At 42.9% G+C, this 141,123-nt stretch overlaps 2 protein-coding genes across 4 annotated transcripts; one reads left to right on the top strand and one right to left on the bottom strand.

Moving 5' to 3' along the window:
• Positions 1–61,181: 61,181 nt before the first annotated feature.
• Positions 61,182–88,892, bottom strand: LOC142496580 (B-cell receptor CD22-like). The gene is made up of 11 exons (XM_075603244.1): positions 88,768–88,892; positions 82,660–83,028; positions 77,298–77,591; positions 76,931–77,194; positions 71,834–72,100; positions 70,658–70,921; positions 69,740–69,833; positions 67,117–67,183; positions 64,741–64,850; positions 63,438–63,519; positions 61,182–61,332 (listed from the first exon to the last, which is right to left on the bottom strand). Exons 1-11 carry the CDS (start codon positions 88,808–88,810, stop codon positions 61,204–61,206), a joined length of 1,983 nt encoding a protein of 660 aa, XP_075459359.1. The 5' UTR covers positions 88,811–88,892; the 3' UTR covers positions 61,182–61,203.
• An 11,363-nt stretch (positions 88,893–100,255) lies between these two features.
• On the top strand, positions 100,256–135,728 carry LOC142497894 (B-cell receptor CD22-like). 3 transcript variants are annotated; one of them, XM_075606302.1, is made up of 12 exons: positions 100,256–100,387; positions 102,392–102,506; positions 103,681–103,795; positions 111,273–111,626; positions 112,375–112,668; positions 119,108–119,371; positions 121,810–122,073; positions 124,209–124,305; positions 127,130–127,199; positions 128,697–128,803; positions 132,390–132,459; positions 133,914–135,728. In XM_075606302.1, exons 3-12 carry the CDS (start codon positions 103,753–103,755, stop codon positions 134,043–134,045), a joined length of 1,695 nt encoding a protein of 564 aa, XP_075462417.1. In that variant the 5' UTR covers positions 100,256–100,387; positions 102,392–102,506; positions 103,681–103,752; the 3' UTR covers positions 134,046–135,728. The 3 variants fall into 3 exon arrangements, with proteins under 3 accessions (XP_075462417.1, XP_075462416.1, XP_075462418.1); XM_075606301.1 differs by lacking the exons at positions 102,392–102,506; positions 103,681–103,795 and having other exon boundaries at positions 100,296–100,387; XM_075606303.1 differs by lacking the exons at positions 102,392–102,506; positions 103,681–103,795; positions 119,108–119,371 and having other exon boundaries at positions 100,296–100,387.
• Positions 135,729–141,123: the final 5,395 nt, after the last annotated feature.

Below are 141,123 nucleotides of genomic sequence, written 5' to 3'. Positions count from 1 at the left end.
CTAAGACGATTCTCATAGTATTCTGAGTTTCATTCATGAAACTCAGCAGCCAATCATCACGTGGGAACTTTCTCAGTAGCCAATCAGAGCCAAGCCGGTATGAAAAGCCGGGTAAGCGGGAAATCTGAAATTGCCAAGGGGCATGTGAAGTTTGCACCGCCGTCCCTGGCTATCTCATGCCATACGCTGGGTCCAGCTCCACTCGGTCTGGCAGAACAAATGGCAGCCCAGACAACTGCCATTGTCCCCCGGACATGGATACTTGAGCCCTTCCCTGCTACCCAAATGGTGTTCACACCAGCTACATCCATTGGTTACTTTGAACTCTGATGCCCAGAAGACTTACTGGCACCAACTTGGTAGCCCTGACAGTCTGTGTGGGCATCGGTTCCGAAAGTCTCACTACCTTACAGTACACAACAGTACATTACAGTATGTTACAATGTATTAATAAAATAGACTTGAATACATCCCTGGGTCTCTGTGTTTGGGGAATAGAATAGAAGGGAGTACTTTTATTTCTGTTAGCCTTTATTCCCCCACTCTATCTATGGGTCTTAGACTGGACTCTGAGAGTCCCCTCACAACCTTATCTACGGTTCGATCACCCACGAACCCAATACAGGTTCTAGGCTACCTGGGCATTACCTGGGGTACCCCCCTTAACCTAGGGATCCACAGAGTTACAGGGACACTTTCATCTCTGTGCCCCATTTACCTTTCTGGGCTATGCTGAAGCAGGGAGCCCAAGAGGAGAGTCGCACAAGCTTTTTCAAGGGGAGATATTGCCGGGACAATGTGCCTACATATATCCGAGAATCAGGCATGATTCCAGGGTACATTTTTAGGGCAAAAGACAACTCCGGACCCCAACTACCTAGGCACATTCTGACAACAATTCCTCCGCAAAATCCTCCGTGAAACGCATGACCTGGCAATCCCTGCTCGCTGACATGCCCGTAAAGATAATAACACAAAAAATACTTTTTATTACAAGTGATGCATTGAAAGATACAATGTTACTGGGTCAAAGACCAACTCTCATGAACCCTTATATACGGATCAGGGGTAACCAAAAACAGGCTTAACCTTTATTTGAGAGCTTGGTTACTCTTGGCGGCCCTGGGTGTAGGTAATGCTAGATTCCTGGTGTACCAGTATATGGCAGTTTTTGCAATCGCTTCATAAAAAACACTACATTACAAATTCCTTATTCAGACCCTAGGGGCTACCATATCCAAGTCAAAAATCTATTTGTCTCTCTTTGAAGTAGTAGTGTGAGTTGACTTTAGGAAACACTCTTGCTATAGCCTATGTATTTATTAGACCTGATATTTCAACGATTAAAAGATGGTTCAAATTTCACTGCAGGTTTCATTTGCAGGAAACACTAACTGAGATTACTTGAGTTAAAGGAATGTGAATTCTAAGTAGAACATTGAAAAAAAATAACACTTTACGTTTTATCTAACAGTCTATGTAATCTCTGTAGTGGTGTTATTTATAATCGACACACCTTGTTACATTGGGTGTAGCATTTGTAACATCTTAGAAACATACGTACCACAGAAGTACACTTAATGAATCAGGCAGGTGGTACCTGTTAGTCTTTAGAACCCTCAGGCTACTATCACAAATACTATAACATAAATCCTAGCTTCTTCTTACCAAACACTGTATCAGATCTAGACAGGTTTTGGATGACTAAGCCAAAGAAAATATGCAACAAAAAAGTAAAACTCGTACAAAGCTACTGATGTAGCAATACTTGCTGTCTTCGGTACCATTGCCACGTACAGTCAGGCGACCAAAGGATTAATGCTGCGAAGAAGCACAACCCCATCCAGATGCATGGACCCGCCACACACAGTTCTATCGCTGCAGACATTGACATTGAGTTTTGCTTGTTTGTCTGCGGCGCCAAGGACAGTAAGGCTGCGGACATGGTGCCTTCTCCGTGCGGAGGATGAGGGAAAGCGGGTGCTTTCCCTGGCCATACGAGAGGGGCCGTAGGGGGCATTCCTGGGGGCGGGCCTAGTGACGTCACGAAGCTGGTTCTCCCTCTTTGGGCGAACCGCTCACGTGACCCGTCTATCGCATTGATAAATCAGTTTAACTGATTTCTCACGCAACACGCGCCCCCTCCCGCTTCCACGCGCACACACCCATACGTCGCATGGATGCAAACACTGCCTTAAGGCAGTCTGTTTGCTCAGCATGCGGATGCATCTGCACTGTCTGCGGCACCATGTCCGAGACATAAGTCTTGCTACATCTGTATTTTCCCCTGCATAGAAGGTTCCACACAGATGTCATTCTCCTCTAGAGAACGGCGATTTTTTGGGGCGGATTTGGATCGCTGCGGATCAGCCCGTCCCTTAGTTCCGCGGATTTCCGCCGATCAATCTCAAAAATAGCGATTCGCCTTTTCTCATTATTTATTTTAATTTTTTTATCATTGACAATCGAATCTGCGGATTCTGCAATCCGCTGGTGGTTATTAAGAATTAAATCCGTGGACTGGATTCTTAAAATTCACACCAGTGGGTTGCGAAATTCGCCGAATGGACTGGTAAAATCCACCAGCGGATTGTATCCAATGGCGTTTTTTTAATTAATCTGCACGGATTGAAATGGCCACAATCTGGCGACGGATTTTACACCGCGGAACAGATATTGAATGGGAAGCTCAGGAAATTTTGCGAAACTGATGTTAACAGTTTCGCACGTCTCTCTTCTCCTCTCATGCATGACAGCATAGAAGTAAAGTAGAGAGTGTGCTACGGTTATCCTGTAACCTAAACACCCTGCTCTACAATAAGTATCTTGTGAGCCCTATGACCGCTGGCTATATTTATTTTTGCAGTTATCACCTCATTGGACATTCCGGGAGATATATGGGGTTATTTATTAAAGTCCTCAAGCTGCAAAACTGCAACAAAATCCGTGCAAAATAGTAATGTATACCAGATGCATCGATTCAAAACTCATTGCTTCCAATTAAATTATTTTTCTTTGGTGAATATGATGCTTTTTTCTGCACAGTTTTGTTCCCCAGCTTTGCAGCCTGGAGACTTTAGTACATAACCACTGTAATCCATTTACACAGTATCCTAATATATAGGGTACTGTATATACACATACAATATATGTACCCCACACGTTATCACAATATATAGAACCTTCTGAAATGCAGAACTGTATATTATTAATTCTGTTGTTGGTTGGCAGATTACCAATTTAGACAACTATAAAATCATGACACTGCTTTAGCAGAGAGATTAGAAATGAGTGAAATGTGAAGGAGGATACTTGACTCAAATTCTAAAGAATTCTATTACTGTACCTCTGTGGTAACTTGTCAGCTGAGTTTAAAGGCATTTATTTTAGTGAAAAGGGAAGCAACTCAAACACGGAACCTTACTGATAGAACACAAAATAACAATGGATACAGTACATACAGCAACTGAAACATGGAAATGACGATCTAACAAGAGTTCTTACAGACACTCCTAGCATCACTAGTAAAAGGTCAGCCAATCTGCACGATGGTTTGGTGCACAGCCATTTTTGACGCCAAACTGCATCCACGTGGTTGACACCACCACTACTAGGTACATACCAATGTAAGAACTGTAAGGCGTGTCAGTACATTGCACCTACTAAGTATTTCACCACTACTGATCAATCTAGATCATTTGACATTAGACACCATATAAGTTGCAAAACTATTAATGTAATCTACCTTATCAGTTGTGTCTGTGGCCTTAGATACGTGGGCAAGACTATAAGGGAATTTAGACGACGAGTACTTGAACATATCAACTCTGTCCACAATCAACTTGACATCCCTGTTGCTCACCACTTAAATAACATTCACAAAGGAGACATCAAATGCATTTCCTTTATTGGCATTGACCACATTAAGAAAAACTCCCTTAGTAAGAGGAGTGGGCGCATTCCTTATTTATTTTCTATATACCCACTGTGGTATTTCCTTATCATACTGCTGTGTTCGGGACTTGTTGCTGTTTTGGCGCCATCCAGCGCGACGCGACTCAGACACTAACAGATGCCATTTGATGACGTCAGACGCCACCGTGGACTTGCCCGGAAGTAGAGGAACTCATCTGAAGCTGCAGTGATACCGCCAGGGACTGAGAGGGATCTCCAACAGCGAGCTGACCTACACGACCCTGTGCCCCTGCTACCAGAGGAAAGATCTTCAAGTCCTGCATCGCGACTGTGATCTGCTGTCTACAGATGGGTAACATGTCCCAAACATGTCATGCTGTGTGATTATCTAATTGATGTACAGCAAATACTCACCCTTTAATTATAAATTGCTTTTACAAATATACTACACTATGAGGTCTTTGTTTTTGCGCTGTTCTTTTTCTTCTTTTCTTCTTTTCTTCTTTTTTTCTATCTTCTCCATCCATCGATCCATCCGTTGATCCATATGTTGCATCCGTTGATCCATATCTAGCATCCATTGATCCATATGTATCATCCGTTGATCCATTTGTAGCATCTGTTGCTCCACATTTAGCATTGTCTCCAGAAGCAGATCTATCTTTGCTAGCACAATAGAATTCCCAGGGAGATCCACAGTTATCCCATTCAGCATCCGGTCTAACGAGCTGCTTCTTGTGCATGGCAAGTGAACATCTGGGTGAATAGGCAACGGAGGATGAGATGGGGGTTCCATGGAGAGAAGCAGCAGCGACATCGAAGAAGAGTGGAGGAGGTGACCTGTGGATATTCGGTAGTGGAGAAGCGGCAGCGTCGTCGAAGAGGGGTGGAGAAAGTGACCTTTGGATTTCCGGGCGAGAAGCAGAGTCATCTAAGAGCAATGGAGAAAGTGACCCATGGATTTCAGAGGCAGCATCGTCGGATAGAACTGGAGAAGATGGCCTGTGGGTTTCCGTGAGGGCGGCGGCAGCGTCAAGGACGAGGGGTGGAGAAGACGGGCTGAAGATTTCCGGGACAGCGACGGCAGAGTCGTTGAAGCGTATGTGAGGAAGTGGTCTGCGGGTTCGATGGGTTGGCTGCCAATCGTTTTGCGTCGAGAGTACATCACCGTATATCTTCTTGACATAAGGCTGACGTCTATGAAAACCCTTAGCCTTTGGGGTCAGCAGAAGGTTTTCTTTATTGGCCTTAGCCTGTCGCTTTTGCCTTGGCGTGGAAATGGCAACCGCCTTTCGCCTTTTCTGCTTGACAGGCACGGCAGAGGCGAGTGGGTTCCTGCGTCCGTAGAATCGGGGTTGATCCACGGAAGCAGATGCACAATGCAGTATCTGGACAAGGGCAAGTTCAGATAAAGATCATCGAGTGGTGGGCTATGCAAAGTGTGTAACCTTTTATGCATGGCGACCAGGTAAAGGTGTTGAAAATGGGCGTACTCTAATGTGAGGAAAATTTAAACTAAAAGCATGTGATCAGCGCTCAAACCTATATAAATATACCTAAATATTAACTAAAATAACCAGGTGCTTAACAATAATAAAATGAATATTTAAAGTGTCCCCTATAAGGAAAAATCTAATGTGAATTCCTCACAGCCTGTTGTGGCAGGTTGGGGAATGGCTGCCTTGGGAATATAACAACCCTATCCACAAGGGCTGTATAACATACACAGAGAGATAACAAATGACACAGATGAAACACAGACAATAATTCCCTGGCGCAATATCAGATAATAAACCTGACAAATCGGAGTAGTCCCATGAATCAACCGATGGTATAAAGAAGATCCACAGTCCACAATGTCCCGTTCTTTTACACAGAATGCTGGTCTGAAAATACAAATAAAACAACCATTGCGCAGTACCCTATGGTCAGTATTCCAAGACCCCACCGTTGCTATCTACTTACTTAAAAATAGATAAGAATGGGCCTCAAAAGGTTTCTTTAAGTCCCCCCACGATTGGCTCCGACTGATTCCTGCTGCTGGTATCGCGCTTTACACTTCCAGCATCAGCATCACCATACCGATTGGGAACAGAAAGGGGCACCAATAGTATAGCACTATAACATTTATTGTTAAAAAATGACAAGCATAAAAACATGCACTCACATGCGAGAATGCCCTATGCGTGTCCTACAACGTGCCGTCCGCTTCACATGGGAGGATGTCGAGGGATTGCAGGGGGAGGCTGGAGCCGGCGTGGGTCCCCGCTTCGTGGCCGCGACTCGGAGCGCCTAGTCCCTCCTCCGATGACGTTCCCCGTCAATCAACCTCCTTTCCTTCCACAGGGTCTGCACGTTGCAGCACGTTCAACAAGCTCCACCCTACGCGCGTTTCGTGACTCTGACGTCACTTCTTCAGGGGTAATGGAGCTGTGGGGGCACTTGAGGTATTTTATACCCTTGTGCAAAGCTGACAGGGAGTTCCCATTAGTTGAATGTCTGATTGGGAACTCCTGTTGATTGTCCACTTGTTGGCTGATACCTGGCAATTCGTGTGTTTAGCAGGTTTAACCACTTCATGCCTGGACAGCCAATTGCACTAGATGATTACATTCTAGCATGCTGTAAAATACTTTACACAAAATTATTTAATAATTATTATGGTTTTTATGATACTGATGTATTAAATAATTTTGTGTAAAGTATTTTACAGCATGCTAGAATGTAATCATCTAGTGCAATTGGCTGTCCAGGCATGAAGTGGTTAAACCTGCTAAACACACGAATTGCCAGGTATCAGCCAACAAGTGGACAATCAACAGGAGTTCCCAATCAGACATTCAACTAATGGGAACTCCCTGTCAGCTTTGCACAAGGGTATAAAATACCTCAAGTGCCCCCACAGCTCCATTACCCCTGAAGAAGTGACGTCAGAGTCACGAAACGCGCGTAGGGTGGAGCTTGTTGAACGTGCTGCAACGTGCAGACCCTGTGGAAGGAAAGGAGGTTGATTGACAGGGAACGTCATCGGAGGAGGGACTAGGCGCTCCGAGTCGCGGCCACGAAGCGGGGACCCACGCCGGCTCCAGCCTCCCCCTGCAATCCCTCGACATCCTCCCATGTGAAGCGGACGGCACGTTGTAGGACACGCATAGGGCATTCTCGCATGTGAGTGCATGTTTTTATGCTTGTCATTTTTTAACAATAAATGTTATAGTGCTATACTATTGGTGCCCCTTTCTGTTCCCAATCGGTATGGTGATGCTGATGCTGGAAGTGTAAAGCGCGATACCAGCAGCAGGAATCAGTCGGAGCCAATCGTGGGGGGACTTAAAGAAACCTTTTGAGGCCCATTCTTATCTATTTTTAAGTAAGTAGATAGCAACGGTGGGGTCTTGGAATACTGACCATAGGGTACTGCGCAATGGTTGTTTTATTTGTATTTTCAGACCAGCATTCTGTGTAAAAGAACGGGACATTGTGGACTGTGGATCTTCTTTATACCATCGGTTGATTCATGGGACTACTCCGATTTGTCAGGTTTATTATCTGATATTGCGCCAGGGAATTATTGTCTGTGTTTCATCTGTGTCATTTGTACTCTAATGTGAGTCATTACCGTATAAATACACCATCCATTTTGTGGATTCACTGCACATTGAATACACATTGACTAAACATTGAATATACATTCTTGTGTTTGTATTTCTTTCTACTCGCAGCAATGCCTGTTAAAAAGATTTCCAAGGAGCTCAGCCTGCGAATTAAGGACATGTACACGAGCGGACACCGAATTGCTGCTATCCAACGCTGGTAAGCTACTTCTGGCATCGTTGTGCCAGCAATCACCATGAGCTATCATGCACACGGAAAAAACAGAGACCGCAGAAGGGCACCAAGGGTAACTAACGCGTAAGTATATTTATACAACTTTAAAATAAAATTAATTTTAATTTAAATCTAATATTTTTGTTATTTCTGTTGATTTATATTGCAACAGTATATATATTTTGTATATTTATATTACAACAGTATACATATTTTGTATATTTATATTTATATCACAACAGTATACAGGCATACCCCGCATTAACGTACGCAATGGGACCGGAGCATGTATGTAAAGCGAAAATGTACTTAAAGTGAAGCATTACCTTTTTTCCACTTATCGATGCATGTACTGTACTGCAATTGTCCTATATGTGCATAACTGATGTAAATAAGTCATGTGTAACAGGCTCTATAGTCTCCCCGCTTGCACACAGCTTCGGTGCAGGGAGGGAGACGGTATTGCTGTTCAGGATGTGCTGACAGGCGCATGCGTGAGCTGCCGTTTGCCTATTGAACAATATGTACTTACTCGCGAGTGTACTTAAAGTGAGTGTCCTTAAACCAGGGTATGCCTGTATATATTTTGTATATTTATATTACAACAGTATATATATTTTGTATATTTATATAACAATATATATATTTTTTATATTTATATTACAGTACAACAGTATATATATATAATTTTTATATTGCTGCATATTAATAAAACAATATATTTTCTTTACATTGTAGGGAGACAACTCTTCTGGTGGACAAAATAAGTGAGGAGAATGATGAGAAGAGTGCATTTAGGGTCAAAAACACTCTGCAGGAAAAGCACAATCTCACTTTATCCGAGAGCAGCATAAAGAAGATGAGACGCAGCATTGGATGGAAATATGGACATGTGAGGTTAGTACTGGACAGTACAGGAGATACAGGTGTTGTTTAGGAAACTGTACTGTACCGCTAAAATTATTTATTCCTTGTTGTTACAGAGCGTACCCCATGATACGTGACGCAAACAAAATCAAAAGAGTGGTCTAGGCCCAGGCATGGATCGACAGTGGGGAGACTTTCTAGGATTGCATCTTCACTAATGAGTCTACAGTGTCGCTGGAGAGATTTGCAAGCTTTGCATTCCACAAAAAAGGCCGCATATCTTTGAAGCCGCGGCCAAAACACCCCGTGAAGCTGCATGTGTAGGGTGCCATCTCTAGGCATGGACCAGGATGCATTGTCATCTTTGAAGGTAAAATATATCAAATATAATGTAGCTTTATGCACTGTACTTTACTAGTGTAACCTTACTGTATGCACTGTACTGTACTATTGTGCAGTTTTTTGAGCACTTTTCTTTTCTTGTTATAGGAATAATGAATAAAGCTTTCTTCCAAGACAACATTGTCCCTGAGATAGTTCAATATATCACACGCGAGTTCCCCAATGGTCACCGCTTCTACCAGGACAACGATCCAAAGCACACCGCGTCAACAGCGCATTTCCTTGAGCGTGGTATCAACTGGGTGAAGACCCCCCCCCCGCCCCTCTTTTTGTGTTGGTTACTAGAGAAGATAACGAGTTAATGGTAAGCAGGGGATGGTAGGTTCCACCCTTTGATGACACATAGAATTACGTAGCAGGGGGTTAAAGAGGCCGAGGGAATTCTGTGGAGAGGAGTTTCCAAGAGGACAGGAAGATCAGAACCTCGGGGACTAGAGGTAAGGAATATGTTCCCACAGTTAATGTAAAGATCAGGGCCCCATTTTATTGTGTTTCAGTTATGGACAGTGTCCTATAAGCTAGGATCCTATAGTATAACCATAAGAGAAGAGCATGTCCCAGGGTGGGAATGCTGACATGCCAGAGTGACCAGAGCAGGGCAGACCCCAGCATGTCAGAGGATCAGTTGTGGTGAGCGAATGGAGATGAGAGAAACAAAATAATAGATGCAGGGTAAATATTAAAACCACTAAGTATGAATCATGCAGATTTCCACATATAAGGGACAGGGTGATACACTAATAAACACAGCTGATTATCGGGTATTTAGCTAGCTCACATCCACATTGCCGACAGGACCTGACGAATCAAGAGATCACTCGCGAAACGCGTAGCCCTGTGTCGGCATAGCTGCTCTTCCTTTTTGGACCTATGAAGGCCACCGTATTTCCTGAGGGAAAAGCTCTGTCACAGGCCCTGCGACCGGACGCGGCAACAGGGGGGAACCCTATACGAGCTAACGCTAAGGAGACGGACGCTGGAAGTGTTTTTATTCACGTGTAAGTCTTGTATACTTACCTTTTGTCACAATAAATATACCTTTTCTTATATGATCATGTTTTCCCCCCTATTTGGAGCATAACCAGAGGGAGTACCCCCCTTAAACTGTCCCTGGATACCAACTCTTGAAGCAGACCTTAGATGGGAGAAAATGGTGCGAACTGAAAGAAACCCTGATGAGATTGGCTCACACTTGCCCGTGTGAGTAGAGCTGACATCAGCTGTGTTTATTAGTGTATCACCCTGTCCCTTATATGTGGAAATCTGCATGATTCATACTTAGTGGTTTTAATATTTACAAAGTAGGACTAATAGAAAGAGCCCGTGATATAGTCACGAGTGCCTTCAAAAGGGTACATTTTTGGTGCACATCACAATAACAATATTTTTGTGTTTTTATTATACAGTGAAAAATCAAGGTGAATCTAAATCTAAAGTGACAATAAAATATTAAAATGAACACGCGGTGCTGTCAGCTGTTGTCCACTAGTATGTATCCCTGGTAATGACTGTTACAACAGTGTGGGAAATATCATTTAGCACTTACTAATATTGTCCTCCTGCTATATACAATAAAGTTGCTAGTACCACACATATAAATCAGTTGTAGTCACTCATACAATGATGTAAAAAAGCCAGTGAGTATATTGCAATAATGATATGACTGACGCAATCAAGATAGTGGAGTCACACACAGAGTAGTCAGCATGCAGCATAAATTGAGATAAGAGGATACACTAGAAAGCCATGGGAGTCCCTCAGCTGTTAGGCTATCATATAAACGCTGTTTGCTAACAAACAGCACAGCTCCAACATCGCTGTCAACTTGTACTGGGGGTCCCTATAACTAATGACAAAGCGTTTGCATAATAGTCAACCAGTAGTGATCCTCGTTTCTCTTGCAAAAAGTAAATCCAATACCTTGCACTCAGCCTAGTAACCAATGCTGTTGCTGCGCATATATTGAGCTTACCCACACCAAAGAAATTGGACCGGCTGTCTCCAAATCATATAGAAGGCATATAACCACGGGGTGTGGGATCAAACAACAATTGACCAATATACAGCACAAATTGATTAGAGGAGGATGCATAGAATACCATGGGAGTCCCTCAGCTGTTAGGCTATCATATAAACGCTGTTTGCTAGCAAACAACGCAGCTCCAACATCGCTGCCAACTTGTACTGGGGGTCCCTATTCCTAGTGATATGACGATAGTATAGTAATCAACCATATAGCATCCTCCTCGCCCAAGAGAGCCGAAATCAATGTATTGTACTTAGCTTAATGATCAGGACTTCTTAGCCGCTTGCAGACATCTCTGCTCAGACCCGCAATAACTCGACCGGTTTGGACATGATCAGCTGCACCGCGTGTTAGTGACGTTACCACGTCACTGAGCCAACGCCCTACGCGTTTCTCTCCAGGCGGAGCTTCGTCAGGGGCAGGTGGATACAGGAACTGCAACACTCACTGCTTTATATAGGCAATCCTATGGTCATAACAGTGTGCAAGCAATTGTAATTAGTTACACTTGGTGATTATGATCTGTCAGTAGCTTTAACAATATCGTAATTACCGCGTGAGTGTTGTTGTTACCCGTATGAAAGATAAAACACTATATAAGTTTTAATGGTTGACATAATTAGGGTTAGTCATGTTCAGAGAATTCTAATTTGAACCCAGCACTTTTGGAAAATAACAGTGTAATACTGCGACTGTGTGTACACTGAACCATTCAGTGCTGAATGGACGTTACCAACACGCGGTGCAGCTGATCACGTCCAAACCGGTCGAGTTATTGCGGGTCTGAGCAGAGATGTCTGCAAGCGGCTAAGAAGTCCTGATCATTAAGCTAAGTACAATACATTGATTTCGGCTCTCTTGGGCGAGGAGGATGCTATATGGTTGATTACTATACTATCGTCATATCACTAGGACCCCCAGTACAAGTTGGCAGCGATGTTGGAGCTGCGTTGTTTGCTAGCAAACAGCGTTTATATGATAGCCTAACAGCTGAGGGACTCCCATGGTATTCTATGCATCCTCCTCTAATCAATTTGTGCTGTATATTGGTCAATTGTTGTTTGATCCCACACCCCGTGGTTATATGCCTTCTATATGATTTGGAGACAGCCGATCCAATTTCTTTGGTGTGGGTAAGCTCAATATATGTGCAGCAACAGCATTGGTTACTAGGCTGAGTGCACGGTATTGGATTTACTTTTTGCAAGAGAAAAGAGGATCACTACTGGTTGACTATTATGCAAACGCTTTGTCATTAATTATAGGGACCCCTAGTACAAGTTGACAGCGATGTTGGAGCTGTGCTGTTTATTAGCAAACAGCGTTTATATGATAGCCTAACAGCTGAGGGACTCCCATGGCGTTCTAGTGTATCCTCTTATCTCAATTTATGCTGCATGCTGACTACTCTGTGTGTGACTCCACTATCTTGATTGCGTCAGTCATATCATTATTGCAATATACTCACTGGCTTTTTTACATCATTGTATGAGTGACTACAACTGATTTATATGTGTGGTACTAGCAACTTTATTGTATATAGCAGGAGGACAATATTAGTAAGTGCTAAATGATATTTCCCACACTGTTGTAACAGTCATTACCAGGGATACATACTAGTGGACAACAGCTGACAGCACCGCGTGTTCATTTTAATATTTTATTGTCACTTTAGATTTAGATTCACCTTGATTTTTCACTGTATAATAAAAACACAAAAATATTGTTATTGTGATGTGCACCAAAAATGTACCCTTTTGAAGGCACTCGTGACTATATCACGGGCTCTTTCTATTAGTCCTACTGCTGCGACACACTTTATTCGAGCAAATACCCAGTATGTACCTGGCAGATACCTGGAATGTGCCGCTCCTCACCTCAGACAAGCCCCGTTGCGCTTGCCTACCCAGCCATGGTTCATGCCTGGCTGACGGGCGGCTGATCTGTTAAATGATAATGATTAGGATTTAATAGGCTGCAATGCTTCGCGTGTCTACCAGATGGCATAAATTCATGAATTGTAATGCAGTATATATATATATATACTGTGCAGTATTGCAGCCAGCGGGAATAAAATGCTTCAATCCCTGCCTGGAAAATAATGCAATGCACTCGGGCAGAAAACAGTCACAAACCTCAATACACCCGGGTATACCCGAATTCGTGGGACTAGCCGAGCTCGAATAAAGTGTGTCGCCAGTGTACTTTGTGATTTTGTACATTGGTTGCACTCATTAGTGTCAATCTTCAGACACTTGTCATAAGCATTACAAAATTATAAAAAAAAGTGAGCGGTGTGCTACGTTGTGTGTTTTATTTATTTTTTGTTTTAATATTTACCCTGCATCTGTTCTTTTGTTTCTCTCATCTCCATGCGCTCACCACAACTGTATGACTACTGATTGGTGGGGGTCAAGGAAGGATCTCTCCTTACGGTTGAGCTGCAATTTAGAGGATATCTGAAGGGCCAGTATATTTACTGAGACCTGATTCCTGTGAACAAACATCTTTACCTGTGAGAGGAGTTTTTGTGCTTCGTGTACTCCTCCAGATGCAACCTTGAGGGATTGAGAAATTCCTCACACCAACAGCATCTTCTCTTGGTGATATTAATTATTTTTTAATCATTTTTCAACTATTTATTATTTTAATATAATTTGGGTTTGCGCTTACATTTCCTGCATCACGTCTTATTAATACTGTCTAGATATATAATTGTTGTAGGGGAGCGCTGCAGTTCTTTCCATATACAGTTTCGTCCGCCTTTTAGTCTAAATCGACTAGATTTGCGATTTTCAGATTATCCCGGTTATGTGCAGTTTTGTGTCGTTTTCGCCCAGAGTGAACTGCGTTATTTTCGCGCTAGTGATATTAGCATTTTATTCTCGCTGTCTGCAATACTGCAATGCCGTGTAAAAACTCAGAGGGGCGTTTGCGAGCTGTTGTCTTGGAAGTCTAATACCTTCGCGGTTCAACCTACGTCAGTACACAGTCTGTGTGTGCGCGCGCAGTAATTGTAAATTTGCATATTTAAAGTATACATGCATTTGCAGTGCTGTTCTGCAGTACAGTAATACATGTCTCATTTGAAAATTGTTGAAACGCATAGGCGTGTACTGTACTGTAACTGTGTCACATTTCGGCATATACAGCGCTCTCCCCTCGCTCGGGATAATTAACTGCACTGCAGGGTATTTCAACTTATCTTCTGTGCAATGCAGTACACCTCTCCCACACCATTCATTTGAACGTGTGTCTGGTTTCAATCACATTCCTGCTTGACAGCAGGAATTTACTGCGCATGCGCCTGTAACTTTGCCCGCCACTGCTTGCTTGAGTGAGTGAAAAAAATTTTTTTTATTGTAATTTTTTTTTTTTTTTTCTCCACAAGCCTGCAAAAACCATCTTACTGTATTACGATATTCAATCTGTGCTGTACAGTAGCTTTTGTCTGCGACCCTGTGCGTTTGACTGCACATGGTTGATTTGTGTGCTTTTTACGTACTGTATTTGGGGGTGTATTATTATGATGAACTGCCTTTTGAAATTAAAGTATGTCTTTAGCTTTGAACTACATGCACCTGTCTTTAATTTTTGGAATCTTGCCATTGTGTTTTGAATCCGTCCATAGCCGAGCTTGAAAGCCTCACTGCACCTGCGTGTAATCCTTGTTCAGATGGGAGCTATTTAGCTGCTTAGCTGCTTACTGCGCATGAGTCACCCAACCCCCCCCTCTACACAGAGTCATTCGACAGACACCTGCACAGTGTCATTAATTTTCTGAAGTTAGTCATTGTGTTTTTAATCCGTCCCTAGCCGAGCGTCAATTGCCTCAGTGTGCCTGCGTGTACTCTAAGCCTCTTTGAGATGGGAGCTAGCTACTTACTGCGCATGAGTCACCAAACCCCCCCCCCTCACCACAGAGTCGTTAATTTTCTGAATCTTGCCATTGTGATCTTAATCCGTCCATAGCCGAGCTTCAAAGCCTGACTGCGCCTATGTGTGATCCTTTTTCAGATGGGAGCTATTTAGCTGCTTACTGCGCATGAGTTACCCAACCCCCCCCTCTCCACAGAGTCGTTAATTTTCTGAATCTTGCCATTGTGTTCTTAATCCGTCCATAGCCGAGCTACAGTACAAAGCCTAACTGCACCTGCGTGTAATTCTCTTTGAGACGGGAGCTTTGAGGCTTTGTTTACGGCAACGTTTTGGAAAATCACTTCTCGAATTTGATTTGCAAAGAGCATCACATTGATATTATAATAATAATAATAATAGCATGTTTTTGTATAGCGCTGTTAGTTACAGTATACGTAGCGCTTTGCAGAGACATTTTGCAGGCACAGGTCTCTCCCTGTTCCGTGGAGCTCACAATCTACTGTATGTTTTTGGTGCCTGAGGCAAAGGGAGATAAAGTGACTTGATTTTTATGTACTGTATTTGGGGGTTGTATTTGGGGGTTTATTGATCAAATTATTATGATGAACTGCCTTTTGAAATGACTGTACTCTACTCTACAGTATGTAATTTCTTTGAACTGCAGCACAACTAATCCTTCATCCCTCCACCACGCACACACAAACTCTTTTCGACAGACACCTCCACAGAGTCATTCATTTTCTGAAGTTAGTCATTGTGTTTTTAATCCGTCCCTAGCCGAGCGTAAATCGCCTCACTGCGCCTGCGCGTACTCTAAGCCTCTTTGAGATGGGAGCTAGCTGCTTACTGCGCATGAGTCACCCAACCCCCCCTCTCACCAGAGTCATTCAACAGACACCTCCAAAGAGTCATTCATTTTCTGAAGTTAGTCATTGTGTTTTTAATCCGTCCCTAGCCGAGCGTCAATCGCCTCACTGCGCCTGCGTGTACTCTGAGCCTCTTTGAGATGGGAGCTAGCTGATAACTGCACATGACTCACCCAACCCCCCAAACCCTTTGAGGCTTTGTTTATGGTAACGCTTTGGAAAATCCCTTCTCGAATTTGAAATGTAAATCTGATGCACAGCATTGTGAGAATTGAGAGTAAATAAACCATTAACAGATTCATGTTGTTTTGTCATTGATTCTTATGCTGTAGGGGTGGGGGCGGGGTGTGTGTGTGTGTGTGGCTGTTGTCAATGATTATGATTACCAGGAATGTGAATAAATATTTATTTTATTTCATCAGGAACAAAAAAATACAAATATAAAAATAATCATGAATAATACATAATGCAGTCTTTATTAAGTTCTTCTGGCAGATTGAAATTGGATAAACATTTAGAAAACATTTGTAAAACATGGAGAAACATGAATTATGCACATTTATAAGAATATTATTTAATAATATATACTGTAATGTATAATATATATATACTGTATATATACAGTATACATAGTAATATTATTTTTTCCGTCTTTATCTTGTTCCTCATTCCGTGCACAGTACAGTAGTTCATTGAGAGAGGAGAGGTTTTGTGTACATCAATACTGCTGTTTATATACTGTACATTTTACTGTACAAAACAGATTACACTGGACACAAAATCCTACCTCCCCCAAGGCCACCCTTTTTTTCCTGAAACAACAAGAAAACAAAAAATGAGTGCAGTTATGTGCGTACTGTATTATGGCATTGTGTGATGCGTAGAACTACTGTAGATGGCTGGTGCTGCTTTCTCTGGAAAGAAAAAAATTGAGCAGTTAGTAGGCAGTCACTGTAGTACTGTCAAACTAGTCTACTGTATACAGGAACTGCTGTATACTCTGACTACTGTTAAATACTATGTACTGTAACCTGATGGCTGGTGCTGCTCTCTCTGTAAAGAAAAAAACTGTAACTACTGTATACTCTGACTATTGGGAAAGAAAAATTCTGTGCCATACTTACCTGTATCATACTGTACTTACAATACTACAGCACAGTAGTACTTTCCTGATGCTTGCACATTACGCACGATCACAATGGGCAACACAGTGGCAATATGGTCTATATATTTATTGCAGCGTTCCATGGTGAGTACATCGTTCCAAAAACTCATTATGCCTTTCAACAACTCGTCCTTTTTGGAGGGTTTCGCCACTTTCCGGATATGGTCCTTCAGCTGATGCCAGACCATTTCGATCGGATTGAAGTCTGGCGATCTGTCATTGGAAAAAGGACAATTAGTTTATGAGATACAGTACACAGTAAAAACTGTGGGGTAAAAAATGAGACACGGTCTACTGCACTTACTCCGCTGGCGTCTTCACCTAGTTGATACCGCGCTCAAGGATATGCGCTGTTGACGCGGTGTGCTTCGGATCGTTGTCCTGGTAGAAGCGGTGACCATTGTGGAACGCGCGTGTGATGTATTGCACTATCTCAGGGACAATGTTGTCTTGGAAGAAAGCTTTATTCATTATTCCTATAGCAAGAAAAGAAAAGTCCTCAAAAAAACTGCACAATAGTACAGTACAGTGCATACAGTAAGGTTACACTAGTGCATAAGGCTACATTATATTTGATATATTTTACCTTCAAAGATGACAATGCATCCTGGTCCACGCCTAGAGATGGCACCCCACACATGCAGCTTCACGGGGTGTTTTGGCCGCGGCTTCAAAGATATGCAGCCTTTTTTGTGGAATGCAAAGCTTGCAAATATCTCCAGCGACACAGTAGACTCATAAGTGAAGATGCAATCCTGGAAAGTCTCCCCACTGTCGATCTATGACTGGGCCTGGACCACTCGTTTGATTTTGTTTGCGTCCCGTATCATGGGGTACGCTCTGTAATGAAAAGGAATAAATAATTTTAGCGGTACAGTACAGTTTCCTAAACAACACTTTTACCTCCTGTACTGTCCAGTACTAACCTCACACGTCCATATTTCCATTCAATTCTGCGTCTCATCTTCTTTATGCTGCTCTCGGATACAGTCAGATTGTGCTTTTCCTGCAGAGTGTTTTTGACCCTTAATGCACTCTTCTCATAATTTTTCTCACTTATTTTGTCCACCAGAAGAGTTGTCTCCCTACAATGTAAAGAAAATATATTGTTTTATTAATATGCAGCAATATAAAATTTATATATAAATATACAAAATATATATACTGTTGAAATATAAATATAAATATACAAAATATATACTGTATACTGTACTGATATAAATATACAAAATATATATACTGTTGTAATATAAATATACAAAATATATATACTGTTGTAATATAAATAAAATATACAAAATATATATACTGTTGTAATATAAATATACTAAATCATATACTGTTGTAATATAAATATAAATATACAAAATATATATACTGTTGTAATATAAATATTATATTACTCTCTCTAGCAGGTGATGTTGAAACTAACCCAGGTCCTCCCATTTCAGCTCTGTCCCATGCCCCTGAGAATTCCACCTTTAAATTCCAAAAAGGTCTATCTGTCACCCATATAAACATCCGGAGCCTGCTGCCCAAACTGGATGAACTAAGGGCATGGTGCCTTATGCATAAACCCAAAGCCATCGTTCTTACAGAAACATGGCTATCCTCTAAAACCCCTGATGCAAATATCGCCATTCAGGGATACTCCATTTTTAGGAGAGATAGGTCAAAGAGAGGAGGAGGGGTGTTATTTTATATTGCAGACACCTTACAATTTACACTGTTACATTGCCCACCAAGTCCACCCTCTTTTGAAACTCTAGTTGGCAAAATCTGCCTCCCTTTTCTAAGCCCATCTTGCTTGCTGGCATCTACCGCCCCCCTAAAGCCCCTCTACAATCCTTGACTGATATCACCAAATTTCTTGCCTCCATTTCCTCTCTGAATGAGAAGAGTGAGCTGCTAGTTCTAGGGGATTTCAACTTCAATTGGCTTGACCCTAAAAACCACAAAATCCAGATACAACTCAAGTCACTTAACCTATCGCAACTAATTTCCCAACCCACACGAATAAACCTGAAGTCGCATAACCATTCCTTGCTAGACTGGATTCTCTCCTCAAACCCCAGCAGAATCCAATCCTCTGGCATCCTTCCTGATATTTTCAGTGACCATGCAATAGTGTACTGTGTAAGGAAAATTAAACCGCCCCATTCAAGCCCTAAAGTTCTCCTCACTAGAACATTTAAAAACTTTAACCCACAACAGTTTCTGGCTGACCTTACCAACTGCCCATGGCACAGAATCGATTTAATTCCCGACCCTGATTCTGCGCTCGACTATTTCCAATCCGAGTTCTTAAAACTCTGCGATACCCATGCTCCACTACGCAAAATAAGGGTACGGGGGGCCCACCTTCCATGGCTTACACCTGACCTTATAGCACTCTACCAGTTCAGGGATGCCTTGTGGAAAAGCTACAAAGTAACTGGCACTACCAAGGATCTCAATCACTACAGATGCCTGCGGAACGTGTGCACAAGGCAAACAAGGTATGCAAAAGCACAATATTACTCTGACAATCTCCACCAAAATATATCAAACCCAGCTAACTTCTGGAAGGTTATCAACAATATATTCCAGCCTCCTAACCATCAACAACCAAGTAATATCACTAAGGGGGATATTACTCTGACAAACCCCACTGACATTGCAAATGCATTCAATGATTACTTTGTGGGGTGTGCCACTAACTTATTAGCGAAACGCAGCACAAACCCCAAACATGAATCTCATCCTGGGAGTATCCCTACAGTCCCACCCCCTCCCAACACTGCCCACAATTTTCAATTTAGCCCAGTATCTGAAGAGGAGATTACACAAGCGCTCCTCAAACTAAAACTAAGCAGCCAATGTAGACCCGACTTACTACAATCTAGGTTCCTACGACTTGGTGCCCCAGCCATTGCCAAACCAATTGCGTCCATAGTCAACTCTATCCTGTCTGCAGGCCATATCCCTAAGACCTGGAAAACTGCCAGAGTTGTCCCAATCTTCAAAAGTGGGGACAAAAACACTGTCTCAAACTACAGGCCAATCTCACTTTTCCCAATTCTATCCAAAGTTATGGAAAAATGTGTCCACTTCCAATTAAGCGATTTCTACACCAAGACAAATTTCCCTAGCCAATTCCAGTCTGGGTTTCGTCCCAAACACTCCACCGTAACTACCCTGCTAAAAGTTTGCAATGAAATCCAGTGTGGAATGGAACGGGGACAACTCACTGGTGCAGTATTCCTAGATTTTGCAAAGGCTTTTGACACAGTTGATCATGTTATCCTGCTTAACAAACTCCAGAGCTCTGGAATAGGGAAACATGCTTTAAACTGGTGTCAGTCCTACCTATCAGGAAGATCCCAACATGTGTCCATCTCAGGCTCTAACTCCAACCCCTTGGATATCACCTGTGGTGTCACGCAAGGCTCTGTTCTGGGGCCCCTACTCTTCTCAGTGTTCATTAATGATCTTCCCACAGCTTGTAAGGAAGCCTCAATACACATGTATGCAGATGACACAATCCTATATGCACACAGCCATAGACTCTCTCACCTTCAACACATACTTCAGTCTGACTTTTTGAGACTCGAAAACTGGATTTCCCAAAACAAACTGTTTTTAAACACTGACAAGACTGTAACAATGGTATTTGGGACCAAGACTAAATTTGTAAAGCTTCCAGTGACTGAGCTCCTGATTAGAACCAACGCTAACACCACCTTAACACCTGTCACTAGTTTTAAATACCTGGGCTTATGGTTTGACTCCCACTTAACATTCGGGATGCACATTGATACCCTGACAACCAAGACCTATGCCAAACTAGGGGTACTTTACAGGAACAAATCCTCCCTAAGTCTCCTGGTCAGAAAGCGTATTGCACAGCAGATGCTAATGCCAATTATTGACTATGGAGACATAGTATATGGCTCGGCTCCTCAAACCCACCTTAGCAAACTTGACACCCTCTACAATTCAATTTGTCGTTTTGTTCTCCAATGCAACTACAACACACATCACTGCGAAATGCTTAAAGAACTAGATTGGTCATCACTAGAGTCTAGGCGCAAAGTTCACCTTTCCTGTCTCACCCTCAAATACTTTCTGGGCAAGCTACCCAGCTACCTGAACAAGCTCCTCACCCCTACCACATGCAGTACCTATCACCTGAGATCAGACTCCAAAAGACTGTTCATGGTCCCAAGACTCAACAAAGTATCCGGACGTTCCTCCTTCTCCTTCCGTGCACCCCAAAACTGGAACAACCTACCAGAGACTCTCATATCCACCACCAGCTTAAGTTCTTTCAAATCTAAGGCTGTCTCACACTTTAATCTGGTCTGTAACTGTTTCATACGCTCATAATATATATTTTCTTTAACTGTGCATGCAATGTCTTGTATATAATGTATACCTTGTTCATTTATGTAACTGTATTTGTAACCATGTATTATGTTGTTTTACTCTGTGCCCAGGACATACTTGAAAACGAGAGGTAACTCTCAATGTATTACTTCCTGGTAAAATATTTTATAAATAAATAAATATACAAAATATATACTGTATACTGTACTGATATAAATATAAATATACAAAATATATATACTGTTGTAATATAAATATAAATATACAAAATATATATACTGTTGTAATATAAATCAACAGAAATAACAAAAATATTTGATTTAAATTAAAATTAATTTTATTTTAAAGTTGTATAAATATACAAGCTTGGAAAGAAAAAAAAAAGGACACCCAAAACCCACAAATATAAAATATATATAAATAAATAAACTCTCTCCCGGTAATATGGTCCGTGCGGCTCACATCTGGAGCTGGTTTCTGTTGCCGAATTCCTTATGTATATTTATACTTATTTAAACTTACGCGTTAGCTACCCTTGGTGCCCTTTTGCGGTCTCTGTTTTTTCCGTGTGCATGATAGCTCATGGTGGTTGCTGGCACAACGATGCCAGAAGTAGCTAACCAGCATTGGATAGCAGCAATTCGGTGTCCGCTCGTGTACATCTCCTTAATTCGCAGGCTGAGCTCCTTGGAAATCTTTTTAACAGGCATTACTGCGAGTAGAAAGAAATACAAACACAAGAATGTATATTCAATGTTTAGTCGATGTGTATTCAATGTGCAGTTAATCCACAAAATGGATGGTGTATTTATACGGTAATGACTCACATTAGTGTACGCCCACTTTCAACACCTGTACCTGGTCGCCATGCATAAAAGGTTACACACTTTGCATAGCCCACCACTCGATGATCTTTATCTGAACTTGCCCTTGTCCAGATACTGCATTGTGCCATCTGTTTCCATGGATCAACCCCGATTCTACGGACTCAGGAACCCACTCGCCTCTGCCGTGCCTGTCAAGCAGAAAAAGCGAAAGGTGGTTGCCTTTCCATGCCAAGGCAAAAGTGACAGGCTAAGGCCAATAAAGAAAACCTTCTGCTGACCCTAAAGGCTAAGGGTTTTCATAGACGTCAGCCTTATTATGTCAAGAAGATATACGGTGATGTACTCTCGACGCAAAACGATTGGCAGCCAACCCATCGAACCCGCAGACCACTTCCTCACATACGCTTCGACGACTCTGCTGCCGCTGTCCTGGAAATCTTCAGCCCGTCTTCTCCACCCCTCGTCCTTGACGCTGCCGCCGCCCCCACGGAAACCCACAGGCCATCTTCTCCAGTTCTATCCGACGACGCTGCCTCTGAAATCCACGGGTCACTTTCTCCTTTGCTCTTAGACGACTCTGCTTCTCGCCCGGAAATCCAAAGATCACTTTCTCCATCCCTCTTCGACAACGCTGCCGCTTCTCCTCTTCCGGATATCCACAGGTCACCTCCTCCACTCTTCTACGATGTCGCTGCTGCTTCTCTCCATGAAACCCCCATCTCATCCTCCGTTGCACCCATCCACCCAGATGTTCACACGCCATGCACAAGAAGCAGCTCGTTAGACCGGATGCTAAATGGGATAACGGTGGATCTCCCCGGGAATTCTATTGTGCTAGCAAAGATAGATCTGCTTCTGGAGACAATGCTAGATATGGATCAACAGATGGATCGACGGATGGAGAAGATAGAGGCTGACATAGCGGGCATACATCCTTTGCTCGGTGTTAATGCCCTGTTTCCCCGACGCTGGAGAAGGAGGGTGACATGGATGTGATGAATGGGACCTTCGACCCCCTTCCATCACCAAGCACACCCCCTCCATCAGAAGATGTAGTGTACATGTATGCCGTTGAGGAGGACATGACAACTCCGTCAAGACCATGCCAGGAGACAACACGGCGACCAAGAGTAGAGGAAAGCTTCCTCCCAGACAACCTACCATCGCCCGTCGCCTCAAGCACACCCACTCCCAAAAGACCTACAGTCGCTCGCATCGATACGGTGCCCGACATCACCCTGTGCGATCTGCCACCGGTGCTCAGGGAGAATTATAGGGTGAAGAGTGCTGTTGCATCCCACAAGTATGCCTTGTTACTTTTTAAACAGCATGTTCCCTACTCGTACTGCGACTGGGCCTTCAAAGTGAACTACGATGGAAATCGCGTAAAAAAGGCGCTTCCGGACAATTTAAGACGGAACATTCGGGATGAAATGCGGCGCTTTTATCCAATTACAGATCCTGTAATGAAAGGCGTTCGAGACTGCATTAATAGCGTTTTGCGCCATGCAAGGAATCGGCCATGGACGGACAATGCGGAGGACTTTCTGTAAGACCATACTGTTGTGTTAAACTGTATTGTACTTTACATAATTTGACCTGCTGTACTTAAATAAAGGAGATGTTGTTGTGTGTTTTTTTTACTTGTATTTATACAGAAATGTTTTAACTTGCTGTCCACACACACAGGACCTGCACAATTCCAGTCCCTGGGGGCCGCAAACAGGCACGGTTTTCAAGGTTGTCCTGAAAACCTGCCCTGTTTTTCTGCCCTCGAGGACTGTAGTGGTGCAGGTCTGACTGACAGTTCTGCACACCATCCCACTGTACTTTATATGTTTCTTTAATAAAGGAGATGTTTCGTTTGTATACTGTATTTTATGAATAAAGTTTTTTTTGTAATCACAGGTAAGGCCATACTGTTGTGCTGAACTGTATTGTACTCTACATGATTTGACCTGCTGTACTTAAATAAAGGAGATGTTGTTGTGTGTTGTTTTACTTCTATTTATAAAGAAATGTTTTAACTTGCTGTCCACACACACAGGACCTGCATAATTTCAGTCCCTGTGGGCCTCAAACAGGCACAGTTTTCAAAGGTTACCCTGAATACCCGCCCTGTTTGCTGCCCTCAAGGACTGTACTGGTGCAGACTTTTTTGCACACCATCCCACTGTACAGTATATGTTTTGGCTTGCCGTTCTTTAATAAAGGAGATGTTGTGTTTTGCTTATTTTATGAATAAAGAATTTGTTTTTAAAACATGTGACTGTAAACCATACTGACTGACACAAATGTTTTCACAAATGTAGCAGTAAACCATACACCTGTTGATGTTTTGAATTGCTGTGCACTTAAAATGTTTCTACATTGTACAGTATTTGTGAATAAATGTTTTTGTACTTGCTCCACCAATAAAAGAACATGTTGATTTGTTTTACATTTTTCCATTTGCTCCTTTGCTACTGTAACAAAATACAGTGTTTCTAGAATGTCGAGGCATACTGCACTGTATACTGTAGGCATGCTCAGTATGAGTATTAAAAAAAAATAGACACAAACTGTACTGTACTGAATGTACTGGAACTGTATACTGTAGAAGACACATAATGTATGTGATACATGTAGAATAAATGCATAGTTTTAATTTTTTCGTGTTTATTACACAGTATACTGTACTGTATATAAAAAAGAATTCTACAGTATACTGTACGGCCGGAAAACATCAGCATACTGTTTCAGGTACAGTATTCTATCCTAATCAGTAACAACGGCAACTAAACGGTAGACTCCGGTACGTGGGTTTTTAAATCCGATTCAGCAATGTGCAGGCATTGTTACACAAAGCGATATTATCCATCAAAATCCCTCCATTAGCCGTTTTCTTTTCTGAGGAAAAACAAAAAGAAAAGTTTTACTGTAACGGTCAGCCCCCTAAAGAAGTTCCCAGCCAGTCCCACCAATAATTTTCACGGGGGGCGTCTCCTGTTCACATGCGCTTGCGCCTACCGTCGATGTAATGACACGCATACTGTATGCGTTTCAAGAAGGTTCCAATGCGCATGCGCCTAGCGTTCCACCAATTGTTCAGTATCTGCAGTACAGTACTGTAGAAGCCGCTCAGCCAATGATATTGCTTACAGGAGAATCGCCTGACTTTCGAATCGCACCGATATTGATACTGCATTGTCAAAATAAAAAAAAAACACAGAAAATAATACGGCAACAATACTAACAATACTCACCATAGAGTTTCCCATTCAGCTGGCGCCGGCGCCGGTCCATTGCCAGTCCAGCATTCTTTTTTTTTTTTTTTTTTTCCAAAATTTTTTATTAGGCATTTAGATAATTCACAGTATGCATGAAACAAACGATAATACAGCCTAATACAGATTTTCTCCTTTTGTTGGTTAGAGAAACCGGAAATAAAAGAAGAAAGCTCACCGCTCCCCTGACCCTCCAGGGGCTATGTGGGGAGCGCGAGTATGGAAACAGAGAGTAAGAGTGGGAATAGGAAGGGGAGGGTGGCGGCATTTTATTCAAACTTTATCCCCAACGTTGAAATTTCCCCCTCTCGCCAGTCCAGCATTCTTGATCATCCACGTCGATAGTTTGCAGCGGGACTACTCCACCTGTAGTCAGCTGATGAGGCTGCAAATTGCTTAGGTACATGGAAGCTTGATCGAAACTGCATGCGAAATCCGGCTCAGGCTTGTCACTGACGGCGGGACCGTCATTGGAAGCCGGTGCTGGTGCATTGCTTGGCAGCGACTGTCGTTTCTTAGTTGGTTTTAACACGACCCTTTGCCTTTTGCCGTCATCATGATCATAGATACAGGAAAAAGCCGGTGATACACACCAATACCCTCCAACAAATTGTGGCTCAATACGATAAAAACATGGATCGCTACATAACCTTTTCCTTACTGCACGCTTCCACGTAGGAGGAGTTGGCGAAACTTTGTAAAAGTCATAATTTTCGACAAAATACTGATAAATTTGAACAACTGTTGCCATCTTATCCTCTGTTGCATTAATCACGGCCCATATCAAATACGCGTAACTTCTGTCGGGTTTTTGGAAAACGGGCTGCACTTGAACACTCATGGTGGGTCTCTGGAGAATATTGTAACCGAAACTGGTCTTTGTCTTTCTTTAATATGAAAAGCCTAAATTGATACATTTTTGCAACCTCTTCCTTCAGTCTCAAGGCCAAGTTACAATAGCACACTGTGGTATCTTTTTTAAACGAAACACCTGCAAGTCGACACATTACTGAAGCGCATGCGCATTACAATTCATGAATATCTGCCATCTGGCGGACACGCGAAGAATTTCAACCTATTAAATCCGAACCATTCTCAATAAACGCATTAACCGTGCATCAGCCGCGCATGACCCCTGGCTGAGAACGCAAAATGAATGCTGCATGCGCCAGGTGAAGAGCGTCGCATTCCAGGAAAAAGCCAGGAAAAAAACGGCGATTTGTTAGAATAAAAGCTGCCGCAGCAGTACATGTCAGAGGATCAGCCTTACAAGAGGATCCTCATCTACAGTTTTCATTACCCCTGAGGAAGTGGCAGTTCCAGAGCAGGGCTATATTAATAATAGCACGCACTGGACAGGCCAGAATCTTAGCAGGGGCTCACAGTGAAAGGGGCCAACAGGTGTTTGATTCTAATTCCTGACCCTGGACTCTTGAATCTGAAATTCGCATCACAACTTAAAACAGGCTCAATCTCAAGTTTGGGTATTGTTGAGTTTTTTTTTTTTTAAATTTTATGAAATTTATCGCCACTGTAATATAACCCGGCAAATCATTTAAAATGAGACACGTCAATGTATCTGTCATAAGAATTTTTTGTAATAAATCAAATGTATATTATTTTCCCTGAGTTTCCATGTTTCAGTTGCTGTATGTACTGTATCCATTGTTATCTTGTGTTCTATCTGTAAGGTTCCGTGTTTGTGTTGCTGTATGTACTGCATCCATTGTTATCTTGTGTTCTATCAGTAAGGTTCCGTGTTTGTGTTGCTGTATGTACTGTATCCATTGTTATCTTGTGTTCTATCAGTAAGGTTCCGTGTTTGTGTTGCTGTATGTACTGTATCCATTGTTATCTTGTGTTCTATCAGTAAGGTTCCGTGTTTGTGTTGCTGTATGTACTGCATCCATTGTTATCTTGTGTTCTATCAGTAAGGTTCCATGTTTGTGTTGCTGTATGCACTGCATCCATTGTTATCTTGTGTTCTATCAGTAAGGTTCCGTGTTTGAGTTGCTTCCCTTTTCACTAAAATAAATGCCTTTAAACTCAGCTGACAAGTTACCACAGAGGTACAGTAATAGAATTCTTTAGAATTTGAGTCAAGTATCCTCCTTCCCATTTCACTCATTTCTAATCTCTCTGCTAAAGCAGTGTCATGATTTTATAGTTGTCTAAATTGTTAATCTGCCAACCAACAACAGAATTAATAATATACAGTTCTGCATTTCAGAAGGTTCTATACATTGTGATAACGTGTGGGGTACATATATTGTATGTGTATATACAGTACCCTATATATTAGGATACTGTAAGTGGATTACAGGGGTTATGTACTAAAGTCTCCAGGCTGCAAAACTGGGGAACAAAACTGTGCAGAAAAAAGCACCATATTCACCAAAGAAAAATAATTTAATTGGAAGCAATCAGTTTTGAATCGATGCATCTGGTATACATTACTAATTTTGCACGGATTTTGTTGCAGTTTTGCAGCTTGAGGACTTTAATAAATAACCCCATATATCTCCAGGAATGTCCAATGAGGTGATAACTGCAAAAATAAATATAGCCAGGTCAAAGGGCTCACAAGATACTTATTGCAGAGCAGGGTGTTTAGGTTACAGGATAACCGTAGCACACTCTCTACTTTACTTCTATGCTGTCGTGCATGAGAGGAGAAGAGAGACGTGCGAAACTGTTAACATCAGTTTCGCAAAATTTCCTGAGCTTCCCATTCAATATCTGTTCCGCGGTGTAAAATCCGTCGCCGGATTGTGGCCATTTCAATCCGTGCAGATTAATTAAAAAAACGCCATTGGATACAATTCGCTGGTGGATTTTAAATGTCCATTCGGCGGATTTCGCAACCCACTGGTGTGAATTTTAAGAATCCAATGCACGGATTTAATTCTTAATAACCACCAGCGGATTGCAGAATCCGCAGATTCGATTGTCAATGATAAAAAAATAAATAATGAGAAAAGGCGAATCGCTATTTTTGAGATTGATCGGCGGAAATCCGCGGAACCAAGGGACGGGCTGATCCGCAGCGATCCAAATCGCCCAAAAAAATCACCGTTCTCTAGAGGAGAATGACATCTGTGTGGAACCTTCTATGCAGGGGAAGATACAGATGTAGCAAGACTTATGTCTCGGACATGGTGCCGCAGACAGTGCAGATGCATCCGCATGCTGAGCAAACAGACTGCCTTAAGGCAGTGTTTGCATCCATGCGACGTATGGGTGTGTGCGCGTGGAAGCGGGAGGGGGCGCGTGTTGCGTGAGAAATCAGTTAAACTGATTTATCAATGCGATAGACGGGTCACGTGAGCGGTTCGCCCAAAGAGGGAGAACCAGCTTCGTGACGTCACTAGTCCCGCCCCCAGGAATGCCCCCTACGGCCCCTCTAGTATGGCCAGGGAAAGCACCCGCTTTCCCTCAGCCTCCGCATGGAGAAGGCACCATGTCCGCAGCCTTGCTGTCCTTGGCGCCGCAGACAAACAAGCAAAACTCAATGTCAATGTCTGCAGCGATAGAACTGTGTGTGGCGGGTCCATGCATCTGGATGGGGTCGTGCTTCTTCGCAGCATTAATCCTTTGGTCACCTGACTGTGCGTGGCAACGGTACCGAAGACAGCAAGTATTGCTACATCAGTAGCTTTGAACGAGTTTTACTTTTTTGTTGCATATTTTCTTTGGCTTAGTCATTCAAAATCTGTCTAGATCTGATAAAGTGTTTGGTAAGAAGAAGCTAGGATTTATGTTATAGTATTTGTGATAGTAGCCTGAGGGTTCTTAAGACTAACAGGTACCACCGGCCTGATTCATCAAGTGTACTTCTGTGGTACGTATGTTTCTAAGATGTTACAAATGTTACACCTAATGTAACACGGTGTGTCGTTTATAAATGACACCACTACAGAGATTACATAGACTGTTAGATACAACGTAAAGTGTTATTTTTTTCAATGTTCTACTTAGAATTCACATTCCTTTAACTCAAGTAATCTCAGTTAGTGTTTCCTGCAAATGAAACCTGCAGTGAAATTTGAACCATCTTTTAATCGTTGAAATATCAGGTCTATTAAATACATAGGCTATAGCAAGAGTGTTTCCTAAAGTCAACTCACACTACTACTTCAAAGAGAGACAAATAGATTTTTGACTTGGATATGGTAGCCCCTAGGGTCTGAATAAGGAATTTGTAATGTAGTGTTTTTTATGAAGGGATTGCAAAAACTGCCATATACTGGTACTATAAACAGGAAAGGATGTCTACCGCTCTCCGGCAATTTGTAGTTATATGTGTAAAGAAAATAGGGTGCATACGGGAATGTGGTATAACTGGATACAAAAAAGGTCACAGATGTGGCCTGAAAGAGTCCTATGTGCACTCACTATTATCAAATATAATTGGCTAGGAAAGATTCAATCCTTGGTGTTTCCCCCATAGCCATGCCTAAAATACTTAAAATCTTTTATTAAACACATCTATCACATAGTAAGCAAAATAATATGACAACCACTATGTGGCTAAAACAGGGAAGGAAAGGGTGGGGGGTGGCAGCAGTGTGGACCTGATTGTTTCAAAGTGAAGTAAACCAGGAAAACGTCTCCAAAATATCAATTATGGAGTATGTGACTCCTACTCATATCAGGTTAGTACATTACCCATAGGTTATTCAATTTCTAGGTAATCGCTTCTGATGTAAATCATCACGAGTGTTCAACATTCTATATTCCTTAAATACCCTTGGTATATCTGGTATTTGTGTATCTATAAACCCCCAAAAAGGTATAGTATTTGGCTACAAATGAGCACGATATTTATACTGATCATACAGCGTTGTGCCTGCATGTAAGTATCTCACAGCTTTATGGCGTCAATAAGGCTTATAAACCCGTAGCTCATGCTCCGTAATGCCCACGATATATTATCTGGGTAATCCTGACAATAAAATACTACACGATTGGGTGGTTTAGGTTTAAGCTATACAGCACACGGGAGACATACAACCTGGTTGTCCTGAGGGCTAAGGACTGCATTCTCATACCTCACGTTACCCCCGCTTCCGCGCACACTGATGACATCAGACCATCGACGTCATCACGTTCCATGTACCGACGTACGTTTCACGCCAATGGCGCTTCGTCAGGGTAATGGGACGGTGATGACGTCGATGGTCTGATGTCATCAGTGGGCGCGGAAGCAGGGGGTAGCGTGTGATATGAGACTGCAGTCCTTAGCCAATCAGGACAACCAGGTTGTATGTCTCCCGTGAGCTGTATAGCTTAAACCTAAACCACCCAATCGTGTAGTATTTTATTGTCAGGATTACCCAGATAATATATCGTGGGCATTACGGAGCATGAGCTACGGGTTTATAAGCCTTATTGACGCCATAAAGCTGTAAGATACTTACATGCAGGCACAACGCTGTATGATCAGTATAAATATCGTGCTCATTTGTAGCCATATACTGGTACACCAGGAAACAAGCATTACCTACACCCAGGGCCGCCAACAGAAACCATGCCCCTCCCCCCCCCCCCCAACCATGTGCATCTACCACAGAATTTTTTTAAGCGTGCCACTTATACTTAACCCCCAATACATATAAAAATACACCCCCCCAATACATATAAAAAAATCACCCCCCTCCACCCCCCCTCCACTACATATAAAATACAACCCCAATACAACTAAAAATCAGACTTATCTTGTGGATGGTCTCAGGTTAGGCCCGGTGGCTGCAGGGTGTGGGGTGGGCTGTGGCTGTGGGAGTGCCAGTGGGTGCGGGGGTTGCTGCAAAATGGGCGGTTAGCCGGTGGCTTAGAGAGGGCTGGTGGCTGCTACTGGGGGGGGGCGGTGGCAGTGGATGCTACAGGGGGGAGCCGGTTTCTACTACTGGGGGCCCCAGTGGCAGTGGATGGGGGATGGGGGGTGGGCTGTGGGAGTACCAGTGGATGCGGGGGTTGCTGCGAAATGGGCTGTTGGCCGGTGGCTTAGAGAGGGCCGGTGGCTGCTACTGGGGGGGCCGGTGGCTGTGGATGCTACAGGGGGGAGCTGGTGGCTACTACTGAGGGGCAAGGAGCAGAGGATGCTACAGGGGGGAGCCGGTGGCTACTGCTGGGGGGACCCAGTGGTGGTGGATGGGGGATGGGCTGTGGCTGTGGGAGTGCCAGTGGGTGGGGGGGGTTGCTGCGAAATGCGCGGTTGGCCGGTGGCTTAGGGAGGGCCGGTGGCTGCTACTGGGGGGGCCAGTGGCAGTTGAATGCTACGGGGGGGGGGGTGCCGGTGGTTGCTACTGGGGGGGGGGGAGGGGTGGAAGTGGTTGCTATTGGGGGGCAGTTGCTGCGGGAGGGCTGGTGGCTGTGAAGGGGGTGCCGTTGATATGGGGAGGGGGGTGTTAGGCAGGTGGCTGCAGGATGGCTAGGGGGGACGGTGGCTAGGGTTGCCAGGTGGCGTGTCCAAAGATACTGGACAATTGCCATGGTAAGTGTGTCAATTGATGAGAGAAGTAGGTGAACTTGACTACCACAAGCGAGCCTTTCAATTAAGGGGGCTAACTCGTGAACGGAGGCACCCAGGAGCCTGATTTTTGGTGTGCAAGTATAAGTAAATAAAACACAAGCATACACATAAAAATTACAGTTGTGGTACACTCAGAACATGATGTTTTAATAAAGTGTGTAATACTGTGAATTTAAAATGTACAGGCAAGGAACAGTTTTTCTGTGAGCCTGGGAAAATTCCTCTGACATGTAAATATGCTAGGGGTGAAATGACAGGGATGAAAAGCCTCAGAACACCATAATGTACACATGGCCAGCGGGACACTGTCATATTGATGTCGATGTTGTTATATTATTCTGTTTCATATACAGTAAACTGTTTACATATACTTCGGTGTATGTGGTTACTGTATGTGGGTCCTGTGTTAGGGGTCATTCTACACACTAGAATCCTACACGGGTGGAGGTGCTGTATATCGTAAGTATTGTTCCAGAGGATACACCTCAGGCTCTCATTGGCGGAGGTGCAGGCCTCCTGTGAACCTAACAGGTAAAGCACCACACCTGGTAATACATATAGATTCTCCTCACATGCACCCTATCTGCGATTGGGGGGGGGGGAAGTGTGATATATATATATATATATATATATGTGTGAAAAAATGTTTGTATGTTTGTGTCCCCTTTGATTGGCCGGCGGACGGCCACAGCTCATTGGCCTGCGGGGTGTGTTGTCATGGCCACATCTACGCAGGACGTCACAGTCACACCACACTCACACTGCATGCATCTCACTGCCCATTTGTGGACTGCCACGACCGCACACTGACTCCTTTGATCCCTTTGCCAAGGACCCCATAGTCACTGGTACTACCCTCACTCATGCTCCCTTTCACCTGCTCACCCCACACCGTCGCACCCGCCCTTGCGCTCTCTCCCTTCCACCCGCGCCGTCCTCCCGCATACCCCACTGTTGCCCTTCTAGCCACCCCGTCCTCCCGCTCACCCAACTCCATCACACCGCCTGCGTCTCACTGTCAATTTGGGACACACTGACTCCTTTGATCCCTTTGAAGATTTGCCAAGGTCCTAACAGTCACTTGTAGTACCCTCACTCGCCCCTCACTCACGCTCTCCCCCTTCCACCCGCTCACCCCACCCCGTCACAACCGCCGCATACCTCACTGTCCCCCTTCCAGCTGCACCGTACACTCACTCCCCCCGCCCTGTCATAACGCTCACCCCACACCCACGCTGACCGAAAATACCCCGCTGTTCCCCTTCCAGCTGCCCCCTCCTCCCGCTCACCCCGCACCCGCGATAACCCAAAACACCGCTGCATACCCTGCTGTCCCCCTTCCAGCTGCACCGTGCTCTCCCCGTCCCATCATAACGCTCACCCAGCGCTGACCGCAAACACCGCAGCATACCACGCTGTCCCCCTTCCAGCTGCACCGTGTTCCCCCACCCCATTATAGTGCCCACCCCACGCTGACCGCAAACACCACCGCATACCCCGCTCCCCCCCTTCCAGCCGCACCGTACTCCTGCTCCTCCCACCCCATCATAATGCTCACCCTGCACTGACCGCAAACACTGCCGCATACCCCGCTGTCCCCCTTCCAGCCGCACCCGCGATAAACCCAAACACAGCTGCATACCCCGCTGTCCCCCTTTCACCCGCGCCGTCCTCCCGCATACCCAGCTGCCCCCCTTCCAGACGCCCCCTCCTCCCGCTCACCCTGCCCTATCACACTGCATGCGTCTCACTGTCTATTTGGGACACACTGACTTTTTTGATTCCTTTGCTGATTTGCCAATGACCCCACAGTCACTTGTAGTACCCTCACTCACCCCTCACTTACGCTCTCCCCTTCCACCCGCTCACCCCGCCCCTTCGCAACTCCCACATACCTCGCTGTCCCCCTTCCAGAAGCACCGTACTCCCGCTCCCCCCGCCCCGTCATAACGCTCACCTCACATCCGCGCTGACCGCAAACACCGTTGCATAGCCCGCTGCCCCCCTTACAACCGCCCCCTCCTCCTGCTCCCCCGCCCAGTCATACCGCTCACCCCGCACAGTGAAATATCCATCTTTGTGAATGGTACATCTACGATTGAATCATGACCTTTCCACCAAAATATTCCATTATGTGGTAGTGTATTTAATAAACTATTAATTTCTAAATAAATACTAACTACATTAATTGCATGTGTCTTTTCAACTTTATTATACAACGTTTCCACCAAATGCTTTACCTATCCTTACAGTCTCTCTCACTCATACTAACTATCAAAAATTTACATTCCGGACAACGCCGGGTACATTAGCTAGTTTATCTAGCTGATATCCCCGGCGTTGCCCGTGATGTAATGTTCTGGCTCCCTCATCCTCCCTCTAAACTGCCTTCCCCCCTCTTCACAGCTGTTCAGAGCTGCGCCCCCCTCCTCCCACTGTTCACAGCTGCAATTCCCCCCCCCATTCAATGCTTTGTTTCCCCCCTCCCCCCATTAACAGCTCCGTTCCCCCCCCCTGTTCACAGCTCAGTGCCCCCCGTGTATTTGGCTGCTGAGCTGATTGAGGGGGGAAGTGTCAGTCAGTCAGTGAGTGTGTGTGTGTCAGTGAGTGAGTGTGTGTGTCAGTCAGTGGGCTTTCCCCCCTTCTCTCCTGACTCCCTCCCCACCTCTTTTCCTGACTCCCTCTCCCCCCTCTCTCCTGTCTCCCTCTCCCCCTCTCCTGACTCCCTGTCTCCTGACGCCCCCCCTCTCCCTTGACTCCCTCTCCCCCGCCTCTCTCCTGACTCCCTCTCCCCCCCTCTCTCCTGACTCCCTCTCTCTCTCCCCCCCCTGCGCCAGCACCTGTCCGCTGGGCACCGCCATCTTACCGGGGGCAGCTGCAGGAGGAAGGGGGTCCTTCCGGAGGCTGCCCGCCCACGGCCTGTCCTCTGGGTGCCGCCATCTTACCGGAGGCAGCTGCAGGAGGAGGGTCCTTCCGGGGGCTGCCCAGCCCACTGCCTGTCTCACGGCGCTTAATGCGGTGGCAGTTCTCCCCCTTCGTGCGGAGCTGTGTCGGCGGCGACACTACCCGCATGCTGCTGCTGGCCGGGGCTCGGGTGAGCCTGGTGGATTCCCTGGGGGAGGTGAGCTGGGGGGAGGTGATGGGGGGGGAGCAGGCGGAGAGGTGAGCTGGGTGAAGAGTGTGTGTGTGTGTATGTGTGAATTGGGTGAGGCCAAGGGGGAAGGTGAGCTGCGGGTGAGGAGATGAAGAGAGTGGCAGTTGGGTGACGTCATAGTGCCAACAATCTGATTGGCCAGAGGCTGTGGACCAATCAGATTCACCGCATCTAGCACCAACCATACAAATTTCTATTTCTATTTTCCATGCAGGGGGCCGGGGTGGCCATGCCCCTCGGACTCACAGGGCCTGGGAAACCAATACCGCTTGTCCCCCCCTGTTGGTGGGCCTGCCTACACCTACAAAATACCACTGCCCATGGTACCTATTTCCCCACTCACTAGTAGGAATGTGACACAAGGAACGCATATCTTTAGCTAGGCTATACATACTACGTTATATATGACAATGAAGAGATCAATACAATGAAGACTTGTTTAATTGTGTTCTTAATATGTGAGACACACAAGACCGAATGCATGTCTAAGTTTCAGTAAGACACTTGTTATTCCATTAAAGTTACTAGTTCCTCATCATTGTCAGACTGGCTGGTCTCCGGGGTGTAAGATTCAAAAGTCTTGATAGGGGAATATTGAACCTCTTCTGCATTTTTCTTTAGTTTATTTGGATACATCTGTGAGGAAGTAAAAACGTACATGAACCCTGCAGAGTACTGCTGCGGCAGCTTTTATTCTTACAAATCACCGGCTTTTACCTGGCATGTTCCTGGAATGCCACGCTGTTCACCTGGAGCATGCCGGGCTCCTTTTGCCTTCCCAGCCAGGCGCATGCCCGGCTGACGCGCGGTTGATGTGTTAATTGATAATGGTTCAGGATTTACTAGGCTGCAATGCTTCGCGTGTCCGCCAGATGGCATAAATTCATGACTTGTAATGCGCCGAATCAGTAATGTGTCGGCTTGCAGGTGTTTCGTTTAAAAAAGATACTGTACCACAGTGTGCCATTGTAACTTGGCCTTTGCCTTGAGACTGAAGGAAGAGTTGCCAAAATGTATCAATTTAGGCTTTTCATAATAAAGAAAGACAAAGACCAGTTTCAGTTTGTGTTACACTATTCTGCAGAGACCCACCATGAGTGTTCAGGTGCAGCCCGCTTTCCAAAAACCTGACAGAAGTTACGCGTATTTGATATGGGCCGCGATTAATGCAACAGAGGATAAGATGGCAACAGTTGCTCAAATTTATCAGTATTTTATCAAAAAATATGACTTTTACAAATTTTCGCCAACTCCTCATATGTGGAAGCGTGCAGTAAGGAAAAGGTTATGTAGCGACCCCTGTTTTCACCGTATTGAGCCCCAATTTGTTGGAGGGTATTGGTGTGTATCACCGGCTTTTTCCCGTATCTATGATCATGGAGGCGGCAAAAGGCAAAGGGTCATGTTAAAACCAACTAAGAAGCGACAGTCGCTGCCAAGCAATGCACCAGCACCAGCACCAGCACCGGCTTCCAATGACGGTCCCCCTGTCAGTGACAACCCTGAGCCTGAGCCTGAGGCTGAGCTGGATTTGGCATGCAGTTTTGATGAAGCTTGCATGTACCTAAGCGATTTCCAGCCTCACCTGCTGACTACTGGTGGACTAGTCCCGCTGCCAACTATCGACGTGGATGATGAAGAAAGCTGGACTGGCAGTGGACCGGCGCCGGCACAAGCTGAATGGGAAATTCAATGGTGAGTACTGTCTTGTTGCCGTATTATTTTGGTGGGGCTGGCTGGGTACTTCTTTAGGGGGCTGACCATTACTGTACTGTACATTAAAACTTTTCTTTTTGTTTTTTCTCAGAAAAGAAAACGGCTAATGGGGGGATTTCGATGGATAATATTGTACTATGCTGATGTTTTCCGGCCGTACACTATACTTTGTAATAAACCCTGAATAAATAAAACTATGCATTTATTCTACATATTCAGTATCGTTTCATTATGTGTCTTCCACAGTATACTGTACAGTGGTATACAGTGCCTAACATCTATGGGCAAAAAGAATTTTATTCCTAGGTGCCCTAGAACAGAAGTTCCCACGCCAATTGCCCGTGAACTTGACCGCGGCCCTAAGTAGTTCCCACGCCAATTGCGCAAATATAATGTAACGGTGTTTCTGGCCCGGCCTGACCCACCCAATCTCACATTGGCCCCTGTGGTCTAACCGGCCCCCATTACAGTGTAGATATGCCTGATGGTGCACCTGTTGGCTACAGGACTCCTGAGTCTCCCGCATGATGGTGTGTGGGGAGAACCCGTCCAGACAGGCAGCTGAGGTAGTGTGCTGAGTCTCACCTAGTTCCAGTGCAGCGCCTCCACCTCATCAGGGTCCCTGCGTCCGCATGGGGATGATCCTGGTGAGGAACTCCTCGGTGGTGCAACCTCCTGTGTAATCATTGGACTCTCACACACAGGGGTTTCTCTGATCAGCTCCATCTTTATTGTCACGGTGGGCATAGCTGCCCTCCACAATGGGTGTATTTAGCCGATCATCTCGCCTGTGCTCCCCTTTGATAGGTATGTCACCTAGATGAGGGATTCACTATTCCCGCAGGAATCACTGCCCTGTGCCAGGTCCCTGGACACAGTCTCCCATGGAGTTACTAGAACATAACTAACACTCTGCAGAACTTGAACTCCTTCCTGAACCTTGCAAGAACTTTCCAGCAACTGTACTCGCCTTGAACGCTGACAGAACCAACTCTTGACACAGTGCTGTGCCTTATGTAACTTCTGAGGCTGACACACCTCTGACATCACTAACCATGGAGTCAGAGCATGTGACCAGTCCCATCCATACACAGGGCACCCCACCAGGGTGTGAGGGAAAACCTCCATGATTACTGCTGGCATGCCCACACTTACCAGGCCTTGCTGCCAGCAGGAGAGATGACTGTAGGCATTTTACATGACCGCTACAATAATATAAAATAACCCGTTCTGTGGGTCTGAGCGGGTTGAAATTTACCTTGTCCTCATGCGGGAGGACCCTTGCCATAGTGGCAAAATATCAGCCTTCCCAGACCCCCGAAACCGGAGATACTAAAAGACAGTTTAAGAGCACATTACCAAAGTGGCTTTTTTTCTGCCATGCAAGTCAATGGCAGAAACCTAAACTTTAACATCACCCTGACTTCGTTCTGTTGCCACGAGAGGGTCGCAATTTGCCATGCAATCCTGCCGCAACTAGGACTACATGGTCACCGAATATGAGCCCTCTAGGTCGAACAGAACCAGAGTTGTGGGTTCCAGGTTTCTGCTCATTCTGACTTAGCCGGTTCAAAGCTTTCTCCGCCATTGCGCTCAATGGTAGGACCCTCCTCGCCGGCGTGACCCTTTCTTGCCGCCATTACTGCTGGGACCCTGTTGGGGTCAAGTGAGGAGGTTCCTAACATCTAGGGGCAAAATGAATTTTATTTCTAGGTGCATTAGAACAGAAGTTCCAACGCCAATTGACCTAGTTCCCACGCCAATTGCCGTAGTTCCTACACCAATTGCGTGACCAGCCAGTTAAAAAACAGTGCAGCAAGCCTCTACAGTACATTTGTTACACTGGCAAAGGAGCAAATGGAAACAATGTGAGGCAATTCAACATGGTCTTTTATTGGTGGAGTCAGTACAACAACATTTATTTACAATATTGAAACATTTAAAGTGCACAGCAATTCTAACCATCAACACACAATAATACATTCTGCAGCCTTTATTAAATTCTTCTGCCACAACACATTTTTGGTGCATGGGGCAAAGGGAGTTAAAGTGACATTTTAAGTAACATCTCCTTTATTAAAGAAACCCAGTACTGTATACAGTACAGTACAGTGGGATGGTGCGCAACACTGTCAGTCAGACCTGCACCAGTTCAGTCCTAGAGGGCAGCAAAAAGGGCAGGTTTTCAGGGCAACATTGAAAACCGTGCCTGTTTGCGGCCCTCAGGGACTGGAGTTGTGCATGTCCTGTGAAAAAAAACACACAACAACATCTCCTTTGTTTAAGTACAGCAGGTACTGTAGGGCAAAACATGTAGAGTACAATACAGTTCAGCACAACAGTATGGTCTCACTGACAGTCCTCCACATTGTCCATCCATGGCCGATTCCTTGGATGGCGCAAAACGCCATTAATGAAGTCTCTAACGCCTTTCATTACAGGATCTGTAACTGTATAAAAGCGCCGCAATTCTTCCACAATGTTTTTCCTTAAATTGTCAGGAAGGGCCTTTTTTACGCGATTCCCATCGTAGTTCACTTTGAACACCCACTCGCAGTACAACGTGTAGGGAACATGGTGCTTAAAAATGATCAAGGCATACTTGTGGGGTGCACCAGCACTCATCACCCTATACTTCTCCCTAAGCGCCGCTGTCAGATCGTGCAGGGTGATGTCGGGCACTGTTTCGATGCGAGCGGGTGTAGGTCTTTTGGGAGCGGGTGTGCTTGTGGCGACGGGCGATGGTAGGATGTCTGGGAAGAAGCTTTCCTCCGGTCATGGTCGCCGTGTTGTCTCCTGGCGTGGTCTTGACGGGGTTGTCATGTCCTCCTCAATGGCATACATGTACACTACATCTTGTGGTGGAGGGGGGGCGCTTGGTGATGGAAGGGGGTCGAAGGTCCCATTCATCACATCCATGTCACCCTCCTGCTCCGGCGTCGGGGAAACAGGGGCATTAGCACTGAGCAAATGATGTATGCCCACAATGTCAGCCTCTATCTTCTCCATCCGTTGATCCATCCGTTGCTCCATTTGTAGCATCCGTTGCTCCACATTTAACATTGTCTCCAGAAGCAGATCTATCTTTGCCAGCACAATAGAATTCCCGGGGAGATCCACACTTATCCCATTCAGCATCTGGTCCAACGAGCTGCTTCTTGTGCATGGCGTCTGGACATCTGGGGGGATGGGTGCAACGGAGGATGAGATGGGGGTTCCATGGAGAGAAGCGGCATCGATGGAGAGTGGAGGAGGTGACCTGTGGATACCCGGTAGAGGAGAAGCGGTAGCGTCGAAGAGGGATGGAGAAGGTGACCTTTGGATTTCCGGGCAAGAAGCAGAGTCGTCTAAGAGCAAAGGAGAAAGTGACCCGTGGATTTCAGAGGCGGCAGTGTCGTCAGATGGAACCGGAGAAGATGGGGGTGGAGAAGACGGGATGAAGATTTCCGGGACAGCTAAAGCAGAGTCGTCGAAGCATATGGGAAGTGGTCTGCGGGTCCGATGGGTTGGCTGCCATTCGTTTTGCGTAGAGAGCGTATTACCGTATATCTTCTTCACATAATGAGGCTTACGTCTAAGAAAACCCTTAACCTTTGGGATCAGCAGAAGGTTTTCTTTATTGGCCTTAGCCTGTCGCTTTGCCCTTGGCGTGGAAACGGCAACCGCCTTTCGCTTTTTTAGCATGACAGGCACGGCAGAAGTGAGAGGGTTCTTGTGTCCATAGAACCGGGGATGCTCCATGGAAGCAGGTGGCACAATGCAGTACAGTATCTGGACAAGGGCAAGTTCAGATAAAGATCCTGGAGTGGTGGCCTATGCAAAGTGTGTGACCTTTTATGCATGGCGGCCAGGTACAGGTGTTGAAAGTGGGCGTGTGAGTCATTACCGTATAAATACACCATCCATTTTGTGTATTGACTGCACATAGAATACACATCGACTAAACATCGAATATACATTCTTGTGTTTGTATTTCTTTCTACTCGCAGCAATGCCTGTTAAAAAGATTTCAAAGGATCTCAGCATGCGAATTAAGGAGATGTACAGGAGCGGACACCGAATTGCTGCTATCCAACGCTGGTTAGCTACTTCTGACCTCGTTGTGCCATTAACCACCGTGAGCTATCATGCACAAGGAAAAAACAGAGACCGGAAAAAGGCACCAAGGGTAACAAACGCGTAAGTATATTTATAAAACTTAACAGAAAAAAAATATAGAAAACTGTTCTGTACATCTACAGTACAGTTCTGTATCTACTGTAATACTGTTGTTATTTCTATTGATTTATATTACAACATACTGTACAGTAGTTTGTCTATTTATATTTATAGTACAGCAGTATACATTTTTTGTATATTTCAATTAATCTTACAACGGTATATACTGAATAGGATGTACTGTATATTTATATTTATATTACAACAGTATATTTATTTTGTATATTTATATTTATAGTACAACAGTATATATATTTTGTCTATTTATATTTATAGTACAGCAGTACACATTTTTGGTATATTTCAATTAATCTTACAACGGTATATACTGAATAGGATGTACTGTATATTTATATTTATATTACAACAGTATATTTATTTTTTATATTTATAGTACAACAGTATATATATTTTGTCTATTTATATTTATAGTACAGCAGTATACATTTTTTGTATATTTCAATTAATCTTACAACGGTATATACTGAATAGGATGTTCTGTATATTTATATTTATATTACAACAATATATTTATTTTGTATATTTATATTTATAGTACAACAGTATATATATGTTGTCTATTTATATTTAATGTACTGTATATTACAACATTACATTTATATACATTTTATATTGCTGCATATTAATAAAACAATATAATTTCTTTGCATTGTAGGGAGACAACTGTTCTGGTGGACAAAATAAGTGAGGAGAATGATGAGAGGAGTGCATTAAGGGTCAAATACACTCTGCAGGAAAAGCACAATCTGACTGTATCCGAGAGCAGCATAAAGAAGATGAGACACAGCATTGGATGGAAATATGGACGTGTGAGGTTAGTACTGGACAGTACAGGAGGTAAAAGTGTTGTTTTGCAAACTGTACTGCACTGTGCCACAAATTGTTTTTATTCCTTGTCATTACAGAGTGTACCCCATGATACGGGACGCAAACAAAATCAAAACAGTGCTCCAGGCCCAGGCATGGATCGACAGCGGGGAGACTTTCCAGGATTGCATCTTCACTGATGAGTCTACTGTGTCGCTAGAGAGATTTGCACGATTTGCGTTCCATAAAAAAGGCCGCTTATCTTTGAAGCCGCGGCCAAAACACCCTGTGAAGCTGCATGTGTGGGGTGCCATCTCTAGGCATGGACCGGGATGCATTGTCATCTTTGAAGGTAAAATGTATCAAATATAATGTCGCCTAATGCACTGTACTTGACTAGTGTTGCCTTACCGTATGCACTGTACTGTACTATTGTGCAGTTTTTTGAGCACTTTTCTTTTCTTGCTATAGGAATCATGAATAAAGCTTTCTTCCAAGACAACATTGTGCCCGAGATAGTGCAATACATCACACGCGACTTCCCCAATGGTCACCGCTTCTACCAGGACAACGATCCCAAGCACACTGCATCAACGGCGCATATCCTTGAGCGCGGCATCAACTGGGTGAAGACGCCAGCGGAGTAAGTGCAGTAGACCGTGTCCCATTTTTGTTCCCCACTGTTTTTAGCTCTTAAACCAATGTCCTTTCTTTCCAATGACAGGTCGCCAGACTTCAATCCGATCGAAATGGTCTGGCATCAGCTGAAGGACCATATCTGGATAGTGGTGAAACCCTCCAAAAAGGATTTTGGAACGATATACTCACCGTGGAACGCTGCAATAAATATATAGACCATATTGCCACTGTGTTGCCCATTTTCATCGCGCATAATGGGCAAGCATCAGGAAAGTAGTACTGTGCTGTAGTATTGTAAGTATAGTATGGTACAGGTAAGTATGGCAAAGATTTTTTCTTTCCAGATAGTAAGAGTACTAGTACTGTATACAGTAGTTAGTTTTTTCTTTACAGAGAGAGCAGCACCAGCCATCAGGTTACAGTACATAGAATTTAACAGTAGTCAGAGTATACAGTAGTTCCAGTACAGTATACAGTACACTAGTTTGACAGTACTACAGTAATTGCCTACTACAGTAACTGCCCCATTTTTTTTCTTTCCAGACAAAGCTGCACCAGCCACCTACAGTAGTACTGCCATAATACAGTACAGTAACTGCACAAATTTTTGGTTTTCTTGTCGTTCCAGGAAAAAAGGTGGCCTAGGGGGATGGGGGCGTTGTGTCCAGTCAAATCTGCTTGTACAGTCAAATGTACAGTATATAAACAGCAGCAATGATGTAACAAAACCTCTCATCTCTCAATGAACTACTGTACTGTAGACAGAATGAGGAAAAGATAAAGACTAAAGAAAAATTAATTTTACTATACAGTACAGTATATACAGTACAGTATATTATACAGTACATTACAGTACTGTACTGTATATACTGTAGTATTAAATAATATTCTTATAAATGTGCATTACTCATGTTTCCCCATGTTTTACAAAGGTTTTCCAAATGTTATCCAATTTCAAGCTGCCAAAATAACTTAATAAAGACTGCATTACTGTATGTATTATTCCTGATTATTTTTATATTTGTATTTTTTGGTTCCTGATAAAATAAAATAAATATTTATTCACTTTCCTGCGAATCATAATCATTGACAGCCACCCCTACAGTGCACCAATGAATTATTTTATTTATAAAATATTTTACCAGGATTTATATATTTTTATTTTAAAGATATTAAAGAATGTACTGTATTGTATTAAAAACATGTGACTGTAAACTATAGTGACTGACAAAATATTTTCACACCCTGATGAAATACTGTATCAGTGTACTCTCAATTCTCACAGTGCTGTGCACATCAGATTTACATTTCAAATTCGAGAGGGGATTTTTCAAAGCATTACCGTTCAAACAACAAGCCTGTAAGGGTTGGGGGAGGGGGATGGTGTGATTAGACGCAGGCGTGCTGAGTGTTTGTAGCTCGGCTATGGGCGGATTAAGAACACAATGGCAATATGCAGAAGATCAACGACCCAGTGGAGAGAGGGGGATGGTAGGCTGGGGCGACTCAGCCGATTGACGCTTGGCTAGGGAGGGATTAAAAACTCTGGAGGTGTGTGGCTGAAATAGTTAACAGCAGTGTCATTTCAAAAGGCAGTTCATCTGAGGAAAAAAAAAAGAAAAGTTTTAATGTACAGTAATGGTCAGCCCCCTAAAGAAGTACCCAGCCAGCCCCACTAAAATAATACGGCAACAAGACAGTACTCACCATAGAATTAAAATTCATTTTCCCCCAGATGTTAGGAACCCCCTCACTTCACCCCAACAGGGTCCGAGCATGTACAGTACTGTACTTTAAAATAAATTAAATATGCAATTTTACTATTACTGCGCGCGCACGCACAGACTGTGTACTGTAGGTTGAACCGCGAAGGTATTAGACTTCAGAGACAACAGCTCGCAAACGCCCCCATGCGTTTTTACACGGCATTGCAGTATTGCAGACAGCGGGAATAAAATGCTTAAATCACAGCCGCGAAAATAACGCTATACACCCCGGGAGAAAACGACACAAAACCGCACATCACAGGGATCTTCTGAAATTCGCGGAGCTAGCCAAGTAAGAATAAAGTTGGTCGCCAGTGTACATCTTTGGCCACAGTGAGATAAGAGATGATCAGACATAGAAAGAATGGTAGAGTCTATCCTGGATTCCAAAATTTCAAAAGGCTCTCTTTACTATTTTGTCCATTGGAAAGGATTCGGACCAAAGGAGAGATCTTGGATTCCATGCGCCCAGACTAGTTCAGCTGTTCCATCTGAAGTTTCCAAACATACCATCATTTAGTCACCGGGATGTCGCTCCCTGAGGGGGTGTGGGTTCTGTGAAGATCTGCTTCATGGTGGTCCAAACTCATCATCTCGTACCTTTCCCTCAACCTTTGGAAACGCTCAAGATGCGCGACATGGCAACGGACCTCCTGCACACAACGCGCGATCAGACCAAATTTTCACAGACCCTGCCTCCACACTCTGTGCCCACACTGACGTCAGTGGTACGCGGTGCGCAGACAGTGCGCGACCTGTCGGGCCCCGCCTCTGCACTGCGTTCCTGTGCTGACATTGGGTATGCGTGGAGCATGATAGACATGCGACCGGGTCACCACACGCTGGCGTCAGCGATGCTCGACACGCGGCATATTACACGGTGTTCTGTCCTCACTGGTAATCAGGCTGTACAATAGGGCGCACCTGCGTGACCCAGCAACCCAGATCAGTGCATCGCTTCCTGGTTCCTTGCTGTCTTCAGAGTGGAGGGAAGTCCTTTATATACCTTATTTTTTCATTCTGCCTTTGCCGAGCATTACCTTGTTTTGTGATGTTATACCTTGCAACAATTCTGAGCCGAGCCTTGCCTGCCTAGATCTGTTGTTACAAGACCCTGCTTCGTTTCTTAGACTCCACAACTCTCCTCTCTCCAGACCTGGCTTACGTATGACCATCCTGAACCCCACCAATACTGACTACGACTATCCTCACAACGACTACTCTCCAATCCAGACCTTGGCAAAGTACCCCAACGTTCTGCTATTCTCCAATCCTGACCTGGCAAGTATAAATGTTTACGCTGATTTCTATATCATTGAATTACCCATCTTACAAGACTACTCTACACTCTAGATCAGGTAGCCACAGGATGCGGAAGTGCAGAGCACAGCAGAACAACAGGACTCCACGGGACAGCAGCGGTATAATAAAAAAGATACTTTATTCACACATCATGGTGCAGACAGGGATGGGTGCAAAAAAAACCTCCTTCTCTTACGCGTTTCACGCCTGTGCGGCGCTTCGTCAGACGCGTCTCTGACAAAGCACCGCACAGGCGTGAAACGCGTAAGAGAAGGAGGTTTTTTTGCACCCATCCCTGTCTGCACCATGATGTGTGAATAAAGTATATTTTTTATTATACCGCTGCTGTCCCGTGGAGTCCTGTTGTTCTGCTGTGCTCTGCACTTCCGCATCCAGTGGCTACCTGATCTTCTACTCAACCCCGCAGAAGCAAGCATACTGGAAGGCTAAACGGGCATGGTTCACGTGAGTCACTGTACTTATCATTGTACTTTGAGGTATACTACAGGTGTTCATAGGCGTTTTTTCAGACTGGTCCTTAATGGCAGTGATGTGGTGGGGCTTATATATCTCCATTCACTACACTCACCAGGACATTATACATATGTTTTAGCTATACGCCCACCTATATACCTTACACACTCACTCATATATCATTAACCCAGCCTATTACCCTTCTTCAATCAAGAAACTGTTTATTGATCACATGTTCATTACCCAAGGTCATTAGAGCACTATCATTGAACTATGTTTTTTACCTTTACTCTACACTCTAGGTGCTCCCTTGTGGTTGTGTGTTGGCGTTATATACAATTCCCTACCTCAGCCTCGTAGTCACGACTGGTTTGTGGTGAGCTACGCGTTACAGTTCCCTCCTTACCTGCTGCTCTGTCCACCCCCGCGATGCTTACAGAGCGCACGTGCACATCCCTGCTTTCTGTTCGTGCAACGGAGCTTGCCCCCCCTACACTCGCGTCACGCGTCCATCTCATGCGGCGCGCACACGTGACGTTCATGCACCGCTCCCCAGCTGCGTGGCAACTCGACTCATCACTCCCACCTGCCTCCTGCAACCTGTGGCCAATCCCCGCTCCCGCGGAGGCTGTGCCTCCGCTCCTCCCCTCACTCTCATTCACGCAATTCTCCTATATAACTCCCAGCCTTTCATTCACACTTTGCTGAGCAAAGTTCATGGTAGCCATGTGTTTCCACGTTCCTGCCCTGCCTTGTTCCAGTTGCGCTTTACCTGTGTTTGCTGTCTCCTGTGTGTACCGACTCGGCTTGACTTTAGGACTCCCTGGGATACCGACCCCGGCATGCCTCTGACCTTCTGCTCTTCTCCATCCCTGACTACGGCTTACGGACCACAGACTACTCTACCGGCTCCAACCCTTGACCACGGCACCACAGATTCTCCTGGCACCTACCTACAACCTTGTCAAGTATTATGGATCATCCAATCTCTCCAACCCAGACCCGGCTATCTTGACAATCCACCCTTCAGACATACCTCCGCAGCTGTGGGTGCGCAGTTCAATACTATCCAACCTCAGTAGAGGGGTCCCGCCTGGTTCGTTGTGAGCGCAAGTGTTACAGAGAGCAACCACCATCGGTCACACAAAAGTATCTTTCTGGGTCTGTACAGAAGTAAGATATACAGAAACCAGCGTGACGTTATTGGATGCCACAGTAATGCAACGCTGTGGTACAATAATGTGACATTAACTCTCTGCTAATGACAAACAATGGCTGTGATTTTTACATCTAATTTATGTCTTTTTGTTTATATGCGTTAACCTTAGAGAAAATGTCTGTTACTGATTTAAGGGACTTTATGAGCACTGATTTACTGGAACTTGGTAGATCTGCCCCTAATTGTAGTAACTACATTTGCCAGTATTATCTGGGAGAGTTAGTTCTCATTTATTATTTATTAAACAAGTAGAGAAAACCAAAAGCTATTTACAATTGGCAGCTACTTCTCCAAAATGTACAAGTTGCACTGTAAGCACATTTGCAGGATGTTAGGTAACGCTAGCTGGTGTTTGCTTTACTCAGACCGTTGGTATTCAGAAGCGGAGCCCATGAAGTCCTGTGAGTAATTATTCTGTTATGGGCATTGTGGTTGCGTTAGAATGGAAAAGTTACATTGTTTAATGGAAATATTTAAATATTTAATCCGTGGCTCACAGTATCAGTGACTTACATGGCAGTTATCACCAGATTCAGACTGATATCCCGCATTGCACTTTGATTACTCCCAGCCTATGCGAGTTATTCTTCACAGTGATTGGGGCATTATACTGTATATTGAATCCTTTTGACTTCAATGGTATTATAGGGCCCAAATCACATTAAGACCTCAACTCTGCTCGGCCCGTTTGCCTGGCCCCTTTTTTATTACAACAGAGGCAGATCCTTAGTAACTCTTAATTGGATGTGTACAGTGTGTGCATTGTATTTGTTAATATACAAGTTAAGATCAGATCTGAGCACAGTTAATTTAGTACTTATAAATTGTAGATAAATTAATTACTTTTATTTTTCATCCACCTGGCGAGTTATTGAGTGCTTTTGCATAGTTTTTTGCACAATCTCTTCGTCCAGCCCATCCTACGTTGATCTCCTGTGTTTATACTAACGCACATCTATTAATATTCACAGGAGCTTACATTCTCATCTAGTTACTGTCCATCTGACACATTGTCAAAAATGATCCTGTATTAGGAGAGATAGTCCCTAAAAAACCCACAGTAATCTTTAAAAGAGCAAAGGTCCTCAAGAATAGATTAGCCCCAAGTGCATTACCCAAAATTATAAAGGAAGGTAATAGATGGTTATCCCAAACAAAAGTTTTTTTTGGCTGCACCACATGCACGGCATGCAAGCATAGGTCAGATGACAAATTTGGATTTGTCTCAAAGATCTCAGGACAAAGATTTCAAATTAAACAACTGTCAACCTGCAAATCAGACTATGTTGTATACCTTATCCATTGCCTATGTGGGCTACAATATGTAGGCCAAACCTCTAGACCTGCTAGTACACGCATACTCGAACATATTGGGAATGTGAGAAGAGGGGTTACTACACATTTTTTATCAAACCACTTTATTCAAAAACATCAGGGAGATACATCAGGCCTTAGGTTCACTGTACTAGAACAGGTCTTACCACATTGGAGAGGTGGGGACAGAAATATTGCCTGAAAAAGAGAGAAAGTTTTGGGATTTTCACGTTGAAATCCCTTATACCTTTGGGTTTAAATGTAGACTTTGAATTAAGTGCTTTCCTTTAGACTTTTGCTACTTGTTATACGGAGTCCTCTATCTGATGGGACATATAGGGGATTGTATATAGGGTATAAATGGTCAGTGCTAAAGTCTGAATGAAAATACGGATAAGATGCATTTCCGTTTGGGATTATGTAAATGTTTGTTGTAAGTGAATTTAATTTCTCACTAATTCTGTATTTTCTCTTACTTTTGAGATTCATCAATCGTCATCTTCCTTGTAGTTCATTTACTTAGGAGATAGGGGATATACTTGGTGATTTGTGTATTAATGTTTAGTATAGATTTGTAGTATTGAATTTATGTATTACATCTATAATTTTAATATTTTTCTATTAATAATGGTCCTTTACTTATGTTGTAAAGGAGGATCAAGTATTACATTTGTATTTTAATTAAAATGTATAAATCTCTATTTTTAATGAAATGTATAAAATTTATATCATGATGATTCTATGTTGGCGAGGGTCCATGTAGCCGTTTACCCTTAATTTAGATGTCATCATACATTGACCTATAGGAGGAAAGGTCAATGGTAGTTAAGAGGGTATATATAGTATCCTTGTATGGGTTAAAGCTACTCCTGACGAAGCCGTCATTCAGAACGGCAAAACGCATAGAGAGTAACCCTCAGTATATCATCTAGAGGAAGAGAATCACTTTTGGAGTGGTGGAGGAACCGGAAGTGACGTATCGGCTCCGAGCAGAGGTGCAGGATGGAGACCAGTGGACGCAGCGGTGGTGTGACGAGATCCCGAGAACGCGACTCGGTTACCATCTTTATCCTTACACCCATGCTGTAACCAATTTGGAATCTTGTAAGCCTTCATTTTTTACCAGTGTTGGATAAATGCTTTTGGTATTTTATTTTTGGCTCTGTGTTTCTCTTCTGGATTTTATACTACCTCCTATTTTTGCGCCTCAATTTTTTCTATTTGGATATCTATGGATGGACATTTATTAATGTTAGCTAGCGTGTCTTTTATGCCAAATTGAGAGTTCAGCCATTATTGTGTTTTGTTAAACGTTAACTGCACTATGGTAGTTTTATATATTTTCTCTTAGGTATTTTTGCTCCCCTGGTTTTTCCTTTATGCTTCTATTTGGACCTTGAAACAGTCCTCCGAGGGTTTGAGTGTTTTAATTACCACTTTTTTGCACGGCACATTATTTTCAGTATTTGTCACTTTATATGTTCACATTCACTGTTTAAAAGGTTGATAGAGTGTTAGAGCGCCATCTAGTGTTATTTTTGTAATGTATTCTCTCCTTATCATGGCTTCCGAATATCTACTTGGGAGAGGCTAAAGTAGAGGAGGATTGAGAAGATTTGCGTGGAATTCGTGATCAGAGCAAGGAAGAAGTTAAAGCACAGATCCTCTCAATTGAAAGTTGCACGATTTATCTTGTAAGTAGTTCACTGTGTTCGTACTGTCCTGTATGCACCTGTCCAGAAATACTGCGCAATTTGTGTTTTTTCTTTAACCCTTTATTAGGGGGGACTAACGATTCCAACTGCAATCGTCATTTTGGTTGGGAACATCATTTGGACATTTAAAGTACTGCACTGTATGGACACTTTCTACTGTATTAAGCACCAGGTATCCCATATGGTTTTTTTTTATTATGTGGCATGTGTTTGAATTTGTCTCTTGTGTTTTAATGATGCATTGCTAATAAAGTCTATTTTTCTATTTTTCCATTACATACTTTTTGAGTGCTCCTTTGTTTTGACCCTTCTTTTTTTCTTTTTGTGTTCATATATATATATATACTAGCTGAGAGCCCCGGCGTTGCCCGGGATGTTTGTGGTGTGGGTGTGGCATTTGGGTGGGGAGTGGTCCACGCGGCCCATGTGCGGTGGTAGTGCTGCTGTGGCTGTACTGATGGTGATTGTATTGGTGTGCTGATTTGGGAGGGTTTGGTGCTGATGTGGGGGTGCGGATGTGGGTGTGCCGATGGGGGAGGTGCAAAGGTGGCGATGTGTGGGTGCTGATGGTGTTGATGGGGGCTGGGAATGGTGGGGAGCCGAGAATGCCAGTGTGCTGGGGGGGCATGGGATACCGGTGTGCTGATGTGGTGGTGCTGGGGTGTGTATGTGTATACACGTGTGTGTGTGTGTATACACGTGTGTGTGTGTATACACGTGTGTGTGTGTATACACGTGTGTGTGTGTATACACGTGTGTGTATACACGTGTGTGTGTATACACGTGTGTGTGTATACACGTGTGTGTGTGTATACACGTGTGTGTATACACGTGTGTGTATACACGTGTGTGTGTGTATACACGTGTGTGTGTATACACATGTGTGTGTGTGTGTGTATACACGTGTGTGTATACACGTGTGTGTGTATACATTGTGTGTATGTATATATTGTGTGTGTGTATACGTGTGTGTGTATACACATGTGTGTATACACGTGTATACATGTTTGTGTGTGTGTATACATGTTTGTGTGTATACATTGTATGTGTGTGTGTGTGTATAAGTGTGTGTGTGTGTGTGTGTGTGTGTACACATGTTTGTGTGTGTATACACATGTGTGTGTGTATACGTGTGTGTGTGTGTATACATGTGTGTGTGTATACATGTGTGTGTATATATATTGTGTGTGTGTATACGTGTGTGTGTATACACATGTGTGTATACACGTGTATACATGTTTGTGTGTGTGTATACATGTTTGTGTGTATACATTGTATGTGTGTGTGTGTGTATAAGTGTGTGTGTGTGTGTGTGTGTGTGTACACATGTTTGTGTGTGTATACACATGTGTGTGTGTATACGTGTGTGTGTGTGTATACATGTGTGTGTGTATACATGTGTGTGTATATACATGTGTGTGTATACACATGTGTGTGTATACACATGTGTGTGTGTACACATGTGTGTGTGTGTACACATGTGTGTGTGTGTGTACACATGTGTGTGTGTGTGTACACATGTGTGTGTGTACACATGTGTGTGTGTACACATGTGTGTGTGTGTACACATGTGTGTGTGTGTGTACACATGTGTGTGTGTACACGTGTGTGTATACACATGTGTGTGTGTGTATACACATGTGTGTGTGTATACACATGTGTGTGTGTATACGTGTGTGTGTATACACATGTGTGTATACACGTGTATACATGTTTGTGTGTGTGTATACATGTTTGTGTGTATACATTGTATGTGTGTGTGTGTGTATAAGTGTGTGTGTGTGTGTGTGTGTGTGTACACATGTTTGTGTGTGTATACACATGTGTGTGTGTATACGTGTGTGTGTGTGTATACATGTGTGTGTGTATACATGTGTGTGTATATACATGTGTGTGTATACACATGTGTGTGTATACACATGTGTGTGTGTACACATGTGTGTGTGTGTACACATGTGTGTGTGTGTGTACACATGTGTGTGTACACATGTGTGTGTGTACACATGTGTGTGTGTACACATGTGTGTGTGTGTACACATGTGTGTGTGTGTACACATGTGTGTGTGTACACGTGTGTGTATACACATGTGTGTGTGTATACACATGTGTGTGTGTATACACATGTGTGTGTGTATACACGTGTGTGTATACACGTGTGTGTATACACGTGTGTGTGTGTATACATGTGTGTGTGTGTATACATGTGTGTGTGTATACATGTGTGTGTGTGTATACATGTGTGTGTATACATGTGTGTGTGTGTATACATTATGTGTATGTATACCTGTGTGTATACGTGTGTGAGTGTATACGTGTGTGTGTGTACATGTGTGTGTGTGTATGTCTCCACGTATGTGTTTGTATGTCTCCATGTGTGTGTGTGTATGTCTCCATGTGTGTGTGTACGTGTACATGTGTGTGAGTATACGTGTACATGTGTGTGTGTGTGTGTGTACGTGTACGTGTGTGTGTGTACGTGTCTACGTGTACATGTGTGTGTGCGTGTCTACGTGTACATGTGTGTGTGTCTACGTGTACGTGCGTGTGTGTCTACGTGCGTGTGTGTGTACGTGTGTGTCTATGTGTGTGTCTACGTGTGTGTGTTTGTGTCTACGTGTGTGTGTTTGTGTATACGTGTGTGTGTGTATACGTGTGTGTGTGTGTCTACGTCTGTGTGTGTATGTGTGTGTGTCTACGTGTGTGTGTGTGTGTCTGTGTCCCTGTGTGTCCTTTGGCCCGTGACTCCGCCTCAGGGAAGGGGGGGGGGTGGGGGGGGAGGTGGTGGGGGTGGGGGGGAGGTGGTGGGAAGGGGGGGGGTGGGGGGGAGGTGGTGGGAAAGGGGGGGGGGTGCGGGGGAGGTGGTGGGAAAGGGGGGGGGGTGCGGGGGAGGTGGTGGGAAGGGGGGGGGTGCGGGGGAGGTGGTGGGAAGGGGGGGAGGTGGTGGGAAGGGGGGGAGGTGGTGGGAAGGGGGGGGGGTGGGGGGAGGTGGTGGGAAGGGGGGGGGGGGTGGGGGGAGGTGGTGGGAAGGGGGGGGGTGGGGGGAGGTGGTGGGAAGGGGGGGGAGGTGGTGGGGAGTTGGGAAGGGGGGTGGGGGAGGTGGGAAGGGGGGTGGAGGTGGTGAGAGGTTGTAAGGGGGGAGTGAAGGGAAGGTGAAGGGGGGGTGAAGGTGGGGGTGGAGGGGAGGTGAAGGGGAGGTGAAGGGGGGGGTGGAGGGGAGGTGAAGGGGGGGGTGGAGGGGAGGTGAAGGGGGGGGGTGGAGGGGAGGTGAAGGGGGGGGTGGAGGGGAGGTGAAGGGGGGGGGTGGAGGGGAGGTGAAGGGGAGGTGGGGGGGGGTGAAGGGGAGGTGAAGGGGGGTGAAGGGGAGGTGGGGGGGGGTGAAGGGGAGGTCGGGGGGGGGTGAAGGGGAGGTGGGGGGGGGGTGAAGGGGAGGTGAAGGGGAGGTGGGGGGGTGAAGGGGAGGTCGGGGGGGGGTGAAGGGGAGGTGGGGGGGGGGTGAAGGGGAGGTGGGGGGGGGGTGAAGGGGAGGTGAAGGGGGGTGGAGGGGAGGTGAAGGGGGGGTGGAGGGGAGGTGAAGGGGGGGTGGAGGGGAGGTGAAGGGGGGGTGGAGGGGAGGTGAAGGGGGGTTGGAGGGGAGGTGAAGGGGGGGTGGAGGGAGGTGGAAGGGAAGGGAAGTGGAGTGAGGGGAGGTGAGGGGTGGGTGAGGGGAGGTGAGATGAAGGGGGGTGAGGGGAGGTGAAGGGGGGTGAGGGGAGGTGAAGGGGGGTGAGGGGAGGTGAAGGGGGGTGAGGGGAGGTGAAGGGGGGTGTGGGGAGGTGAAGGCCGCTCCCTCACCCGTCCGGCCGCTCACTCACCCGTTCGGCAGCTCCCTCACCCGTCCGGCCGCTCCCACGTGGATCTGAGGCGGGAGGCAGCTTGTTGTGGCCGGTCCCCCGCTGTGTCCCGGGCGCTCGCTCGCTCCGCTGACTGTAGCGGCGCCGGGGGGGGGGGGGGGGGTGGAGGGGAGGTGATTTGAAGGGGGGTGAGGGGAGGTGAAGGCCGCTCCCTCACCCGTCCGGCCGCTCCCACGTGGATCTGAGGCGGGAGGCAGCTTGTTGTGGCCGCTCCCCCGCTGTGTCCCGGGCACTCGCCGCTGACTGTAGCGGCGCCGGGGGGGGGGGGGGGAGGTGATTTGAAGGGGGGTGAGGGGTGGGTGAGGTGAGGGGTGGGTGAAGGGGGGGGAGGTGATTTGAAGGGGGGTGAGGGGAGGTGAAGGCCGCTCACTCACCCGTCCGGCCGCTCCCACGTGAAACTGAGGCGGGAGGCAGCTTGTTGTGGCCGCTCCCCCGCTGTGTCCCGGGCACTCGCTCCTCCGCTGACTGTAGCGGCGCCGGGGGGGGGGGGGGGAGGCTGATTTAGGGGAGGAAGAGGCGGAGGCTCCGGCGGGTATGTGAGGGCGCCCCCCCCCGGGTTATACATGCTGCTAATGTACACCCCCCCACCTACTGTGTGTGTGTGTGTGTGTGTGTGTGTGTGTGTGTGTGTCCGTGTGTGTCCCCCCCCCCCCCCGGGTTATACATGCTGCTAATGTACACCCCCCCCCCTACTGTGTGTGTGTGTGTGTGTGTGTGTGTGTCCGTGTGTGTGTGTCCGTGTGTGTGTGTCCGTGTGTCCGTGTGTGTGTGTGTATATCCCTGTGTGTGTGTTTTTGTCCCTGTGTGTCCTTTGGGCCGTCACTCCGCCTCAGGCCAATGAGAGGTGTGCGGGGGCGGCCCAAGGGACCAATGAGATTTCCCCTAGGGACACCGGACATCCAGCAGGCAGGCATGCATGCAGGCAGGCAGGCAAACATACAGTGCTTTCACTAATATAGTATAAGATATATATATATATATATATTGTGGCAGGACAGCCTCACGGCGGGGTCAGTATAAGACGCTAGACATGATGTGAAACGTTAAACTATAGTGGTTTATTAGCCACAACCAAAATAAAGTACGGGTGCACTGTCCCTTTAAGAAACTACTTTCTAGAAATTAAAGCCTATTCCCGTTAGGGAAACTAACTCACTTCTTGAGCCCTTACTAACAGGGCAGCCAGCTAATCTGGTTATGCCCAAAACATATGCTACACAAAGTATAACCTATAAGTATAATAATAAAGTCTTATCTGTAATGCAGCTCCAACAGCAAACATGAACACGGTTCTGGGGAGCAGGCTGTGTCCAGCTCGCAGCAATCTTTATCTTTATCCTGGGTTGGGGTCCCAGCTGGTCCCATCAGCAAAATTACTCGCAGGACTGGGGGACAAGAGCAACAGATACGGCTACGGCTTCCTAGCCGGTAGACGTCTCTCCACCCTCTTGGGGAAAAACAAGCTCACCTTGTGTGACCAACTTCCTGCTTTTCAAAGCACTTGTTTCACTGATGAGTTCAGCCCCTGTTTAATCAGTCTTCACCTGTGCTTTCTCTATCTGATGAGATTTACACTCTGTGTACTGGCTGCAGTGTCTCTCCATTCACTATTCCAGCCTACTGAGTCAGTGACTCTGTCACAATATATATTAACCCTGGCTGTGCTCAAAGCTGTGACCATGCAGCAAGCTTAAGCCTATAGGGAACCATGTTAAAAATGGTTATTGAGGCAAAAAGTGACACTGTGTGCTCATTTGCATGTCATTTCCCAGAATCCCTTGCTGCAGTGGAAGTGCTGTATGCTGGGTGATAATGGGGAAAGGCGGGGTTGCAGACCTGCCTAAGACATGCAGATGAGCATACAGCTATATTTGCATATATATATATATATATATATATATATATATATATATATATATATATATATATATATAAAGGAAAACATTCTTATAAAATTTTAGCAGAAACATAAAAATAAAACCAGGCATAAAAATAAAAGCAGACATACCATAATAAAAAAAATAGATGGGGAATTGAGCACATTGAATACTTTCATAACTTTAACTCATGTTAGGAACTTACAGTCTGATCCTACATTTAGAAGCCATCTTGTTTGCTCTTTATTTATTAAGCCTTCATTTTAAAGTGACAATCTCTTCTAGTACAAAAATGTTCAACAGCCCACAAATTAGATATTTCCCCTCGTGGGTTTCATCAAGTGCCCTGACACTCCTGGGACTAAAATATCTGAGGGTATAATGTAACTTCTGACTCTGCATTATGTGAGCTCCACACAGACACTGTCCCCTAATAACCAGCAGCTGTTATTGCTGAGACTGGAAGAAGCCAGAACTTGCACAGGATACTGTTACATGGATACATAGCTGCCTGCTTTGGGGCAGGCTGAGTAACCAATCCTAGCATCTGCATGTCTGTAGGGGATGGACATGAAGCCCAGGCATCTGGACATCTCAGGAGCTAAAGAGAAGTGAGAGAAAATGGAGGACCGTTAGATAGAGAAGATGGAGTAGTTAATCCCTGCTTAGCGGTGAATTCTATTTACTCCAATGTGGCCATTTGGGCAATTTTTAGCCCAAAAGGCTTCAATGGGGAGGTTTGACAAAAAAAAGTCAAGAAGAAACTTAACCCGTTGTCTCTTAAAAGCTGTTCATGGACTAATTAGCTAGAAAAAGTCACAGGCTGAGCTGAATAGTAGAAGCTTTATTCTCCATCATCTCCTTCCACTTCTCATCTTTCCATCACTTCTCCTTAAGCATTCCACAACTACATTAAAGACAAGGGGGATGCTATCCACAAGGGGATTCCTGCTGTTCCTCCACCCCCCTCTCTGCTTTAACCTAAACCTGCTTCTTCCACTCTTGAGTCCCTTTCTCAAGTTAGAGAGTTAGAAGTTTCTAAACTGATCTTCTCTTCTTCTTTTACCACATAACCTCTCAATCCCACCCCCTCAAATATTCTGAGATCTCTTACTCCTGTCTTAGCCCCGACTCTCACCCACATCTTCACTTCCTCCCTGTCTGGAACTTTCTCCTCTTACGTTAAGCATACAGTGGTCACACCTATTCTCCAAAACAGCCTAGACCCTATGTTCCTTACTAATTACAGCCCTGTATCTGTCCTGTTGTTTTCTTCCAAATTGCTAGAACTTCTCGCATTTAACAATATTCTTAATTCCCATACCCTCCTGGACCCTTTACAATCTGGCTTCATACAGCTCACTCAGACTGTGCTTACTAAAGTAGCTAATGATCTACATGAAACTAAATCCCAAGGTCACTTTTTCCTACAAATCCTACTCAATCTCTTTGCTGCTTTTGTTACTTTCGATACCTCTCTTCTCCTGCATATCAAAACTCTCTTGGTATCTGCAGCAAAACTCTGTAATATTACTAAGATCAGCCCTTTCCTCTGTCAATCTGCTGCTAATGCATGCCCTTATCCTCTCCCATCTGGTTTATCATAACCTACTGCTAACTGGTCTCCGAGCCTCACAACTTTCTCACCTGCACTCAATACAAAATGTGTCTGTTAGAATAATTTCACTTTCTCCCATAACAGCATCATAACTCATCTCCTTCATCCTACTCCTGGCTTCCCATAACATTTTGGATCACTTACAAAATTCTCCTCCTTACTAACGTTCTCCACTTTTCTGTTTTTTCCTACATATCAGCTCTGATCTCTCGCTATGCCCCTGCTTGTATCCTGTGCTCTATCCTCTTAATCCCTTTCCCCTCACTGCACCTCATCTGTGGAACTCCCTCACACTCAGAATACGCCAAGCACCTTCTCTTTCCACCTTCAAGACAAACCTTAATATCCACCTGTTAAATGAAGCATCCCAATAGCTGGGACTCAGGGCTATTGTCCCGCAGTCTCTCCTTCCCAGCACTGCCATCTGCTGCACTTATTCCCTCACCTGCTGTCTCTGTAAGATTCCCAACATACCACTTGAATTGTAAGCTCTCTGGGGGAGGGATTTCCATTCCTATTGTCTGACTTTGTTTCACTTATTTTATTATAATTCTCTGTACTGTATTGCATTATCTTTATAAAGCACGGAATACACTGTAACGCTATATAAATAAAGCTATACATCCATTCTGAGCCAGTTCAGTGTTACCGGGAGTACATTAGAGAAGGGGAGCGCAAACTTTTTTCCCTGCGCCCCCCTGCCGGCCATTCCCCTCTCTCCGCCCCACCCCCTTACCTCGTCTCTAGCATCATGACATCACGTTACCATGTCAACGTGACGTCACATGACCTCATGGCATCATTTGACGCCGTGTTGCCTTGGCGATGCGTCTAAGAAGCCGCTGGATCCAAGGTAAGTGAGGTTTCAGAAGCTTTCGCTGCTTCCCCGGCACTTAATTTGAGTGCTTTTGGGAAGCGCGGGGGGGCCTCTGTAAACCCCGCGCCCCCCGCAGACAGTCTCGCATCCCCCCTGGAGGGCGCACTCCCCAGTTTGCACACTGCTGCATTAAAGAATCAGCAGCCATCGGATTCACCCCACAGCAGCTACATGGGACTAAATACACCCTGGAGATAAAGCTTTATATGGACACTGAGAGGGGGTGGCGGTTACTGCCCCCACAGGGTAATACGTAACTCTGAGTGTTACTGATTTGTTACCTGTGAATGTTGCTCTTTCTGTTTTTAATGTATCTTTCCTTTGCAAATCGGTTTAAATAAAACTTTATATAATCCAATGTAATCCTTGTACTTTGATGATATGGAAAGAACGAGAGTAATGTTTTGGAAGATGTGCAACAATTATCTCATTGGATATTGTAATAATTATTTCACTGGATAATCACTTCTTTGGATATTATTAGTGGGGATGCTAGTTGTATGTGATATTTTTTATTGATATTATTATTATGTTTTTCTCTAACTCTCTATTTTCATGTTGTACACATGGCTCCCCCTGCTTGACTACTGAAGAGAGATACAAGCATTTGAATATCTGTAATGCATTAGTTAGACTAGAGTTTAGATACAGGGGTCATGTCCTGCCTTTTCTTTAATATAACTTCTTACCACTTTTTGTAATACATTTGTCCTTGATTTTGTTTGTTATGAATATGTTTATTATGTGTTTTTTTTATTAATTCACTCTTTGTATATATGCCTTAAGTATGTTTTAGGACCGCATAGTTTGTTTGCATGACCATGAGACAGGGTTAGCAGTTGGTTGTCCATTTGCCTTCCCTTCTCACGATAGCAAGAGGCATTATTATTGTAAACAGAGGGTTCAACATTGGTTGTCCGCTCAGAGAAAGTCACTGAGTGGCTGCACGCAGACTCTAGTGTGTTACGATTGGTCCATTCGCAATTCAAGCCACCTGTGACGCAACCAATGTAGAACCGGCTTGATCTTTATTAGGATAGCAATTAGTAGAGGGTGTACAATTCCTGACGAAGCTGCTGAATGTAGCGAAACGCATTTAATTGGAGTTAACGGAGTGGCATCGTGGTGTACCGACGCTGAGCAGATCTGGTGTTTCTTGCGGCCGCATTTTGGAGCATCATCCGCCCGGCGTTTGTGTTTCACCAGGCGTGGACTCTGACACTTGGAGGTGCGGTGAGGACCTCTTCGCTCCACTAACCATTTCCTATTTGCCTGTTTTTAATGCACAAATTGAAAGTGCGCACTTGTGAGTTTCTTTTATTAAATATATGTTGTATACAGTCTACGCTATGGGGTCTCTCTGTTTCCTGTCTTAGTACACCCCTACATCCTTTCTACGTTCAGAGGGCCCTCCACGTTTGACTACTGTTCCTGCACACCTTATTTGAGTGTGACATGCTTTACTTGCTCACACATATGTGAGCATAACATTCGCAGATTTCCTGTGTTTTCCACTATTCAGTCAACTGTGTTGCACTATTGTGTTATTCTTCTTTTTTTTACATATGTGGTATCCCGCTCCCTCACTCCATTTGCCCACTAAGATACAGATGTAGCAAGACTTACTGTCCTTGGCGCCGCAGACAAACAAGCAGAACTCGATGCCAATGTCTGCAGCGATAGAACTGTGTGTGTGGGGGGTCCATGCATCTGGATGGGGTCGTGCTTCTCCGCAGCATTAATCCTTTGTTGCCACCGCCTGACTGTGCGTGGCAATGGTACCGAAGACAGCAAGTATTGCTACATCTGTAGCACTGACCGAGTTTGACTTTTTTGTTGCATATTTTCTTTGGCTTAGTCATCCAAAACCTGTCTAGATCTGATACAGTGTTTGGTAAGAAGAAGCTAGGATTTATTTTATAGTATTTGTGATAGTAGCCTGAGGGTTCTAAAGACTAACAGGTACCACCGGCCTGATTCATCAAGTGTACTTCTGTGGTACGTATGTTTCTAAGATGTTACACATGTCACACCCAATGTAACACGGTGTGTCGTTTATAAATGACACCACTACAGAGATAACATAGACTGTTAGATACAATGTAAAGTGTTATTTTTTTTCAATGTTCTACTTAGAATTCACATTCCTTTAACTCAAGTAATCTCAGTTAGTGTTTCCTGCAAATGAAACCTGCAGTGAAATTTGAACCATCTTTTAAAAGTTGAAATATCAGGTCTATTAAATACATAGGCTATAGCAAGAGTGTTTCCTAAAGTCAACTCACACTACTACTTCAAAGAGAGACAAATAGATTTTTGACTTGGATATGGTAGCCCCTAGGGTCTAAATAAGGAATATGTAATGTAGTGCTTTTTATGAAGGGATTACAAAAATGCCATATACTGGTACACCAGGAAACCAGAACTACCTACACCTACAACATACCATTGCCCATGTTTAACCAGGTACCCATTTCCCCACTCACTACTAGGAATGTGACAGATGGAACGCATATCTTTAGCTAGGCTATATATACAGTACTACATTCTATATGACAATGAAGAGATCAATACAATGAAGACTTGTTCAATTGTGTTTTTAATATGTGAGACACACAAGACACAATGCATGCCTAAGTTTCAGGAAGAAGCATGTTAGTTCATTAAAGTTATTACTTCCTCATCATTGTCAGACTGGCTGGTCTCCAGGGTATAAGATTCAAAAGTCTTGATAGGGGAATATTGAACTTCTTCTGCATTTTTCTTTAGTTTACTTGCACAAATCTGTGAGGAAGTAAAAACGTACATGAGTCCTGCAGAGTACATCTTTGGCCACAGTGAGATAAGAGATGATCAGACATAGAAAGAATGGTAGAGGTTTGGAAGGGTTGTAGTGATTTTATTCAGCGGCAAAAGGTTCATAATGAAATTGTTATTTATGATAATACTTAACAAACACACAACCCAGCAAGCTCTAACCCCAAAACCCACCACATGCTATATATATATATACAGGTCACTGTATTGCGTCTGCAGCCTTCTTGAGGGGGTGGCTCGACACCCCTGCTAGTAGAAAAACGACACAAAAACAAGGCGCACAACGCACATAGTGAAGTATAGTAAAAAAAGATCAATTTACTAAAAGGTTAAAGGTTATTCATACATCAATAATGAATAAAACAAGAAATTGGTTAGTGGGGTTACCACACGGTGAGACAGCCGGAGTGTCGGCTCTTCAGCGGAGGCAGTTCGAACAACAGATGCACAGCCATCATCGGCCAGGACAGGAACATCCGCTGAGTCTTGGGTCACACTTCGCTCATCTCGGGGTAACCAGATGGTAAGGCCGGTAAGATGTCTTGTTGCGGAGTTCAGAAACCTCCGTTAGTCCCACAGGTCAGGCTTGGAACACTAGCAATGCGCCGCTCAGTTCCTTGGTGCGCCTACCAATGACATCACAGGATTCTCCTCTGCTCCGGAGCATAGAGGAACGTCCAGGGCAGCGTCAATCACAAAAGCGGCATGCAATAATGCGGGGGGCAGAGAGGGGGAACCAAGTGTGAGGAAGATATTTGCTCCTGCACCTGACCCAAACCTTGTTTTTTTATGGCCAAGCTCACACTTGGTTCCCCCTCTCTGCCCCCCGCATTATTTCATGCCGCTTATGTGATTGACGCTGTCCTGGACGTTCCTCTATGCTTCGGAGCAGAGGAGAATCCTGTGATGTCATTGGTAGGTGCACCACGGAACTGAACGGTGCATTGCTAGTGTTCCAAGCCTGACCTGTGGGACTAACAGAGGTTTCTGAACTCCGCAACAGGACATCTTACCGGCCTTACCATCTGGTTACCCCGAGATGAGCGAAGTGTGACCCAAGACTCAGCGGATGTTCCTGTCCTGGCCGATGACGGCTGTGCATCTGTTGTTCGAACTGCCTCCGCTGAAGAGCCGACACTCCGGCTGTCTCACTGTGTGGTAACCCCACTAACCAATTGCTTGTTTTATTCATTATTGATGTACGCATAACCTTTAACCTTTTAGTAAATTTATCTTTTTTTACTATACTTCACTATGTGCGTTGTGCGCCTTGTTTTTGTGTCATATAACATATATACCACTAAAAGCAGTTCACGTTCCTATACCACATTCACTGTACAGAACAAACAGAACTGCGCTATACAATATAAACTAAACAAATTGAAGGGTGCACATGTATTACCGTATACAGTATATAGAAAATATCTAATACTCTCCCTGCAGCTGGCCCAAACTCTCACCCAGAGAGATAAAGTCACAGTAGCATAGCAAAAACGACCTATAGCGCACAGGAGAGAAGAAAAAAACAATTACACTGTTTTGTTTTTTTCTTCTCTCCTGTGCGCTATAGGTCGTTTTTGCTATCCTGTGCTTGTAAGCCATTGTAATGCTTCCTTTTTTAATATACTGGAAACATAGAAATTACATTGTCAAATTGTAAGAAGTGCTTCATTTTAACATGTAGCACAGGGGTTCTCTTCATTCCTAAGGACCTCCAACTGGTCGGGATTTCAGTATATCCCAGGTTCAGTGCAGGTGGCTCAATCAGTCCCTGCTTCAGCACAAGTGGCTCAATCAGTCTCCGATTCAACATAAGTGGCTCAATATGAGGTTCAGTCTGAGCTTCCGATTGAGCCACCTGCAGTGAAGCTGGAATATCCTCAACATTTGAGCTGTTGGTGGTAGTGGGCTTGAGGAATGGAGTTGAGCCCCCCTGATGTAGCACATGGAGAAATATGTGATACTGCAGTACATTATTCATTTGTGACATTTTTCCTAGCGTAGTACTACTTTTTAATTTGCCCAATTAACCTGGAGGGGGCACTATCTCTTTAATCTTTGTTCCTTCTTACCTTTATAGGCTTCATTAGCTGGTTGCACACAGCTTTCACTTTCTCTTCAGTAAGGTGATACATTGCTGTCGGTCCCAGATGCCTACAGAAAGAGTAGAGCGTTTGATGTCTGCACTATGTCAGTCACCTGGGTTTTTCAGCTTTGCCTTTCCTGATTTTGTGAGGTTACAATAATGGGCAAGTGTAAGGACATCTATCTATAATTTAATAGGCCAGCATTAGGATCAAAGATTAACAAGAGTGGTTATAAAGAGCTACTGTATAAGGATATCTTATTTCAAGGAAAAGAGCAGTGACTGTATCGATTTACAGTTTGTTCAGGTTGCCATCATTTTTTTTAAACCAACCTGAAAGGTCTACATAGACATAATAATATGATCTTTTTAGACCAATAGTTCTCAAACCTCTCTTCAGAGATCACCAGCTACCTCAATATTAGGAATAACTAATGCCCTTGCACACAGGTGAAGGTAACTGGTTTGTATAGGAATAGAATGTTAAGTGGTTGACTCGTACACCTCGTCTTGCTCAGGGCCCGAGGTGAGGTTTGAAAACCACAGTCCTAGACCACAGAGAATTGAAGAAGATACTTGTGTGGTGGAAAGCACCCACATATTACATCATATGTAAAGAATGTTCATGTCCGCTCCATAAAAGGGACAGTACCCCCACCTGCCAAAACATACCTTCCCAAGCACTGAAAGTTATAAATAGTATCAATGATTTTAGGTCTAAAGATTTGTTGATAAGTTTGTACACGTGCAACAAGTTCTATACGATTTAGGTCTCACCGCAGCTGAGTGCCTAGTGTAGCATGTACACTGCCCTAGAGATTAACATTATTAAAGAGAAACTGACGAATCTACAGTCTGTTAGAGGGGTCGAACCATGAATGTACAGTAAGTTGGGAACAGAAAATACATCCCTGAGCTCAGTGTACAATATAGGGCACAATAGAAAACATATGTTATAATTCCTCAGGCCTGAAGAAAACTTGAGAATCGACCTTGAAGTAGACCTAGCATAGGAACGGTCAGACAAGTTGATTGAATGTGGTACCGACTCTGCTTTCTTCGAACCCTCATGAATAAACAATAGCAGATTACTTACACGGAGTCAGTGTGTGTTGGAGTATAGAGGGCAGTGAATGAAACAAGCATTAGCCATTGCAAGTGTGTGTGACCATCATCCGCACAAGTTTAATTGGAACAGGATGATTTCAGATGTAGTTTAACATACAGTAAGAGATACTGTAAGTGGGAATAAAATTACAAGTCTTCCCATATATACCCACTGTACTCACTGGTGTTTGGGGCTGATGGAGAATTGATCTGACAGATGGGTATAGTATTGATGCTGAATGTTCCCTTTCGGTTGCCCATCCATTAATTTCTCCTCCTGTTGAGCTTTGTACTGGATTGACAAGACACAGCATTGTGAGATAATGACCTGTAAATTAACCATTTCCTGCTCCATGTGAGGCATTAAAAAAATGGCACAATGATGGAGCAGATCTCCATACTTTAAGGACAGCTGTAGTTCTGGGATCCTGATACATAGCTCAATATGCAGTCAGTTTTAGATCCATCACTGATTAAATATTACTATGAAATATACAGTACTGTATCTGGAGCTATGGAGCTAAACACATTATCCCAGTCCTTACCCTTTTTCTTTTATTAAATCAATATTTTACTATAAAAATACATTGAGATTGTAAACCTTTATAGGGAAGTCTGCACTGGGAAGGTACTATTGAACCTACAAACTTCTGCCCTCAACAATAATAACAACTTAATCAATATGTCACTCCAACTTTATCAAAAGAGGCATCTTTAATTAAGCTTACTCCAGCTTCATGAATCATCCTACATATTATAGTGTTTGTAAAGAAACATCCATTTTCCTCCCTAGAATGGATATATCTAAACCACTGAAAGTTTTGGTTGGTTTAGTAATTGAAGAACTAAGAGAACTTGGTTGAATAACTGTCCCCATTGTAAGACATTGGGACACAACATTTGTCCACAAGTTACAAAAAAAAATGATCAGAAAATAACCTTTTCACTAGCAAATTGTGGATTCAAGTCCAATTCCACACGGGTGGAACTGGCAAAATCCGGTTTCCGAAATTTCACGGTCTTTCCACTCAAAATCCGTTTCGTGGTGTAAAATTAGTTGACAGATTGGAATTGGAACAATCTGTAAAAATTAATCCAAAACCACCATTGGATACAATCCGGACGGATTTTTAAGAATCTAGTCCACGGAGAGCAAAATCCATTGCCAGTGTTGTTAAAAATCGGATCACGGATTATTAATCCGCCATGTTGATTGTCAGTGATATAAAATAAAAAAATCCCCAGAAATATGCGGATTGCACTTTTTAAGACTGGACCTCGGAAATCCGCAGACCAAAAGAACAAGCGATATACAGCGAAGGGATCGAAGAGCAGAGACGGAGCATTGGAACGACCCCTGTGGACAAACAGGGGCCACCTCACGCTTCATCAAGCCCACACCACCCTGGCGGACATCTTAAGTGAGCCCACAAACACAGAGGACACAGACGCATTGAAGGTGGCAGCAAGCAGAGTATAAACAGCAACTCTCCAGAAACGAGGCAGTAAGGACTCCAGATGCAGGCACCCAAAAACTTACTAACAGCATTTATGTGAGTGACCTTTTATTCATTTTGTTTCAATAAATTGTAATTTAATTTTTATCTTCTATGTCTGCGCCCCATATCTTGTTTTCTTTACATGTGGAGGACGACCAATGGAACCGGCTGATCTGAGGCGGATCCGGCTCCGCAAAAACAAATTGGCACATCTGTAGATCCACGCAATTGGTAATAAATAAAGATCAGCAAAGCTAGGTATGGGAAACGAGAACCCACCAGAAACTTACATTCCCAAACCACATATAATACAAAAACCCAAAGCAGAACATCAGGTCAAGTGTCCAACTAATATGTCCATTCTCAACATATATTTTCACTATTGTAAGTTGTTTGACTTATTTTAAGAATGTTTCATGCTATTTTAGCATTTTCCTGCTTATTTTGAGTTTTTCCATACTTTGGTAAATATCCAAACAAAAATATGAATTTATGTAGGAAGCGAAACCAAAACAAAAGTGACCATGCCCATCTTTAGTGCTAAAAAATACTAATTGTTTATGTTTTCATACTAATAACTATAAAATAACTTATTTGCTGCTAAAGGAGCTTCTTAGGTAGTGGTGACATAAAAGTATTAAACAAACTGTCATAGGCTCACACACTGCTACGCAGATGTCCTACCTATAGCAGTGTTTCGTGTTCTTGGTTTGAACAAATCCCGTAGCCCAGTTCTCAAGCCCCCGCCTGCCCCCCCAACAAGTCAGGTTTTCAGGATATTCCAGCTTCAGCACAGGTGGCCAAATCAGTGACTCAGATTGAGCTACCTGTGCTGAAGCTGGGATATCCTTAAAACGTGACCTGTTGGTGGCCCTTGAGGACTGGAGTTGCCCACCCTTTCTCTAGGAGCTTTTACATTGAACAATTAGCCCTCTCACTGCTAGAAAGATCACCAGCGTGTTGCAAGTCAGGTTTTCAGGATATCCCAGCTTCAGCACAGGTGGCTCAATCAGTTTACAGAAATAGTTATTTTTGGGCCATGGAATGGGTTTTACTCACCTTATGTAGGGTCTTTGTTTCAGTGCCACCCTGTCTTGTACCCGCTGACTTAGCATATTTCTTCCTTCTGGAACTCAAAGAGATATATGGTCAAGTTAAATTAAGAAAGGGAACTGAGAACAGTATACATCTTGTCTGGGACATCACACAATCAGAAACGTACGAGACTCGGTTTTCGTGAAAGGGCGTATATACGACCATATACGGTAAATTATAGTGATAACATGGGGCAAATTGAGACATTTCAAAATGTTGCCATATTTTTGCTAAACTTTGGTTAAACTGTTGAGGTTTTGTCAATTTCTAAGAAAATTGGGAAATTTCCATCAAATATGCAAGGACACTTTTAAACTACAATTACCAACTTTCGCACCTCCTTACATGTGATAGGTACAGTAAGGTGTCGGTAAAAAACAATAGGAAGCACTAATAGAACAGAAAGATATAAGTAAATGAATAATGGGCAGCCTGGATATAACTCTGACCCCTGGTCAGAGAGTAGCAATGGGACCACTAATGGTAAGGTGTCGGGTACAGGACACAGAACATTCAGCCATGTACAGTACCGTAACATTGTTTTACTCATGCAACTGCCATTTATTTACTGATCTACTATTTAAATTATTGACCTCTCTCTTCTTGCCCCTGTGTCTCTCCATACAATTCCTTCCCCTCTCTCTACTCTCTCCCTCCTCTCTGCCCTCCCTCTCTCTCTCCTCTCTGCCCTCCCTCTCTCTCTCCTCTCTGCCCTCCCTCCCCCTCTCTGCCCTTCACCTCCCCTCTGTCCTCCCTCTCCTCTCTCTGCCCTCCCTCTCCTCTCTCTCCTCAATCCTTTTATGACCCCCTCTCTCTGCCCCCTTTATCTGTCTCTCTCTGTCTCCTCCCCTTTTATTTTTCTCCCCCTGCCTTCCGTTTCTCTCTCTCTGCCCTGTCTTTGCCCCCTCTTCCTCTCTCTCTGCTCCCCCCTCTCTACTTAACCTCTTAATATTCTATTCCTATTATTGATAGGAGGTACAATTTAATAAGGTAATCATATATGTGATAGTAGGTTATCACACTTACATGGTGCCGTATGAATGGATCATAAACTGGTTACATTCCTACCTATGAGGTAGGTACCAACATGTGTCTATCTCAGGCTCTAAATCCAACCCCTTGGATATCACCTTTGGTGTCCCACAAGGCTCTGTTATGGGGCCCCTACTCTACTCAGTGTTCATCAATGATCTTCCTATGAGAACCCTAGCCTCTCCGACCTTAATCACATACTTCAATCTGACTTTATGAGACTTGAAAATTGGATCTCCCAAAATAAACTGTTTTTAAACACTGACGAGACTGTAACAATGGTATTTGGGACCAAGACTACATTTTTAAAGCTTTCAATGACTGAGCTCCAGATCAGAACCAACGTTAATACCACCCTAATTCCTGTTACTAGTTTTACATTCTTGGGCATATGGTTTGACTCCAATTTAACATTTAGGATGCACATTGATACCATGACATCCAAAACCTATGCCAAATTAGGTGTACGTTATAGGAACAAATCCTCCCTAAGTCTGCTGGGCAGAAAGCATATTGCACAGCAGATGCTATTGCCAATTATCGACTATGAGAACATAGTATACGGCTTGGCACCCCAAACCCACCTTAGCAAACTTGACACCCTCTACAATTCAATATGCTGTTTTGTTCTCCAATGCAAATACAACACACATCACTGCGAAATGCTCAAAGAACTAGATTGGTCATCATCAAAGTTCATCTCTCCTGTCTTGCCTTCTGGGCATGATACTCATCTATCTGAACAAGCTCTTCACCCCACCACATGCAGCACTTATCATCTGATATCTGACTCCAAAAGACTGTTCAAGGTTCAGCAAAGTATCCGGCTGTTCCTCCTTCTCTTACCGTGCACCCCAAAACTGGAACAATCTACCGGAGACTCTCACATCCACCACCAGTCTAAGTTCTTTAAAAACTAAAGCTCTCTCACATTTTAATCTGGTCTGTAACTGTTACATACGCCTATAATATATATTATCTCTTACTGTGCATGCTATGTCTTGTATATAATGTATACCCTGTTCACTTATGTAACTACTGTACAGGCATACCTCGCTTTAAGTACACTCACTTTAAGTACACTCGCGAGTAAGTACATATCGCCCAATAGGCAAATGGCAGCTCACGCATGCGCCTGTCATCACATCCTGAACAGCAATACCGGCTCCCTGCCTGTACCGAAGCTGTGCGCAAGCGGGGAGACTATAGAGCCTGTTACAAATGCGTTATTTACATCAGTTATGCACGTATATGACGATTGCAGTACAGTACATGCATCGATAAGTGTGAAAAGGTAGTGCTTCACTTTAAGTACATTTTCGCTTTACATACATGCTCCAGTCCCATTGCGTACGTTAATGCGGGGAATGCCTGTATGTATTTGTAACCATGTATTATTTGTCATCGTAACTCTATGCCCAGGACATACTTGAAAATGAGAGGTAACTCTCAATGTATTACTTCCTGGTAAAACATTTTATAAATAAATAATTCTACCCTCTTTGTTGAGTTTCACATAGAATCAAGTAATTGTCGTGGTGAAAGGTTAACGTACCTCATATAAACGTAGAGTACCAGTAAAAAAACAACAAGAGGGATTCCAGGCACCCAACCAAAAGCCGCAGAGACATGGGATGTGCTGTGCCTGCCTGTTACAAGAAGAAACACAACTGATTAACACAACATAAACACAGAAGAACACAAGCACAAAACGATGAGCAATATAGACTGGAATGGCAATAGTTTTACAAATAGAAGCGTCGAAGGAAATAACATCTGTGCAAAAAGCCCCATACATTTCCCTGGGAAGGGTGCCATGGACAGCCAGCTTCTTTCTGCTTAACTGGACATTGCCAAGGTCACTTTGAGTTCATTTACTTAAACATTGTAATTTGCCAGAATCAGCATAGCCCTAATCTTTCTAACTAACCATAAAGCTTAATGATAAATTGTCAGACATATCCATACTTAAACACATACAGTATTTAACAAGAAATTGGGGAATAAACCCCCTTTTTGGGACTTTATCCACAATATTGGTTAGTAAATCCCTAATAAAACGGTGGGTGATAAGATCTGCCACAGGTCTACTCATTGCTGACTGTAGATGGTGCCAGATAACAGACCACATAGTCTGTACCAATAACAATGCCTTCTCGTTCCTAGAGAGATCTGTCTCATATTAATGGGTTAATACTGTACTAAAGGGAACATTAGTTACACAGTTACATAGCATAGAAGGTTGATAAAAGACATATGTTCATCCAGTAGATAGGATATAGGAGATTGATTGCATTTAAGGTAAAAAGACATCTAAATGAAAGTCTACTTTTTATGTCTTAAAAAAAATGTGCGCGAAGGGTAAATAGAGGTAAAATTAAATAGGTTAGTGAGGGTCAGTTAGTCTGCGGTGCTCCACTTGCTGTAAGCTTGTGTGTCATTTTTTACACAGCAGCAGTCGTTATATACTCACAAGTGACAGTAATGGAGAGAGGAGAGGAGGATGAATTCCCTGCCCCATTGTGAGTCACACAGCGATAACCCCCCGACTGTGTTGCAGTGATGTGAGCAATCTGCAGGGTCTTCTGGGACTCAGGCAGTAACACGGCGTCATCCTTATACCATGTGTAATGAGTCACTTCTGGGTTGCTGCTTGTAAATTCACATGTTAAGACTAGAATGTCTCCATCATAGGTGGTATTGACTGGGCCTTTAACTTTAGTTCCTTTTGGAGCATCTGCAGAAAGACGTGAAAATACGTATATGCATCTTCATTTTTTGCTTCTAGGTATATATGACAAATTTCCTACTATGTTATAAATAAAAAAATATTTACTGTACAGGTGGTCCTCGGTATCCGAGGGTCCGCTTTCCGTCAAAACACCTTATCCGCCGCCACATAGTGCAGTCTGCTGGACGCATTATCCGTCAACTGAACCGCTGATCCAATGCAAATTAACATGAACTCGCAATACGGCGGTCCGTTATCCAACGGCGGTTTGCGGGACGGATTCCGACGGATAAGCAAGGACCAACTGTGTGTGTGTATATATATATATATATATATAGAGGAATAAAGGGAAGTAAAGTTGCGGATAACTGGCAAAAAATGGAACAATGATATTGCTCTTTGGAAGGGCTTGAACTCATATGGGCCCGCTGCCATTGTAGGATTAATATAAAACCCTCACACTACAGTGTAGCATAGTATACCTACAGTATTACTATCCTGTCCTTTTTCTGCTTGGCTTTATAGGAGCTTTCTTAAAATTTAGAGAGTGTTGAAATGTACAGTACTAAGAAGTAAACAAAATAAGAAACTTGACCCCTTATTACACGTGGGGAAAAATGGCAAGTTCATTTATATATAGCACTGTGATTCAACTCAATACATGAATATTGTCATAATAGAAACAAAGACTGTGAGAAACCAAAAGCAGACTTAGGTAAACTGGTTTGTAATATCACTTTTTTGTCAATGAACGTCAAAATATTTAATGTGCTAGTTTTTCAGCAACATGAAACATAAAGCAGAAAAATAAATGGACCCTTACCGATGCTACATGTATCATCACCACAATACGTCTAACACAAAACCCTAGATATCAAACCACATGGTTTATAACATTATTAAAAAAAAAACACTCACAAATAACATCCACATGGACGGGGTTAGAGGAAGAATCTCCTACGCTATTATGAGCGACACAGTGATAGTCTCCTGAATTATCCGGTGACACGGCTTCTAGCTGCAGGATGCTCTGGGACTGATTTAGGGTCTGGTTCTGGTTCCTATACCAGGTGTAATGGTCCACAGCCGGCATACTGCTCTTAACCGTGCATGTTAATGTCACAGTTTTCCCTTCATTCACTTGATGTCCTTCAGGTGAAACAATATATATTCCTTTAGGAGGATCTAGGGAAACGAATGGAAAAAGATATCAGCTGCAGTATTACTGTTTTAAGGGAAACTGTGAAATATTGTACCCCCCTTTTATCTCTTTGTATGAAAGAGAAAGGATCGACAACTATACTGACTGTGAAAATGACTAGTCACATGAAGAAGAAGCATGAAGAACAAATACAAAAACACAGAGGCAAGGCACATTAAAGCAGCAAATTCCAACAATTTGGGGATAGATCTCTTTAAAGAATTTGAACCAGGGAATCCTCCGGAGATAAGCCATGCTATTGTTATCTCCGGGATCCACCCAATAATGTTGCATCTTTCTATTGACCCATTGGTGTAAAGCTGGGAGCTGGGGGCTGGGGTATGGTGGGGGAAAGGAGCTTAAAATAGCTCACTTTATCTCCAGAGGACCATTGGTTCAAATTCTGAAAAAATGGCCAAATAGGGAGGATTGTGCATTTTTTAGCATAACTGTGACGGGAGGGGGTAACCAGGCTCTATAATAAAGGTCATGCTCATTTTGGTTACCCCTGCTCAACGTATAAGGGTCCAAGGGTGTTAGCTCTTGGGCCCAGTAACATTGTATTACTGCATTATAATGTCTGTAATAAAACCATTTTTTGTGTTTTTCCCTTTCCGGGCATGCAATCTAGCAGGGATTGCGAGGGGATGAGTTTCAAGGGGGGTTTTGCGGAGGAAATATTGACAGAATGTGCCTAGGAGGTTGGGTCCGAAGTTGTTGGTTTCCCCATAAATGAACCCGGGAATTCTCGGATACATGTAGGCACATTGTCCCGGCAATACCTCCCCTTGAAAACGCCTCACCACTAGGGTACCCTGCTTCAGCACAGCCCAGAAAGGAGAATGAAGCACATGGATAAATGTATTCCTGTAGCTGAGGGAATCCCTGGGATAAGGGGGTACCCCAGCTAGTGCCAAGGTGACCCATAACCAGTAACTTGTTTGTGGGTGCCCAACCATATATAAGATTAGGGGGGGTGCTCTAAGAGTCCAACCTGAGTCACAGGGAAAGTGTGTGGGGAAATAAGGCAGGGAGAAATAAAGAGACAACATATTTCCTTTTCTGTTCCCTGAACTCCAAGACTCAGAGTGTATCAAAATATATTTGAATGTATTGTAATGTGTTTAAACATTCGGAACCGATGTCCAAATAAGCAGCCCATGCAAACCCATAGGCACCGGTATGTCTGCTGGACATCGGAGTTCAAAGCAGCCAGAGGATGCTCCGAGGTGTGAACATCATTTGGTCTGTGGGGAAAGGTGGAGTACTACAGTAGGACCGGAGATCAATGGTAGTCCTCCAGGATGCCACTTGTTCTGCAAGACCTAGTGGAGCCTGCCCAGCGGGTGGCATTGTGCTGGCTGAGGGGGTATGTGGCAAGCTTGCACATGTCCCTTAGCTGTTTCGAATTTCTTGCTGACACTGCTTTTTCTAGCTGTCTCGGCTCCGATTGGCTGCTTGGGAAAGTTCCAATGCGCTGATTGGCTGTCCAGTCTGCCTCTATTTTATGAATGAAGCAGGGAATACTAATATATATATATATATGTTTTGTTAGTGGTTAATGATTTGTGCTGTTATTTGTCTGGGTTTGTCATTAGTCGTGTACTGTTGTTGATTGTTCAGCAAGCTGATGATTGCTTATTCTAAACACCGGCAGCAGTTAGCATTGATTGGAGGGTTTTTACTAATAAGGCAATCCCATTGGCTGAGGAAATGTCGGTCTCGCTATAATAAGAAACCATGGGTGTTACTAGGACATACCTCCTGAAGAAGCGTCATATGATGCGGAACGCATAGAGGTATTGTATTGTATTGTATGTCTTTATTTATATAGCGCCATAAATATACATATTTGTATATAGTTATCATACTGTATCACCTTTAAGACGCCTCTTTTCTAATGTAACCTGGTTAATTCCTTGAGGCAATATGAGTTGGTCCAGGTATCTAACCCCTATTCTTACATGGGAGCTCCGAGTCAAGAGATCGAAGGAGTAACTGTCCCTGAGAGGATTCCAGGAAATATTCCTCCTATGTTATAAACAAGACTTTAATATTTGTATTGTATTGTATGTCTTTATTTATATAGCGCCATAAATGTACATAGCGCTTCACAATAGTAATACATATCATATAAATAACAAATAATATAAATAACAGATCATGGGAATAAGGGCTTCAGACATACTGTAAAGGTAACATTAAGGAAGGAGTCCCTGCTCTGAGGAGCTTACAATCTAATTGGTAGGTAGGGAGAACGTACAGAGACAGTAGGAGGGAATACTAGTAAGTGCGTCTGCAGGGGCCAAGCTTTATGTGTCATGTGTCCATGATTATCCAGTGCTACTCGTATGCTTCTTTAAGCAGATGTGTTTTCAGGTCAGTCTTAAAGGTGGATAGTGAGGGGGCTAGTCGGGTATTAAGAGGAAGGGTATTCCAGAGGTGTGGGGCAGAAAGTGAGAAAGGTTTAAGGCGGGAGAGAGCTTTAGATACAAAGGGGGCAGAAAGAAGACATCCTTGAGAAGAGCGCAAGAGTCGGGATGGTGCATAGCGAGAAATTAGGGCTGAGATGTAAGGAGGGGCAGAAGAATGTAAAGCTTTAAAAGTGAGCAGGTGAATTGAGTGTGAGATACGTGATTTAATCGGAAGCCAGGAGAGGGATTTCAGGAGGGGAGATGCGGAGACAGATTTAGGAAAGAGTAGAGTGATTCTGGCAGCAGAGTTTAGGATAGATTGTAGGGGAGACAGGTGAGAGGTAGGAAGGCCGGACAGCAGGAGGTTACAGTAATCGAGACGTGAGAGAATGAGGGCCTGAGTCAGAGTTTTAGCAGTTGAGTAACAGAGGAAAGGGCGTATCTTTGTGATATTGCGGAGGAAAAAGCGACAAGTTTTAGAAACGTTTTGAATATGAGAGGACAATGAGAGAGAGGAATCAAGTGTAACCCCTAGGCAGCGTGCGTGGGCTACTGGGTGAATGATCGTATTTCCAATAGCAATGTGGAAGGAGGTAGTAGGGCCAGGTTTGTGAGGAAGTATAAGGAGCTCTGTTTTTGCCATGTTAAGTTTCAGTCGGTGGATGGCCATCCAGGATGATATTCCCGAGAGGCATTCAGAAACTTTGGTCTGTATAGCAGGTGTAAGGTCAGGGGTTGAAAGGTAAATTTGTTTGTCGTCAGCATAGAGGTGATATTTAAACCCAAAAGATGTGATTAGGTCACCTAGAGAGAGTGTGTAGAGAGAAAAGAGAAGGGGTCCCAGGACAGAGCCCTGGGGTACCCCCACAGAAAGATCAATAGAGGAGGAGGTGTTAGCAAAAGAGACACTGAAGGTACGATGGGAGAGGTAAGAGGAGATCCAGGATAAAGCTTTGTTCCCAATACCCAGAGTATGGAGAATGTGAAGGAGAAGAGGGTGGTCCACGGTGTCGAATGCTGCAGAGAGGTCGAGTAATATGAGCAGAGTGTAATGACTTCTGTCTTTGGCAGCGTGGAGGTCGTCAGTTATTTTAGTGAGGGCTGTTTCAGTAGAGTGAGCAGTGCGGAAGCCAGATTGTAGAGGGTCTAGGACAGAATAGGTGTTGAGAAAGTGTAGCAATCGAGAGAATACAAGACATTCAAGGAGTTTGGAGGCAAAAGGCAGGAGGGAGACAGGTCGATAGTTAGAAGGACAGGTAGGGTCAAGCTTGCTGTTTTTGAGTAATGGTATAACGGTTGCATGCTTGAAGGATGATGGAAAGTTACCAGAGTAGAGGGAAGAGTTAAAGATCTGTGTGAGCATAGGGATTATAGAGGTGATATCATCACGCAGTGGGGAGCGGACGTGATGACAGAAGCCACACCAGCTGCGGACACTCACCAGTCCTGCACGGGGTGTGTTCCCTTCTATATGTAAGCAGTAACATCTTTTTACACCCTGAACTAATCCATCTATAGTTCTGAGGGGTTGTGACTTGGGAATATTCATTTTGTGCATTGACTATGTGGGTCAACAGATCTATTAAGATCTTTTCATTTAATTATATAACTGTGATTTTTATGTAATTTTGAGTCAATTTATAAAGTCTTTCAATTTTGACTGATGGTTTTTTCTTTTTTTGCGCTTCCTTTTTGTGTATGAATACTATAAGAAGCCCTGAGCCAATCAGATGGTGTGTTCCCATGGGATCAGAGCCGAAAGATTGTGGGCGGGATTTTCAATGATGCTCTGTTTGTAATAGCAAAGCAACCGGCTTCGATTTCATGCCTGAAAAGCCTGCCCAGAAGAGACTAAGTCCAGCTTTTTGGGACCAAGTTCTCAGAAACGAATGTAGCGGTCACGGCTGGGATTTTATGCCCATTTGAGTTCCAGGAGATTGGGGCAGACTCGAGGTCAGGAGGGACCAAGTTCTCAGAAGAGAACGTAGCGGTGGCGTATGGAATTTTATGCCGATTTGGGATCCAGGAGATTCCGAGCTATGTCCCCGTCAGGAAAAAACTCTCCCATAGAGTTCCCTGCACCTAGTAATGTCTAGTATTTGACCACAGACCCCCAGGAAGTGTGTCTTTTTGTCTGTATTTTGTGTTTCATTGCGAATTTATGCAGAGTAAACTACAATTTCTTACTCTACCTTGTTTTGCTCAATGAATGATCCTGGTAAAAAGGTGTAAATAACCTGGTCTCCTGTGACAATTATGCTAGGAGGTGTACATTTAGTGGAGATTTTAAGGCAGACCCCTCCTATAATTTTAAAAATAAATGACCCACCAATTGCAGTATCATACAGCAGAGAACTAAAATGTTTCCATACATGTTCAATTCCTATTTATATTGCTTACACTTCATGGGTAGATCCAGTGGAGCAGATTCCCCTTCTCCCACCTCATTCTGTGCACGGCAGTAATAAGGACCATGATCCCAGCTTATATTCCTCAAGGTGATTTGATGACCATGATACTTCAGAGGTTTCCTAGACTGACCATGGTACCATTTGTAAGTATGCACAGCTGGGTTACTATTGCTGGAACATGTCAAGGTCACGGTGTCTCCTTCCTTAATGTTTATGTCCTCATGCACAGAAACAATGGTTCCCTTAGGTGAATCTATTAAAATAAAATATGTTTGGGTTGTAAGAACGTCTCAAGGAAACTGGTGCCCACAACACCTTGCCAATATAAGCTGCTCTTTGGTTTTGAAACTACTTACAGTTTATGAAGAGCTTGATAGTCGTTGCAGACTCATGTTTGCTGGGGTAAAAGGCCGTACACCAGAGAGAGGATCCGTGATCCTCGGAGAAAGGAATATAGGTTAGTTCTGACACAACGCTCCATCGGCCTCCTGTGAGCTCCTTATGAAATGCTCTAGCAATTGAACCAAACCTGTCCCATTGCAAGGTAGGTGGGCTGGAGGGGCACGTGTGTTGTGCAGAACAGCTGATAGTGACAGATCTTCCTTCAGTCATCACCCCCGGACTTTTCAGTAACAGCTCCTCTGGAAAATCTGAATGACACAGATATATCAACTTTCTCTTTTAGATACTTGACAAGTAAGTAAAAACTTTGGGGGCTTTCAATAAAGTGTTTGGACAAAATTTGCCGCTGACGGGGATTCAGGCCCAAAATGGCCCAAATGGCTGCTTTGGACTTTATTGAATGATCCCCTATATGCAGGGATTCTCTACACAATGGTAAATACTGTACTAGTTTCTCAAGCATTCCAGGGGGAGCGTATAGGGAAAAGAAAAGAAAACAAAAAATACACATATAAGTGCAGACGTTCCAGAAATCAATTAGATGTGAAATTGTGTCTTGGCTCATATAGTTGATCTACTCACAGGACGTTAGCAAATAAAAGGCAGCTGGCAAATAGGGTTGCCACCCATATAGGTAGTAGTTATCAGGAACCCCCTTTCGAACGCTCCGTCAGCAAGGTATATGTTACATGTAGGATAAGGGAGAAAGCTACATAGTGCAATCAAATTGATAAATAATTTTTTTTTACATAAAGATTTATTTATCAATTTGATCGCACTATGTAGCTTTCTCCCTTATCCTACATGTAACATATACCTTGCTGACGGAGCGTTCGAAAGGGGGTTCCTGATAACTACTACCTATATGGGTGGCAACTCTATTTGCCAGCTGCCTTTTATTTGCTAACGTCCTGTGAGTAGATCAACTATATGAGCCAAGACACAATTTCACATCTAATTGATTTCTGGAACGTCTGCACTTATATGTGTATTTTTTGTTTTCTTTTCTTTTCCCTATACAGTACGCTCCCCCTGGAATGTTTGAGAAACTGCTTTAACCTTGGAACCCGTGAAACAGGTCCCACCAGAGGGTTTGAGCTGGGTGATAAGAATCTTACTTTTATTTATCACTTATCACTTTAATATTATATATTCACTTTTTCTTTTTTAGAGTTGTTCGCGCCTAATATCACTTTTTTCAAAATACTGTACTAGTATACATAAAAAAGGACCAATGGAGGTGAGTTCTCCTTTGATGGGTGGCTGGGAGATAGATATGACGATCTGACAGCAGGGTGCCCCCAGGGTTTTAGCGATATTCCAAATAGTTAGAAGCCGAAAAGCGGAAGTGGTTCTGACCCAGGGACCTCTGAGAGGTGGACATGAGCAGGGCGTCAGTAGTGGTGGTGCAGGACACCTGATGACACGTGGAAAGTGATTCTTCTACGCCGTTCCCCCTCCCCTTCCCCTCCCCCCCCACCTTCCCTTCCCTTTTTCTTTCCCCTTTGTTGAGGTTGGTCTGTCAATGTCTTGTCCTGTGGTCCCCCCATCGTGCGTCCGTTTTTCGTCGTTTGTCCCTGGAAGTTAGGTGTATACTTGGAACAATTGTCATTATCCTGTATTCTCCTGTCTGTATGCACAAAAAACTAATAAAAACAAAGTTGAAAAAAAAAAAAAAAAAGGACCAATGGAAGTGTGACATTTTTGAAGAGAAACTTCTTTAGCGGCACCTACCACATGAAAATGTCCCTGGCAGTAACACACACACACTTCTGTGCCCTGGCTCCCCCGAGATCTCCACCTCTTCGGACAGGGTCTGCAAGATCTGGGCGCTGTGTTCCCGCAACTCCGCCAGGTGGAGGAGAGAGGGGGGGGGCTGCTCCGGGCTTGTGGTAATGAGGAGGAGAGGAGGAGAGGAGGGGAGAGCGTGCTGTGTCCCCTCAGCACCGCCGAGGGGAGGGGGGGGGAGAGTGCTGAGCGCACTGTGTCCCCATAGCTGGGAAGGGGAAAGAGTGCTTAGTGTGCCGTGTCCCCGTAGCTCGGATGGAGGGAGCGCTGGGAGAGCCTGCAGGACATGCTGAGTGCACCCTCCATCCCAGCGTCACGCTTGGAAGACACAAACAGTGACACACACACAGGACAACACACACTGACACACACACACACACACACACTGGCACACACTGGCACACACAGTGATACACACACACACTGACTGACTGACATACACACACACAGTGGCGCATACACTGACTGACCCGCACACACACACTGACCGACGTGCACACATACATTAATGCGCACACACAGAGGAATTCATAGTTACTATAAATATAGAAGTGCAAATAGCTAAAACATGCGTTCTAAGTGAAACTTCTTTGCGTTTTGTCACTGAAATAGTGTTTTGATTTTTAATAAACCATCACCATTACAAATACAATTTCTGTGAAAAAAGACAAAGAAGTTTCACTTAAAATGCACGTGCTCTGCACACATGCTTTGTTTGCCTGTTTGAATACAGTATGAGTAGGAGTTACTGTATAAATGAAGCACATATTGTATTCTTAGTGGCGCCTGATTGCTGCACAAGCAAAGAACCAGGAACCCACATTGGGTACAATAATTGACGAATTACATGTCTGGTCCTCAAAAGCATTAATCATTGAATTCAACTTTTTTTCTACCCTTGTAATCTCTTTGTACCCTTGTAATTTTCGATCAATAAATAGAAATCCTTTTCTTGAATGCTGCTAGTCTCAATAACATTGCTCTAAACTATTATTACCTCCCAAATGTAATTTATATATTCAAAAAGAGCTGCACCAGTATTTGACTATATACAGATGTAGCCTGTTGCAGCCGACCGGACTGATTTATTCTTCTGTGCAAATAATCGGGATGAACCGGAACACCAAAGGCACAGAATTCTACATCTCCTATTACAGATGTGGCCGGCCTTACCTTTTGCCTTACCGTGGCTGCTCGGAGTCATCCGACCGCAACAGTCATGGCACAGAAGGGTTAACGCTGCTGGTTTCCCATTCAGAAGCTTGGCCCCCCACAGCGTAATTGCGGCGGACACTGCCCCCAGCGCCACAGACTTTCACTTTTTCACCAGCGGCTCTGGGAACAGTAAGTCTTGCTATTTCTGTACATGACAAAACTGGAGCAAAGTACTTTGATACCTTTGCTAGGAGGCACTAAGGTCAACAATTGATGCAATTTGAATATCTGGAAATATAGCCATGTTTTGTATCTGCCTACATACTAAAGGCATATTGCCATCTGGGAAGCTGAGAAAAGAGATATTGACATCTACAATGCAGACCATGCAAATGAGCATTTAAATGAGTAATTACCGCAACATTATCTATTCACATGATATTCACTAAAGTCTGATAGCCCATGATATCAGGCTACTACAAATAATACTGTCAGCTTGTATCACCTACTCAAAGTGTAGTAAGACCTAGCCTTATAAATGTATATAATTGTCACTATATACACAGTAAGTTAATCCCTTGGCTAGGTGGCCCCTAAAGTGTACTAAGAAATGAATACAATTCCTACTCTAACATCCCCAACACCAACTAACATGACTGACCTACAGTGTGCAGCCTTTAATCCATGGGAATGCCATGTTCCCCCTTGCCTAATGTTAGTTACTGGCTGTATTAACCCCCTAATTGACTTTAGTGGATAGCTGGCTTTCTATCCCTAGCTACAAAGGGGTTAAACACATTTGTTAATAATTTTGTACTGTTTTGTTATGTATATTGTTGGGTGGTGAGGGTGTTATGTGAACCACAGGGGTGCTGACATAGTGCCTCTGCCCCTTCTAATGGTTCTCTAATGTTTTGCTGTGATCTTTATTTAAATAGTTTCATGATGCTACAATAAAGAAATTGGGTGTTTTGAAGACTCTTTGATAAAGTGCCAGCTATGGCGGGAAACGCGTCAGAGATATCCTATTTTTGCCTTCGTTTTGGCATGATGCTTCAATAAATTTTGATTTTTAGTATCTAGCCTCCAGTTCTCTTGCTTTTATGCTGTGCTCCTTTGCTTCATTTTTTGCTCACTTCTATGGATCTTCTACAAATGGATGCACGCCGAGAGGATCAAACTCATTACCTGCAGTAGCAGTGGCTCGTGAGTACATGCATTGCTTTCTGTGTGGCCCGTCAAAAGTTTCCAATGTTTAGCTATCCAGCTGTCTACTAAATGCTATATATGTGTAGCATAGCCTCTGGTCGCTACCTCTTCCTTTGGCCCCTAACAGTATAAGTCCTGCTAGGGTCAGGCACTGGAGGGGTTCATTCCTCATGAAGGCCTAGTTTGCTATTGCAGCCTTGGATACATTTACTGTATCCAAGGGTGGGCCTAGAAACAATCTGAGGGTGTCAGTCTGGGGGAGTATACTGGCTGGGTCACAGGAGGTTGATGTGACGCCTGTTATGGGGCAGGGTTACAAGCCCAACCCCATGTTATAAACAGTGGCACTCTCCCAGAAATCAGTGTGTCGCTTGTCTCTTCCCTCCACCTGTAGAGTGGACAACATCAACCCTGTAACCCACCAGAAGGGAACCTAGATGGGCCTCAAGCCTTAAGGTAACCTTCAAGGGGAAGCAAAGAGGCTGTAACTCATGATATGAAGTCCAATAAATACCAGTTGAATTATACCAAGGTGTGGTTTACTGCCTGGAGAGAACATAGTGTCATTATGGACCATGCTGCACAAGTACCAGGATCCATGCTGACTGGAGGCGCTGCCAAAGAATGAAGCATCCTAAATCCCTGTCCTGATTCTCCCCGCACCATCATGGAGGAACTCGGCTTCTATTGCCTCACAGGTATGCACAGCATCGCAAGACATACAGGTAGCAGCCAAATCTCACAGAGGGTGGGGGTAAAGGTGCTACGTATGCCTAAACCTAGAGCTGTTAGGATGCCTTGACCTTACCTGTTGGGCTGCTTTGTTACGGGGCTTCAGTTATTCGTCTGTTTCCTGCAGACTCACATATTGGTTCAGGGCTTTCTATGGTCATGACGGCACATGAGCATACTCTGATCTATCTAATTGCTTGAAAAACATTTATCTGTCCCTCTTCCGTCCTGGACATCATTCCTGTTAGATATTTGTAGCACCACTTTAGAGATTCACCTCTCTTTATATACATGTTTTGAAGACTAGAAGAAATTGCCATAGTGACAACTGCATATCTCCTCCATTATCGCAAAGAGCCTCATGCACATGAGGTCAGTGACACGTGACTATGGTGCAAGCACAGGTAGAAATTCTAATAATATATTTTTTACCTGAAACTTGGAGCTGGACGGGATGATCATAAAACCTGAAGTTATTTTTGTCTGGGTCAATCCATGGGTAGTATATGTCCGCATCATTATTTCTCACATTGATAATCTTTATTGAGCAGTTCTGTTTTCCTAAGTCTCCCACCAACTGTGTACGTTTATAGTACCGGTGTAACACCTCAGTGGGGTATTTGCTGTTGTAAACCTCAGGGTAACTAATAGTCCGATACAAGAACCATGTTATGCTGAACTCTCTTGGGGGTCCAGGGTAGGTAAATGTGCATGGGATCACCACACAGGAACCCTCCAGAGCTCTGATGCTATGGGGAACAGAAGAAGACCACTCCTGACATCTTGATCCCAGAAGAAGTCCTGAATCACAACAAGACCATTAAAAGAAGATAAGACAAGTTAAAAAAAAAATGCACATGTGTATACAGAAGGTACAGCTTGCTTTAAAGATTATTTATGTTACAGATCTCACTTAGAATATTTAAAGGCAAAAATGTGTGATTCAAATTAAAAGCAACATGTAACCTTCAGAGGATTGGAACATTATCAGCAGCAATTGTTTTGATTAGTATGTAAAGTAATGTACACGAGAAGACAGATTTAGTGTACTGTATAATATTCATCAGAATATGTGCATCTGAATGGAGCATTTTAGTTATTTCTAATAAATGTAATATTTTCACAGTTCCACTATAACATACACAAGAGAATGCTCTCATTTTTTGTTTCATTTCGAGATCATTTATAATTAATGTGAATAATAGAAAAAAATCTATAATGAGCTATACTAAAAAATAGCTTTAAAAAAAAAAATGTTTATAGATCCAAGAAGTCTTCTTTGTGGTGAGGAAAGGATGGTCGACGTGGATTTTTTTTTTTTTAACATTATTTAATTCTTGGGTATGAATTGGAGGTTTGAGCTTTTCATTAACATGTTGCTGTTTGCAATGAGAATGAGTCTCTCTCTCTCTCTCTCTCTCTCTCTCTCTCTCTCACTCTCTCTCTCTCGCAAATAAATATATCACTTGTGAACATCTATCTATCTATCTATCTATCTATCTATCTATCTATCTATCTATCTATCTATCTATCTATCTATCTATCTATCTATCTATCTATCTATCTATCTATCTATCACCTCTGCATGTCATTTGAGAAACTACAGTATTATTTAGACCAGGGGTAGCGAACTCCAGTCCTTACAGGCCACCAGCAGGTTATCCCAAGCTTCAGCACAGGTGGCTCAATCAGTCCCTGCTTCAGCACAGATGGCTGTGATGGTGAGGGGGTAACCAGACTCTTAAGAAAGGCCAAGCTCTGTTTTTATTACCTTTGGTCCGGGTATTGGGGTTCGGGAGTGTCAGCTCTTGAGCCCAGTACTGTTTATGCATAAACTGTAAAATGTGACAATAAAGAAGAATGTATGTGTTTTTGCCTTTCCAGGGATGCCAGCAAGCAGGGACTACTAGGGTATGAGTTTCAAGGGGGGGGGGGGCGGAGGGGGTTGCGGAGAAAGTGTTGTCAGAATGTGCCTAGGTAGTTGGGGTCCAAAGTTGTCGGTTCCCCTAAAAATGTACAGAGGAATCAAGTCTTATTCCTGGATACATGGTAGGCACATTGTCCCGGCAATATCTCACCTTGAAAATGCTTGCGCTAGGGTTCCCTGCTTCAGCACAGTCCAGAAAGGTAAATGGGGCAAATGGATGTAAAGTGTCCCTGCAACTATGAGGGGTCCCTAGGTTCAGGGGGATACCCAATTACTGCCAGGTAGCCCAGAACCTGTATTGGGGCATACAGTAAATGTAAGGTTGTGAGGGGACTCTCAGAATCCAGTCCAAGTTTCGTAGCTAGTGTGTGGGGAATAAAGTTTAGTAGAAAATAGTGTGCAGCTTTCTATTCTATTCCCACTTAGAATGTATTAAAAGTATAGTTTATTAATATTGTGTTTAATATGGGATATACTGTTGTGCACTGTATATGAGCTGGGACTTTCAGAACCAATGTTCCGACAGACCATCAGGGCTACCAAATTGGTGCCAGTAAGTCTGTAGGATATCGGAGTTAAAAGCCACCAGAGGATTCCTGAGGTGTTAAAGCCCTTTGGGTAGCAAGTATGGGCTGAAGTATCCATGTCCCGGGATGAATGGAAGTCATCCGGGCTTCCATTTGTCTCATCAGAACTGAGGAGCCCGACCCAGCGGGTGGCATCTGAATAGTAAGGATCAGAAGTGGCAATCTTGCGCATATCCCTTGGCAGATTCAGATTCCCCGCTTACCCGGCTTTCCATACCGGCTTCGCTCTGATTGGCTAGCAGGAAAGTTCACACGCTCTGATTGGTTGTAGTATTTTGTGAATGAGTTGCAAAATATTATAAGAAACCCCTAAGCCAATCAGTTTGAAGATTCTCAGCGCCAAAAGACGGGCGGGTTTTTTTAAAGTGCTCTTCTGCGAATATCAAGGCACCGGCTTCAGAAAAGTCTGCCGGAAAATATTCTAAGTCCAGCTTTTTGTGGCCAAGTTCTAAGAAACTAACGTAGCTGTCGCGGTCGGGATTTCAAGCCGATTTGAGAACCAGGACGTTCGGTGCTAAGTCCCGGTCAAAAGAAAAGTCTTATTTATAGTGGCCAGCAGCTAGGAAAGTCTAGTCTTCGACCCCAGGTAAGTGTGCTTTTCGACTGTATTTTGTGTTCCATTGAGGGTTTACCTATTTATGCGAATACATTTTCAATACATTTTCAATTTATTTCACTTTTTGCTCAATGTATGATCCTGGTAAAAATGTGTAAATGCCTGGTCTCCCGTGACAATGGCCCAATCAGAGACTCGGTCTTTGACTGAGCCTTTGATTGAGTCACCTGTGCTGAAGCAGGGATAGCCTTAAAACCTGACCTGTCGGCAGCCATGAGGACTGGAGTTGGCCACCCCTGATTGGAATACAGGCATACCCCCGCATTAACGTACGCAATGGGACCGGAGCATGTATGTAAAGCGAAAATGTACTTAAAGTGAAGCACTACCTTTTCTCCACTTATCGATGCATGTACTGTACTGCAATCATCATATACGTGCATTACTGATGTAAATAACGCATTTGTAACAGGCTCTATAGTCTCCCCGCTTGCGCACAGCTTCGGTACAGGTAGGGAGCTGGTATTGCTGTTCAGGACGTGCTGACAGGCGCATGTGCGAGCTGCCGTTTGCCTATTGGGCGATATGTCCTTACTTGCGAGTGTACTTAAAGTGAGTGTCCTTAAACCGGGGTATGCCTGTATCCTAAAACACAGATACAGTACGTTAGTCAGATTGATTTTCTTTCTTGGTCACTAGCAGTAGGCGTGGCACTATTGGTATTTTGAGGGGTTTGCACGGTTATAGCTAGAAGGTATAAAATGGAGACTAAACAATAATTACCACCCTTATTCTCTAATCTTGACAGTTACAAGTGAACACTCACATCTAGTATTATTTACTGTATTGTATTGTATTGTATGTCTTTATTTATATAGCGCCATTAATGTACATAGCGCTTCACAGTAGTAATACATGTGGTAATCGAATAAATAACAGATAATATAAATAACAGATCATGGAAATAAGTGCTCTAGACAAACATAACATTAAGGAAGAGGAGTCCCTGCCCCGAGGAGCTTACAATCTAATTGGTAGGTAGGGAGAACGTATAGAGACAGGAGGAGGGAGTTCTGGTAAGTGCGTCTGCAGGGGGCCAAGCTTTATGTATCATGTGTTCAGAATGTTCACAGTGCTATTCGTATGCTTCTTTAAGCAAGTGTGTCTTAAGGTGGGTCTTAAAGGTGGATAGAGAGTGAGCTAGTCGGGTACTGAGGGGAAGGGCATTCCAGAGGTGTGGGGCAGTCAGTGAAAAAGGTTTAAGGTGGGAGAGGGCTTTAGATAAAAAGGGGGTAGAAAGAAGACATCCCTGAGAAGAACGCAAGAGTCTGGGTGGTGCATAGCGAGAAATTAGGGCTGAGATGTAAGGAGGGGCAGAAGAGTGTAAAGCTTTAAAAGTGAGGAGAAGAATGGACTGTGAGATGCGGAATTTGATTGGAAGCCAGGAGAGGGATTTCAGGAGGGGAGATGCTGAGACAGATCTAGGAAAGAGTAGAGTGATTCTGGCAGCAGCATTTAGGATAGATTGTAGGGGAGACAGGTGAGAGGCAGGAAGGCCGGACAGCAGGAGGTTACAGTAATCAAGATGGGAGAGAATGAGGGCCTGAGTCAGAGTTTTAGCAGTCGAGCAACAGAGGAAAGGGCTTATCTTTGTTATATTGCGGAGGAAAAAGCAACAGGTTTTAGAAATGTTTTGAATGTGAGGGGCGAATGTGAGAGAGGAGTCGAGTGTGACCCCTAGGCAGCGTGCTTGGGCTACTGGGTGAATGATTGTAGTTCCAACAGTAATGTGGAAGGAGGTAGTAGGGCCAGGTTTGGGAGGAAGTATGAGGAGCTCTGTTTTAGCCATGTTGAGTTTAAGGCGACGGAGGGCCATCCAGGATGATATAGCAGAGAGACATTCAGAAACTTTGGTTTGTACAGCAGGTGTAAGGTCGGGTGTTGAAAAGTATATTTGTGTGTCGTCAGCATAGAGGTGATATTTAAACCCAAAAGATGTTATTAGGTCACCTAGAGAGAGTGTGTACAGAGAAAAGAGAAGAGGTCCCAGGACAGAGCCCTGGGGTACCCCCACAGAGAGATCAATAGAGGAGGAGGAGGTGTTAGCAGAAGAGACACTGAAAGTACGATGGGAGAGGTAGGATGAGATCCAGGATAGAGCTTTGTTCCGAATACCAAGAGTATGGAGAATGTGAAGGAGAAGAGGGTGGTCCACGGTGTCAAATGCTGCAGAGAGGTCGAGTAATATGAGCAGAGTGTAATGACCTCTGTCTTTGGCAGCATGGAGGTCGTCAGTTATTTTAGTGAGGGCTGTTTCCGTGGAGTGAGCAGTGTGGAAGCCAGATTGTAGAGGGTCTAGGAGAGAATAGGTGTTGAGAAAATGGAGCAAGCGAGAGAATACAAGACGTTCAAGGAGTTTAGAGGCAAAAGGCAGGAGGGAAACAGGTCGATAGTTAGAAAGACAGGTAGGGTCAAGCTTGCTGTTTTTGAGTAATGGTATAACTGTTGCATGTTTGAAGGAGGATGGAAAGGTTCCAGAGCAGAGGGAGGAGTAAAAAATGTGTGTGAGCGTAGGGATTATAGTAGGAGCTAGAGGTTTTAGGAGATGGGAGGGAATGGGGTCAAGAGGGCAAGTGGTAGAGCGAGAAGTGACGATCAACAGCGACACATCCTCCTCTGAGACAGTGGAAAAAGAGTCAAGGAAGGCAGGAGGAGAGTTAGGAAGAGGTGTAGGATGGGAAGAAGAAACAGAGGGGATGTTCTGACGTATGGATTCCACCTTTTCCTTAAAATAGTCAGCAAAGTCCTGAGCGGAGATGGAGGAAGGAGAGGCAGCTGAGGGTAGTTTGAGTAGAGTATCAAAGACAGAGAACAGTCGGCGTGGGTTAGACTTGTGCATGTTGATTAGTGCAGAAAAGTAGGCTTGTTTAGCTTGCGAGAGGGCAGAGTTGAAACAGGATAGCATAAATTTGTAGTGAAGGAAGTCTGCGAGAGTGTGAGACTTCCTCCAGAGGCGTTCAGAGGAATGAGTGGAGGAACGCAGCATGCGTGTGTGGGAATTTAGCCAGGGTCTGGTGTTAGAAGGGCGAGTGCGGCAGAGAGAAAGTGGGGCATGTAGATCAAGAGAGGAGGACAAGACAGAGTTGTAGTTCCTGACCAGGTTGTCGGGGTCTGAAGCAGAGCTGAGAGAGGAGAAGGAGGAGCGTAAAGTGGACTCAAAGTCAGGTAAGTGAATAGAGCGCAGGTTTCTGCAGAACCGGGGTGTAGATGGTACTATTGCTATATGTACTATTGCTATAAATGGCCATATGAAGATCTCTTCAAAATCACTATCAGTCAGCCTGGATAACTTTTCCTATTTTTTTTAATGTAATATCTCTATTTTTATGAGTTTACAGAAGTTCCAAATACTGTACAAAGGAAATCAAATCGGAATAATTTCCCCTCGCATTTACATGAGAACCGCTCACCTCGAAGAAGAATAAATAGGAGAATCCTCTTGACGAGGCCCATGGTACCTGCATCAAATGTCAGAGTTGGCAAAATTCTTCTCTTCTGTCCCCAAAGTACTCCAAGTTTACTCTTGAAATTTGGATCCCTACTGTAAGTTGAAATTGCAGAAATATTTGGAAATGACAAAAAAAAGTACAATGTTTACTTGTCGTTTGAAGGTGCCTTAAACTTAGAAACACATGTGCAGTAGGATCAACGACATACATTCCATTCCCATTGTTAGTGTCTTGCATTAAGTATCTCAAAGTTCTAGTAGCCATAATGGCATAATAGTTTTTCAATAGTCAACAACATACAGCACAAAATATACACTTACCAAGCTAAGTTAAGGGGTGATACGTACTATTTACTTATTCTGGGATATCTAATAGTGACTTAATAAGTTGCTAGTTACTGTAACGACGTAAACAAATGTAACCAAAGGAAGCAACAGAAATGTCACAGTCAAAAATAACTAAAGTTCCAGCACTCTCTGACTCAGAGAAAGTACAAAAACTGGGGGTATGCCACAAAAGTAAGTGATTTAATATACACACAAGATAACATAGCACAACTTGGAGTGATGCGGCGCAAATGCAAAAACACACGAAATCCTACACATACCTATGGTGGCGCCAGGGAAAGGAGAGGGAGAAAGAGAGACTTGTGGTCATTTAACCGGATGGTTTGATTCATTTTTCTTACTGCATATACGCTGGTGTACTCAGGACTTTGCTCGTGTGAGCTATCTATTTGCTTCTTTTTTGATTTTTGAGTGCTGCTCTGGTGACTGCGGTGTCAGGGTTATGGGAAGTACCTTGTGGTCTTTTTAGACCTGAGGTAACGGGCCTGAGGAAGGCCCCCCCCCCCCCAAAACATTGCCTCCCTGATTACCCTCCCCCTCCCCCTATTTGTGTTGTCCCCACTCTCCTTGCCTAGTGTCTTTCCCACTCCCTATCCCTGTGTATTTTCACCCCCACTACCACATGTGTAGGATTTCGTGTTTTTGCATTTGCGCCGCATCGCTCCAAGTTGTGCTATATTATCTTGTGCGTATATTAAATCACTTACTTCTGTGGCATACCCCCAGTTTTTGTATTTTTTCTGAGTCAGAGAGTTCTGGAACTTTAGTTATTTTTGACTATTTGTTGTGGGGGAATTTGGGTCCTCCTGGTTCCGTGAGCACCGTCCACATCTATAATTATATTGATTGAGTGAGTGCTTTTTGTATAGAAATGTCACAGTGATCTGGGCTGAATCATGAAGGGCAGTCTGCTTCCATAATAAATGGAAAACCCAATCCCTGCAAGCTCTAACCCCATCTCTAAAATTATATTGCATTCATATTTCAGGATGATCGCGGTGGAAAAGAAAATCAAAGGGGCCTGGGAATAAATGTATTGCCCTATTAATTAAAAGCTGAAATTCGACAAGCTTCTCAGAAAGGATAATATTGATTAAATAGCAGTATCAAGAAAACCCAGTAGTTAGATAAGTGAGATAAATCGAGGGGTTTGTAAAATTGCAAACGTCAAATGTATGAAAGCAAATATATTTTGAACCAATTCATCTAGGTCCCCTTTCAAATTGATGTCTGCTTCTTTCTGCCATAGTCTGCTGAAGACATACAGTTAACAAGAGATGGTATTTAGCATGAACTCATAAATCAGCAGGCAGTCGTACTGTATATGTTCAGATGTAAGTAATGTTGAAGCACCAACGAAAGAGACGCTGGGCGTCATTTCACGCAATATTTTACACAGTGCCATTGAAACAAATGTTGACGCATGCAAAAGGAGGGCTTAATTAAACACTGTTATTACAGCATTGATGCGCTAGCAGGTGCATTAACAATGACCAAAATTAACTATTGGCAGGCGAAGGCTTAATGGGGATTGCCACATTTTGTATTAAACGTAAAATGTTTTCAATGTGATGAAAGTGTCTTAATATTATGTTAAAGTCACCTAGATTTCCAGATTAATCAATAGAATAAATTCTCTTGGCGTCCAGGCTTAAATACAAACAGCCCGGTTAGAGTATTGTGTACATTGCTTATGAAGTAATACCTGTATATTTTAGGTGGTTTCAATGGCAAAATTGAATAAACACGTTTTAAATACAATTTCACTTGTAAATTTTCTGTAAAATTTCTTAATTTATTTACAGCTGCGAATAAACTCGATGTTTTCATGCAAATTGCTTCAAAGTTTTGACTAACTGATTCATTACACCTTTAGTACAGTACCACTCACTGGAGATTGGATGAATATATGGGAGATTTGTGACTGGGTGCCAGGTAATAAATCTAACCCTTAGTGAAGGTGCTGCTAAATCTGATGAAATAATGTATTGAGATGAAGTCCAGACCATGTCATGGAAATATATACCCATTAATACCTTTTCATCTTCGTTTGCTGACATCATTAAATAGAGAAACATGGTTTCCCCACTGAGAAGGGATATAGAGGTGGATTTCTCCTCACATTGAGCTGGATGTACTGTGAGACACATGAGATTCAGAATCTCTGCTCAGACTTGCTTTGGGATGACTTGATTGTGATGTCACAGTGAGAAAGAATTACCCAGCATGAGTGTCCTCTGCCAGTTTGGTTATGTCAGAGGAGGTACAGTATTTTTCACAGACAGTATTACAAACCTATACAATATCATATCATAGCATAGTGCATCCATTTTTTTTGCCCAAATTAAGTTCCATATATTTTCTAGGGTGTTAATTTAAAAATGCTAACATTAATACATTAAATTATCATTTATCTAAATGCAAATAAATTAAAATATTTAAGGGAAAAATACTTCACAAAACTCAGATAATTTCAGAGGAATAATGTGTTTACTCTAAATACTGTACTGTATATAAAAGTATGTTGCAGTTTCTTTACCAAGCTCACATAGATGTAGAAATGGGTGGTTTTATTTTGGCCCAAATTTGAATTGATAGTGAAAATTGCTGTTTTACAGTATGAGTGTAGAACGTAACCCTTTCATTATTTGTCTCACACACACACACACACTCTCTCTCTCACTCACTCTCACTCACTCACTCACTCACTCTCTCATGCCCTCACTCACTCTCTCTCCCTCTCTCTCTCTCTCACACTCTAACACCTTTACTCTCTCACTCACTCTCTCACTCACTCTCATGCTCTCTCTCACTCTCTCATTCTCATGCACTCACTCACTCTCACTCACACTCTCTCGCTCTCTCACTCTTTCACTCACTCTCACACTCACTCACACTATCTCACTCTCACACTCGTTCACTCTGGCACTCTTGTACACACTCTCACGCCCTCACTCTCAATATGACACTCTAACTCTTTTACTCTCACTCATTTTCTCATGCTCTCACTCTCTCACTCACTCTCACTCTCTCATTCACGCTCACTCACTCACTCTCTCACTCTTGCAGTCTCCCACTCACACCCTCACTCTCTCTCACTCTCACACCCTTTAACTCTTTTACTCTCTCACTCTCATTCACTCTCTCATTCTCACTCTCTCACGCCATCACTCACACTTTCTCACGCCCTCACTCACTTACTCTCTCGCTCTCTCACGCTTTCACTCACTCTCAGTCTCACTCACTCACTCTCTAACTCATACTCTCTCACTCTCACACTCTTTCTCTCACTCACTCTCAGTGAAGCGTAGGGATTCACTGTCTGTTTTTCACTCACTCACACTATCACTCTCACACTCTAACTCTTTTACTCTCTTACTACTCACTCTCCCTCACTCACTCTCTCATGCCCTCACTCTCTCTCACTCTCTCACTCACGTTCTCACTTTCTCACGCCCTCACTCACTTACTCACTCACTCACAATTTTTAACTCTTTAACTCTCTCACCCACTCTCTCACTCACCTCTCACTCTCACTCTCTCACATTCTCATGCCCTCCCTCTCTCATTCTCTCACACCCTCACTTTCTCTCTCTCACACTCACTCTCTCACTCTCACACCCTCACTCTCGCACTCACTCTCTCACGCCCTCACTCTCTCACTCTTTTATTTTAAAGGCAGAAAAACATCTACTGATGCATCTGATATTGTGTCATTTTCATGCAATAAACTATACTAGGGGGTTTAATGATTAAAGGGTGTATGTTGGATATTTTGTGTGGCCTACGTATATCATATTGAGTATATTAAGTATGGGTGTACAATAATGGGTCTACATATTAGAACAAGAATTACCAAGAGACAGAAGTTGGCAAAATAACTTAATTCACTGCGTGGGAAAAGAAAGAAGGAGAACTTATTAACAATATACAGGCATACCCCGCTTTAAGGACACTCACTTTAAGTACACTCGCGAGTAAGTACATATCGCCCAATAGGCAAACGCCAGCTCACGCATGCGCCTGTCAGCACGTCCTGAACAGCAATACCGGCTCCCTACCTGTACCGAAGCTGTGCGCAAGCGGGGAGACTATAGAGCCTGTTACAAATGCGTTATTTACATCAGTTATGCACGTATATGACGATTGCAGTACAGTACATGCATCAATAAGTGGAAAAAGGTAGTGCTTCACTTTAAGTACATTTTCGCTTTACATACATGCTCCGGTCCCATTGCGTACGTTAATGCGGGGTATGCCTGTATACAGTATAACTGAAAACATTGTTTTCTTGCTTTGCTTCTGGGCAATCTGATTGGTCCATTGGTCTGTCACTCAGCCTGTCACTCAGCATCTGCGCAATCTGATTGGCCTGCATGGTTCCATGACCTCAGATACCCAACTGCCACACTCTCACCCGCCGCTGACACAGCTCTGGGTGGGGGGGCGAGGGGGGACTAAGACGCACAACCACCCGGCCATTCTCCTTTTCCTCACCCCGCGGCCCGGCGCCAAAGGTGAGGGGGGTTGAAACTATCTGCCCCATGCCATTGAGCATGGCACTGGTGTGCTACCGCATACCATGGGTTCTGATGTGGTAGAAGTGGCGGGCTGCTTGCTCCCTGCAGTGGGAGCTCGTCTACATCTTCCCTGACGTCACCTCAATTCGACCAAGCTGGGTCTGAACCCGCATAGCTGTATCTCCAGCAGCTCCTTCTGATGGGCCAGAAGGGTGCTCTCAGACAGGGGTGCTGAAGTGTGGGATCACGTGTAGCTGTAGGTGCAGCTGTTTGCAGCCGCAAACTGAAGGTGGGAGGCGTTCCTTTCCCGGTCGCAGACTTTAATTCAAAGGACATGTATAAACGCCAGTGTAGGCAGGTACAATGCCTTGCTAACACATTCTGGAATCGCTTGAGGCGCCAATATCTTGTAACGCTCCAAGAATGCCACAAATGACAGTCTAATAAATAAGACATTCGAGAAGGAGACATCGTCCTTCTCCAAGAGAAACAAGTTGGACGAAATGAGTGGCTAATGGGTCTTGTTGTCAACAGACAACTAGTGCAGATACAGGAGAATCGTGGATGGCGGTGCAGCTGCCTTGGAAAAAAAGACGTAGGACCAAACTTGCAGAATACTGGGTACAAAAAAGATTTATTGGCACATAAAAACAGCAACAGCAAATACTCTGACGCGTTTCAGCCACAAAGGGCCTTTGTCAAAGAGTAAAGTATACACGACACAGATAAAATTTAAATACCCACAATTCCCTCCTCCCCTCATGACGTATCGGCGCTCTCTACCTATGAGAGTCAACATGCCCCCTCTCTCACAGGGACGCTGAGTAATAGCAGCACTGAAACAGCTGATTCCTGTAAACACGCAGGAAACACAGGGAGACATAGAAACTTTTACTCCCCTGTGACATGACGGCTGAGCCACCAATGAAAGCTCTCAATCTTGTTATTACTGAGCTTAACTAATTGCCTGCTGGAAACGATGCATCGAGCGGGTTGACTCTCATAGGTACGACATGAGGGGAGGGGGGAATTGTGGGTATTTAAATTTTATGTGTGTTTGGTATACTTTACTCTTTGACAAAGGCCCTTTGCGGCTGAAACGCGTCAGAGTATTTGCTGTTGCTGTTTTTATGTGCCAATAAATCTTTTTTGTATCCAGTATTCTGCAAGTTTGGTCCTACGTCTTTTTTTCCAAGGCAGCTGCACCGCCATCCATGATTCTCCTGCATTGCATACCTCTTCGGTAGGAGCACGCCCCACAGCACCTGGATCTCCAGTGATTTGTGAGTGTATTCTTACCTTATCTTTTCCATTTGTATCACTGTACCTACAGCCAGTGACACCCATATAAAATATACCTTTTCCAAAGGTTAGTGGGAGTCCACACAGAGTGGCTTTCAAAGGTTACAAGTGACATGGATATACTGACTTAACTATGCTGTGTGTTTATGGAAAGAAAATAGAATTGTCTAAATCTATACATGGACGTTCCTTGTGAGCATTACATCTCCTATTCCTTCACCTTAACTAGTGCAGATGGAAAGGTTTTGAAGAAAAATCTACTAAACATAGGACTGTGAAAAAACTTTTTCAGGCCCATTACAGGGACCATTCTTCTAATGTCTCACCTGGACTCCAGAACATTTGACCCATTTTTTGTTTGTTGATGAGACATTAAGGAGCATTAAGCCATCCTTGACTGATGCGCCTACCTTTGTACCCATTTCACCAAAAAGGACTTTGGAGGTCCAGTGGTACTGACCAGTACCATGTTATTAATGTGGTTTATGGACTTCAAAAATGTTGTTTTATTGTATGCTATTATACATTCGACATACTGTATAACATGCATATGTTTTTTTCATAGTGGTATCAAATGGTACTGTTCTGTCTCCTGTTTAGTTATTCCTGTTTTCTATCTGTTGCCTTAGCAACCCCCATTATCTACCCCTCATGCTTGGGTCATTCCTCTCTACCTGTCCCTTGGTACAGTCTTCACTGTGTCCTTCTTGCTCTGTGTTGAAGTTCTTTCTTTTCAGAGATTGCTGCCTCTGCTAAAGGTTCTCCCAACTTCTCTCCCTTTGAGCGTTGTTTCTTACCTATCCCTTATTTTTATGCATTCCCAAATCTCCCCCCCCCCTCCTTTTCTTTCTGTTTATATTATCATAATAAATACTTCAGAAATTCAAGAAGACTCCACTTTGCATAGACGTAAGAATGGAGTTAACTTCCCGTCTCAACTCATTAGTCACAGTGAGCCTGGCACAGGACACACACGTAAAGAAGATGTTGAAATGGGAACATTGCTGGCAGACAAGATGTGAGTCAATGACAGAATCTCCAGTCCTGACGGTACATGAGTCGCACGTGTTTGAATTTGGTATTATAACATTTTGTGGGCACGTCACTTTTGCGTAATGCGTTCAACCTTTTCCTCAAGCACGCAGAAATGCCTACGTGGAATGACACACGTTGCACATGATAATTATTATAATATACAGGAAAGTCCTGTGTAACAGTTATTCTTAAAGCAGCAGTCCAAGCTGCCATTTTTTATTTCTTTTATTCCCCCTTTAATATGTGCATCAATACAATCCACCCAATGTTAAGTAATTAGCTTAGTTTCTCATTGATCTGTTCTCCTGTGATCGATCTGCGATGATTCGGCTCGGGGGTTCACTAAATGGCTGACAGTGCATCAGAAGAGGACCACGATGCAAATTTCTGTGGGGAAGATCATGTGACCAGGCAGTCACTAGATACAATTGGTGCACTGCTAAAGAGAGGGCAGGGCTCAAAAGGGGTGTCCAAGAGCCTGTTTCAGAAGAGAAAGGGGATGTGACCTTGTAAATGTTTGATATAGAAACAAAAAAGTTGTGTGTGCTTAGCACTCACATTTTAAGTGACACTTATTTGTCTTTGGTCACTGTTTTGTCAGAGATATTGTATTTTTGATGGTGATATTTTTAATTAAAATTCAAAACACAATGTCAGTAGCAAAATGCAAAGAAGTTTGACTTAGAACGCGTGTGCTCGGCACACACCTCTGTTTTAGCTATTTGCACTTATATAGTTATACTAACTGTCTCTGTGTGTGTGCATGCGTGTGCGTGCGTCTGTGTGTGTACGCATGCATCTCTGTGCTTGTGCATATGCGTCTGTGTGTGCATGCGTCTGTGTGTGTGTGTGCATGTGCGTGTGCATACATCTCTGTTGTCTCTGTGTGTGTGCCTCTGGTGCCTGTATGTGTGTGTGTGTGTGTCTGCCTCTGTGTGCGAGCGTGACGGCGTGCGCCTATTAGTACGTGACATCAATCGTGTTACAGTTTTTCATTACAACGTGAGGATTTTTTCCCCATGAAAACCCTGCAGTTGCCAGCAAAGAAGTTTCACTTCAAAAAATGCTTGTTACCTTATAATACATTACAAGTGTCATTTAGAGTTGTTTAAAAAAAATACAAGTATTTTCTCATAGTACAGAACTGATTTATTAAAAAAACACATGTAGGATATTGCTTGGTCTGCAGCTTTAAAAGGGCATTTAGCTCATTGCTAATGTAATGTTCTATGTACTCTAAATATGTACGTATATGTTTATTTAATTCTGCCACCAATGTACACAGTGCTTATCAAAATTAGTAAGACAGTACAGAGAGATAATATACAAAGTTTCACAAGTGCATGAAACAGAAGGTTAAAAAATGGGAATTACATAAGTAGCCAAGCTTACCGTCCCCGGCACCGTGACCGGGTGTCCTACAGAACACAATAGGAGCTACAGCTGCAGCGGCCATTATTCTAACATTTACCGGGGTACATCACGCGTCAGGCCGCGTGGTGACCCGAGATGTTCAGCGGCAGACTTACTAGGCGCCTAGTTAGTCTGCCGTGGCCCAACTAATGAGGATCTCGGAATTATACCGACATCCCATTTAATGATTTGTTCGAATAACGGCAGCTGCAGCTGTAGTGCGGTTTAGAGGAAGCTCACAGGTAGAACGTCAAAAGTGAGAAGTTTCAGACATGAGAGTGCACTAGGGGCGAGGGAAGCAGAGACAGGCTTTAGCAGGGTGCTAGGAATGAGAAGGGTTAAAGCAAGAGATTGTAGCTGAGATGTACAATAAGTACATTGACCTGGGACTGAAGTCCAGGAGTAAATTTGGGGTTGAAAGATACTGTAAAGTTGTGTGCCATTTGCATAGAGGTGATATTTTGAAACCAAAGGAGCTAATAAGATCGACAAGTGAGTCAAGCGGAGAAGAAGAAGAAGAGGTACTGTAGGACTTCTCAGTTCTGCTTCGTACCAATCAATGACAGCTAATGTGCGGTATAACAATTCTGTTTCATTCTGTTTCAAGCCACAATACATCAGGAAACCAGAACTTCACTAAGCAATAGGAATTTACATAGCAGTGTCCAGAAATAGAAATGTGGTTGTAAGAATGACATAATCAATAGTAAAGAGTGTATGGGAAATACTGTTGTACCATCTAACTGTTCATGTTAGCTGGGTTGCTTGAATATATTACACCTCTTCCTGTTTGGGAGACATTTTTGATGGTAAGAAATACTTCCATAAGGCAGTGTTTTTAAGACCAGCACAATATGTTATAGAGTAAGTTTTTAACCACCCTAGTGTTACTATTATTACGTATGATGAGTGTGTTTGCATGTCTTCAACAGGTCCCTATCTTGCTTCATTCAGCCTTTCATCTCACGTCATGCAGTAAAGCTGCAAACAAGGATTCTGGGTAGTGACAAGCAAATAAACATGCACTGGGCGGGTCACTTTTAGCTTCCTATCCACTAATATTAGTAATGAAATTTGTGTTGTATGAAGCCCCATTGTCTGGAACAGGGTTCATCAGAAAGACGTGACTAAGGGACTTATTCATTAAGGTGCTATATTGCCAATCCTATTTAATTCAATGGCAGTTTCCATGGGATCGGATCTGGATCAGCACTTGTACTGTATATCAGTTTCATGCAAAAAGCCCTCAGAAGGATATACAGAAGGGCTAGATAACAGAACAATCAAAACACTTAATGCACAAGTAAAGGGTCTTTTACGGAAAAAAAATATATTTGAACATGTTATTTTTCAGATTACCAATGCTTATTAAAGTTAAATATTTTATCAAATTGATAGAACATCTCTATTTTCAAAAATGTCTATTCTGGTTACATATTTACATAGTTACATAATAAATGAGGTTGAAAAAAGACATATGTCCATCAAGTTAAACCTATGTTACATTTAGATGACAGATACTTATTCTATATTTGTAGTAATACCTCATCCAATGCTGTCTCATAAGGGTAAAATGTAATTCCTTCCTGACTCCAAATAATAGCAATCAGATTACTCCCTGGATCAACATCCTTACCATGTTTTCTTATTTGGTATATCCCTGTATACCTTTCCTTTCTTAAAAGACACCCAACCTTTTTTTGAAGAAATCTATTGTATCTGCCATCACAGCCTCCATGGGTAATGAATTCCACATTGTAACTGCCTTTACTGTAAAGAACCCTTTCCTGTGTTGCTGGTAAAATCTCCTTTCCTCCAACCTTAAGCAATGACCCCATGTTCTTTTTATTGCCCTTGGGAAGAATAGTTCATTTGAAAGCTCCATGTCTTGTCCCCGAATATATTTGTATATAGTTATCATATCACCTCTTAGACGCCTCTTTTCTAATGTAACCTGGTTAATTCCTTGAGGCAATATGAGTTGGTCAAGGTATCTAACCCCTATTCTTATATGGGAGCTCCAAGTTAAGAGATCAAAGGAGTAACTGTCCCTGAGAGGCTTCCTGAAAATATTCCTCCTATGTTATAAACAAGACTTTAATATTTGAGGGATCATGTAATATCTGACAAAACTGTAAACTCTTCGCAATATTCTTTATTAATGTGTCGTGTTAACTATAAGTCTTAGTTATACCCAATATATTTAGACTAACGTCCCCAGAAAGCACTACGGTCCAGACCCACAGTACTCACTTAGGTGACTTAACATGCCGTTAAACATTATGCATTAACGTGTAACTTCAAAGGGACAATAATGTAACGTTAAGTCATGTTTTCTTCCCAGAAACTGCATTGTATGTACTAAATTATATACGGAATTGGTGTTCCTTCCAATAGCGAATATCCCCAAAGCCGTGCTAAGGTTAACGCAGGAACTTAACGTAAGCAATGCCTACACTTTGCCTGTATTTTCAGTGGAGAGAGAGCAACCACCATCAGTCACCCAAAAGTCTCTTTCCGGGTCTGTAAGATATACAGAACCCAACGTGACCTCATTGGATGCTAATGCAACACTGCGGTACAATAAAGTGACATTAACTCTATGCTAATGACAAACAATGGCTGTGATTTTTGCATGTAAATAGTTTGTGAATATGCGGTAACCTCAGGGAAAATAATGTCTGTTACTGATTTAGGGGACTTTATGAGCCCTGATTTACCGGATCTTGGTAGATCTGCCCCTAAGTGTAGTAACTATGATTGCCAGTATTATCTGGGAGAGTTAGTTCTCATTTATTATTTATTACACACGTCGAGGAAATCAAAGGTTATTAACACATGGCAGCTACTTCTCCAAAACGTACAAGTTACACTGCATGCACATTTACAGGATGTTAGGTAACGCTAGCTGGTGTTTCCTTTACTCAGACCGTTGGTATTCAGAAGCGGAGCCCATGAAGTCCTGTAAGTAATTATTCTGTTATGGGCATTGTGGTTGCGTTAAAATGGAAATGTTACATTGTTTAATGGAAATATTTAGACATTTAATCCGTGGATCACAGTATCAGTGACTTACATGGCAGCTATCACCAGATTCAGACTGATATCCCGCATCGCACTTTGATTACTCCCAGCCTATGCGAGTGATTTGTGATTGGGGCATTATACTGTATTTTGGATCCTATTGACTTCAATGGTAGTATAGGGCCCAATCTCAATAACACCTCAACTCTGCTCGGCCCGTTTGCCTGACATCTTTTTTTTATTACAACAGAGGCACATCCTTAGTAACTCTTAATTGGATGTGTACTGTACAGTGTGTGCATTGTATTCGTTAATGTACAAGTTAAGAGCAGATCTGAGCACAGTTAATTTAGTACTTATACATTTGTAACAGTGTCAGATGGACAGTAACTAGATGAGAATGTAAGCTCCTGTGAATATTAATAGATGTGCCTTAGTATAAACACAGGCTGATTGATACTATGTAAAAAACGATATTAGACTTATCAAACGTGTTAAAAAAAAATCATAATATTTAGATACCCCAGAAAATGCAGTGCATGCTGAGTTTGGGGGAGATTACATAAGAGCTTTCACTGTATATTTGTTTAGAAAATTCAGCAGTAATTCGAAATTACAAAAGTCAGGGATGAGTTAAAAAAAAGTGTTGCAGAATGAAATGGGACGGCAACTAATGAATTGTTACATGAATGGATAGGCCTGCAATTATTGTCTATTGTGTAGGTAATAACAAATTCAACAAGCAGGAGAAAGTTAGATAAATACAGGCATACCCCGCATTAACGTACACAATGGGACCAGAGCATGTATGTAAAGTGAAAATGTACTTAAAGTGAAGCACTACCTTTTCCCCACTTATCGATTCATGTACTGCAATCGTCATATACGTGCATAACTGATGTAAATAACACGTGTAACAGGCTCTATAGTCTCCCCGCTTGCGCACAGCTTCGGTACAGGTAGGGAGCCGGTATTGCTGTTCAGGATGTGCTGACTGGCGCATGCGTGAGCTGCTGTTTGCCTATTGAATGCGATGTATTTACTCGCGAGTGTACTTAAAGTGAGTGTCCTTAAACCGGGGTATACCTGTACAGATACTGTATAGAAGTGTGTAATACAGATGGGCCCAAATTAACAGCAAAATGTAACGGCGGTGGTGGGGGGAGGGGAGATTTTTGAGTGTTTACGAGTTTGTTGGATTTTTAAAATACTGATATTTCTAAATCAGCTCATAATGTATTCATGAATTAACAAACAAAAATGGAGAATCCAACAAAACAACCCCAGCAAATCAAATGGACACATTTTCAATCTTGAGTGTTTAACACAGGAATCATTGTAACAATGTCATTGGCAACAATAAAGCAGGTATTCCGTATGATTGCAGAGAATAAACCAGCATGACTTAATACTGACTCTTTCAACATTTTTCAGCTCTACCAAAATCCTCATACCGATTACCGAATCACCACTTCAGCCATGGAGAGAGAGGGAGAAGGGGGGGAGGGGGAAGAGGGAGAGGGGGGAAGAGAGAGAGGGGGGGAAGAGAGAGAGGGGGGGAAGAGAGAGAGGAGGGGGGAAGAGAGAGGGAGGGAAGAGAGAGAGGGAGAGATGGGGGAATGGAGAGAGGGAGAGAGGGGGTGAAGGGAGAGAGGGAGAGAGGGGGGAAGGGAGAGAGGGGGGGGAGAGAGAGAGGGAGAGAGGGGGAAGGGAGAGAGAGGGAGAGAGGGGGGAAGGGAGAGAGAGGGAGAGAGGGAGAGAGGGAGAGAGAGGGAGGGAGGGAGGGAGGGGGGGAGAGGGGGAGGGAGAATTTGCACATTTTTAGTGTTCTTTATAAGAGGAAGATGTTGCACATCCCTACTTAAGAGATACTTTAATAATAAACAACGTTACAGCACAACACATATTCAATAACATTTTCTATATTCCCTTTTTTTGCAACAGGATAAGTAACAGAAGGTGGAGAATTGAAGTTGCACAGAGAACATTTCTAACATTCACCATTTATACAGCACTATGAGCATCACAGACACAGTGATCCTTCTCATTGTTCTTCAAGGTAAAGCAAATACAATCACACATTAAATCCCAGCACCATGTCCTGGCAGTGATATATGTAACTACTGTATGATGAGCAAGAAATGAAACAGCCCAGGAGGACCCTCAGTAACATTACTGTACATCATTAATACTACACACAAGCATTTGTTTTCACATTTGGATGGGGATTGCCGGTATTGCTGTTCAGGATGTGCTGACTGGCGCATGCGTGAGCTGCTGTTTGCCTATTGAATGAGATGTACTTACTCGCGAGTGTACTTAAAGTGAGTGTCCTTAAACCGGGGTATACCTGTACAGATACTGTATAGAAGTGTGTAATACAGATGGGCCCAAATTAACAGCAAAATGTAACGGCGGTGGTGGGGGGAGGGGAGATTTTTGAGTGTTTACGAGTTTGTTGGATTTTTAAAATACTGATATTTCTAAATCAGCTCATAATGTATTCATGAATTAACAAACAAAAATGGAGAATCCAACAAAACAACCCCAGCAAATCAAATGGACACATTTTCAATCTTGAGTGTTTAACACAGGAATCATTGTAACAATGTCATTGGCAACAATAAAGCAGGTATTCCGTATGATTGCAGAGAATAAACCAGCATGACTTAATACTGACTCTTTCAACATTTTTCAGCTCTACCAAAATCCTCATACCGATTACCGAATCACCACTTCAGCCATGGAGAGAGAGGGAGAAGGGGGGGAGGGGGAAGAGGGAGAGGGGGGAAGAGAGAGAGGGGGGGAAGAGAGAGAGGGGGGGAAGAGAGAGAGGGGGGGAAGAGAGAGAGGAGGGGGGAAGAGAGAGGGAGGGAAGAGAGAGAGGGAGAGATGGGGGAATGGAGAGAGGGAGAGAGGGAGTGAAGGGAGAGAGGGAGAGAGGGGGGAAGGGAGAGAGGGAGAGAGGGGGGGGAGAGAGAGAGGGAGAGAGGGGGAAGGGAGAGAGAGGGAGAGAGGGGGGAAGGGAGAGAGAGGGAGAGAGGGAGAGAGGGAGAGAGAGGGAGGGAGGGAGGGAGGGGGGGAGAGGGGGAGGGAGAATTTGCACATTTTTAGTGTTCTTTATAAGAGGAAGATGTTGCACATCCCTACTTAAGAGATACTTTAATAATAAACAACGTTACAGCACAACACATATTCAATAACATTTTCTATATTCCCTTTTTTTGCAACAGGATAAGTAACAGAAGGTGGAGAATTGAAGTTGCACAGAGAACATTTCTAACATTCACCATTTATACAGCACTATGAGCATCACAGACACAGTGATCCTTCTCATTGTTCTTCAAGGTAAAGCAAATACAATCACACATTAAATCCCAGCACCATGTCCTGGCAGTGATATATGTAACTACTGTATGATGAGCAAGAAATGAAACAGCCCAGGAGGACCCTCAGTAACATTACTGTACATCATTAATACTACACACAAGCATTTGTTTTCACATTTGGATGGGGATTGCCACAGTCAGATTTCCCAGCAATCTCTAGCCACCGGGAATATAACCCTGCTACATCTGTATAACACAACATAATACTGTGCTAAGTCTTACTATCAAATGTGAATGTTTAGCACGTTGCTTCTGTGTTTTCTGAATTGTATTGTATGTCTTTATTTATATAGCGCCATAAATATACATAGCGCTTCACAGTAGTAATACATATCATATACATAACAAATAATATAAATAACAGATCATGGGAATAAGCGCTTCAGACATAAAAGTAACATTAAGGAAGAGGAGACCCTGCTCCGAGGAGCTTACAATCTAATAGGTAGGTAGGGAGAACGTATAGAGACAGTAGGAGGGCATTCTAGTAAGTGCGTCTGCAGGGGGCCAAGCTTTAAATATCATGTGTCCAGGATTATCCAGTGCTATTCATACGCTTCTTTAAGCAGATGTGTTAAGGTTGGTCTGAAAGGTGGATAGAGAGGGTGCTAGTCGGGTATTGAGGGGAAGGGCATTCCAGAGGTTCTGGGCAGAAATATGTGTAATATGCTGCTGTGTAAAATGCTGATGTGTAAAATCCTGCTGTGTAATATGCTGCCATGTAACATGATGCAGTGTAATATGCTGCCGTGTAATATGCTATCGTGTAATATGCTGCCTTGTTATATGCTGCCGTATAATATGCTGCCGTGTAATATGCTGCCGTGTGATATACTGCCGTGTGATATGCTGCCGTGTAATATGCTGCCGTGTTATATGCTGCCGTGTTATACAGTATGCTGCCGTGTAATATGCTGCCGTGTAATATGCTGCCGTGTAATATGCTGCCGTGTAATATGCTGCCGTGTTATATGCTGCCGTGTTATATGCTGCCGTGTTATATGCTGCCATGTTATATGCTGCCGTGTTATATGCTGTTGCTGAGTTATATGCTGTTGCTGAGTTATATGCTGCCGTGTAATATGCTGCCGTGTTATATGCTGACGTGTTATATACTGCTGTGTTATATGCTGCTGCTGAGTTATATTCTGCTGTGTAATATGCTGCTGTGTAATGTGCTGCTGTGTGATATGCCGCTGTGTAATGTGCTGCGGTGTGATATGCTGCTGTGTTATATGCTGTTGCTGAGTTATATGCTGCCGTGTGATATGCTGTCGTGGGATATGATGCCGTAGGATATGCTGCCGTGTAATATGCTGCTGTGTAATATGCTGCCGTGTTACATGCTGTTGCTGAGTTATATGCTGCCGTGTGATATGCTGCTCTGTTACATGCTGCCGTGTAATATGCTGCTGTGTAATATGCTGCCGTGTTATATGCTGTTGCTGAGTTATATGCTGCCGTGTGATATGCTGCTGTGTTATATGCTGCTGTGTAATATGCTGCTGTGTAATATGCTGCTGCTGAGTTATATGCTGCTGTGTAATATGCTGCCGTGTTATATGCTGCTGTGTTATATGCTGCTGCTGAGTTATATGCTGCTGTGTTATATGCTGCGGCTGTGTGATGTGCTGCTGTGTAATGTGCTGCCGTGTGATATGCTGTCGTGTGATATGCTGCTGTGTGATATGCTGCCGTGGGATATGCTGCCGTGTGATATGCTGCCGTGGGATATGCTGTCGTGTGATATGCTGCCGTGGGATATGCTGCCGTGTTATATGCTGCCGTGTTATATGCTGCTGCTGAGTTATATGCTGCCGTGTTATATGATGCGGCTGTGTGATGTGCTGCTGTGTAATGTGCTGCCGTGTTATATGCTGCCGTGTTATATGCTGCTGCTGAGTTATATGCTGCTGTGTGATATGATGCGGCTGTGTGATGTGCTGCTGTGTGATATGCTGCCGTGGGATATGCTGCCGTGTGATATGCTGCCGTGCAATATGCTGCCGTGCTATATGCTGCCGTGTGATATGCTGCCGTGTAATATGCTGCCGTGTGCTATGCTGCCGTGTGTTATGCTGCCGTGTAAGATGCGGCTTTGTAATATGCTGCCTTGTTATATGCTGCCGTGTAATATGCTGCCGTGTGATATGCTGCCGTGTGATATGCTGCCGTGTGATATGCTGCCGTGTGATATGCTGACGTGTAAGATGTGGCTGTGTAATATGATGCTGCTGTGTGATATGCTGCCTTGTTATATGCTGCCGTGTTACATGCTGCCGTGTTATATGCTGCCGTGTAATATGCTGCCGTGTGATATGCTGCCGTGTGATATGCTGCTGTGTAAGATGTGGCTGTGTAATATGCTGCTGTGTAATATGCTGCTGTGTAATATGCTGCCGTGTTATATGCTGCCGTGTTATATGCTGCCGTGTAATATGCTGCCGTGTTATATGCTGCTGTGTTACATGCTGACGTGTTATATACTGCTGTGTTATATGCTGCTGCTGAGTTATATGCTGCTGTGTTACATGCTGCCGTGCAATATGCTGCCGTGTTATATGCTGCCGTGTAATATGCTGCTGTGTAATATGCTGCTGTGTTATATGCTGCCGTGTTATATGCTGCTGCTGAGTTATATGCTGCTGTGTAATATGCTGCCGTGTTATATGCTGCTGCTGAGTTATATGCTGCTGTGTAATATGCTGCCGTGTTATATGCTGCTGCTGAGTTATATGCTGCTGTGTAAGATGCTGCTGAGTTATATGCTGCCGTGTTATATGCTGCTGCTGAGTTATATGCTGCCGTGCAATATGCTGCTGTGTGATATGATGCGGCTGTGTGATGTGCTGCTGTGTAATGTGCTGCCGTGTGATATGCTGTTGTGTGATATGCTGCCGTGTGATATGCTGTCGTGTGATATGCTGCCGTGTGATATGCTGCCGTGGGATATGCTGCCGTGCAATATGCTGCCGTGTTATAAATTGCTGTGTTATAAGCTGCCATGTGATATGCTGCCGTGTGATATGCTGCCGTGTAATATGCTGCCGTGTGATATGCTGCCGTGTGATATGCTGCCGTGTAAGATGCGACTTTGTAATATGCTGCCTTGTTATATGCTGTCGTGTGATATGCTGCCGTGTGATATGCTGCCGTGTGATATGCTGCCGTGTGATATGCTGCCGTGTGATATGCTGACGTGTGATATGCTGCCGTGTGATATGCTGCCGTGTTATATGCTGCCGTGTTATATGCTGCCGTGTTATATGCTGTGTGTAATATGCTGCTGTGTGATATGTTGACGTGTAAGATGTGGCTGTGTAATATGATGCTGCTGTGTGATATGCTGCCTTGTTATATGCTGCCGTGTTACATGCTGCCGTGTTATATGCTGCCTTGTTATATGCTGCTGTGTTATATGCTGCCGTGTGATATGCTGCCGTGTAATATACTGCCGTGTTATATGCTGCCGTGTGATATGCTGCCGTGTGATATGCTGACGTGTGATATGCTGCCGTGTGATATGCTGCCGTGTGATATGCTGCCGTGTGATATGCTGCCGTGTGATATGCTGCCGTGTTATATGCTGCCGTGTTATATGCTGCCGTGTTATATGCTGTGTGTAATATGCTGCTGTGTGATATGTTGCAGTGTTATATGCTGCCGTGTGATATGCTGTCGTGTGATATGCTGCCGTGTAATATGCTGCCGTGTTATATGCTGCCGTGTGATATGCTGTCGTGTGATATGCTGCCGTGTAATATGCTGCCGTGTAATATGCTGCCGTGTTATATGCTGCCGTGTTATATGCTGCCGTGTTATATGCTGCCATGTTATATGCTGCCGTGTTATATGCTGTTGCTGAGTTATATGCTGTTGCTGAGTTATATGCTGCCGTGTTATATACTGCTGTGTTATATGCTGCCGTGTTATATACTGCTGTGTTATATGCTGCTGCTGAGTTATATTCTGCTGTGTAATATGCTGCTGTGTAATGTGCTGCTGTGTAATGTGCTGTCGTGGGATATGCTGCCGTAGGATATGCTGCCGTGTAATATGCAGCCGTGTAAGATGCGGCTGTGTAATATGATGCTGCTGTGTGATATGCTGCTGTGTAATGTGCGGCTGTGTAATATGCTGCCGTGTGATATGCTGCCGTGTGATATGCTGCTGTGTAATATGCTGTTGCTGAGTTATATGCTGCCGTGTTATATGCTGTTGCTGAGTTATATGCTGCCGTGTAATATGCTGACGTGTTATATACTGTTGCTGAGTTATATGCTGCCGTGTAATATGCTGCTGTGTTATATGCTGCCGTGTAATATGCTGACGTGTTATATGCTGCCGTGTTATATGCTGTTGCTGAGTTATATGCTGCCGTGTTATATGCTGTTGCTGAGTTATATGCTGCCGTGTAATATGCTGACGTGTTATATACTGCTGTGTTATATGCTGCTGCTGAGTTATATGCTGCCGTGTAATATGCTGCCGTGTAATATGCTGACGTGTTATATACTGCTGTGTTATATGCTGTTGCTGAGTTATATGCTGCTGTGTAATATGCTGCTGCTGAGTTATATGCTGCCATGCAATATGCTGCTGTGTAAAATGCTGCTGTGTAATATAATGCAGTGTAATATGCTGCCGTGTTATATGCTGCCTTGTTATATGCTGCTGCTGAGTTATATGCTGCCATGCAATATGCTGCTGTGTAAAATGCTGCTGTGTAATATGCTGCTGTGTAAAATGCTGCTGTGTAATATGATGCTGTGTTATATGCTGCCGTGTTATATGCTGACGTGTTATATACTGCTGTGTTATATGCTGCTGCTGAGTTATATGCTGCTGTGTTACATGCTGCCGTGTTATATGCTGCCGTGTTATATGCTGTTGCTGAGTTATATGCTGCTGTGTTACATGCTGCCGTGTTATATGCTGACGTGTTATATGCTGCTGTGTTATATGCTGCTGCTGAGTTATATGCTGCTGTGTTACATGCTGCCGTGTTATATGCTGACGTGTTATATGCTGTTGCTGAGTTATATGCTGCTGTGTTACATGCTGCCGTGTTATATGCTGACGTGTTATATACTGCTGTGTTATACTGTATGCTGCTGCTGAGTTATATGCTGCTGTGTAATATGCTGCCGTGTTATATGCTGCTGTGTAAGATGCTGCTGAGTTATATGCTGCCGTGCAATATGCTGCTGTGTAATATGATGCTGTATAATATGCTGCTGTGTGATATGATGCGGCTGTGTAATGTGCTGCCGTGTGATATGCTATCGTGTGATATGCTGTCGTGTGATATGCTGTCGTGTGATATGCTGCCGTGTGATATGCTGCCGTATGATATGCTGCCGTGTAATATGCTGCCGTGTGCTATGCTGCCGTGTGATATGCTGCCGTGTAAGATGCGGCTTTGTAATATGCTGCCTTGTTATATGCTGCCGTGTAATATGCTGCCGTGTGATATGCTGCCGTGTAATATGCTGCAGTGTGATATGCTGCTGTGTGATATGCTGCTGTGTAATATGCTGCCGTGTTATATGCTGCCGTGTTATATGCTATTGCTGAGTTATATGCTGCCGTGTAATATGCTGCTGTGTGATATGTTGCCGTGTAATATGCTGCCGTGTGATATGCTGTTGCTGAGTTATATGCTGCCGTGTTATATGCTGTTGCTGAGTTATATGCTGCCGTGTAATATGCTGCTGTGTGATATGCTGCCATGTAATATGCTGCTGTGTGATATGCTGCCGTGTAATATGCTGCCGTTTGATATGCTGCCGTGTAATATGCTGCAGTGTGATATGCTGCTGTGTGATATGCTGCTGTGTAATATGCTGCCGTGTTATATGCTGTTGCTGAGTTATATGCTGCCGTGTAATATGCTGCCGTGTAATATGCTGCTGTGTTATATGCTGCCGTGTTATATGCTGACGTGTTATATACTGCTGTGTTATATGCTGCTGCTGAGTTATATGCTGCTGTGTTACATGCTGCCGTGTTATATGCTGATGTGTTATATGCTGCCGTGTTATATGCTGCCGTGTTATATGCTGTTGCTGAGTTATATGCTGCCGTGCAATATGCTGCTGTGTAAGATGCTGCTGAGTTATTTGCTGCTGTGTAATATAATGAGGTGTAATATGATGCTGTGTGATATGATGCGGCTGTGTGATGTGCTGCTGTGTAATGTGCTGCCGTGTGATATGCTGTCGTGTGATATGCTGCCGTGTGATATGCTGCCGTGGGATATGCTGCCGTGGGATATGCTGCCGTGCAATATGCTGCCGTGTTATAAATTGCTGTGTTATAAGCTGCCATGTGATATGCTGCCGTGTGATATGCTGCCGTGTAATATGCTGCCGTGTGATATGCGGCTTTGTAATATGCTGCCTTGTTATATGCTGCCGTGTAATATGCTGCCGTATGATATGCTGCCGTGTGATATGCTGCCGTGTAATATGCTGCCGTGTGATATGCTGCCGTGTGATATGCTGACGTGTAAGATGTGGCTGTGTAATATGATGCTGCTGTGTGATATGCTGCCTTGTTATATGCTGCTGTGTTATATGCTGCCGTGTGATATGCTGCCGTGTGATATGCTGCCGTGTGATATGCTGCCGTGTGATATGCTGCCGTGTTATATGCTGCCGTGTTATATGCTGCCGTGTTATATGCTGTGTGTAATATGCTGCTGTGTGATATGTTGCAGTGCAATATGCTGCTGTGTGATATGCTGCCGTGTTATATGCTGTGTGTAATATGCTGCTGTGTAATATGCTGCCGTGTTATATGCTGTGTGTAATATGCTGCTGTGTTATATGCTGTGTGTAATATGCTGCTGTGTTATATGCTGCGGTGTGATATGCTGCGGTGTGATATGCTGCGGTGTGATATGCTGCTGTGTAATATGCTGCTGTGTAATATGCTGCCGTGTAATATGCTGCTGTGTGATGTGCTGCTGTGTGATATGCTGCGGTGTTATATGCTGCTGTGTAATATGTTGCAGTGTAATATGCTGCTGTGTTATATGCTGCTGTGTTATATGCTGCTGTGTAATATGCTGCTGTGTTATATGCTGCTGTGTAATATGCTGCTGTAATATGCTGCTGTGTGATATGCTGATGTGTTATATGCTGATGTGTTCTATGCTGATGTGTAATATGCTGCTGTAATATGCTGCTGTGTGATATGCTGATGTGTTATATGCTGCTGTGTTATATGCTGATGTGTAATATGCTGCTATGTGATATGCTGCTGGGCTATATGCTGCTGTGTGATATGCTGCTATGTGATATGCTGCTGTGTGATATGCTGTGTGATATTCTGCTGTGTGATATGCTGCCGTGTGATATGCTGCTGTGTGATATGCTGCCGTTTAATATGCTGCCGTGTAATATGCTGCTGTAATATGCTGCTGTTTTCAGGTTTCTATCCAGGGTCGATCTGCCAGCAATGGAGCTTTACTTTCCCAACCAGAATCCAAGCATTGCGAGGCTCCTGTGTGGAGATCCCCTGCTCATTTACTCATCCTAAGAATACTGCAGCGTTCAATCTGATTTGGTACGTGTATGATAGGACGTATTACATCGAGGTTTTCAACAGCAAGAAGAGCTCAACAGAAAATGGCCGCACATCTCTGGTGAGAAATGCAGTAAACAGCTGCACTCTGAGGATAAACGGAGTGACACAAGGAGATAACAGTCATTATTATACAGGAATAAGTACAACAATAAACTCATATGACATCACTGGAAAAACTATTCTACTTACGGTCACAGGTAAATCTTTCTTCTTCATACAGTACAGTACATCTTCAAAGTAATATAGCACAAGTTGAAGGTATTAGGTCCTTAAATAATCTTGAAAATGGTAGCACAATATCTGCAACCTACTGTATAGACAAGTTCTGAAGAAGAGTCCGGGATAATTTGAAAGTGGGTACTGTATGCTTACAGTAATCCTCTATTAACATGGTATTTGTCATTTTGAAAACTTTCATATGTCTTCCCTTTCCCCACAGAAAATGGCGAATTAATAAGTTATACTGTTTATAAAACTATTTCTTATTTGTAGTGTAAATAGATAATAAAACCATTCAACCTATATTAAATATTTGATAGAATCCTCTTTCTTTGAGATATGTACTGTAATAGCCCCAAATAACATAAAGTGGAGTTAGAGATATACAGTGTCACATACTGATGTCCCATTCCTCTAAGCCCACAAAATAACATCATATCATCTTAACACTACTTGTTACTCTCAGAGTAACACCACTTTTATATTTGTACATTATTTATAAAGGAAATTAATTTATTTAGAAAGACTGAGCACAGGTCCACAAATTTTGTAAGTTTCTCTCATTACAGTGTGGGACAGATCCATGCAACGTACAGTATGTGGGCGGAAGACAGAACTGTTTATAGTTAAAATAAGCTAATAACATACAAAACTGCTAACATTCCTAAAAAAAAATATCTACACTAGTCTAAAATATAAAATCTCAAAATACTGTATTCTCCCCAGATTTTCCAACTGAGCCATCACTTAGAGGTCCTGGCATAATGAAGGAAGGAGAACCTGTCATTGTCACATGCTCTGCAGAACACACCTGTGCCTCTAGTCCTCCTTCTTTCCAATGGAACAAGGCTGCTCAAAGTATCAAGGAACATCACATGGACCTCGGTGGAGGACAGTGGAGAGCTATGTCAGAGCTAACTTATGATCCTAAATCCCTCCATCATCGATCCCAACTTCAGTGCACAGTTACATACCCAAATGAAAAAAGACACCAGAAAACAGCCATGTTGAACATTCAATGTATGTATTTACATTTAAGGTAGAAATTCAACAAATTAAATTTGTACAAGAGAGGATTGAAATGTAATAGGGAAGCTACCCGTCTTTCTGATGTATAGGCCCCTGGATAATGCTGATCCAATTGTGAGATTTTACATGAATATATTTACCTTTAAATCAAGATGATTTGGGATAAAATGATCCCAGTTTTTCTTTTAAAAATAGATAATCTTACTATTCAGTTGGATCCTTCCTTCCATCAATTGCCGGTGTTTTGACATTCTTGCAAAACACCTAGATGTAATGGACATTGCAGCATTAGGGCCTTAAAAGTTTTATTATCCGAAGCAAGATACAGTAAGTTCACAAAATCAAGTCACAGTGTTTCATACTCAGTATATACAGGTGCCGATGAGTATTCTAAAACTTGCCTTAAACTTAAACTTGCCTTGGAAAATCTGGGGCTATCACCAACAAGACCCGGTACATGCTGGGTACATGCATGGTACATGCTGGGTACATGCTGAGTATATGCTGGGTACATGCTGGGTACATTCTGCAACATTTCAGTAACATTTCTGCAGAGACAAATGGCCTATCGGATTAACACAGCAGGGGTCACTGGCAGTCCCATTCAGTTTGAATGGGACTGTCAAGGACCCCCGCTATTAATCCGATGGGCCATTAGTCTGTCTGCAGAAATGTCACTGAAATGTCACAGCATGTACCAAGCATGTACCCAGCATGTACCCAGCATGTACCCAGCATGTACCCAGCATGTACCTGGGTCTTGTTGGTGATTGCCCCAGATTTGTTTTAGAGTACTCGTCGGCACTACAGTACAGTACATACATACATTGTAATAGATACGTCAGTTGCAGACAGGATATTAAGCAATGGAAGATTTCCCACGAACTGCGTGTGGTTTTATTGGTATTGCATCTTTTCTGGCCACATAACTGAAGCCGTCTTTATTTACATAACTCTATATCTGCCTCAGGGAGATGTGAACACTCTTACCAGAAAATCCCTTACCAGCTAAAGAGTACTGTATATTGTTCTGAGCTTATTGCAGCTTAAGTCTAATCAGATATCAATAAAAGAGTCTGTCAAATATGGTTATCAATGATTAGGGCAACATTTTCACTGATGTTGAAAATAGTTGTAGTAGTGTGTGATGTTTGGTCTCAAACACTAATTAACGAGCATACACTAATACTCCATAAAATAGCTTAACAATCAGAGTGAAAACATCATTCATTGTGAACTACTATTACAATCATGAGTATCATCAAAAGTAATGCAAACCATAATAAAATGTGCATTGTATGTACTGTATGTAAAAAGACTTCATACTGTACATAAAATGCATGATTTGTTTAAAATTCTATTTGGTGCATCAGATCATGTTCAATACCTGGTTGGATGCGTGGATATCTCTGTTTAGTCAGTAAATGATTTTTTTGTATTTATTTCTTTTTTGTTTATTTTTGGTGTGCTACTGGCAACGGTTCATTAAATGACTGATAAATACAATTTAAATTAAAATAAAAAGATGTTTTGAGCTCTACTGCTCACGCCTGTAGCTTATCCGGATATTAGCATATCTCCCAGTTATCTCAGGTGCTCCTTTATGTACACTAGGAGCCTTGAACTAGCAACCAGGAAGTGGAAGTGGTCAGCTTCTTAAGGAAGCCAAGGGGAGGTGGTTAAAAGTGTGAGCAGTGAGAAGCAAAGCTCAGAATACTATGCGGTGACAGGGGTGCTTCCCAGAAGCTGGTTTAGCTCACACTACTAGAGCTGCTGCCCAGAATAGCAGAGGTCATAGATTCTGATCATGTTGAGCCTGAAACCATTACCCCCTTCCTTACAACGGGCCTTAGGCTTGTCTATATAATTCTTATGGAAATAATTTTAGGAATTTTGGGGTCTGAGTCATTTACAGTAAATATATTTTGTATATCCCAAGAGCATATCTAAAGTGTTTTCTTTTTGAGCTCAAGTGTCTCTCCATATGTTATTTGGAGGGAGAATTGAGGGGATATACTGTATATAACGTTTGAGAAACTGCTAAAAACAGGTCCCTCTCTCCATCCCAAAAAATTGAGTGTGATGCTCAACACTGGATTAAACATTAATATATTTATACTTAAATAGAACAACAAATGAAAAATGGTGAACAGTCAAATCAATATTGACTAAAATAAATCTAGTGATAGAAAGTGAACAACATAATAAACAGTGATATTATATTGGTGCAAATATTAGTGACCATATAATAATATGTGATAGAACAATTAATAAAAAATATACTCCTCCAATCGAAAACCCCGAAACAGGATATGTCTCAATATCCTCCACAAATGATATCCACAGAAAGTTGGGGAGCGAAGGATGGGTCGCCTTAGGAGAGAAAGGATCAACATAGGGCAATATTGCAGGGTTCAGTGTAGATCTTGTGACGGGTCTCTTAGAAGATTATACTCACAAACAAAGATTAAAATCAGGCATATTTAAACTGTGGCAAACGTGGGTAGGACTCCACCTGCTCCAGTAGGGCTCAAGGAGAGAAAGAAAGACTGGAATAGTGCTGATAATACTTATATAAATGATTTACTGCATAAAACAAAATCCCCTGCATTCAAGGCTTACATCAGGGTTGACAATCAAAAGCAATATGAACAAATTGAATAAGCAGCCGTAACTCCTGTGTGTATGGTGAGTCGCGTTCTTACCACACTGCGGAACTCCGCCCCTTCCGATCACATCACTTCCGGGATCCCGATGACGCGGACAGTGCAGATGGTGCCTCTCTCAGGCACTTGTCCCACACTCCGAGTCTCCTACTGTGGCAAGTGTTGGATTCAACGCGTTTCACTCTGGTTCGCTTGTCAGGCGTCAATAAACCCCCACCCACTCCTACACTTCTAAATGTACCCTGTCTAATCAAATGCTAATTGATTAAACATGTACCATAGAGGTGGGACCAGCGACAGCAATCATGCAGGAAAATATAACAGAAAATCCTATCTCTGCCTTAGTAAGCCGAATACATCTTGTTATTGAAAAATGTGCAACATCTATATAAAAATATACACACAGTGAATGTTGCAGAGACCTCAACACAGATCAAACAGCACTTTAATACAATATAATAAAAAATGTATACACATAAATACACATAGACACATACGAAACCGTAATTTATAATTTTAAAATTAATCAGTATATCTGCAATGTATTATTACAGTCCCTAATGTTGTCATACATCCACAACACGGAAGTCATAGATCACATGTGGGGACAATCTAGTCAAGATTAGCTCTATATCACCCCATACTGTATATATGATGATCAGATAGCCTTAAATGAAGAGAGAGGAGATAACACGAGAGAAGTGAAACATAATTAGAACAGAATATTAACATTGTTGATAATCATGTAATAAATTGTTATACTACACCTGTGTGCTTGCTCTAATTTTAAATTGCATCATGCATATTATATATGACTTAATCTATTACGTTTACTTAGATATTTCTGTCATTATAAAAAATACATGTTATATGTATAAGATAAATATATATGTAAAAAAAAAAAAATAATAAAAAAAATATATATATATACATGTCCTCAATCATTAGAGGTACTTCACTAAATTCAAAAATGTCTAAGTTAGCATAGATTCTTAGTGTTAAATTCTAACATTGGTTGTATAGTTTCGAGGTGGCACTAAGAGCATATTTTTATTTAACAGATATTATTATACAACAGTTTTGAGTCTAATAGAGGGAAATATTAAACATATTAAATGAGGAGAGATGAGTATGTGGATGCATTCTCCAAATACAGTTCATACTGAATCCATCAATATTATAATCTTACTGCTGCGGCCAAGTTTATTCGAGCATTTGCCCGTTCTTGGCCGCAGCAGTAGCCTGGCGCGCGCCCGAGGGTGACGGGCTCGCGCCGAAGCAGCGGAAGAGCGCCCTCCGATCGGGGCGCTCTCCCTACCGCTGCCGGGTCCGCCGGGTCCCCCGGAACCCCCTGCCGCCGTCCCGCGATCGCGGGACACCAGGGCTCCCTCGGGGAGCCCTGGATGCGCGTGCAGGGGGCGCAGGCTCCCGAAGACGCGTGACCGCGCATCTATGACGCGCGGCACGCCGAGGGGCGGCCACTAGCAAGCCGGGAAATCTCCCGGCTTGCGGTACCGGCCACACTTTAATAAAGTGTGTCGGTAGTGTAATTCAACCTATATCTCTTAAAGTGGGTCTATTTTTTGTCTAGAAGAAATCAATACCCAGAGCTGGCAGACCCATATTTGGATCCCATCCATGGGTCTCAGAGGGACGGGAGAAACAGAACAAAAGAGAATCCCAGAAGCTGGTGTGCTGAAATAGCTGATGAACACATAGAAATGAATCCCCATTGTTAGGACAAGAATACCCCCAGCTCAAAATTGGCATTAAGTCCATTAGGGACTAGGGTCTTTATCTGATGGATACAAAAAGTTTCACGTTTGATCAGTTCATTACCTCTATCACCGCCTCTCCAACAGGGTGCTACATGTTCTATTGCTGTGAATTTAAGTCCCCTTGGGTCTGCCTGGTGATATGTCATAAACTGTTTAGCAACAATGACCAAAACGTGAAATTGTGTTATCTCCTCTCTCTTCATTTAAGGCTATCTAATCATCATACTGTATATATGGGGTGATATAGAGCTAATTTTGGCTAGGTTGTCCCCACATGTGATCTATGTGTTCCGTGTTGTGGATGTATGACCACATTGGGGACTGTAATCGTACTGTACATTGCAGATATACTGATTAATTTTAAAATGATAAATTACGGTTTCGAATAGTTCGTATTATTTCGTAAATATTTAGTATTTCGGTTATTGACTCGTGACGAAGCGAACCAGAGTGAATCCTGTTGTGTCCAACACTTGCCATAGTAGGAGACGCTGGGCATGGGATCAGACCCTAAGAGAGGCGCCATCTGCACCCTCCGCATCATTGGGATCCCAGAAGTGATATGATCGGAAGGAGTCCGCAATGTGGTGAGAACGCGAATCACCATACAGTACACACAGGAGTTACAGCGGCTTATTCAATTGTGTTCATATAGCTTTTAACTGTCAACCCTGATGTAAGCCTTGAATTCAGGGGGGTTTTGTTTTATGCCGTAAATCATTTATATACGTATTATCTGCACTATAGCGGTCTATCTCTCTTTCTCTCCTTGAGCCCTACTGGAGCTGGTGGAGTCCTACCCACATTTCCAACAGTTTGAATATGCCTGATTTTAATCTTTGTTTGTGAGTATAATCTTCTAAGAGTCCAGTCACAAAATCTACACTGAACCCTGCAATATTGCCCTATGTTGTTCTTTTCTCTCCTATGGTGACACATCCTTCTCTCCCCTACTTTCTGTGGATACCCTCTCTCCACCCCCCTCATATTTCAGAAGTTCAGAATCCATAAATGAATTTGGATTTTTAAAAATACAAAACCCTCTGTGGATTTTCAGTGATAAAACAAACACACAATCTGACTCTTTGAGACAGATTAGCAAACTCCTTTAATCTGTTGGTAATCTGTAGCAGATTCACATTTTTGCAAACATATTGCACATCTCTAAGTTTGATATGTAGACTCTGTAAAAGCTTACAAAATAGTAGAGTAATGCTGCACTCCACAAATAGCAAAATAAATAATAAATACTTGTGCTCCTGGTTCATGAATCTCTGGGTGGTACTCCAATATCTGATAGGAAGGAAAAAACCTGGGCACTGCGGATTTCTGCTTAGAAAATGTATTGTGAATCAGTGATGTGTTGACAACATTGACTCTGTAAAGCTGCAGTCCCATCTGCTAAATATTCTGTTCCATTTTTTTCTTTTCCACAGCACTGTACACTTCAAACCGGTAATATAGTGGTGTTCCTCTGAGCTGTAATTGACTATTTTTAGTTCTGGGGATGCCCCGGTTCCCAAGATACTGTACTTACCGGTTTACTTGGGAAACAAAATGGATGTCAAATCTCATTTGTGCCACTGGCCGATAGGATGACAAACATCTTTGTTTGCAGCTTGATATTGAATGTCCCATTAACCAGTAATTTACAAGTACAGTAAGTATCTTGGGAAACGTGGTAAAAATAGTGCAAATCAGCTCTGGAGGAATCCCTGATGTACATGCTGTAATAGAAAAAATAAATGTTTCGGCTGAATGATATGTCATTGCACTTATCAATCCCGACACAAGAGTGCACCAAAGGTAACACAAAACCAAATTGCTAAACATCACCACTTCTGGGAGTGACCCGTAACTCTCTGAACATAATGTTGTAGTTGCCTTGTCTGCATTCTGCTCCCTACCAAATCAGAATAGTTAACAGTGGTATATTAAGATAGAGCCGCATATTTCACATAAAAGAAAACATTTTCCTCTCAACAGATCCACCAAAGAACACAACAGTTCTTGTTAGTGGAGGGCAACCAGTAAAGGAGGGAGATGATGTGATGTTATCATGTTCCAGTCACTCCAACCCTGACATAGATACCTATAAATGGTACAAGGGAAAGCAAAAGACTGAGCTCCCAGACCAAGGCCGGGAGATTACTGTGAGGAACGTGAGCTGGGACATGGATCTGTATTACTGCACTGCACACAATGCTCTGGGAACAGGGGAATCTGCTGCAATGGAGATACCTGTGGAATGTATGTAAGAAAGTATTATGGCATTATATTCTACCTTGATCATTTCAGATACTTCACATTTTGTGAGCCGGTCATTTCCTACATGAGGATGATTTAGTGCAGGACCGATAATAATAATAATAATATGTTTTTGTATAGTGCTGCTAGTTTTACGTAGTGCTTTACAGGGACATTTTGCAGGCACAGGTCCCTGCCCCCTGGAGCTTACAATCTATGTTTTTGGTGCCTGAGTCACAGGGAGATAAATTAACTTGATCAAGATCACAAGGAGCTGACACCTGGAATTGAACCAGGTTCCCCTGCCTCAAACGCGGTGCCAGTCATTGTCTTTACTCACTGAGCCGCTGCTTCTCCCACTAATAATACATTGTTTAACAGCAATATTTTATAAAGTTCATAAAATGATGCATATAATAATAATATGACTGAAATTAAGTAAGTTAATAAACTAATGACACATGTTGTTGGCAGTAAAGGGGTCTGTGGTTCAGTGATTAAAAGCACCGTTGATCTTGAAGGAACAAGGTTGCCTGTGTCTTTATGCCTGTGCCACATACTTGCCGTTTGATCATGGACACATCACCAGTGGGAGTTTTTCATTGAAGTGCGGGAGTGCAGATCATGCACTAAGGTTCAGAAACAGCCATTCAAAGTATGTGGGAGTTTCTGCATGGGAGTGCACATCTGCCACTGCTGCACTTTAACAGAATAACTTCTGCCTCTCCTCAGCCTTTCCAGCAGTAAACTAGGATCTGCTGTAAATCTCAGTGTTAAAAGCAATAAGAAGTATCATTGGGAAGCTGGAATAAAATTACAAAATGGGCCTTGCCAATCATACACCAATAATAGCACAATATTAACTTTTTTGATCATAAAAATGTATCATTTTATGAACTTTATAACATATTGTTGTTAAACAATGTATGGATGTAATGTATATATTTATTTATATAGCACCATCTACAGTATGTACATTGCGCTACAAAGAAGTAATACAAGTGACAAAATATAGCACATAATGGGAATAAGTGCTTGGGTCATAACAGTTACATTAGAAGAAAGGAGTCCCAGCTCCGAAGAGCTTAAGTGGTGCGTATGAAGAACGTACAGAGACAGTAGGAGGGCGTTCTGCAATATATGAGGTGTACAGTACCATCCAGCGGAGCTACTAATATGCTTTGTTAAGGAGATCAGTTTTAAGATGGATCTTAAAGGTGGATAGAGAGGGTGCTAGTCGGTATTGAGGGGAAGGGCATTCCAGAGGTGTGGGGCAGTCATTGAGACAGGTTTAAGGCGGGAGAGGGCTTTAGAATCAATTACATGAATAGATTGTACATATTGTTCCACATTTTCAGTAGTTACCAAAAAAAGTACCAGTTTAATTAAAGGAATGAAGTTTTAACCGGTTTAACCCATTTTTTGTTAATCTCACATAATTATTGTGAGTCCTGCAGCTCGGATTGAAGCATTTTGTGCAGTGAAAAACTGTATAAAACACAATGAACAGAACAGTGAAGTTAATATCGCGCTAGGATTGGCGCATGTACATCCCAAGGAGATGCTGCCCACCACTTTGCTTGCTCCCGTTCTGGTTTAGTGTGGCGGGCACGGCTAAAGACGAATAAAGGTCAATGTGTATATGATTCACACCCCCCCCCTCCCACAATTTTCTATAAAAAAAATTTTACCCAATTTTATTCCAGTTTTAAAGTATAAAAAATAAATAACAAAAAATGTCTCAATTTTTTTTTTTTTAATTAAAAGCGAAAATGCGTAATACTAATTATACAGTATGGGATTGGTAAGCAGAAATATGAGATATAAATTGTGATATTTATTCTCTTTAAAGCAGCAGCAAAGGCTGCATGATATCTTTATTTCTAACAGTATTTGGACAGAAGGATCACCGGAGCTGAACCTCAGTGTTTTTAGTTCCAGGGACTCACGAGTTCCCAACATATTTACCAGAGCAGTTACTGGTTTCTGTGCTCCCTCCAGGGGAAACAAAATGGCTATCGAATCTAATTGGTCCCACCAGCCAATAGGAAGTTGTAATGTCATTGTTTGCGGCTTACTACTGGACAGCCAATGAAATTCCCTCAGAAAACACTGGTAACTAGATCCGTGGATGGGGAGCGGAGCAAAAGATTGCGCGGTTCTCCTCCGGAGGAACCCCCAGTTACTCATAACACTGGGATAAAAAATATTTGAATTTAGATGGGATTGCCATCATAAAAGTCACTATAGTGTTAAAAAGGTAGCATGAAAGGAAAAAGAAATTGCTGTGGAAGTGACCCATACCTCTGAGCATCTTGTTTTAGTTGCCTTGTCTGCATTCTGTTTCCTAACAAGTCGAGGAAGGTCCATCGTAGTCAACAGTGGCATATTATGATAAAGCCTCATAGTTCCTATAAAATAATATATTCTTTTCTCAACAGATCCACCAAAGAACACAACCGTTCTTGTTAATGGAGGACAACCAATAAAGGAGGGAGATGATGTGACTTTATCATGTTCCAGTTACTCCAACCCTGACATAGATACCTATAAATGGTACAAGGGAAAGCAAAAGACTGAGCTCCCAGACCAAGGCCGGGAGATTACTGTGAGGAACGTGAGATGGGGCATGGATCTGTATTACTGCACTGCACACAATGCTCTGGGAACAGGGGAATCTGCTCCATTGGAGATACCTGTGGAATGTATGTAAGAAAGTATTATTGGTTTATATTCTGCCTTGATCATTTCAGATCCTTCACATTTTGTGGGCCGGTAATTTTCTACATGTGGGTGATTGAACGCTGACCTGATAATATATCTTAAATTCAGTAAATTAAATCACCATAAGTGTTGCTGGGAGAGTCTGGGGTCAAATTACTGTGCATGGCTGTTCCTGATCGGCACTATTGTACCTTAATGAATAACTTTCTGTTCCTCTTTTTGACTGTACAGAATATATACGTCCAAATAAGATGTACTGCAAATCTCAGTGTTAAATGCAACAAGTAGAATAATTGGGACGTGGAACTGAAATAACTTACAAAATGAGCTTTGCCAGGAAATTACTTGATCACAGCGCTAACTGATTATTCTCTCTAAAAACGCACCATGTTACAGAACTTTGTAACATTTTTCCGTGTAAAACAATGAAAGGGGTAGACTTTGCCACACTTGAAATATGAAATATGACAAAAACAAATATGTTTATCTTATGCTATTATGTTTGCAACAATGTTTAGAAAGCAAATAAATATCATCCAGGGAGGTTAAAATAGGGGGGTGTACCTCTGCCTCCTTCCCTCTCTATGTAGTACCTTTGGCTACTTACTAATAAATCAATACTAACATGCAAGAGCTCTTTTAAGATTAATAACCACTGGGGGCTGCTGCATATTCATCTTTTTAAGCGCTCTTGCACGTTAGTATGTTTTGTGTGCACTCATTTTTAATTTTGTGTTGAAAAATGATTTGTTCACTCTATAAAATGTATACTCGTCACTATTAATGGCGCAAGCAACTTTACTGTATAAGTACTTCTGCACTTTAGCATTTCCGTTTGCACATAACATGATTTCTTTATTTTTTTGTTCTTCTGTATTCTGCTGTGTTTGTATATTTTATTACACCGTATAATAATGATTTGTAACTGGTGGCAATCTTTCTCCTTTACATATTACCTGTATATATAAGGTCAATCTATCACATTTATTTGGGACAGCGATTTTCAGTGATCCATGAAAATACAGTATATGCTGTTACAGTATGTGTATATATATATAGATGTTACAGATGTGTTCTTGTAGTTTCTTGGCATCATACTGTAACTTGTGATTATTCATAGACGTGGTTGTTTAAGTTTAGCCAACTTTGTGAATTTCAGTCTTTGTTTTTTTCCCCAAAAGTTTGCAACACCTTCACCCAATAGTCAATGGCTGTTCCATGTCCAATTGCCTTTTCAATGCCGGAGGATCAATCTTGGCACTTCCGTGTCATGTGATCACTCTACCAGTGATCGCGTGATGTGGCCGAGCGCCGGATGCAGGCGACAGAAAAATAGCATTTCCCATTACATACATAGTAAGTCTTAGGCCTCATCCGGCGTGGTGTTGAGCGGGTGCGCGCTCACGCTAGACATGTTGCGACAATGCACGTGGCCTGCGTGAGCGGGCGGGCGCGCCTGCTCAGCTCTCAGCTACTTGCCGAGCAGTCAAAATTGATTTTGCTGCCCGCAAGCGCGTCACGTGAGTGGTTCACCCAATGAGGGCGAACCAGCTCCGTGACGTCGTTGCCGCGCCACCAGATGCGCGCGCACCTGGCCGGCCAGGAAAAGCACGGCCGAGCAGGGTGCAGCGCTGGAGCACCAGCACGCACCAGCACGCCTGTTTCCACCCTGGATGAGGCCTTAAGAGCACGGGAAAGGTTAATTTCAATTACTTTCCTTTCAAAATTTTATAAATAAAGTTGGAGGCAGCTATTTCACCATTTTAAAAAGGCACAATAAAGAATTTTGAGCAATTTGAGCCGTTTTTCTTGAACTTTTGATGCCAAAAGTTTCATAAAATGTTTACACTTTCGTAAAAGTTTTTGGAAAGTTTGATTGGACCCGCGGGGAAGCGAATCTCTGTCTTTTTGCCCATGTTGCCCGGGCGCCCTTGTGATGCTCCTTTTCTATCATTTTGTTATCGATAATGCTACCTTTTCGTCTGTTCCACGTGCGTAACCGTATCATTGAAAGCAAATGGACAGTGTTTAATACTGTCACTCAGTGCCAAAAACATCCTCTTACAATTAATATAAAGTGATGTACTAACGCTGATCTCTGTTTTCTTTACCACAGGGGATGAGGACACGTTCCTTTTAGTCGTGGTCCTGGGAAGTTTGAGTGGAGTTATTTTACTCCTTGTACTGCTGATTGGCCTCTACTTTTATATCAGGTACTTTTAGCAAATGCATAAATAATTTAGTAAAATAGGACCGTCCACTGAGGTATCATTCAGAAAACACAAGGGAATCCGCTTGTAAGCTTCCATTAAAGAATGTATTCATTATCTGACAATACTCAACAAGAATAATCAATGATGTTTAGCCATAAACACAATCTCCTTGTCATACAGTGAACAAATGGATTTCCTCATTAAACTGCCATAATGTTCATTAAACTGCATTATTGCTTGGATACTCCCAATTACTTTCATAGTAGTTTCCATGCGAAAGTGCCCTTGTCATCAGTTTAATGATTTACCCCCATATCTCTGTTAAAGAAAAATGTCTAAATCTAAAAATCCTAATCTTCTATATTTCTAATGTATTGACAATTATTTGTTCATGAACTTGGTTTTAAACCTTGATCTATAAGTTTACCATTGTGTGCATCCTATTTCTTGCTGCACTTTACCCCCTAACTGTATTCTTCTACAGTATGTCTATTTACACCTCATTTTTACCCAGCCTTCCAGGAATATCCCACATAACCTGAACATATCTCAGGTCCCCCTGTAATTCCCACAATGGTGTCAGCGGATACACATTCAGTAGTTTAAAGACGCAGTAGGTGCCTGTAACTTTAAAATCAAGAGATACTGACACAGGGGAGATTTTTACATACACCGAAGCGAGCGATCACTGATAAAAAAAAACATTTACGTGTAAGGGTGATGTCACACTTCTGGGTGTATTAAACTACAGTACTCCCATACATTGGTATGGAACGGGTGTCCTCCCTAAGTACGTACACATGCACTAGAACTGAGTTTTCTTTGTGAGTAGCGCGTTACAAAAAGTTTGAAATAAATTCTTGGGTTACTAATAACATCACTCATTTCCGAGCTAGTTATTTTCCTATTACAATAGGACAAACATGCATTTAGCCTAAAACATTGGTGTATCAATTAAAATCCTTAGAGATTCTACCTGCTCTTCCCATCATCTTCAAAAACTCTCCCAAATGTGATCCAAAAAGTAGACAGTCGAGAAAAACAGTCATACAAAAAAATTGGGAAACTCTGAAAGATGACACTTCATACTGAATACGGCACAATAACAAAAAAATCGCACAACAAAGAATACTGTAAATATGGGTCTGACACCTTGCGGAGGTTCCTCAATGTTTCGGGGAAACCATTTCCTCAGAGGAATTCTTCCTTTAAAAATACAAGTTTATTTTATTTTTAATTTTATTGTTTGTTGTGAGGTGTTTTTTTTCTTCTAATCCCATGTATTGTGCAGTATACAGTGTAGACTCTACCTTATGAGTTCATCATCGCTCCTTTGTTTGCATGGATATTGTATCACCCCATCTCTCATGTTTTCATCTTCCATTACCAGCTGGCACCCTGCAGGTTTCTCTCCGTGCTTCATTTCAAACAAGTGAGGTTTTTCATGAAACCTGGGAGAAAACTATTGCCACAAACAGCACCGTATTTACCATAGAAAAGGAATACCATTCAAAGCCGTAGGCGTTTTTCTTTTAATAAAACCGGTGCAATTCTTTGCACGTTCCACTTCTGCATACATAGCCTTACCCCCTTGGTGGGCATATTTCCTTAATCTTTTGTATTCCCCGGTCTGTTTGTCCTTGTGTGTTTGTTTGTGTTTTATGTAGTTTGTTTATTTGTTGTCACCTAGGTAATATTGTTAATTCAACACACATTTCACCATCTCATTTCCACTTATCCGGGTGAGCGCAGCAGTATATCTTTATTCTTTTATATATATATATATATATATATATATATATATAAATATATATATAAATATATATATATATACACATACACATTTATACAAATTCTCGCCATTTTGCTGAAAGAGTGTGGGATTTTCTGTAAAATGTAAATGTATGTCTCTGTGCCTTATTTATATGCTGTAAGGTTGGACACTTTCACTTGCATTTTAGTTTTGTTCTAAAAAGTGTTATTGCTTTAGTTTTGCAAAAACTCAATTTGGTTGTTTTTTTGGATGTGTTACCAAATTATAGAAAAAAAAATCAAAACATGCAGTACAATGCTAAAGTACTGGAGTAATATAAGGCCTAAACATGCTTAAAATAAGTATGCATTCATAAAAACAAGTAAGAAAAGTAAACCATACAACCAAAAAACTTAAGATAATGAAACAATATATGGTGAAAAACCCCTAACGATTGGCACCTGGTCTGTGTTCTGTTTGGGTTCTAAATCTTTTTTGTGTTTCGTTTTTTTAGATCTTAAGGGTTTTGGATTTGGAAAGTTAGGTTCTGCTTCTGTGGGTTCTGATTTCACACACTCAGTGTTTCCCAAATCGATATCTATGATATTTGTAGAAAATAATGTTTTTTGAAGAGGGCACTTTTCTCACCAGAATATACATTTAAAAAAAAAAAATAATACTAAGGTTTGATTAATTTTTTAGAATGTTGACAACAAAATGTTAAGAGCGGCAGTAGTCCAAAATTCACCGGTTTGTGTGATTGGCACAAAAGCTTTGCATGTTTCTAGTTGGGATATGTTATGAGATTTTGCTCTAGCACTGCCATTCAATGATATGGAAACTCTGCAGCTTGCTGAAGGGCTCAATGAGGGGTGACACTGGTTTGAATGGAGAATACACACTTCAATGGAAGTCAACTTACTAAAAATCTAGTCCTTTAGTTATCATATATACAGGTGTCATATCTAGCTAATTGGTCAGTGCTGAAGTTCCTGTTGAGGCTTTATACCATAACAATATGAATATGATTGTGCTATATTACAAGCCTTTGTCTTGTTGTGTAACTTTCAGAAGGAGAAAGTATCAAAAATCAGCACCCCCAGCTTCACCAATCCATGGAACCATTGCTACAGGGATTCCTGTGAGTGCTCATACCAAATCCAATGTTTATACTACTGCACTATTAGTCTTACAGTGTTTCTCAACTGGAGTGTCATGGTACCCTGATGTGTCTCGATACTCTGTCAAGGTTGCCGTGCCCCCCCGAGGAAACACTGCCTGCTCAGCTGGCATGTCCCAGGATGCCTGGAAAAAGGGAGTTTGCAATCTGCCTTTTCTCTCTTTCCTCTCTCAGCTCAGCACAGGGGAGAGAGAGAGGAAAGGCAGGACTCACCTGCTGAGCAGTTGACCTGATTTAGGGGTGTGAAAGGGAAGAAAGGAGAGGGCTTTGTTTGGGTAGCAGGGTGTAATGGCTTTTTTTTGTGGGGATGGGGGGAGGTGAGGGCTGTGTGTGATAAAGGGGAGGGGAGTGAGGACTTTGTGTGTGGATGGGGGGAGGTGAGAACTGTGTGTTGGGATGGGGGGAGGTGCAGGCTTTGTGGGAAGAGAAGGGGAGTGATGGCTTTGTGTGGGGAAGGGGGAAGGGAGAAGTGATGGCATTGTGTGGGGAAAGGGGAAGGGAGAAGTGAGGGCTTTGTGTTGGGATGGGAGAGGTGAGGACTTTGTGTGATAAAGGGAAGGGGAGTGAGGGCATTGTGTGGGGAAAGGGGAAGGGAGACACGAGGGCTTTGTGTGGGGATGGGGGGTGATGAGGGCTTTGTGAGAGGAAGGAAGGGAGAGGTGGAGGCTTTGTGTGGGGATGGGGGTGATGAGGGCTTTGTGAGAGGAAGGAAGGGAGAGGTGGAGGCTGTGTGGGGATGGGGGGAGGTGAGGGCTTTGTGTGCGGAAGGGGGAAGGGACAGGTGGGGACTTTGTGTGAGGATGGGGGGAGGTGAGAGCTTTGTGGGAGGAAGGGAGAGGTGTGGGCTTTGTGTGGGGTTGGGGAGGTGAGGGCTTTGTAGGAGGAGGGAAGGGAGACGTGAGGGCATGTATTGGGATGGGGGGAGGTGAGGGCTTTGTATGGGGAAGGGGAGAGGTGAGGGCTTTGTATGGGGATGGGGGAGGTGAGGGCTTTGTAAGGGGATGGGGAGAGTTTAGGTCTTTGTTTGATAAAGGGGAGGGGAGTGACAGCTTTGTTTGAGGAGTGTAGGAAGCTGAATGCTTGGTGTGAGGAGAGAGCGAGTTATAAGCTTTATGTGGGTATTGGTGTGGGGTTACTTTGTGTGTGGGAAGGTATGTGGTTTGAGTAAGAGAAGGGAACGTGAGTTGTGTGTGTGTGTGTGTTTCTCTTAATCATCAGCTTTCCTAGTCCTAAAAACAGAAGCATAAATAATAGTCAATATGTCTCAAAGCCAACCAACCATGCACCAAAATACCTTATTTCATCGTTCAAGAAAAGAGTATTCCCATCTTCAGGAAAGCATTATATCTAAAATCTGTTTATTACTCAGTTTTACCAAAGATCCATGCACGATAGCGCTGTCGGAATCTTCGGAAATGATCTGCTCTGATTCCAATGATGTTGTCCTTCTCCATACAGAATATGACAAAGCAAGAGAACATACAGATGGAAGAACACCTGTATGCTAACCTGCAGCAGAAGAGACATTACAATCACGTATCAGATCCGAACTCCATCATACCAAGGTGAGTTCTGTGACTGTATACAGCAATAGCTTGATTTTCAATCATGTCTATTCACATGATCTGTGTATGTATGTATGTATCAAGCACTAAAACAACAAAACAGGCCGACAAAGGGCCTGGGAAAGGGAGGGATAGATGGGCGGTGGCCAGTAAAGGGGAGGGTTCTTTTCTCTTGCACATGGGAAGGGAGGGACAGATGGGGATGGCAGACAGAAAATGGGAGGGCCCTTCTTGCCTGTAGAGAGTGAACTGTATGGTTGCCGGCAGGGGGGTCGGGCCCAGGACAGCAGTACTCACTGTCCCCCCCCTGTTGTTGGCCCTGCATGAGGGTGGCTACTGCAATCACTGGGGGCCATAGCTTTCAATTATGATCATCATCATCTTCAGTCATTGTCAATCTATGCTGGTGTTAACACAGTTTCTCCCCCTCTCTGAAAGATGTACTACTGGTTACTGCTGTTTGTGGTGCGGTGATACCAGTGAGAGTCCAGGAGAGCTGAATGGTTTGCGGTGGTGTGGGGAACATGACAGGCTTTTGATGATCTTGATGTTCAACTCAGGGTGTCAGCGCCTCCAGCTTCAGTGGGCTCCAGTTTTCCCAGAGACAGTCCCCACCAAAGCAGATTTCTTTCACACCCCTGCCCAATAGACTGTAGACTCAGGCAGAGGTATAGAGAAAGGGAGGCTTTATTTGGCAGTCACTGCAGATAGTATACAGAAGATGCAGATTGATGACATAGGGTCCCATCTGGATGGTGCTGGGTTCTCTGTTAGTTTTGAGGCCTCTCTGATCTCTCTTGGCTCAGTCAGCCCAGGAGGGACTGACTGGCCTGGCTCACTCCCATCGAGAAGGAGCAGAAATCAGACGTCTCACCCCTAGGAGGCGAAGACCTGGACTCACTACAATTTAGCACTTCCTCTCTGAAACTCCAGAAGGGGAGGGCACAAGGTCTGTACCATGATTGGCTGCACAGGGACCCTGAGTCACCACCACTTCAGTCACTCAGAGAGTCAGCATGAGGGGGGTCAATGCCCACAGGATAGCCTATCACAGCCTGTAGCTACTAAGGCTTGCGTGGCAGGGGGTAGAGAGGCAGTCTTTCAGTTACAGCGGTGGCAAGTCTCTCTTCGTCCTGCTGCTCCAACAAATCTTCTAATTTCTTCCTCCCATCTTACCTTTGGCTGTCTTGGTCTTTTTATACCCCATGAAATGCAGCGGAGTACCATCTTTGTCCAACAATGGTCACTTCTTCTTGCAATAAAATCGTCCAACTGTCATTTAATTTTTTTTAACATTTTTGAGTTGCCTGTATACACACCTTAGATACTTGGTAAATAACCTAATTTATGTAAATTGTATTTAAATTAGTTCGATTTGCATATTTCCCAGGTATCTCAGGTGTGTATCTCCCCATGCAGTGTTGTGACGCTAAGCCTATGCTAATGGGCTCTATCACGGATGTTGTTTTGCATTTAGTTAGCTTGAAAGGATACGTGTTAACCTCATGAAAAATACCATCTGTTACTGGTTTAGGTAATGTGATGTTTATGGGCCAGATTTAAAAGAGCTTAATTTATCACAGCGAACAGTGTGTGATACATTTAACACCATAATCGCTAATCAGCATGCAAATGAGCATGTTTCTTCTAATTACATATGCAAGAGCCTTACATTGAGAATGCAAGTTAATGCAAATAAAAAATATTGCTAATTATGTAATAACGTGCTACTCCGTAAACACTGATACCTAAAGATACCGGGCTACCACCAAACAATATCACCAATGTGTATCACCTGCTGGTGTTAGGCTGGTCTTGCCTATCTACAGTATATAGTATGATGGCCAAACAGACAAGATAAGACTAGCCAACCTAGAATGGATGATAAAAATACATCAAATATCAATGCTGAACTTAATATATTAACCCCTTCGCAACTCAAGTGGCCAGCTAGTCATCTTCAAACCATGACTAATAGTTGGACGCTTGAGTTTCTAAAGGCTTGCACACATGGACACTATACTTTCTGTGTCTTATCTGTAGGGTGTTTAATGTTGTATGTTAACCCATTTGATGCCAGAAGGCCTTTCTTTGCAATGCATTAGTAGTTTGAGGCTTCAAAGGGGCTTTTTAATTTTCTGCCATAGGGTTTTGTTAAAAAACCTTTTCCACAACCCTATGGTAGAAAGTGGGATATCTCCAACTCCCACACCCCCTCCCATCGTACACACAATTATGTGGCTAGCGCCGATTCGTTCTATGAGTTAACGCTTATTTGTATCGTTAGTGTTATTTAATACGGAACTACTGATTTTTCGGTCCATGCAAATCAGATTAAATATTGCAACTGACAAAAGTAAATACGGCAAATAAAAATTAATATTGCTGTCGCAATATTTTATAATGCACATTTATATGTTTAGTAAATATTAGTGGGAAATAACTTGTTACTTAGAGCCAGATCCCCAGAGGTCTGTTAACACAGTGCTAATAAAGGGTGCGTTATTTTTACTGAGATTAACACATATTCACAAACCTAATTACATGCAAATACCGCAGCTGTTGTGTATCTCATTAGAATAGGCTCAATGCAATGTTAAGTTAGTACTACTTGCGTTCGCTTCAGATAATTAGCGTGAGAACACGCGGAGAGAGACCTGCGCTCAAAAGCAGCACACCTGAGATACGTGAAAAAAATGCTAATTGGGATATGCAAAGTATATTTAAATAATTAAAATTGGTATATTTCTCAGGTATCTTAGGTGTGCTCCTTTTGGTGCACACAACTCTCCGTGTTGTACAAAGGTGTGTTTTTGGAGGCATATAAGTCACTTGAGCTTTAATCAAACAGGGCTCTCTCCCTCGTCCTCTCCAGCCAAACTGCTATTTCAGGGTCCTGATGGGAGTAACACCTCCTGTAGATCATACATAACTAACGCATCGTTAAATCCCTGCGTTAACGGCCTTTGGATACGCATTGATACTTAGCTTTATTGTGCTATGAAGATTCACATGAACACTCAATGAGGTGCTACCGTAGGTAAGAGCCTCATTAATTCCACAGCAGACCTCTGTGGATCTGGCTTACACAAGGTTTGTATTAAGACAAAGGTAGATTGTTTAGTGCTGCTCACTTTAAATGCCACACATTGTAGGTAGAATTGGTATCATAATTAGTTCAGGGTCAATTGTACATGTGAACAGTAGGCGGCAGTATATATACATGTCTATATAGTTTTTTTCCAATCACTTTCAGTATACGTAACCAGTTTTCCTCAATGTAACAGGTCTAGATATAAGATATCAGGGAACCTGTCCCAGTTCACAACGCTTAAACTCGTCAAGCATTAATTATTTGGTACTTCACACATTTTCTAAATGTTGATGTGAAGGCTATTTTTGTTGATTATAAAAATGTAAAAATGAGCACTGCGCTACGTAACTGAAGGTCGGGCACAGATCTCGCTGCTGTTCATCCTAATCCTGCCATTTCCCTGCACACTAGCCCATAATCAGCATCTCCGCAGATGGACAGCCTGGTCTTGTTTCACCCATTTGCCTTATATTTATAACATTGTTGTTGCAGGTTTTCTCCGAATGGAGACAGACTTCCCCTCAGAGGAGACACACAAGACACACTTTATAGCAGCCCTGAGGTAAGCAGCGTTTCTGGGGCCCTCTTAGGATGCAGTTCCCCTTGTGATCCAGACATGAAATTGGGAGTCAATATAAGAAGTACGAATCCATACGACACATTCCGTGCTGGAAGACACCTTATAGCTTGTTCACTTGTGAGATATTTACTGAGACATCAGGTGGTTTAAGGCATGACACTACAAACTATCCAAACCGTGCAAAAAAGGCTTTTTTCTAAGAGGCGTTCTCATTCCATCGGAAAAAAAACAAATCTAATTTTTTTTCAAAGCAGCCTGAAATACCGCTTTTGGGAGGAGGAGGACTTCCTAACTTAATAGTATCTCAAGAGGTTGTGGATTCTGATCCTGTTGGGTCTGATCCTGGTACCCCCTCCATCACAAGGGCCATAGATTGGTTTTAAGGATGTATTTTATTATGTGTTATGCATTTAAATATACTTTGTATAGACAATAGCATATCTCTCAGGTATGTTCATTTTTAAGAATAGACATCTCTCGCTAATTTATTTGGAGGGAGGTTTGAGGGCAGATATATACAACTGGAGACAAGTTAGGATGCCGGTTAGGATGCCGTTCACCCTCCATCCCCCTCTCACTTCCCTCTCCCTCCCCCTCATACAATCCAGGCAATTTGATACTTTTTTATTTATAAAGAAGAAGCGAGTTGTAATAGAGAATAGCGTATTTTCTCACATTTCATTATGCTTCTTGTGAACATGCCAAAACGTACGATTCGGCAATGACAACTTCGGAGCTACTAGAATAAGCCCCGTAGTCTTCAGTAGATCATAACAATTATTAATCAAACTAATGCACATAATACTAATGATAACTAAATTCAACCAAATTATCCAAGACGAATCACCATACCAGGGGCATTCCATAAATATCTTCCTCTAAAACAAACAAATACAACAATAAGTATGTCATATATATATGATATTTTTATTATATATATATATATGATATTTTTATTATATATATATGATATTTTTATTATATATATATATGATATTTTTATTTTATATATATATATATATATATATATATATATATATAGATATATATATATATATATATCTATATATATATATATATATATATATATATAAAAAATAAAAATATCATATATATATAATAAAAATATCATATATATATATAATAAAAATATCATATATATATATATGAACAACACAGAAACAAGCCTGCAACAGACTAAATATAAAGAAACCAAAATCAGTAGAATCGCCTATAAAAAAATAATAACAATATGATACTGACGGTGCTGGGGATTGGGCTTGTTTCTATTTGTGTGTATATATATATATATATATATATATATATATATATATATATATATATATATATATTACACTAAAGAATGTCCTTATTGAAAAGTGTTTAAAGTGAACCAAAAGGAAGATGCATTTGTTTCTTTCTTTTCCTGTTCATAGAGCAGACCACAGGATGATCCAGACGAGATCGAATATTCATCAATCCGACACTCTCAGCAACTCCAACCCAAGCGAGGCACGCAGCTCCTGGACCCCACAGAACACGCAGAATATGCCGCTGTGAGACATTAGGCGGACGGCTGCAGATCCTGCCTGGCAGGGTCATAGGGAATTCGTATCAAGGCCAGCTGAAGTCTGCCCATTTTGAAGAAGCTCTTCACAATTCACTAGAAGCGTCCCTTAGGTGCAGCAATATCTGTTTTACCTTTCAACATCTACAGTATATTAAATTACACTAGAGTTTCTAAAACATTTCAATTAGGGGCCACTTCAGTGCTAAGTATGGTTTGGAGACCACCACACTTACACACTTAAGGGGTATTTATTATAGTCTCCTGGCTGCAAAACTGGGCAAATCAAATACAAAACAATTTTACAAGATTTATAAAAGGCTTTCAATGGGATTCCTTTTCTTAGCTAAACATTGTGCTGTTTTTAGCATGGGTTTTGCCTCCGTTTTGCATTAGAGAGAATCTCTTGGCTCTGTTCACCCGCATATTTATGTATACAGATGGAACATGTTACATTGTTCTCCCCCATAACACCGCAATGTGCCAATATAGCTAATAATATCATGGTTTCCAAGGGGTCAATGGCAGTGATGATATGGACTATCACAATACATATCAACATATCACAGCAGTGAACAATAAAGCCAGCGACATCTGTATATAAATGGTATAACATGCATGAAAACAATACTGGTACAATATTTACAAAATCAGCCTTGTAGTAGAGATACAATATGCTCAGACTAAAACAGAGAGCTGCTTTTATGTGAATTTGGGAAAGCTGTAGGGACCCCCATTATAGATTACAGTAACCACCAGGGATACAGGGACTACAGTTTGAGAACCATCGCGAGGCAACTACTATATACCCCATACTGCTTTTGTATCTGTTTTTACTTATACTCTTTTAAATCTCACCTTTATGTTAGAAGTTATTTTCTAAGCTACAGCTTCAAAGTCAGAGAACCAGGGTTTGTTGGAAATAATCCTTGCCAATGATAAGGAGTCCTTCCCAAAACCAACACATTGGGAGATTCTGAAAAAAAGAAAGGATGTTGGTTTAGGATGAAGGTTGGTGCAAGTATTAGAATGTTATATAGTGCTGGTGTTTGGGATAGCACAGGGTACCAGATGGTGAACACCAGAATCCAGCATTGGGGGGGGGGGGGGGAATGAGATTGAGGGGAATATTCTTTAATCTGCAACAATTTCTGTGTGAAAAGGGCTGTGATCTGCATATCACAGTACTTTTCGCACGTGTGTCCATTCTGTGCACAAACGGCTTTTTCTTACAGTAATGGTTCTGGTAGTAGAATTCTGTGCGGTATGCAAGTGTGTCAGACTCGCGACATTACACACTCACCACCTATTTATTAAGTTGCACAATTGCATGGTATAGCGCCCGGCAAGTAACAGCCACTAACCTCGCCTCACTGATGTAGGCAAAGGAGGGTTGGGAAAAGAGAGAGAGAATGACAGGGAGAATATTTAAAAAAATAGGGCAAAAATGCCAGATTTGTATCCTACCAAATTGCATCTTGTGTTCAGGCTATTTGGCATTGGGAATATCATAGTTTAATTAAATGACCCCTGAGTTGCATGTACTGTATCAGGATAATTCATTTTGCTCCAATTTTTCCATCATCGAATGTATGAGACATTTTGGGGTCTATACTGTATATACTGAATGTGGTCTGCGATTACGCATTTTAAGCATTTGAGTAATAAAATAGCATTTTTTTCAGTCTGAAATGCGACATATTTATTAAGAGTATTTAAACTCTTATAGAATTTGGCTCATGATGCATGCCTACTACTGCAGTCAGTGATGACGTGACGAGACGAGTATTGCTTTGGATGGTGGTGAGCTGAGTAATGTGATGAACATCGTTGCATGGTTGCGATGAGCACTGTTGCAGTCCCCTATCTGGGAAGAGTATCCTTGTACTTTCGCCTTGTGAATGGACACGGTCCCCAATTTTCTTATGACCACCCCAAAAAATGCCAGCCACACGCTGCCCAGCACATAGATTTTCACCGTCTCCCTGTTGGATTTTCCGGCTGAACATTTATTAGACATGAGGGATCAGTTCATGAATGGTCTCCATGGTGTTGTGTTGATGTGTCCAACATGCAGAGTAAGAAGAAGAAAAGCCACCATTAAATGCCATTCAACCTGCATGTGTTTAGTTAATTGCTCTACTGGGAAGTAATATAATTATCTAACTGATAATGACCATGACATTTTTTATATTTCCTCAAAAAAACACTGCAAATAATATGGTGCAATATCGAGCAATACTACAGAGCAGTACCATAATTTCATGAGTGTTTCAAGAATTATTATAGCAAATATAAATACCACTTGTGAGCACATTCACATGTCACAGACAAGTCTTCAACCCGGGTTTTCACCTTTATCTCTTAGCATAGAATGCCTCCAGCTAGGGGTTCTGGGACGTTACATGCAAATGAGCAAACAGTGTCACCTTTTGTTATCAAATATTATCAAAGACCCCATGATTTTAAACGACTGGTTATACCCCGATATCCTACGTGGGAAACCCCGATTAGGTGGGATCATTGATCGCTGCCTTGCTCATGAGCACAATCAGAAAATCTGATTGGGGGGGGGGGTGCAGTCACGGCATCATGACGTAGCGATGTCACGTGACAGAGCATTGCCATAGCAATGAATAACTATGATGACACAGCGTCGCCATGATGCAGTGATGTGGATGGAGAAGGGTTCCTCTCTTACAGAGGCCCCGCTCTCGCCTTGGCAATCAGTTCCATTGCTGTGCGAGGCCTCTGTAAGCACAATAGCAATTCTTGGGGTGTACTTACCGAATTGGTTTAAGCAAGGCCAGTAGCGTAACCAGGGGGGTAAGGGAGTGCAAGGATTACCTCCCTCTTACACCCGTTCTGACAATCGGTCAGGGGATTACATGATGATGAAGAGTGCGGGGAGCGCAGATAATCGGTGAGGGCATGAAAAAAAAAAATACAAATAGTGCTATTCTGTTTAAAAAATGGGGCTAAAGGTGAGTCTCCAAAAAGATGTGCACTCACACTCATGGAAATAAACAAGCCTTGATTCCCAAATGGGGGGCTTAGTGGTGATTCTCTCAGTGTTCTGCTTGAATGCAGAGTTGCAGGAGATATGGGATGAACTCTCAGGCAGATGAAAAAATAGAGAGAGAAAGTATTGTGCAGACGGTCATCATAGATTGGAAAATACACATGGAAGTAGAAATGGCAACTCACATAGTGACCCTACAGTAGGTACAGGGCATTGTACGAAACAGCTGGGTGGTCTCTGGTGATTGAGGATGGAGTGCTGCGGTCGGTGGGGCTCTCGCATGTGGGGCTGGTGCACCTTCAGCTCCCTGCGACTTTGTGGCTTCAATTCCGCGTTCCAACCTCACGTGATCGACCTCTATATGTGATGACGTCAACCTCCGGATCACACTTGCCAGGTTGACAGGACGGATATGTGGAAAAGTGAAGAATAGTGCGCAACTACTAAACAACTCACAACGTGAAGTGATACACTGGCGACACACTTTATTCGAGCTCGGCTAGTCCCATGAATTCGGGTATACCCGGGTGTATTGAGGTTTGTGACTGTTTTCTGCCCGAGTACATTGGGTTATTTTCCAGGCAGGGATTGAAGCATTTTATTCCCGCTGGCTGCAATACTGCACAGTATAAATATATATACTGCATTACAATTCATGAATTTATGCCATCTGGTAGACACGCGAAGCATTGCAGCCTATTAAATCCTAATCATTATCATTTAACAGATCAGCCGCCCGTCAGCCAGGCATGAACCCAGGCTGGGAAGGCAAACGCAACGGGGCTTGTCAGAGGTGAGGAGCGGCGCATTCCAGGTATCTGCCAGGTACATACTGGGTATTTGCTCGAATAAAGTGTGTCGGTGCAGTAATACAGTGGATAATAAATGAATAATACGTGACCATATTGACACTAAGTAAAATGGAGCATCTGCAGCTGGGATACCAGGGATGGCTCAGAACACCCCCTAGAAGTTTAGACAAAAACACAAAAGACACAGCGCACAACGCTCATAGTGCATTAAAAATTATATTAAAACAACCATTCAATAAGGTAAGTATTGTGCGTACATTAAAGAAAATTCAAACAAACCTGTCAGGGGTTATATTACCCGTGCACCACACAGAACGCCAGATCAGATGTCGTCAGTGGTATTGAAAGCAGTTCCTCGATCTCCCGGTTCCAAGTGGGGGTGTACAGAGTCATAAGAGTCTCCACTCACATGGGAAGAGAGTCCAGCACGTCTGTGGTGCTCACGTGAGAATTGCCGTGTCAAACGGATCTCCACGATGGCTGGAAAACCTCTGACAGTCCTCCGTTCCGGCACTTCCGGGTTGATGATGTCACTGGAAGGCGACACTATAGCTCGCGTCGCAGACTTCCTCCGGTAGCCGAATAAGCCCACAGTATTAGGGAAAGATATAAATGGTAGAACAATAGCACTTTATCCAACGCGTTTCGAAACCGTGATCATCAGGGAGTATTAAATGATCAGAACACAGGCATTGAAATACCCCACGCCTGCACCCAATTGGTCCGTCAATTAGGCGCTCCAGCCAATAGGATGGAGGCGAGGAGGAGTCAATAGCCCGGATCATAACAGCATATAGTTGCCAATGGCAACATTACAACAATACAAACTTTATTAACACGAACAACAGTACAATGTTGGTAATAGGAAAAAATATGGCTCTAAAATAAAGAAAGAGATGTTAGTACATATTCACACAAAAGTAAATTAAAATATTAAATAGTATAATAACACCTACAGAATCAACTAAACCTGAAGACAATCGAGGGTAACAAATCTTAAAGAAGAAGCACGAAACAAATAAAAAATATGTATATAAATGGAATATATTTACTAAAGAATTTCTCTTAAAATTGGCAATAATAAAATAGCAAAAATATTTTGTAAAGACATTTTTATAGAATAGACTTCATCTATTGCAATTCAGACCATATTGTCTATTTAATAGAATGTCCCTGTGGCCTACATAAATCTTAAGGTGCGCATCCAAGAACATTTACGTAACATCAAAATTGGGTATATGAAACATAGTTTATCAAAACATTTTGTTCAGCACCATAATGGGGATCCCTCCTCTTTGCTCTTTAAGGGTATTAAACATGTACCAAGAAACAGAAGGGGAGGTGATAGGGTTAAAGAGCTATCTGTACAAGAAACCTTCTGGATACATAAATTGAGAACTTTGTATCTGGGGGGTTTAAATGAGGACATCGATATTTGGTCCGTTTATTGATTGTCCTCATTATAATGAACTGTGGCTCTATTCTATAAAAATGTCTTTACAAAATATTTTATAAGTGAAAAGCTCACTTCCTTAGGGCTGGTGACAGACTTTTATAATTGTACGAGCTTTACTTGTCACTTCTAGACATTTGAACTGTAATAAAGTATAATACACCATATAGGCTTCTTTCTGTTTCTCTTCCAAAGCTCTCTGATCACACGCTTGTAGACTGGGAAGCCAAGGCACATCTATAATACCCAACTATCCCCCCAAAGGGTATATAATCTACCACGTATTAACTGTGATTATTACAATATCGTTTAAATCTCTCTCTCTCTCTCTCTCTCTCTCTCTCTCTCTCTCTCTCTCTCTCTCTCTCTCTCTCTCTCTCTCTCTCTCTCTCTCTCTCTCTCTCTCTCTCTCTCTCTCTCTCTCTTCTCTCTCTCTCTCTCTCTCCTTTCTTTATTTCTCCTCTCGTTGAATAATTTTCTAAAAAAATATATATTATTGCTTTAATTCCTTTTTCATGCGTAATGCTTGTATAGAGCAATTGAACATCACAGGTAACCCACCTAAAATCACTCACCCAAGTAATTTGCTCTAGTAAGTTCAAAATGGATGTGAAATCTCTTACATATGAATTTAGACATAATAAATATTTTTGCAAAAACAAAACAAACATAATGTGATAGATTCCATGGCAAGGAATTTATCCCATGAAACTATGGGTCTTCTAGTTGGATTACTGAAGAATGTATGTATCTTTGGCAAATGGCAGTACATTGCAATATATAGATTTTCATTATACTGTATAGTCAAATTATTTCTGTGTAAGAATGACTTTCTTTTTCAGCCAATAAAGATTTCAGGTCTTTCAATAAAACTTTTATAGTATCAAATTTAAGTAAATAATACGAGTCATCATTTAAAAGTTGCAATGCCTCAACAATATAATCATTTTTTTCTATAATACAATACCACCTACTTTATTGGCCTGTTTTATTATAATACTCTAATTATTCATTCATTTATCCAGTCCATTTTTTCTTCTGTTTACTCAAACGGGTTTAATATACATATAATAATAGAATAATTTGTCAAAACCCCTTTCAACCAAAAAAAATCCTTCTCTATTCTATTGGGTAAAATGTAGGTTTAGGTTTTAAATTGGTCAAAGCACTAATATGACTTTTAGGAGAATAAGATAAGAATCCTGCATTTCTTTTCATATCCAATTTACTCAAATGTATTTTTAATCTAAGATGTCTCATAAATCTATTGATCTAAAAATGAAAGCTGAAACCCATTTGGCCACAGGAGGGCGCAGAGGACAATCATTAAATAAAAGTCTCTTCTTGATTTTTAGTCAACACTATATTTGAGAGGTTAAGGCAGCAAAACATTTTTTTTAATAAATCATTTCTATAATATTAGATAATGCTGTCTGCATTTTTTTAAAACTTCTAATGCCATTAAAATAATAATAATAATAATGTATTGATCATCCTCTGTTGCTACATTTACTGTAGAAAGTCACATCCACTTCCTCTTTTGAAACAGGTTCTGACATGCACCTTTTTGAGCTCTGCCCTTTGGCAACAAAGTATCACAAACATATATGTAGCCATGTTCCAAGGAGCACACTGTCTACTACTCTGGATGCTGTAACACTAATGTGCTACACTTAGCAATATAATGTTATATATCAGTTGCAACATTTCACTGACTGAAGCATAATCAGATGTCTGCCATTCAGTTAGGCACACAGTCAGGATTTATACTGTAACATGAGCACCAAGCGAT

The sequence above is a fragment of the Ascaphus truei genome, chromosome 6 (assembly GCF_040206685.1).
Source record: "Ascaphus truei isolate aAscTru1 chromosome 6, aAscTru1.hap1, whole genome shotgun sequence".
In the NCBI taxonomy this organism is placed as follows: Eukaryota; Metazoa; Chordata; class Amphibia; order Anura; family Ascaphidae; genus Ascaphus; species Ascaphus truei.
The sequence above is the reverse complement of the archived record's forward strand: the minus strand, read 5'-3'. Positions and strand labels throughout refer to the sequence as shown.

Excerpts from the sequence above, each read along its gene's own strand:
- LOC142496580 (XM_075603244.1), bottom strand. The coding sequence starts at position 88,810 with ATGGGCCTCGTCAAGAGGATTCTCCTATTTATTCTTCTTCGAG. Across the intron at positions 77,592-82,659 it reads CGTCCAGCTCCAAGTTTCAG|ATTTTCCAGAGGAGCTGTTA; the intron begins GTAAAAAATATA and ends TGTGTCATTCAG. Across the intron at positions 69,834-70,657 it reads TCTCTCCATTACTGTCACTT|GCAGGCACAGCACATCCCAT; the intron begins GTGAGTATATAA and ends TTCTTGTAACAG.
- LOC142497894 (XM_075606301.1), top strand. The coding sequence starts at position 100,300 with ATGCACATTTACAGGATGTTAGGTAACGCTAGCTGGTGTTTCCTTTAC. Across the intron at positions 111,627-112,374 it reads TATTCTACTTACGGTCACAG|ATTTTCCAACTGAGCCATCA; the intron begins GTAAATCTTTCT and ends TATTCTCCCCAG. Across the intron at positions 128,804-132,389 it reads CCGAACTCCATCATACCAAG|GTTTTCTCCGAATGGAGACA; the intron begins GTGAGTTCTGTG and ends TTGTTGTTGCAG.